This window comes from Misgurnus anguillicaudatus, chromosome 14, assembly GCF_027580225.2.
Source record: "Misgurnus anguillicaudatus chromosome 14, ASM2758022v2, whole genome shotgun sequence".
Taxonomy (NCBI): Eukaryota; Metazoa; Chordata; class Actinopteri; order Cypriniformes; family Cobitidae; genus Misgurnus; species Misgurnus anguillicaudatus.
In genome coordinates this window covers 19,278,580-19,422,758 of record NC_073350.2, presented here as the reverse complement: position 1 = coordinate 19,422,758, position 144,179 = coordinate 19,278,580, and the positions used below count along the sequence as shown (strand labels likewise).

Here is a 144,179-nt window from a genome sequence, read left to right as displayed (position 1 = left end):
GGATTTTCTGCACCAATCTGTCATTTTAAAGATGTTTCAAACACACGCACATGTTTATCCACACTTCATAGCAATTTGCCGTCCAGTGAGACACAAAGGTTTACTGCAAAGTGGCCACACTTGGTGAAAACCGGCCTGACAACGTCTCATCACGCACACCGTGCAGACCGTATCCCAGAGTTCCTTCTGTCTAATGAAACTAATCTTTTCATTAGCCCAGGCTTCATGCGAGCCAGTTGTCTCTGTTAAAAGCCAAGTATTGCAGACGGCCAAAGTCAAGCTCGCAGTTACTTGATTATCCTCTTGTTGTGTTATGAGAAAAAGGCTTTTATTGGTATAGTGGTGACAGTAAATTTTTGCATGACTGCTCGATCAGGTTGTTTTATACTAACTAACTTAATACTAGGGTATTAGAGCCTCTCTAGTCTTGTGAATTGCAAAACAGGGCTGTTATCAGCACTAAGCCTTGTTTGGTAAAGAGCCATTTTACTGTGCATTAGTGCAGTAGATTCAGGCCACATTGGATTCCCTGTGAGAGCGGATTCAGTTCAGTGTCAGGAGGAGAGCGTAAGGTTTAGCTTTGATCCTCATATCTGTGTTTTACTTCCTGTTTCGCTTCAAGGAAACACGAACATGATGTTTTAGCTCTAAAAAGGGAGACAGAGAGAGTGACTTAATCATAACATACTCAGAGAGAGTGACTTAGTCATAACAATTTCTCAGAAATGACCTACAAAGCTGTTTTATTGGGAAATATATTATAATATCTTATGCTATAGTGTTCATGGAGCTCAACTGGTAGAGCATTGTGTTCGCAGGGCCAAGGTCATGGGTTTGAGTCCCAGATTACACACATACTGATATACAGTAAATGCTTAGCTTGAATGCACTGTAAGTCACTTTGGATAAAACTGTCTTGTCAAAAATGTAAATGTTAAAGGAATAGTCCATTTTCTTTAGAAAAGATCCAGATAATTTACTTACCACCATGTCATCCAAAATGTTGATGTCTTTCTTTGTTCAGTTGGGAAGAAATCATGTTTTTTGAGGAAAACATTCCAGGATTTTTCTCATTTTAACAATTAACAGTTTTAATGCAGTTTAAAATTGCAGTTTCAAAGAATTCTAAACGATCCCAAATGAGGCAAAGGGGTCCCATCCAGCGAAACAATTGTCATTTTTGGCAAGAAAAATAAAAAATATGCACTTTTAAACCACAACTTGTCGTCTTCTTCCGTGCGTGTGACGTGCCAGCGCGACCTCACGCGATATGTCATCACGTCGGGAGGTCACGGATGACGTATGCGAAACTACGCCCCAGTGTTTACAAGTGTGGAGAAAGAGGACCGTTCTGACATTGTTGTTGTCAAATGATACTAATTAATGTCTTTGTGTCAGTTTATTGTTAAAAATGGTCTGCAAATGTGCGTTTCATATATGTAACACGTGACCTTTCCACGTTATTACGCAATTACGTGAGGTCGCGCTGGCGAGTCACAGGACCGGAGATAGACGAGAAGTTGTGGTTTAAAAGTGCATATTTTTTATTTTTCTTGCCAAAAATGACAATTGTTTCGCTAGATAAGACCCTTATGTCTCGTTTGGAATCGTTTAGAGTCCTTTGAAACTGCAATTTTAAACTGCATTAAAACTGTTAAGTGTTGGGGTCCATTAAAGTCCATTAGAATGAGAGGAATCCTGGAATGTTTTCCTCAAAAAACATAGTTTCTTCTCGACTGAACAAAGAAGGACATCAACAGTTTGAATGACATGGTGGTGAGTAAATTAAAGAAACCTACCCATATTTGAGAGGAGATAAAAAAAAGAAAGTATAGGATAAACGTTTTTTGGGGGTTTGTTTTTCATTTGATATATTGTAGGTTTATGTATTTAAAGAAGGACGTTTTCTGGAAGGCATTAAACTTTCGTGAAAATCATAAGAAAATGCTGACTTGGTAAAGAGTTAAGGAGGAGAGGAGATTTGCGTTTGTAATTGAAGAATATGAGGGCACATTAATAAAAAAAAATAATGAAGCTTACAGATAAGTCATTTGTAAAAAGTAAAAAAGTTTTTAATTTCAATTTCATTGTGACTTTAATGTTATATCTTGTCTCACTATACATAACTAGTTTAAGTACTAGTATAGTCAATATTTATTATACTATTTTCCAGCTTTTCAAAGATGTTGAGCTGTTGAATATAGATTTAGATTTTGATCTGTTTACATATTTACTAAGAAAACCTGTAAAGGAGGATTTCTACTGATCTACTGCATATTTCTTGCTCTCGATTCCACAGTGATATTCCACACATTGAGCCCCCTCTAGTGGATGAACCTGCACCTGACACCCCATCTGAAATAAACAACAGTGACGATGGTGAGTCAAAATGGACCAATGAGAACACCACACTAACACACATACACAAATCTATTAGACTGTAACCTACGTCACGCACTGTTGCCCGGCTTAAGGTGTCTTGTATCTTGTATTAATTTGGAAAACTTTGTTTTACCCTCTCTTGTGCCCCCGCTGCAGTTCCATCCCTGTTTTGAACCGTGTGCCTCTAACCTGCCTGGCTTCCCATGCAATAACCTTTCCTTCCCTTTTGCTCTCTTCCCTCGCTCTCTCCATCTTGCGCTGTCTCTATCTTTTCATGTACCTGAATAGTAAAGTCAGGGACATTGAACGTTTCAGACTCTGACCCCATCGAGGCCATCGCACGTTTCGACTACTCCGGACGCACCAACCGTGAGCTGTCCTTTAAGAAGGGAGCATCTCTGCTGCTGTATCACAGAGCGTCTGAGGACTGGTGGGAGGGGCGCCATAACGGCACAGAAGGACTGGTGCCGCACCAGTACATAGTTGTGCAGGAAATGTAAGCTGTCAGTTTAGATACTACCACAATTTTTAAGTTTCCTAATAAAGATTTATTTACTTTGCATAAATTGTAGAGATGTCTGTGAGATTATACTGTAATTGTATGTAAAATGTGTTTGGTAGGCCGGATGGGTTTCCAGGCAGAGGAAGTCCCAAAGGAGACGTGGAAGCATCCAACGATGCCGCAGAAGAAAAGGTGTCCACCAGAGCCAGTGCTAGCTCACCCATCGGAGGCCATGTGGCTGATATCTACCTAGCCAACCTCAACAAGTAAGGCATTTAGCTTGAGCTTTCACCATACGGATACATTTTATACAAATTTTAATCACATAATTCATATTATACCATTTTCCATCCATCTCAGGTTGAGGAAACGTCCAGAAGCGGCCAGCGTCCGTCGGACGTTCCGTACGGTGGATGGTTTGGGAGAGGGCTCTTCTGGAGCAGCAGGTGGTTTGAAGACCTCCTCCATCCCTGCAGGCGGACCGTCCAAAGAGGTGACAGACAAGCGCCCGGTCAGCGCTCACAGCGTCCTGAACTCCATCACCCGGCACTCATCTCTGAAGACTAAAGTAGATGGGCCTCAGCTCCGTAAAACTGCACCTGCAGGACGATCCAAGAGTTTCAGCAACCACAGACCAACTGTAGACCCAGAAGTTATAGCTCAGGTGGAGCACAGCTCACAGGTAATACTTATTAAATGAGTAAATAAAAAATGGACATAATAGAAGAATTGTTATTTCAATAATTATGTGAGAAAAAAAACAAGGAATAATACAAGACGTATAACTAGTACAGTTACGGAAATTATTGTCAGGGACAAAGGTCAGAAATATAGTTTAGGGCAGGGGTCTCTGACCTTTTTGTGAGCAAGTGATATCACAATGGATAAAACAATCTGTAGGGCTACTTTTTTGATATTGTCTACTCAAAACTTTTTCTTTTACTTTTTGATATGTTTTATCATTGTTTAAAAGAAGCCAAAATAAAAATGCAATCATAATAAACTAACCAGAACAGGCCTTAAATAGTAGCCAATCTGATAGGAGACATCTGATACTGTCTCTTGCCTGTTTATAAAGGTGCTGCAGCTCCCCCTTGTGTTTTTGGAGAGATGTGCAATCATTATGGTGATCTGAAATCATTGCGGTGATGTCAAACAAATTAGACGATTATTTAATCATTATGACAGCCCTACTTGAAAGTGTAAAAACAAGAATAACTTTATAATATGATACATTTTAAAATATGTGATCCTGGACCACAAAGCCAGTCATAAGTGGCACAAGTATATTTAACGCAATTGCCAACAATACATTTTATGGGTACTTTCATGGGCAATATCATTGCATAAAAGAAGCCAAGCTAATATAAAAATATGTAATAAATAAATATAAAAAATGTAGGGTATTAATAGAATGTGCTTGGGCGGGCAACTCACAGACTCTGGCAACCTGGTGCATGTTGAGGGTTATTAGGGGTTATTAGACATTATACAACAGTTCTTTCTGGTTCTCGAATCTGATTGGCTAAGAGCCATACGATATTGTACTGATAACGGCACAGTAACCGCTTCACCTTTCGTATCATTCCGCCACCTAGTGAATGGAGGTCCTAAACAGGCTCATCTCTGAATGAAAAAAACACAGACGCGCTGTTTTTAAACACTCTCCGTGTGTCTCATTAGTTTGCTAGCTCATAAATTGTGAATCCCCAATCGGAAGTTATTATTCCGTCTAAGATCAGCACTCTTGGATGTTACGTTAAAGTTAATGGGAGTAATGTCACATCGTGTGGACGATTAACACTTGGAAAGAGGAATATAAACTCGTTTTTTTCTGGAGCTATATCTCTTATCAGAACGCGAAAACACAGTGGAACTGCAGGTAAGCACCGCAGCTTTTAAATGTGGACATTGATCATTTACTTTATCGTGACCTGACTATTAAAACATGTTATGAGATATCGCCACTGATATATTAATAAGCAGCATGCAAAAACATCTCTCTGACACTTATAAAAAAAAATTTATATAGTACTGACAAGAACAAAGTTTAATAATAATAATCGAGTGCTCGTATCATGTTAAGAATAAATGAGAAAGCAATAGTAACGTTATACAAGTATAGTTTTATTAACTTTTACCTCGCGCCAAAACAATAACAACACAAAAGACACTAAATATGAATAAAAAAACAAGTAATAGTTTGATCATGACACCAAATCCTGCTGATTTGATCTCATTTTGATGATCATAAACAAACAAGGCCAATATCAGAGCCAGGGAATCCCTGTCAGAGATGTAGCCCAGAGAGGGCGGTGGTCAGCGGGGCGAGTGAACACTGACGTCCGCTCATGCTTTGGTACTCATACGTACCGAATCTCACTAAGAAAACTTTCAAACAGGCGCTATCTTTACTAATCGACTGTAGATTAAAATATAATACATATATATTCTCGACTGAACTAATCTTAAAACTACACTTTGTGACCAAGAAATTGTAATATTTAAAAACAGCGAATCCGTCCATTGAGTAAATATGAGATTCAAAGCAGCCGAAAGTTTTACCTGTCATTCTGGCCGCCCTCAAATCCGTGGCGGAAGAAGTAGTTCTCAAACAAAGAGGCTTTTAAAATTACTCCGTTGTTGTTTTCTAGTTTTTGTTTTTCAAACGGGTGCCGTCGAACTGTCGTATAAAAGCAATATCGCTCTCGGAGTCGTGTGATATAGCTCTATATCATCACGGCTGTGATTAGGCCAGAGGCACGAGGCCGTAGGCCGTAGAGCTATATCACACTCCTACTCGAGCGATATTGCTTAAGTACATATTATATGTTGAACATTTCTTTTTTTGTTGTTGTTGTAAATGTACATTTTAAATTATATTTCGGTTTTATCTTCTACTTTAATATTTTTAGCACAATCTAATATAAGTCTAGTGTGATACAGTTTATGGAGTTTGTCATATTTTTTAAATTGAGATTTATACATCATCTGAAAGCTGAATAAATAAGCTTTCCATTGATGTATTTGGTATTTCCATTGAATAGTTTGCTAGGATAGGACAATATTTGGCTGAGATACTATTTAAAGTAATCTGGAATTTGGGGGTCCAAAAAATCGAAATATTGAGAAAATCGCCTTTAAAGGTGCAGTGTGTAACATTTAATAAGGATCTCTTGACAGAAATGCAGTATAATCTACATAACTATATTATCAGCGGTATATAAAGACCTTACATAATGAACTGTTAGATGTTTTTATCTACATACACAGCGTGTCCCGTTACATGGAAGTCGCCATTTTGTGCCGCCATGTTTCTACGGTAGCCGTAAACAGACAAACTGCATTTTGGCACTACTGTATTTTGCCTTAAACAACAACATCTTTGTCATGTGGCAGCTGTCGTAGCTTCTCTATGCGTTTCAGTGAACGGTGAACTGAGCCGTTGGTTGCAATTCACAATCTCACTGATAGATGCCGCTAAAATCTACACACTGCACCTTTAAAGTTGTCCAAATGAAGTCCTTACTAACACATATTACTAATGATAAAATAATTTGTGATATATTTATGATAGGAAATTTACTAAATATATTCATGGGACATATCCTAATATTTTTTTGCAAACAAAATCTATAATTTTGACCCATGAAATATATTGTTGGCTATTGCTTTAAATATATACTCGTTCCACTTATGACTGGTTTTGTGGTCCAGGATCACATATTTTAAAATGTATCATATTATAAAGTTATTCTAGTAATATTCTTGTTTGTACACTTTCAAGTAGGGCTGTCACAATGATTAAATAATCGTCTCGATTGTTTGACCTCATCGCAATGATTTCAGATCACCACAATGATTGCACATCTCTTTAAAAAACACAAGGGGGAGCTGCAGCACCTGTATAAACAGGCACGAGACAGTATCAGATGTCTCCTATCAGATTGGCTACTATTTAAGGCCTGTTCTGGTCAGATTATTCTGATTGCATTTTTATTTTTAGTTATTTTCAGACACTTTATTGTGTTTATTTCTTATGAAGAATTTTCTGTTTTTGAAATATCAATTACTGTGAAAATTATTTAATGAACAAACATAAAACATTTGAGAATTAAATGTCAATGCAATAAAACAGACAATTAATCGTCACAATCGTCAAAATGTATTAGACAATTAACCGCCAGCCAAATTTTATAATCGTTACAGCCCCAAGCCCTGTTAAATGGCTACTCAATAAAATGACTGCTCAGGCAAATTGTTATCATTTTATGCCAACTACTTTATTAGTATTTTACTCCATGTTACACTGGAGTTCTTACACTGGCTTAAGACAATTTCCTCTCAGAGTCTGTTAACATACTGCCACAAAAGTGCTGAGTTCTCTATAAGAGCTTATGTGCTGTAAGTGTCTTATTTATCGTCCTTTGAGCTGTAATTTCATGGTTGAATAAAGATGCAGGATCGATCCAGGCTTTGTAATTGAGTTGGAAGATCTGCAGACGAGGCGCCCTGAAAGTGGACATCTCACACCATTCAGCAACTCATTATCAAACCTGTTGAGATTGTAGATTTTACACAGAAAATCAGATATCAAATGTATTGTGCAATTCTAAAAAAATTTTTTTGGCTACTCATCTGTCTTGATCTAAGCTAAGCATCACCTTGCATTTAGTTTGTTTGTGAAGTATCTCATTAAAACAGACTACACTCTGTATTGAACTCCTTTCTTTTATTTCTCTCTGTCTCACAGGACATTGAGGCCACCATGAACACGGCTATAAGCGAGCTGCGAGAGCTGGAAAGACAGAGCAACGTCAAACACACTCCTGATGTCGTGCTCGACACTTTGGAGCAGTTGAAGAGCGGCGGGGCGTCTGAACCATCCAGTCCGCTTCACTCTCGCCTGCTCCGTGACACCGATTCCTCCCAACATCCTCTACAGCGCAGCGCCAGCTCGGCCAGCGACATGCCCTCCACCTTTCGGCCCAGCAGGAGCAGCGGATCCAAGAGCCCATTGTCCATGTCGGCCTCGGGTCTCTCTCCTTCCGGTTCCACTTTTAGAGATGTCAAGCCCCCTGCCACTAAGCCCAAGCCTGTAGTCTTCCCGAAGAGCGGATCTGGGGGGGGTAGTCCGGCGATGGGTTCCCCGACTACCACCATACCTCCGACTCCGCCGCCCCCTCCACCACCCACTGACAAGTCCTGCCCGGTCTAAAAGGTTTATAACATCCACCCTGAGCCACGTTTGCTTTCTTAGTAATTACAAAAAGACGACTTTTTTCTGGATCTTTATTCTTAATGGACAACTTGTGCGATTGAGCAACATATAGTGTGTGTGGAACTGATATGCACATGTGTTTTAGTTTGGATTGAGACATCACCAATAACTATTTTCTAATCTTGAGTTTTTCCCCGTATGCGTAGACTGACAAACTTTGAGGACGAGTGAGCAGTGTCATTCCCTAAAATTCCAGCATGGACTGTTTATTCCCAATTAAACTCCTGGACAGAAAAGACTGAAATTGCGATTTGAAATTGTATGTGGTTTCTCGCACATACAACTCGTGGTTTATCCGTCACTCTCGTGATCGTATCTCCTCATTTTTTGTCAGTTAATATCTCTCTATTAATACCAGCGTAATTGATCAGATATTTTATGTGTATATTCTGTATGTACAACAACCATAATGTTGTTCAACCAATAATTACTATTTACAATTCATTGATCACGGTAATGCGCTGTAATTCACATTGGCGCAGAGCAGCTGGTAAAACGCTGGTTTTAAGTACAGTAGTTGCTAAGTAACATATATGTACTGTATGAATGCTGTAGCCTATACCACTGCTGATCCTCTCTACACGAGACTACAAATACGAGGGTCAATGCAAATTGACGTTGCATGGGCAACATCTTTGCATGAGACCTGCCAGCCTAAACCTGCAAGTTTTCATGGAAAACTCACTAATGCTTTCCCTGCAAACGGAGTCAAAAGCACTTCTCGAAAGCCTAACACGTCTTTGTATCGTAGTTTTATATCAGTCATCACATAACTGTGCTAAAATGGGGTGTCTTTTGTATACGTTAAATAATCATGATTGTAACTGGAAAAATGTCTAAAATGAGGAATGTCCTGTTAACCACACAAGCACAAATTTATTTGTTCATTCCCTACATATAAAAAATAATAAAAAAGGAAAAATCAATTTTATCGCATTTTCTTAGGTCATTTTCCAGCCCTGGGTCTGTATCATGGGTAATATGTATCGGTATGTATGTTGTACGTATGTATATTATGAATCTCAGCAGCAGATTTTAAGCTTTTAAAAAAAAGGGAAAAACATCAGAGGTTTTAAATATGGCTTGGCATTCGGTAACCGGTCATTCTTTTGTTTACTGTAACTGAGGAAAAGTGTGGAAAAAAGTAATTTAGCCTCTTTATGGTCTGACAATCTAATAAGTCCTTCACTGAGTGTCTGTCCGGCATCCAAGAGCTAAATTTCTCCTTACACGGTCTGCCTGTTTATGCCTTCAACAGATCGGATCTCCCTCAGTGAGGCCTTTATGAGATCTGAAAAAAATGAGCTGAGGTGGTTTGTGAATCTGACTTCAGTAGCCTGCTTCAATTTGAAGCGTTTCTTCAATCTATAAGCTCTGGTATGTACAGTATTACATGCATGGGTGACTGTGACTTTATCCGGGAAAATACCGACGGATAGACCGAGCTGAGGCATTTTTTTTTGTATTTTAATGAACGTCTTAAGGAAATTTACCTGATGTGTTATTTTCTGAACTGTTTAATGTGATGTCGTGTTGCGTTCTGAATAAAGTCTTAACTGGTGGTTACATATGTTCATATGTGTGTTAAATGATTGAAAGTAATCTGTGTGTATTGTTCCTGATACCTCATAAAGGCAACTGGAAACTGTTTTATTGGAGATTTTATGTGAGTGGGACTTTAACATGCAAAGTCTCTCTTTTATTTTACAAAAAATAAAATGCTGTTGGCGGATGCCTCTGTTTACACGCATTTTTATTTTATTTTAAATCAGTCACTTGAATATGTTTGTGAACATATTGAGGTTGATTTTCTTTGTTTTGTAATCATGACTATTGTTAAAATGTAATTCCTGTCAAGGTTAAGCAAGACTGTAAATTGAATTGTCTTGTCGAATATATTTATAGTTGTCGATTTGGGTATCTGGTAGCAGGAAAACCTGTGTTCAGATGTACTTTGTATATATATAGTGTACATTACAGAGGTACATTCATTTCCTTTTTTCTTTTCTGATTTTGTTTGTGGGTTTTTGTTTGGTACAATATTGTACAGTTACAGCAATAGTAGTTGCCACTCAAATATACAATATATAATTCCACGTGTAGTTCTTGTAGTAAACATTTTTAAATAAAAATTGCTTGCAATTCATGCCTCTTATTTAATTTAAAACAGTTGAGTCATGGCCTACATATACAAATGTTTATCTCTGATTTCAATAACATCTATACATTTATCTGCCATTTAACATTTATTGACAATCTTCTTTATCGAACTCCTCCTACACTGTAGCAATGTTGCATCAACAAAAAGTTATCGAAAGCTTTTGGAGTGACCAAAATGTATAATGTGTCAATGAACCACAAGCTGACCTCAGCTCAGCACCACCTACAGACCCTAAGAAATTAAATAAAAGGTTATAACTTTTAAATACGTTATCCTAACATTATTACATTTCTCTCTTTCGATTTCTTGGGCCATGCTAAGTGGTAGCCTACTTTTCGTTGTCTGAGGTTCCTTGGTCAGCCTTGGGAGTTCGCCATTTAAAGGTGTAGTGTGTAATTTTTAGAAGGATCTCTTGACAGAAATGCAAAATAATATACAAAACTATATTATCAGGGGTGTATAAAGAACTTTTTATAATGAACCATTATGTTTTTATTACCTTAGAATGAAACGTTTTTATCTACATACACAGAGGGTCCCCTTACATGGAAGTCGCCATTTTGTGCCGCCATGTTTCTACAGAAGCCCTTAATGGACAAACTTTTTTACAAAGTTGTCTCCGACGATGACATGTTTTTCCAGTGGTGGCTACCATAGTTTCTCTATGCGTTTCAAAAGCAAGGGGTGAGCAGTGGACTGAGCCGTTGGTTCCAATTCACAACCTCACCACTAGATGCCGCTAAAATTTACACACTGCACCTTTAAAAATGTTGTACCACAATGCAGTAGTTGGTACTAAACACATTGTTGTATCATTATGAAACTTGGTCCATGCTTTGAAGCTACCTGCACAAATAAAAACAACTACAGTACTTATACAACTATACAGTAGCTATAACAATAACAATTTATTCACAGCATCTGTTTTTTTCCGAATTTTGTAAATCAGGAACTATGTTAAACAGGAACATTATGCTTGCGCAGTTAGAATGTAATCTACTCTTTCCTTTTTCCTTTAGTCTTATGAAAAGTTTGATACTGTAGTAGGCTACAGGTCTTATGGATAGTGTACATTAGATTTCAACATCATCCTGTAATCACATGAAAAGAAAGAAGCAGTTGAGACTGTCTATATCTATAGAAGAAACCATAATCATGGTTTTAACCAGTGGTCTCAAACTCCCGGCCCGCGGGCCATTTGCGGCACGCCCTCCCACTCTTTGCGGCCCGCGGTATTTTTCAACATTATAACATAATTTGGCCCACAGAAAGATTTTTATTCACTTTGTTATATATTCGTTTGATTTTTTTAATATAAATTACATTCATAGAATTTAAACAGTACATTTACAGAAATATTGTATTTTTTTATCTTAAAATAGCTCTGCGGGCCTCCGATGAAATGTCAATCTCAGCAGAAATGGCCCCAAGCCAGTTTGAGTTTGAGACCCCTGGTTTAAACAAACATTTGTGCAGCTATCACGAATGTAAATTCCGTCTGATTCATATATTATATATGTTGGTGTGTCAATAGAAGGGGAATGCCCAATGTCTAGGCCCCAAGTCTATTAACACATTCTTCAATTATAGTTCACAGAGAGCCAAAAATAGTGAGATAACTTCATTTTAAATGTTTTGTTAAAATAATATTTTAATATGTTTATTATTAAGTTATCATGTTTTTATTGTGCTACTTAGTTGTAGGCCTATGTTTTTAGTTGTAAAGGCTTAAATAAAAAAATTACTGAAAATGTTAAAATATATACGAATATATATATATATATATATATATATATATATATATATATATATATATATATATATATATATATATATATATATATATATATATATATATATATATATATATATATATAGTATGGATTTTTAATAGGCTAAAAGTTTTTTTCAAAGCTTTTCTACTGTTATTTTCCATTTCCTGTTATTTTTTATTTTTGCAGAAAATATGCAAATGTAAGCAAAGAGATGATTTTTAAATCCTTGTGTTCATCACGTTACGGAAATACACACATATATTATTTTACACATCTAAATGAGCCTTTCAAGCTTGGCTCTGAAACAGCCTGAAACAACCTTGCAGCCGTTTAAAATATCGCCCTCTAGAGGTCGACAAAAAACTTTTCATTACCTCGTCACATTAAATATTTTGGCGTAAATTAAGTTGTGATTTCGATTTCCGATCTAAAATAAAATATCATCGATCATCATTATAATCTTTGGTATAATAGATTATATTTTCAAGTTCCAGGGTCTAAACATATAAGGAAATCCTCCTTACATAGAAAAACTTTAACTAGTGAACCAGGAAGTTCCTGACAGAATGAAAGGAAAGTTACAGCTGAATTTCCGTCGTGTCGTTTCATCATTTTTCTGCTGAATGTTGTATGTAGTTTGTTTGGATAAACTAAACTGTGTGCTAAAATGTCGGCGTCTGACACACAAATGTTTTGTGTGTTTTAGTTGTTGTCATGTATTCAGAGAGTGTCTGAAGGTATATCTTTATTCTGATAGAGATGATCAATGAGCTCGACAGGTTGTTTTCTCACAAATATGTATTTACATTGTACCTGCAGGTCTTATAGGAAGGACATGGACTTTATTTGACAGCTGTGTTGTCGGTTGGATGTAAGCTGTTTAGAAATACACTGGTAAGTCACTTTTATTATACACAAACACTGCGCGTTTAACTTATTGTTTATTATACTTCACACTTATTCTTGCATTTGACTTAGTTTATTTTTATTTCTGTAATGATGTCGATTAATGTACATGTAATGCTACAGTCTAACCTACACGAGAAATACTTTGGTATACTATAGTATTATTTATTACTTAAAACTATAAAAATATTAAAATTCCTAGATATAATTTGGTGTTTCGAACCATACCATAGTGAATATTAAAGTATACTACAGTATTTGTTAGTTTCCTTATAGTTAATCATACAGAATACTAGTATTTAACAGTGTAACACTTTACAATAAGGTTCATTACTTAAAATTAGTTAACTACAATGAACTGCACTTATACAGCATTTATTAATCTTTGTTAATTTTAATTTCAACAATTTCTAATACTTTATTAAAATCTTGTTAATGTTAGTTAATGCACTGTGAACTAACATGAACAAACAATTAAACACTTTATTTCTATTAACTAACATTAACAAAGATTTATAAATGCTGTAACAAATGTATTGTTCATGGTTTATTCATGTAAGGTAATACATTAACTAATGTTGACTAATGAACCTTATTGTAAAGTGTTACCGCCACTGTAATATACTACAATTTAGTTTAGTTTACTATATGAAACACTACAGTCCAATACAGTATTTTCAGTTAAGTATTCATGTGGAAACCCTAAAATGAATAAATTTTATTGCACCAAATAACATTAAAACTGTGTACACATTTAAAATAAATTTGCAAAGGTTAACCTTTTTAATCAGGTTAAAAATAATTGCGCGAATGATAATAAAATTAAGTTTGTTAAAACAAAATGTTTAGTGCTATTACAGTTGTCATAGGTTTAAACTTATTATATTATATTTAATATATTATACTTATTTATTATAATTAAATTACTTATGTTGTTACAAACTTGTATAATTTTTTTTTTATATAAACACGAAGGAAGATAATTTGAGAAATGTTTGTAACCAAACTGATCATGTGCCCCATTCACTTTCATAGTAGGAAAAGAGAATACTATGAAAATCAGTGGGGCTCATGAACGATTTGGTTATAAACATTTCTCACAATATCTTCCTCTGTGTTCATCAGAACAAAGAAATGTGTACAGGTTTGATGACAACATAAAATTTTTTGGGTGAACTTTCCCTTTAATGACAACTTGATGAGCAGATTTTATAAATACAATGTAGGGAAAATGTTTGTTCAGATTCAAATGTTTTTCGCTCTCATACATAGACCCGATCATGTCATCACCCTCCGCCAGTACGATGACAGCGAGTACAGTAAATCACCTCTGGTCCCTGAATGATGTTCTGGGTCAGGGGGCAACAGCAAGCGTCTACAAAGCACGAAACAAGGTAACAGTATCACGCTTTAGCCATTACCATTCGTAGTCACTGAAGCCGTTTTAGATTCTATACATAAAAAGTGACTTGACTTTTAAGATGAAATGACATTGATCCCGTCCTTTAGAAAACAGGTGAGCTGGTAGCAGTAAAGGTCTTCAATGTGGTGAGCTACAACAGGCCGTATGAAGTTCAGATGAGGGAGTTTGATGTGCTGCAGAAGCTCAATCACGTCAACATTGTTAAACTTTTTGCTGTGGAGGAGGTACGTATCTGATGTGGTTTGGCTTGCTGATCGAGATTTTCCATCACTAGTACTGCTGACATTTTCAAGCTTTGTCTTTCTCTGTGTCGAGGTCATTTGTAACCGATCTTTGTGCTAGATTAAAAGTGTACTCAACACCATGCGTACTGCACCATCCCGAGTATGTTTGACCCCCACTAGACTTGACTTGTGTAATCATTCTGTACTGTACCGAGGTGCGGTACGCTTGAAGAGGTGGTCTCTGGGACGTTTCAGTTTGGTTCGGGGGCATGGCGCTGAAGTTGAGGGAGGATATAAACAGTTGTGTAATTGAGGTCAAGCTTCAGATCAGATCACACTATTGCGCCCACCCCTCAAGCTGCTCGAAAATGGGCAAATTCATAATCACGATTACTCAGTAACTTTGAAAACATGCAATTTATTTAATATTTCATCTAGTAAGTGTTACAATAGGCTACACGTGTCAAAGCAGTGGTGCCTTTGAGGTGCCTTACAAATGCAACGGTCCAGCAGCACGCAATTTATATTTTGATCGCACAATAATTGTTTTACCTCGATTATTTTGTTTCTGTAATTGTTTAAATCTAAAATTAAAAATGGTTGCACAGACCAACCACACTGAACCGTACCAGGGTACGGTAAGCATACCGCACCTGGAAACGATGCGTTGTGACCACACTAGTCAAGCGAACCACATTTTGGGGGTTAATTGTATACGGTTCGGTTGTGAGACCAGCGTGGAAATGGGGAGGGGGGACAATCCAACTCGGGTACGGTTCGGTACAATGTCAGTATTCCCTAAAGAAATACTCAATGTTATGTTCAATGAATCAACTGGAAACTAAAAATTTCTCTTGTGTGTTTCAGATGCATATGAACCCGAAGCATAAGGTTCTTGTGATGGAGTACTGCTCAGGTGGCAGCCTGCTAAACCTGCTGGAGGAGCCCGAAAATGCTTTTGGACTTCCAGAGTCCGAGTTTCTCATTGTATTGCAGTGTGTGGGTAAGAATTCGAATATTACAACTTGTAAATACTATCATCCAGAAAACCAGCTGTGTGTGTTAGACATCCCTCATCTTTACAACACCATCTTCTTAACTTTGAACATATACAGTCCAAGGGATGAACCACTTGCGGGCGAATGGGGTGATCCACAGGGACATCAAACCTGGCAATATTATGAGGCAGGTGGGTGAAGATGGACGCTCGGTGTACAAGCTCACAGACTTTGGTGCTGCCCGTGAGTTGGAGGATGATGAGAAGTTTATTTCTATATATGGCACAGAGGAATACCTGGTAAGATGTTAATGTTTTTATTTTGTTTATTTTACCAGACATATCAGTAGATACCTATCACACCTTCATATCTGGAAATCAGTGAATTTTGCTTAGTTTCTTATCGAAAATGTAACCGTGTTTTGTTGTGGTTTCTTTGAAGAAGCATTTGTATGTGAGATGTTAACTCTTTTGAACTGTGCATCCTTTGTTTAGCACCCTGACATGTATGAACGTGTAGTGATGAGGGAACCCCAGCAGAAAGCTTATGGAGTTTCTGTGGATCTTTGGAGTATTGGTGTCACCTTTTATCATGCCGCGAGTGGCAGCCTTCCCTTTTTACCGTTCGGAGGCCCAAGGAAAAACAAGAAAACTATGTGAGATTAAACTTTCGTAAAACTGAGCATAGTTTTTAATAACCTAACCTTTCCCAGATCCTTTGTGGTTTAATGCTTGTGTTTTAAGTATTGATGTGTTTTGCAGGTACAAGATCACAACAGAAAAGCCTGAGGGAGCCATAGCAGGTGTACAGAAAGTAGCGGACGGCCCTATTGAATGGAGCTACCATCTGCCACATTGCTGTCAGCTCTCAGAGTGAGCGAGATTCCGACCTTGTCTTTTAAACTTGAGAAATGATTGATAGTAATTTGTTTTTTCTAAGAACGCTTAGCAAACTAAAGTTTAGCATTATGAGGGTGCGTGTACACATAGTGAAAGTCTCTATCTCTCAGAAGGTTTGAAGACCCAGATGGCCCCAGTGTTGGCCAGCATACTGGAGGCCAATCAGGAGAAGTGCTGGGACTTCGTCCAGTTCTTCACGGCCACCACTGACATCCTGAACCGCATCACGGTCCATATCTTCTCTCTCCAGCAAGCCACAGCACACAGCATCTACATCCATTTTCACAACACGTGCGTCTGCCTTCATTCTTTTACACACATCTGTTACATTTGTATGGTTTGCTTAATATGCACTGCAAGTCGCTTTGGATAAATTGCATAAGGGTCATTGACAAAAAGCATGCGTCAGGTTTATTTCAATGCACATACCTGTAGTGTATTTATGTTAATTTGATGCAATAAAAAATTTAATTTGCACCATTTTTATGAAAGTTAAGAATGAATGGACCTGAAAATGTCAAATGGTGTAACCGCCAATTGCGCCACGAATGAGAAATATTAAATATTTTATCCACCTTGATGGCATGTAAGCGTAATCATCAAAAAAAAAAAATTGTAAAATATACATTTATTAATTATTTCTAAATGTAAATTGTAATGCATTTTTGTAATATTTGTCCTGAAAACAGCTCTGTTTTTAAATAATCTTTCTAAATAATCTTTGAAAAATATATGTAAAAAATTTATCATATTACACTAAACTAGATGTTTATATATTATTCCACTTTTTTATGAATATATTTATATTTTCATAAAAAAACTAGTTACACCAATTGACACAGACCGGTTACACCACATTGACATTTTTGCAATTATCCCCCAAATATTCTTTCAAAATGAAATAAAACCAGAAATTTTTGACTTGGTTGTCAAAAAAGAGAATGAATGCAAGTATTCAGCTAATTTTAGTGCTGGGCAAAGATTAATCGCAATTAATCGCATTCAAAATAAAAGTTATTTTTTAGCATAATATATAAGTGTGTGCTATGTGTAATAATTATGTATATAAATACAAACACTTTTTTAAGAAACATTTACATGTGTGTGTGTGTGTGTGTGTGTGTGTGTATATATATATATTTTTTTTTTTATATATTCTATATGATATATAAATAAAAAAATGTGTGTTGTTAAATAAACATAATAATTACACACAGTACACACACATATATATATTATTCAAAAAATCAGTTTTATTTTGTATGCGATTAATCGCGGTTAATCTTTGCCCAGCACTAGCAAATTTATTTAGAAATTTTACCCTTTTACATTTAATTAAACCATATGGACACAAAATAATTAACGTCAAGTCATTGACCCATAAATATATTTTGAATAATCCATAAATACTTAAATTATTTTAGTCTCTCTAATGTAGCTGTTTTTAAGAAACATTACCTTGAAGCTGATTTACAGGAAACCCTTTGTTTTGTTTTTTATATAGAGTCTCTATCTTTTTTGAGGACGTTCAGGCTCAGACTGGGATTGAACCTGCGGTTCAGCAGTATCTGTTTCAGGGTCATCCTCTTATATTGGAGCCAAGCATGAAAGTAGTCAACCTCCCTCCCACCAGTCCAGATCGACCTATTATTCTGATCAGCCGAAGGCCAGAGAAACTAGTCGGCCTCCCATACAGAGAGCGTGAGGACCACAAAATGTGTTTTAATTAGTCAGTCAATGCCACAGAGACGGTTTGTCAGTTTTATTTTCACCTTTTTGCTTTCATATGTTCTCTAGCTGAAGCCCTAGTTATGCCCGCCAAATTTGATCTCATGACAGATTACACTTTCACAAAGGTAGGCCATCCCAGTCTTTATAGATCATTTGTGCTTCTTTTGTGTAAAATAGTGTGTGAGTCTATGATGTGTCTCTTGTTCCTCTTAAAGGCCATTGTTAGGGTCATCCATCAGTACCTGCGAATCGCTCGATCTATGCAGAAGTACAGAGAGTTGATCCTGCAGGGATTATATAGCTACGTGTAAGTGCTTACAACATCATTGTTCTGTTATATATATCCAAATATATGGCATGAACCTCCAGGTTATTGAAGATGTTGTATTTCGAGGAGTTCGCTTATATAATAATATTCCTACTTGACTCTGTAGTGAAACCACAGGCTTAGAAACCAGTAATGTAGCACACAGGATTGCCATGGTGAATATGAAGCTCATGTCCTGCGTCGGCACAGAGGAGAACCTCCATAAATTGTAAGTAGGTATTTGTTTTGGAGACACATATTACTAGATGTTGGTTCTGAGTTTCAATCTGTTGTATTTTCGTGTACTAAAATATATAATTCAACTAATGCCACTGTACTAGAGTAGCTACATTCTTCTGTAGTATGCAAATTAGTCTAACTGGCGTCTTTATTGTTCTTAACTAGCACTCACAAGTTTGCACATGAGTTTCCAGACTTGACAGACAAGAAGAAGCTGACCCTGGTAAGAGCTGAGACTTTGAGTTGAATTAATAAAGAAGATGTGTGTCTGATATGCAGTGCTGTGTGCAGATTGAAGAGGACCTGCAGAGGATGTACGCCAGTGGAATCAAAGAGTTTCAGACCCAGTTACAACATCTGCATGTCATGCTGTCTAAACATTCAGAGACACTGGCTCAAGACAAGAGGTAACATAAGGTTTTAGGATCAGCTGATGATAGTCTTATCTTTCATCACATTTCATGTTTCAACGATATGCAAAAGGTACATACCCCAAAATAAACGATGACCCAAGTTATCGTTTCCAACGTAAATCTGTTTTCTTGGACTACAACAAACACACGAATTGTAGGCAACAGTTTACTTCCTGGGATTGGTAATGTAGACAAGACCGAGATTTTCATAATTCCTCCCGCTTCGGACTCACAGCCTGTAAGTTAATTCCTGTTAGCATTGCATTGTGAGCGAATCTTTCAAACATGGTAAGAAGCGTCACATTTCCGGCTGACGTCAGAAGTATTCAGGCCAATCACAACGTACAGATTAGCTTGCCAATCAGGGACACAAAGCTTTTCAAATCGAAGAGTTTTGCACAAAATCACTGCGTTTCAGGAAAACAGGGAAATCTGGAGCTACAAAAATGTACGTTATGTAAAAAAATTTTTTATCCATAAACCATGCAATCACATTGTATTATACCAAATACACAAAATAATGTTGTTTTTTTGCAATGAAATAGGTGCGCTTTAAAATATATAGCTTGAATGCACTGTTAGTAACTGTGCATTCTTCCAAATGTGTCTGCCAAATGGATAAATGTAATTAAATGTAATGTTGTTATGTTTCCTCCTTAAATGGGACTCAACATGGAGCTCCAAAAAAACACATATAGGCCTACATCCATTCAAATTCATCCAAAGTAATCCAAAGGACACCATTGGGTTAATATATGTCTTCTGAAATGATACGTGTGTCAGAGATAATATTTATATTTTGAGTTTACTTTATATATTTTCATAATTGGTTTAATATTGCTTTAAACCATAGACTGTAAAAAAAGATGGACGACGCCCGTTCGCTCTCTTCCAATGGTGAAAAGTGAAGCCGCCAGTGTCCCGATACGGCGCTGACATCTTGGGTCTTGAGTCTGCGCAGTAGCGATTTTGGGACCAGTCCTGCGCAGTAGTGAGCAGGAAGTAAAGCGCGAAAGCAAGCATAAAATAAATGACAGTAAATGACAGAAACCAGCTTCACAAAAAAGATAATTTAAGTGTAATTAAATTGTTTAGTTGGACTCAAGTCTCTTTGAATAATATGGAGGCGGCGGGATTTATGACCTATACTGAACAGTCACTGGGGGGCGATCGAGACGTTTTGGCTTCATTTTTCAGGGCTTGTGCGGCACGCTTGCTTTAAACCCATAGGGTCGGTTTCCCGGATAGGGATTAGCTTAAGCTAGGACCATGACTTAGTTTAATTAGGAAATATAACTAGTTTTAACAAACATGCCTTACTAAAAACATTACTTGTGTGCACCTTCAAGCAAAACAAAGGGCACTGATGTATTTTAAGATATGTCAGTGCAAGTTGTTTTCAGTTTGGACAGCTCTTAAATTTATTTTGGTCTATGACTAGTCTAATCCCTGTCCGGGAAACCACCCCATTATGTTGTGTTTATATAATTAAACAGATTTAAGAAAGGTTAACATTTTTTGTAAATGATATGGAAACCACTGACTGATGATGATCATGTAGTTTTTACATGTTACCATTATTTCTTCTTTAATGCAGCATCCAGAAGTTGGAGGTTCTGTTGGGGAAAATTACTGCAGTTCACGAGCAGTACTGCAGAGACAGAGCGGCAGGAAGTGAGTGCATTGTTGTTTCCCTTTCATACTAATTCAACACAAACATTTCTTCTTGACTGACAGGTCTTACAGATTAGACACTGCATGGGGGTTTTGTCTATGGGGTGTTAAAAGCTGTTTGTGCATATAGAAGAAGTCACAAAGATTAAAGTCTCAAACCCAAAGAGATATTCTTCTAAAAGTGAAGGCTCAACCATGCCTTTCCTAATGCCAAATTTAAACACGCCCCCACATATCTACGTCGTCACTGTGTCGGAAGATATGCATAACACCATCCAAATACGCAAAGATAGAAGGCATAACTTTTATTCATGGCGGTATTGTTGCTCCTGCCGCCATGTCGTTGAGACGCTGTGCTTTGGGAGCTGATTTTACAAATATTGTAAGGGCACTGATCTATATAAATGACTGGATTACGCTTAGAACGCTTAACGTAACAGCGTGAGGTGAAGCCAGCGCAGAGTTGGAGCGGCCATCTTGGTATTCCCAACCGGCTGAGGGCGTCATTGACTTGCATTCAGAATCATGATCTAAATTTACTCGGTTTACAGCATTGTAAGGGGAACAAGTATGGCCCCATCCATCCGTTTGGCCCAACGACGGAATCCAAACGCTGGCGATGAGTTATAGCGCGTTCGGTCTTTTCCGGCGCTTATAAAGACAAATTAACGTTACGCAACTTTACACCTGACTCCAAAGATATAAAACGTATTGTGATATGAATCAAAATTGATGTAATTTTGGAATTTGGATAAATGTTTGATCATTCTATTTACTCATGTTTACATTGGACTCATTCTTTTCGATAACCAATGTCATATCAGTCCACACCGGCCGTTGTGTGGGTACTGAACACAAACTCGACCGTACTAGAGGTTGTAGCTAAAGCAATTTAACAAAGTCAATCTCTTGTTAAAAGGTCCCCATATAGCTCTCAAAAATCGCCAATTAAATATAAAATATAAAACCATAATCCGAGGTTCAGTCTAGCTCCTTCTAGACGCATAATTACCAAATGCGATTACAAAACAACTTAGTTAAGGTTAAATAATTAATCTGACCATACAATAACTAGAGGTTATGGCTAAAGCAATTTAACGATACCGTTTCATGTTTACGTGCTCTCATTAAATAGTATCCATATAGCCCCCACAGTCGCTTACAACACGTCTTAATTATAAAATTGATAAAAGAACTATCACTCCGATAGTCCATGCGACTGCCCACCAACATAGTTAAGAGGCAGAATCTAATTAACATGAATTAACCCCGATCAAAGATTTGTGGTAACAAAGGATATCGTAATACTTTATAGTAACTTAGAAGAGTCAATGATACAGAGCAAATTAGAATGAATGCAAATGTAACAATTTATTAACCAGGTAGGTAGCACATAATTCAGAAGCCAATTTACATTCCAATTCAAATATGAAACAAACGAAAAACCATTGCATACCTGGTAAGGAGATGAAGATCTGGTTACAGATTCCTCAAAATAAAATAAAAAGAAACATGATGCTGTATCAAAGTACAGCATCACGGGGGTGATTTCTAGGTATAGAAAATCCCGTCTAAATCTTCTACACATCTCCTTAAATAACCAGAGAACAAAGCATATAGGAATTTGGTACTGATTGGTTGTTGTAAAACTAAGGGCTGTCCTTAATTTGCATACAGTGGGTGATTGGCTTATGCTTAGAATGGGAGTTGTTTATCAACATTGAATGAAGTTTTACATATACTTTAACATTGAATTCTGTTGTTATATGAGTGAGACCATTGTAACCACTTGCAATGAGACATTTAAATAGAAAAGAACTACCCTTGATTGTCAAACATCACATCTCCATACAAATGGTAAATCCGCAGACAGATAGATACTCTTGATTGTCAAACATCACATCTTCATACAAATGGTAGATGAGAGAATAAGAATACAAATGTATGACACCCTAAAGGTGTGTCTTGAAACCCAAATGTGTCGGAAATCCACTGTGAATCGTAGAGAGTTGCTTTCCTGGGCACTCACTTTTCCCCCATGCAGTGTCCTTTGGGGAGGTGCTACATTTATTCAGGAAATTATCTTACAGCATATCAGTCACACATGATTCATTTTTAGGATATGTGTACGTAAATTAACTGTTAATTCTGGTGTTATTTGCAATGTTTATGTTTTAATCGGGCAGGATAAGGGATTTATAGAAAACGTTAAGGTGAGTGTGTCTGTAAATGACACGGGTATAAATAAAGTTTTTTGACATTAAGCTATACGGTCAGCGTTAGTTTTCTGAATAAGTTTAGGTAACTCATAAGTTTAGATAACATAATTACAAAACCAGCAAATTATTGCATGCACATACGGTACAAAGCATGATTATTTATTTAGATTTCAGAATGAGCACATTTGTTATTAATACTAAATATGCTGCGGTCTGATCCGCTGATCTGATACTGGAATGAAGATGAATGTACAGTTATTTACTGTTTAAAAAGCAAAATGTACAACATTCAGTTAATAACTATATACATGATTAGGACATTTGCGTTGTAATAATTTTCAGGGAGTCAAAAATGGAGACTAGTAAAGTGATGTTTTATTAAAATCTGATAACGTCTATTGATTTAATAAAATGTTTGGGCAAACCAACATGGCGGCGCTGTGGCTTCACAATTGTGACTTCATGCACAATCCAGTCATTTATATAGATCAGTGGGTAAGGGGCGTAACATTTTCATCCAACGCTTGAGGTATTCGGCCAATAACAACGCACTGGATAGGTGGCCAATCAGAGCACACTGCGCTATTCAGAACGATGAGCTTTGTAAAATGAACGTGTTTCAGAAAGGCAGGGCATAGTGTAGCCAAAATAATGTACGTTATGTGGAAAATAATACTACAAAATTATTACAAGGTGAATGTTCTTCTCAGCCACTCTTGTGGTTCATGGAACTGAAGTGCTTACAAGTCACTGTACTTAAGAGTTCTGAGATAAGGGTTTGTGTCTCATTTCTGGAAGCTGGATGTGGAGTTTGATCAGTGGATCCAGTAGTGAGATCAACTGTGTTTGCTATTCCTCCTATGAGAAGGGGAGACACTGCTGTCTGTCTTATCTGACAGTATGGACCATTCCAGACAGGCAAGCGCAGAGAATGGAAAATCTAATCTTACTTTTTGCCTGCCTGCATTGATAATGTCTGATGTGGAGTCTGTGTAGTCGGCTAAAATAGATCATATCTCGGAGATTAAAACTTGAAAACATTTCTCAAGCTGATGCTAATTCTTTTGCTTTCTGTTCCAGAGCTCAGCTATAATGACGAACAAATCCACAAGTTTGAAAAGTGAGTATTAAACACCGGCAGCATCTCGGATGAGTTTGTGTTTATACTGGTAATTCATCTGAGAAATCTTCTGTCCAGGCTTAATTTGGCATCTTATATAAAGAAAGTGAAGGCGTTGTTCAAGGACGACTGTGTGCAGAAATATCAGGATGTTCTCGTGGCTGCTGGGAGCTGCAACAGGTGAGAGTTCAAGTGGACTAAGAATAGACCATACAGTCACTGATGATTTATAGCAGCATGACTTTAGTTGACATGGATTCTTTTCATCCAAAGTGGCTTTCAGTGCCAGTACAGGTTGCTTAAAGCAGACATGCAAGTGCAGAAAGATAAAAGACAATAAATGTCATCTTAGCTGTCCAGCTCCTGGGTCTTTCATCATCAGAGTGAACACAGGACACATTTTAGCTTTTGACAGGATAGATGAAAATGTGATTTCTTGGCACCACATGTCAAAACACAGCATTATCAATTCTCCAAAAAAAAATGTATTTGTTAATAGGGCTGCACAATTTATCGTTTCAGCATCGACATCGCAATGCATGGATCTGCAATAGTCACATCGGCATTTATTTTCAAAAGCATTTGTATGCCTTTGCCAATTTTTTTACTATATGAGAACAGTTTCAAATTGCTGAGAAGAATCACAGATCTCTCTGTAAGAAATTAGTGAGCTATAGACGGTTTCATCGGACGCACCTGCGGTGACGCGATACGCGTCTGGTCCGAACTTTACATCCGTTTCAGTTTTTTAATGGTCTGACTATTTGCTAAACTGAACTCTTGAACAAATACCTTGTCAAAACTAACAAATGCTTTGGTTTCCTATGTAATCTACGTGTTGTTTATTTTGCCTCTTATATAAATAAACTATGTTTAAAGTACTTTGCTGTTATTTATTCTTAGCTGAGTTTACCGAAAGTTACGTGTTGACCACGAAAGTCTCTTGTTTATGTTGTTACTGCTGAAACCGTCTGTACAAGAAATGCAAGGCAGAAGTTAAAGTCGAAATAAAATTGAAATGAAAAACTCGTCATTTGTTTTGGAATATTTTTACGACTTATCTGTAAACCTCATTATTTTCAAAAAAATTAATATGGCTTCATAATCTTTAATCAAAAACGTAAATCTCCTTCCCCCTCAAACGATCTGTTCATATGCTGGGTACACACCAAAATATATTTTTTTTCATCTTAAAAGATTTTCAAAATGTGATAGACCACAAACAGAGTCTCGAATGTGAACACAGGAAATCTCGCAAAATCTCGCAAGACTTCAGAATAACCATGGCGGACGACACGCCGGAATACATTTCAATGATAGTGTTTGTAATGATTTTTATAGAAAATTCAAGGGGATAAAAAGAAAAGGGTTTGGGTGAAGTTGTAGAGACAGCGGGAACATGGTCTGTACAAGTTCACTTTGCATCAACTTCACTTTGTGCTGCACCACGACTGCTTCAGTCTTCCATCATCTCGCTGTCTGATTGGACACTGTTTCGTTTCACGTGATAATCTCAAGAGCGTGCGCACGTTTGTCCTTCGGGTTTCCCCACACATCAGGATTTCTGATCTTAAATATTAAACATGTTTAATATTTGCGATCGGGGGAGCTCCGTGGTTCTTCCGATCAGGTTCAGACACTCTTAACCCACCTCACACCAAGGGAAAATCTGATAAGATCATCTGTAGAACCATCAAGATAATCGGGACATAGCTAGGATTGTCGGAAGGGGGAAAACGGCCCAAAATCAGCCCAAAATCAGCCCAATTATCTTTTGGTGTGTACCCAGCATGACTTCCGGTCATATCAGCGTCATAACCTGAAAACCACGCCCACCGGGGGGGAGATCAGTCCAGCCGTCTCCATTGACTTTGTGTTGCGAGGGGCCGCCTCCTTGTCATTTCTGGCTTATAACAAAAAACAGAATAATGCCTTAAAGCTGCTGTGTGACAATATGTACAGCTAACAAGCCAAAGAACCCAGAAATAAGTTTTTATAAGCTGTCGAGCTCAAAAAACGAGCGTTTACAGACAGAAAACATGCAACTTTTCATAGTACTCATATTAGTAGAACTGCGTCCACTAGGGGGAAACGTAGTCGGCGATCCATTTTTTTCTCCTCAAAGGCAGGGTTTTACGGCTCGACGGTTTATGAAAATGTGTTTCTGGGTTCTTTGGCTTGTTGGCTGTGCGTGTTGTCACACAGCAGCTTTTGGGCATTGTTCTGTTTTTTGTTATAAGCCAGAAATGACAAGGAGGCTGCCTCTCGCAATACAAAGTCAATGGAGACGGTTGGATTGAATTCCTCCCCGGTGGGCGTGTTTTTCAAATTTGCATAACTGCGCTCTTATATGGCAGGTGGGCGGAGTCCGGAAAAAGATCACAGCAATTACACTCTTAGAACAACACATTAGTGTTGATTCTGGGACAACACACTAATTGCCTTGTCCTGGAATCCACACATCTGTGTTATTATTGAAACAACACATTTTGTGTTACTTTTAACATAACATGTGTTTTATTTTAACACAAAATGACATATAATCTGTTCAAATTATACATAATGTGTTAAAAGCTTAATGCACAAAGATGTGAAAATCCTTTCTAAGAGTGTGGCAATTAACAACATGACCCAACTTCAAATTATCCAATCAGTTCTTGATGGACGAATTGAAGTCCCACCCTACCTTTTTTTATTTCAAAAGCCGCTTCACTCCGATAAACGTCACCATGGGGAAAATAAGACAATCGCTACTTTCTTTTCATGGCGACTTTAAATCCTCTCAGACAGAGCTTTTCAACTCATCCAGTATTTCTCCTATCGCAATAGACAATAGAAAAAAAAAACACCCAGTTTGTGCCAAATGTAATACTCTATAATGTTTTGGTGCTGCCAATTCTGGGATGAGAAGATTTAAAAGCCAAGCATTTTGCATAATGAATTTCACTGTCAAAAAGCTTCCTGTACTTTATCTTGAAAGGATATTACTTAAGCTAACCAGCTTTATTATTTATAGCTCACAATCCCACACTGAACACTCAGATGAAGGATAAACCTCCTACACCAAGGCCATTCTGCTATTTCTTATGACTTGTGTATCACTGCAGCAAAAACACAGTATGTATCTGACGATGTGAGCGATGTTTCGGCAGAGTGCTGCAAGAGATCCAGTCAAGTCTGGAGCACTTTAGTGGCATCCTACGACAGCGGATGGGAGATCTGCATGTGTGTGAAGCCCAGCAGAACAAGGTCACCCATTTGACTTCCTCAAAAAACACAAATACATGTTGTCTCATTCACTTTCTTTGTTCTCTTACTGTTGTATGACGGCACAAACATTTATTGTATTAGTTACCCACAAACAGGCCCATATGGGATCTGTGCAAGCAGAACTGCATACAAAAAAGGTCCTGGTATTTACAAAGTTCAACACCTTCTTTTTAGGCCCTGTTTATATTAGAGCATTTGCGTTTTAAAACGGCATTTTAAAATGAAAACGATCCTCGTTTATACTGGCATTTTAAAAAGAATCTTCATCCACACTATACACCACCATAAATGCATGAAACATGCCCAATCATGTAACTGGGCATGCGCATAAAAGTGTAAAATAACTTATTACTCTAATAATACCTTACCTTTGCGCGTTTATGCAGGGGTTTGCGATATTGACAAATAGTCATACCTGGGTCCTTTGCTGGCAACTATAACAGACACTATTTTTGAACCTATAAAAATGTGTTTGGGAAAGTCTTATATTGTTCTAGCTCCCCCCTACAACATATTAATATGATTAATAGGTTAATTTTGATTTTATAACTTAACAGAAAGGTCTTTATGATTTAAAAAGAAAGCATTCAAGTGAACAGTACTAAACGAAGTTGAAGCATAAATAAATTTCAGCAAATGCAAACTTCAATCAAACATAGTAAGAGGTGAAGTATTGCTTTAGCCTACCAGAAATGCTTATTGCATTAATTTTTAAAAGTGTGCGAGGTCCGTGCACGTCCTCTGCTAGCAACACACAAATAGCTAAAAGCACAAGCTAAACGAGCATTACATATTAATGACGTTGAATTTATTGTTTTGATTAATTTATATTCACAAAACGTATTAACAAAACATCGATTAAAATTAAAAGACAAATTATCTGAAACGAAATTCATTTTAAAGTAGCAAACAAAACTTACATTAACCTGGAAAATAATGTCTGACCCATTACAATTCTCCCTTCATATTGGCCTTTACAATGCCTATGGCGTTTAAAATTACAGTCTATCTTTCGTAAGCTAACTAAATTTAAACAAAACATAAACACATTACATCAATACTCAAACCCAACAATACTCAAACATAAATATAAAATAGACATTATCTATAAGAATACATGTTAAAACAATCCGATATAGCATTTATAATAGCTGGTTGGTAGATGTTTACTATTTTTGGCAAAACCTCCGTTGCAAACCAACATTTACATTAATAAAATAATTTTTACTTTGAAAATGATGAGCTGTCAGTGTCACGTTAACATCAGCTGTTCGTTTACATAAGACTCCGTCTACGTTCATTTACACTCAGGGCAACGTCTGAGTTCTCAAACTAAAACAGGGTCTTCAGCGTTTGCGAACGAATCCGTTTATTAGGGTCGAAAATGGTGATGTAGTGTAGATGAAAGGCATTTGGCAGAACAATCTATATACTTTTCAGTACAGGAGTTGAGATGAAACATATGACCTTTGCCGAGCTAGCACACAGCCCCTTTAACTCATTCGCCGCCAGCCTTTTTTTTTTTTTTAAAGTTGCCCGCCAGCATTTTTGTAATTTTCACAAAATGCATTCCAGAAAAATTTTCTTCTAAAAATATATAAACATACAAATATATCAAATGAAAGAACAGACCCTCAGCTATCTATATTTTTTTCTCTGTTAACTCTTAAATATGGGTATTTTCTTTAAAAATAAATGTTTTTTTAGCAAAAATCTGAAATAATTGCATTTTTGTGAAGGAATTTTGTTAGCAATCAGATTCAGAACGATTATCAAAACATAAACAGAGTTTAAAATTAGTAAAAAAAAATAATTTTTCTTTGGGTAAATCTAGTGGATAATCGCATTATTACAGATTAACATACAACCTCATGTTTTCTCTTAATTACCGAGATAACTCGTCAATGGCAGGAAAGAGTTAATTGAGCTATAGGGAACATATCTTAAATGTATTCGACAGATGTTCCCCTAAAATGATAACAGAAAATTTAAACCAGAGCAAAGTCTTAATACCTAATTCTGTGTAACTGAAACCCGTTGTACACAAACATGGACAATTACACTGCTTCATGTTTAAAGAAAAATATTTGGTTATTATATTTACTGGTTCTTCCTAACCCCAAAATAGCTGGTAGAAATCTGAAAAAAAAGAAAAACCAAAGTCACGTCACTCCGTCGCCATTTTAGACAAATAAGACCTGTCGATTCCCAGAGGAGGGGTTGGCGTTTAGCTATTTTTACTGGGAGACGGGACTAGAGAGCCCATTCTGACCGTTGCGATCTCCCCATTCATACAGTATCAATACCAGTGATGCATCTTGTTAATATTAAATGTCTTGCACCAAAGTCTGTAGAAAAGGTTCCGCTCATCATTTAATTTAGTAGTTCTGTTAGCCCTGTTGGTGTTGGAAAAGGCAAACATGTTACATATTTAAATGATTAGATTAATGCATATGCCTGATGCCCAGAATTATACAATGATGGCCATTATAATTTTCTTGGCAGGTGCTGGAAAGTGCTGTGCTTAAAGCTCTTCACCAGCCAGTAGGAGCTGAGGGCATCGAAGGATCAAAAAAAGAGGACCACATGATTCTCAGGTACATTACTGTGACAAAGAGGTAGGTAATCTGTTTAAATAGTATGAATGAATTCTTAATGAATGAGACATTTGGTTTTCAGAATGAACAGATTGAAAGACGAGATGGAGGCTGTGGCACGAGAGCTACAGAATAACAACAACATCATAGAAAAGTATGCGTTCTTACTGTTGTACTCTTTATATTCCCTTTGAATACCCTTTCAAAATTTAACAAAGTGTTCTGTCTTTTAAGACTTGGGGTGAATACCCCGAAACTGCCAGTGGAGAAACAAATACCTCAACCTAACCGGATGTGAAGATCTCAAAAGACACCACAATAAAAGGGAAAACATAAAGAGAAACTGAAACAATTAATAGAGCACAAAAAGATATCTCAAAACAAAACTTTGTTTACACTTGACATACTTTTGTCTATGTTTATAGCAAAAACATTTTAATGTTTTTATTATTATTTTTTTATATAACAGTGAACAATAATCAAAACTGTACAGACCCAGGGTTCACATGGACAAGAAAAATGTGTGGGGGTTTTAGCTGCCAGCGCACTTCTTAAAGAGACACTCCACTTTTAAAAAAAATGTATTCAAAATGTGCTCCCCTAGGGTTAAACACATTTGATTCTTGCCGTTTTGGAGTCCATTCGGCTGATCTCCGGGTCTGGCGCTGCCACTTTTAGCATAGCTTAGCACAGTGGTTCCCAAACTTTTTCAGCGTGCGGCCCCCCTTGTGTACAGTGCATTCCTTCGCGGCCCCCCAAAGAAAATTTGTGACAAAAAACTGTTCTAATACTCAACATTTTAATTAAAAAAACATTATATTATACAAAAAAGTACAGCTTTTGGTTAGTAGCCTTATTTTTTTTAGGTTTAATGTATTTCATAAAATGACATAAAACTGGGGCCCCCCTGGCACCATCTCGCGCCCCCAGTTTGAAAACCACTGGCTTAGCACAATAGTTCCTAGCCATATCTGCTTAGAAAATCGCAACTTTAAATTTTCCGTCGGTCTTACCGTGTGTTCAACACCAGCTGCGTTTGAGGCGTCAAATTTGCGTCTAGTTTGCCGCTTGAACATTTTCAGTTTACTTGCTTCATTTGCACATGAAATTCTAATCATCGAGACATTCACACGTAAATTTGCTTCATAGGAGGGGCTTCTGCGACTCCGCTCGCATCCTGTAATCACGTCACTACTAGAGCAAGCTAGTGATTGGTTAATGCAGTGCTTTTTTCTGCCAAAGTTCAATTTTTTCAACTCGCGCGTTTGCCGCGGCAACGCTCAATTCGCGCGTATAGGCGGAATCAGCTCGTGATTGGTTAACGCAGTGCGTTTTCCGCCAAAGTTCAATTTTTTCAACTTTTCAACATTTTGAGTTTACTCGCTTCATTCGAGCATGAAATTCTAGTCATCGAGACATTCACACGTAAATTTGCGTCATGGGAGGGGCATCTGCGACTCCGTTGCATCCTGTAATCACGTCACTACTAGAGCAAGCTCGTGATTGGTTAACGCAGTGCGTTTTTCTGCCAAAGTTAAATTTTTTTCAACTCCCGCATTTGCCGCGGCAACGCTCAATTCGCGCAAATGAGGCTGAATCAGCTCGTGATTGGTTAACGCAGTGCGTTTTCCGCCAAAGTTAAATTTTTTCAACTTGTGCGTTTGCCGCGGCAACGCTCAATTACGCGTCATCACATTGACTTAAAATTGAAATCACTCGTGCTTGTCGCCTCTACCACGGCTGGTGTGAACGCAGCATTGGTACACGATGTAACTACAGAAGAGTCAAGTTTTAAATATGAAGAATATCAAAACTCTTTGGTTATTTTTAAGCGCGATGCTAATGGTCTAATCAGATTCAATGGATTGTGCTGGGATGTGCTGGGGGTGGTGTCGCCGGACCCGGGGATCGGCTGGGTGGATTCCAAAACGGTAGGAATCAAATGTTTAACTCTAGGAACTGGAAAATGAGCATATTTAAAAAAAAGTGAAGTGTCCCTTTAAGGGAACAATTCACATTAGTGACACTATTACATGTAGTTAAAATTGTGATTCACAATAATACATTGCCGTTAAAAGCCAATAAGAAAACCTCAACAGTTCCAAAAAGTTTAATTTAAAGTTACGACAGATCAATACTCCTACCGCAGCAGTTCTACTGTGTGACCTAGAGATCCTTTTGCTTGGGTATTGATGGCATTGTGCATTCAGCCGACAATAATGTTGTAATTATTGCAGAGCCATGAAGTAAAGGGCTGTTAAATCTTCCCTGTGTGTAATTAATTCTGGTTTTAGGAGAGCGGCAGCACAAAATGAATTAGTCTATTAATCACAGGAGAGTACTGACACAACATTAAACTCTGATGGAAGTTTGATGTGGTCCGATGACATCAGATTATGTTGTGGGTATCTGTTTTTGTTTGTTCGACAGTGTCGAAGATGGGTTTAATGTGTGAACAGCACAAAGATCATCATAACAGGAGTCAATGTCCTGTGATAATGTTACTTTAGAGTACGACCACTTTAGGGTGAAATATGTGTTGGATGAGCTCTGATGTCATGTTAAAATTTGAGTGACAGGGGATTTCCTTACTCTCAGGGGAACTTCTGTATATGTGACCTCACAGAGACCACTGTGGTAGTGTGTTTACGTTTATGTGTCTGGAGTTTTTTGCCATTTTGTTACATATCGTGTTAAATGTTTGTTTTTCATTTTCTATTGAGCGTTACTTGGCATACTTTGTAAGCCTTGAATATATTTTTACTTTTTACATGTAATTGTAAATAATTATGTAAAATATCATCAATAACAGTAACTTATGTACTAACGCAATGAAGTATGATACAATTGAACAATTGTGTTTGTAAACTAATATTAACAAAGATTAATAAATGATGTAAAAAATATTGTTTATTGTTAGCTATTTACAAATGTTAATGAATGTGACCTTATTGTAAAATGTAATAAATTCTAAACTTATGAGTAATATAACAGCCTACAATAATATTACATTTAAATATTAAATATACAAAAATGTTGATTCATTTATATAAAAAAAGTATTAATAAAATACGTTACTTCTTGTTTCGGTTATGTTTAGCCCTCGTGGAGTTTCTGAGGGGCAGGCTCACGTGAACTTTAAAGAGAGCGCGCCTCCTACTCATGAAGTGACAAGTGCGCGCCCGTCCTCATACGCTCGCCTCTGGCGCTTTAATTCAGTTTGTATTCCACGCGCATACACTGCAGCTGAACGACATGGCGTCGGTGACTTTAGGACAGCACCCCGCTCGACACCACCTCGACTCGGACCAGCAACTGCTACACAAACTGAAAACCAACGACCGAAAGAAATTCAAGCGCAAATGGTCCTTAGAGAAGATCACGCGCAATCGAGCGAGCGACGCAGTCTCAGCACCGGTTACGTTATTAAATCATCACGAGCACCCCTCAGCATCTCAACACCGAATCGGTTCGCCACGTAGTGCTATGGACGTGATTGCGGACACGCGGAATACAGAGACCGAGATGCCCAAACGCTCGCACGGTGGTACAGCTAGTAGCCACGAGCTGCAACAGAGCCGCATGGACCGAGAAAACGCGAACAATAATAACGGGATATTTAGCAAGTACACGACAGTGAGCCGGAGAAGCTCGGTGAAGGACACGGGACATGTCCACGTGCCACCGTCACTTGACAATCCGTCTCAAAGCGCAAACTTCACGGTGCCTGACGGACTGGAGGGTCTGCAGATCGACCGGCTGACACAAGCGAGGTCAGGGGTCGTGAAGATGCGCAGCGAGCATCTGAGGAGGGAGGCATGGTCCATCTTTAATCAGAGAGACCCAAGGGTGAAGACAGAGAAGGGAGAGGGACACAATTTCACCTCCAGACAGGTCAGCCAGGATTGGTGTGATGCTTGCAACCGGCATATCAGCAGCGCTGCGTTCAAATGTCAAAGTAAGTGACATCAGTCAATACATGATGTAGCTATAAAGTTGAAGACCCCTGTAAAGGTTTGTAAAACATTGTCAATAGTTTTGGCACGATTGTTTAGTTACAATTTGGCCAAAGAATTATACATAACACAAATGGCAATATTTTTATTGTCAGAAAAAAATGCTTGGTTGTTATTTTAGCCATATAATACATTCAGCGCTATGTACATATAGTAAAACAAAACAATGTTGCTCTAGGACCATATGGTGCATAAGACAACAAAGGACACAGTGATGCAATATAATACAAGATATACAACTGTTGCATAAGATAACACTGACCTATACAGGACATGATTGAAATTAAAAATATAAAATTCAAAAAAATAAGAATAGAACATTAAAAATGTAGAAGGTTAAATAAGAAACCAAGAATGAAACCTAAGCATAAAGTGCATCTGTGTAAATGAGGCAAATATGTATTTAACAAAAAATCATGAAGGTCTAAACTCATATATGGGTCAAAACACAATGCTGGACAGGTCTACGTCTGTATACAAGTTAAGTTTAGTTTTTTTAAAACTAATGTATATATTAATTCATCAGATTCATAACTTTTCTATTATCATTGTCAAATGAAAAGAGAATGAACAAGCTACATTGATGTGTGTTGGGACAAATGATGCAAAATGGTTCCTCCTTGGTTCCTCTCAAAGGCTGCATGTGATTTTGGACCAGTGTTGAGATTATACACGCATGAATGTAAAAATCATGATTGTACAGTAGCAACTAGTAATAGTGAAACAAGAAAGAGAAAGAAAAATGCAAGACGAGAGGTACATTTAAAAAAAGTGGATGCCTTTATATATCTGTTTACATAACTGATATTGTTTGTTTTACTGGCTTTCTGCTGGAGGGAGTGTTTGTATGGCTCTTCTGTTGTAGGACTTTCCAGAGTATTTTATCAAATTGAAGCATGCTGATGCATGTCCAGGATTAAGGATGTTGGGCAGCGAAGGATAGGGGGAAGTTTCCTTGAAATGGTTGTTTGTTTTTCTGTTTCATTATTTGTCATATTTGCTCATTTAAATATGAAAAAGACGGGGGGATTCTGTTGTCCCCTCCCAGGTCTTAGAGTATGATGTGACTTTTATTTGACTAAGTGCAGCCCTTAGATTGCTATTAAAATGAATCAGAAAGATTTGAATTTTGCAAAAAATGTGCCCCTTTATTTTTTTTAGTGCATGTTCATGCGTTGCACTATAGGCTACTGCTGTCTGTAAATTAATAAATTAATAAGTTGTCATTTTGGCAATATTCTGGCACTCCACTGTCCCATAATGCATTTCAACTTATTTTTATGTGGGTGATGTGGGATTCTTATCCTCTCTCTTCTGTTTGCCTTTAAAGAGCTGCCAGTGCTCTTAAATATCTTGAATTCTTATCATAGTCCATGTTCTGAGATATGACATTTACTGACAACGAAAGTCTCTGTGTTTTAAAGAAATATTTTGGGAGGCTTTACCTCAAGTTGAAACAAAAAGTGATTGAGCATTTATCTCCAGTAAAACGCAGCACAGCTTTGAAGTGTTTTTTGCCAAAGCAATGTGTTTGAGAGATAAAGGTCTGGTTTCACAGAATTAAAGACATTCAAGTAGTTTTTATACAGTACATGTGCCTACTACTGGTGTGCATTTTGAAAACAATGGCACTAATGTATTTTAAGATATGTCAATGTAAATTGCTGAATTAAGATGGCTCAAATTTGCATTTTAGGGCCAGATTTACTACAAATATGTTGCAAATACCAGCAAACTGAATAGCACAAACCTGAGTAAATCACGTTGCATGATTCATTTAAAGGGAAAAGTCACAAAAACTACTTTGTTGATGACTTTTCAGTGCTAATTTTTCACCGACACTAGTTTATAACAGCAAGATGAGATTTGTAATGGCACGAGCTGAAAATTTGGGCCTTTGTCTGGGACTAGGCTTAAAACTGTCCAAAGCCTTTTCCGAATAAAATGACCAATAATTGACCACAAGCTGTCACTGGGACAATCTTAAAAAGGTCCTAATATGTAAAATTTTTGTACAGATATGTATACATTTGGCACCAATATTTACCTTTGAGGTACTAATATGCACTCTTTATGTACCACTGAGGCACTTGCATTATACTCTCTAAAAAATGCTGGGTTATTTTCAACCCAGCGTTGGGTAAAAAAGGGACGAACCCAGCCCGTTGGATTGCAATTCAACCTACAGTATGCTGGTTTGTTTCAAGGCAAAATGCTGGGCTGTTTTAACCCATTGTTGGGTCAAATGTAACCATTTTATGTGTTAATTTAACCAAACCGCTGGGCTTGTCCCTTTTTAACCCAACGTTGTTTTTAGAGTGTATGAACTCGTGCAAATGTGTACTGAGGGTACCGCAAAGGTGCACTAAAGGGTAGTGCCCCAGTGATAGCTTGGGACAATTTTTTGACCATTTTTCTTTATGTGTATCCAAAATACACACAATGCTTTAGTGTCATACATTGATCTGTGTTTACCTTGATGCACACCGAGAACAGAAGCTCACCCTGTGGCTCTGCACAGTATGTTTATGTGTTTCTTTGTGTGTTTTTGTGTGTGTGTGCATGTGTGTGCGTGTTCATCTGTTAACTCGTGTATGTACAGTATGTGTAAAGCGTTGCTGAGTTGGCACTGTGTCAGCACTTCTCTTTTGGAAAGAACCTGCAGTGAATTGCTTGATAAGGCGGCGCTATTTGGAATGCCACTTGTTTAATCTGGATACTGGATACAATGGATACAATTTTGTATATTTTACTACAGGTCATTAATGCAAATTGGATTAGAGCTCAGAAATGGCACATTTGGAAAAAACGTAACAATGATTCCAATTTCGGAGCAATCTGTTATTCCTGCTAATGGCAAACTGAGTGTATATTAATCCAACTCTCATCTTCTTCATTTATCTTTGTGGGTGTTGACAGTCGTAAATCTCTTTAAGACTCATTCATTGAAGCTGAGCTGCAGAGCAAATGGGCTATAACACGTTATCTCTCCCTTCCTCTGTTTTTCTCCCTGAATTTCTCTGGTTCTGCCCGGGTGGGGTTTCCTGCAGAGACGCGTCATCTTGCAGTGTCACCTGCGGTAATCGTAACCCAAACCATCCATCTTTAAAGGACACTGGGGGTTTTAGCCGAAGCTGAAAGAGCAATGAAAGAGAACATTTTGTTTGCAGAATCTCCCTATTATAATTCAATTGAACTGTTTTCAATGAAACCGCAGGCGTTTCTAAGCACTTGTTCCTCTTTCTCCTTAAGCTTTCACCTTAAATGCCAGTATGGGGTGTCATGATTCCCGGGGTAGTGGTTTGTCACTGACATTCAGCTAGGGAGATTCAGGGATGTCATGGGGATTTCCAAAAGCAGTTACAATTTTTGACACTTTCAGTTCATGGGGGTTTTGTTTTGTTTTTTGTAGTATGCCATGAACGTGTCCTGATACGCCTTACCATAGGAACTGATTTGTAGTTCTCTTAGAAACCTAGAGATATGGTTACTGTAAAGCTATTTTTTTCATACTGCTGCTACTTATCAAGCATGTTTGAGCATGTCAGCTTTCTGAAGTAATGTATGCTCCATTTGAAAGTATATCTTTAACGTACACACCTATTTTGTGTCAGTAGTGCACTTGATTCCAAGCATATGCATGAACAATGCGAAACATGATGCATTGCAAAAATTTAGCTGATGATGAAATTAACTACAATTAATTACAACTTTTCAAATATTTGAATAATGCCATTATTGCTGTATTGTTTAAGACACAGCCTCTGAGGTCATTCGGGGAAATGCTGTATTTAAGAGGTTGTGGTTATTTTAGGCAAAGCTAAAGATGGAGCATATTGACTACTACAAGTCACCACTTAAGTCGGCATGCAGCCCCTAATTATACATACAGAATGAGAGAGAACGTCAGTGGTTACTTTCCTAAACAGCTCGCCTCCTTTTGTATTCATACTCTCTCTTTCTTCATCACACATAAACAGTACACACACTTCAAAGCCTAAAACCTCTCATCAGTCTTCAGTTGCACAAATGCCTAGCTAAACAGATTTGTGAAAGACATACTGCGCGCTGTCTTGTAGCACTGCCATCATGTTTCATAATCTAGTTACTTTGCTTTTATATTACGTATATGCTGTATGCTGAGTCACTGCAGATTTGGACAAGGTCACAGGGCTTAAGGAGTGAGACCTCTTTACTGTGAGCATCTAAAATGTCTTCCTTGCTTGGCCTGTCTCATCACATCAGTGTTACTAGCAATTTCTTTCTTTTAATAACCACCACACTTTGTCTAGGTCTGTGTCTTATCTGGCTGGTGTCCCCCCCCCCCCATTCAGCACCCAAACATTTATAATGAAGGGATTCTGTCTGTCTGATGCTGTGTTTAATCCACTGTAAAACTGTATGCCATATTGCAGATGGATTACAGTGATGCCAAGCAGACATATGATTGATTTTTAATTAAAAGTTTGAAGGAGACTGTGATTTTAGAAATAATTATCTTTTTTGTTTTGGTACTGTATTTGCTTTTAACATCACTGTAGGAATTGAACATATGAACGTAATGCTCTATCAGCCGAGCTACTGTAATACAATAGAAATAGCTACTGTACAAGAATGCTTTAAATGTCCCGAGCTTTAGGCTTTTACATCATCCATATTTATTAGGAGGAAGATCTGTGCAAATCTAGTATATTTGGCAGTGTGATTAAATACCTGTCCACTTCTATTCTGAGATAAGGAAACATTTATAGTTTTATAAGTTATTTAAATGTGCAAAATAATCCATTGAAATAATATGTTAAATTGTTCTTTGATATCTACATAGAAGATATGGAGCTTTATTAAGTGCAAAAAATATGCAGAAATGTTTTGAATGTCCATTTACAGCCCTAGGATTTGTCCTTTGAATGAAATTGTAAATGGTTTTGCCCTATTTAAAAGGGACATGAATAATAATGTTGAGCTCTGCTCTGATTGGTCTGCTCTGAGGCTCATGCCAGTAGCTCACATCAGTAAACAGACCTTATAAAATACAGATTTTGAGGAAAACGTATTGTTTCGAGATTGTTAATTGACGCTTCTGAGTTGTAAGTTTGTGTTGTTTTTTCAGTATGGACCGGCAAAACATAAATGTAAGGTCAATTGTAGAACTTCAGCCTAAACATTAGCATATAGCATTAATTAGCATATAGCGCTAACTCGGCAGTCACAACTTTATTTTTAGCATTTTAACAACTTTGTAATTCATTTAATGTTTAATTTAATGTTGGGGCTGTGATGTCACAGTCTGTGTGATGTTGAGATTGACCTGTTTTCCAGCGGTCTTTTGCATGCACAAGGTTTACATAAAAATAAGGAAACAAACGCATTTGAGGCTCACGATATGTCATTATCATGTACAGAGATCTTATTCATCTATGCCTAGGTAAATACAGTTTTTTTTATTTTATGGCACCTTTACAGTACTTTTAATTACTGCACTTCATCTTAAAATATAAAGGTATAATAGGATATACAGTATGCAGGAGGATCACATTTGTATTTGTAAAATCAATTTACCATAAACTTTATAGTAAAACCTCATAGTTGAATGTGACCCTGCAGTGTAAATAATGATTTGTTGGTTCAACTTAAAAAAGTAAGTTACCTGGTTGCCTTAAAAAATTTGAGTTATTCAACCTAAAAATTATTAGTTGACTAAAAAAAGTTACGTAAAAATTGTTGTCAAATAATATTTTTAAGTTGAATTCAGTTAATTTTAAGCCAACCAAGTAACTTACTTTTTAGGTTGAACCTACTTATTTTTACAGTATAAATAATAACCTTGATATCTTTCATATTTACTGGGAAAGGTCATGTCAAAGATTGAAATTAAAGTGAAATCAATGATTGAAATCTAAAACTTTGATGCTCCAAATCTCATATTTAGATTATGAGACTTTAGTCTGGATTTAACAAAATAGGGTCACCTATAAGAAACACACGTTTCACATTTATTCTGATAATTTATCTTCTTTCACATGTTTGCAGTCACAAACTCTATAACTATAGATAACCGTTTAAAAATATATAAAAATGTGTTATTGCAAAAAATGTGTTATTGTTCGGCCCTAGTAAGAAGATTCTTATACAAGTTACCTCCACCCTCAGTTTCCAATAAAAGAAAAGCTCAGCATAATCTTGACTCAACTACAAAAACTCACTCACACAAAGTATTATTCATTAACCAGTGTAGCGTATTTACACATGTTGGGCGACATTTTAGTGGTTAGGCATGTTGTTAAACTATACGGCATACAGCAGAAGCTTTGTCTATGACTTCTCAATACAACATTCACCTCCATCCATGGATGAACTGGGCATGTTGAATCAATCCACTTCCTGTTCAAGCACTTCATAGTATTAAGAGAACAGACTGTGAGCTAATTAGTTGCACAGTGGTTCAGCTGGTACTAATGTCGCCTCACAGCAAGAAGGTCCCCGAGCCTTGCCTAGGTCAAAGGACTTTCTGTGTGGAGTTTGCATGTTCTCCCTCTGTCAGCATGGGTCATGGGTGCACGAACTCGGTCCTGGAGGGCCGGTGTCCTGCAGAGTAAAGATTTTTGGGGATAGTTCACCCAAAAATGAAAATTCTGTCATCAGTTACTCACCCTCATATTGTAATAAACCTGTATACATTTCTTTGTTTTGATGAACACAGAGGAAGATATTTTGAGGAATGTTTGTTACCAAACTATTCATGAGGAGCCCCATTGACTTGTTTACCTCGAAATATCTTTGTGTTCATCAGAAAAAATTTTTTATACAGGTTTGTTACAACATGAGAGACATTTTTGGATGAACTATCCTAAACAACTGGCAGGGTCCCCACGGGTCCTTGAAATCCTTGAAAGTTTGTGAATCTGGGGGGGGGGATGCAAGGCCCTGGGAAGTTTTTGAAAATATACATACATAGATACAGGTCATTAAAAGTGCTTGAATCTATTTTATGCAAGAAGTTTTCTGGATAAAATATCCATATTATTCACTGTGTAGTGTAGGATAATATCATACAAATTCTAGACTTTTATTGCACACGTGCTAAACTGTTCGCTTTAAATGTTTATATGTTCTGTATGTGAATGTTGATTCATACTAAAATACTTTTTACGTGTTGGACACATGAAAACGCCTCGGGTTACGTATGTTACTGTTGTTCCCTGAGAAGGGAACGAGACGCTGCGTCTCCCTTGCCATACTTCCTGTGTCCCTGTAACGCCGTCTTTGGCAATATTTTAGATAGCTATATACTTCCTGGCTTCCTGGTTTTTTGCCAAGAGTACATCCATACAGTATATGGTGTTAAAGAGCACCTATTGTCCGATTCACCTTTTTACATTTCCTTTGGTGTGTAAGTGTGTATTAGTACATGTTAACGTCACGATATGCAAAAGGTACAAACCCCAAAGTAAACAATGACGCGAGTTATTGTCTCCAATGTAAATCTCTTTTCTTGGACTACAACAAACACGCGGATTGTACTTCCTGGGATTGGTGATGTAGTAAAAACCGACATATCATAATTCCTTCTGCTTCGGACTTAGCCTGTAAGTTAACTCCTGTTAGCAACCAAATCTTTCAAACATGGTAATGATGAGCGTCGCGTTTCCAGCTGACGTCAGAGGTATTCAAGCCAATCACAACATACAAATTAGCTGGCCAATGAGGGACAAGGTGTGTGATTTGTAGTTTAATGTGATGAGTGTTACTGCAAAAGTTCTGTATGTGTGACAGAACTATTGGGAATTATCGCAGGTTATAATTAGACTGCCCTTCTTGGATTTTCTCTCTCTCTTTCTCTCTCTCTCTCTCTCTCTCTCTCTCTCTCTCTCTCTCTCTCTCTCTCTCTCTCTCTCTCTCTCTCTCTCTCACTCTTCAGTGAATATTAGGGTGTGAGGACAGCAAAAATGTGCCACCCCATCTATTATAATCATTTAAATGACTCATCCACTGCTTGGTGTATATTCACATACAGGAATGAATCTAACCAAAGTGATATAAAATATTTTTTGCCTGTAAAAACCCAGCTAGACTTTTTTGGTAATTTATTGTTTTTGACATAAATCATTCTACATAATGTAAAGAATATTCTGTATTCTGATTAAGGTATTAAGGTGCATTATTGAAGTTATTGATGGGAACCATTATTATTATGCTCATGGAATGGAGCAAAAGATATAAGCTTTGTTTTACTTCATAGCCATCTCCAAAGCTATTTTTACCTGAGAAATGGAGCATGCTGCTCTCGATTCACCTTATTTGGAGACAAGAAAAGCAAGGTTAATAGAAAGAGTGAAGCATTGATCAGAAATGAATACGTCCTTCTGGACAACAGGTTTCTTGGAGCATAGGACTGTGTTCACAGGAAGTGGAATGACTGTGATGGCAGAGAGTGACAGGAGAGAGACATCAAGGGAGGAAAAGAGAGAATGATGGATCGATAGAGAGAGAGAAAGAGAAAGAGAGAGAGAGAGTGTGTGTGTGGCTGTGCCTTTAAGGATTCAATGAAAAACATGCTGCAGAGAGCAGGATGAGTGGGTGCAGTCTGAGCTGGTACGAGTTGTGCACCGCATTCGAAAACCAAGAGCTCTGACAGGGAGACAGGAACGGAAATAGAGTGAGTACCAGAGAGCGAGGGTGAGATTGTGTCACACAGGGTATATTGGGTAGGGTAAGGGTGCAGGGTGGCAGAAAGGCAGGGCAGGGGGGGTGTTCAGAGCACAGCACAAAACTCAGCGCAGCCCTGCGATGGTGGACGCACAGGAGCGACTGGCGCAGGCAGCCCACACCACAACGCAACGGAGCCGCAGGCACCCCACCGGGACGGCACCCGCTCACGGACCAGCACCTGGAGCGGCCCGCAGTGGTGGAACCGGGGTCATGGACGTAACAGCCCACAGATAGCGACCGTCATGCTGCCGGAGATGGGGACGGAGGAGGCCGTCGCCAGCGACTGCTTCGGACACGTCTCCAAGCGCCTGGGCCGGCTCTTCCGTCGCCTGCCAAAGTCCCGCTCCTGGTCCGAGGGCCTCCGCATGCTGCGGCGTTCCAGCAGTAGCGGGACGCTTATGTTATCAGGTAACAGAAGTGAGAGAGATTGGGAGGAGAAACTACAGGGAAGGTGATGGCTTGGGAGGATGTTCAGTTGTAAAAGTATGCAGTGTTCAGAAAAACATACAGTACAAACCCTTTAGGGTACTTCAGTCTAAATCTGACTTTAAATTCTTTAAATAGCTGTGTACTGTTCTTGTCAGCAAGTCATACTTTTCATCTATTTCTTTGTCTATCTGTCTTATTCTCTGGATATTTATGCCTTTACATCTTTTCCTACCTATCGTTTCCTTTTATGGAGGTTATAGAGGGGATGGTCGACATTGATCTGATGGTAAAAAACTTGTGTGTTTCTAGTATGTGCCAGCATAGTATTAAATGTAAGTGGCCATGATTATAGGATGTCGCCAGGTTTGCTAGGAAGTTTCTACAATGTCATAACTACAATTAATCCTGAATTAATTCGTGTCTGCTGTGTGTTTTGTGCTTGTGACTTCATATTGAGAAAGTGTATCATGTGCCACAGATTCATGTCTGCATTTCTTGGATCCTTCTTTGATACAGCAAAGTAGACGCCTAGGCATTAGTGGATGAATTTGATCTCAATGCTGTTTTTGGAAAAATGTCATTTAGACCAGAAGCCAAGGGAGCTGTAATTGAATTACGCATTGATCTGGACCGGAATCTCTTTTTGAGCAAAGGGATAGAGGGATACAGTACACCATCCTAATGAATAAAGTAAGATCTGGTTAAGTGCAAGTAAACTTTACTTTAATTCACTTAGTATCATACTTGAATGAAAAGGAAGAATAGACTCTTGGCAGATGCTTTTATTCAAATCGATTTAGAGCGTGTTAGGTATACATTTTTTATTAGTTGCGTTTAGTCATTCCTGAAAAGCAAACTTTTGCATTGCTACATTTTAGCTTTGCTAGCATAGTTGAGTTACAGGAAGACATACTAATGCAAAGTCCCTTTAGGAAAGTCGCGGCACTAGGCGGTTGCCATGTTTGCAATGGCTCTGTCCACAGACTGACTAAAGATTTTCAAATTATCGATTCCCTTAGGAATTTCTAATGGGTTTTTCAATAATGTTTTTATGATTTGTGAGGTCTTAGGTTAACAGACTTTCCTGTTAACATAAACTACATAATCATACTTCACAGTAAATTTTGAACGGACTACAAAAACACATGCATGTAGGTTTGAACAAAAGATGAAAGTTTCTTCAAATAGTGTTAACTGCTTATTTAATTTATTATAAATAGTGCTGGTTAATGCTTGCATATGGACAACACTGAGTGATGCTGCTTATGATATAAAGATTAAAAATGTGTGAGATGACGGCAGCACTTTTCTCACCCGTCCTGCATCATGGTGACGTTAGCCATCATCTCTCACGCACACTGACTCACTGTAGATGACACACGCTGAGTGAGACAGAAACATTAACAGCGTCTGCATATATTTTTCATAGGACAAAGTAAATTCCCAGCTTGTCATGGAAGACGGAAAGTTCAGGGGTCTTGGGTGTTTGAATAAAATCAAAACAATGCCAATAGTTTACACAAATTTTAATGTAGGGGAAACAATCTAGCCTACTGTATTCATAAAAACTGCCCTTAAAGAGCTTCCTTGTTTTTCATTGTACTACAAGACAACATTTGAATTTAGCTTCATTCAGCACTTTTTTTCTGCCCCTTTTGCAGTGTAAATGCTTCAGTTGGATTTACATTATCATTGAAATGTGTGATGTTGTATGTCTTATTTGGCATAATTAAACTGCATTAGACAAATTATCTGTATTATTTTTGACATTGGCCCATCCTGCTGTTTAGTATCTTGATCAACATGTATCTGGATATTTTCAAAGTCCCCCATAGTCAATCATTTTATTATTTAAAACTGATCTTTGTGCATAATAAGAATAAGAAAAAGAAGATTTTTTTCATGCTTTAAAATATCTTGAGTTTAACAAACAATCACACCCGCTCGGACCATGTATACAGTACACTCAGCTAAAGGATTATTAGGAACACCATACTAATACTGTGTTTGACCCCCTTTGGCCTTCAGAACTGCCTTAATTCTAAGTGGCATTGATTCAACAAAGTGCTGAATGCGTTCTTTAGAAATGTTGGCCCATATTGATAGGATAGCATCTTGCAGTTGATGGAGATTTATGGGATGCAAATAGCTCCCGTTCCACCACATCCCAAAGATGCTCTATTAGGGAGAGGTTTTAGTACAGTGAACTCATTGTCATGTTCAAGGAACCAATTTGAAATTGTTCGAGCTTTGTGACATGCAATATCCTGCTGGAAGTAGCCATTAGAGGATGGGTACATGGTGGTCATAAAGGGATGGATATGGTCAGAAACAATGCTCAGGTAGGCCGTGGCATTTAAGTAATGCCCAATTGGCACCAAGAGGCCTAAGGTGTGCCAAGAAAACATCCCCCACACCATTACATTAATGAGAAATTGAACAGGTGTTCCTAATAATCCATTAGGTGAGTGCATGTACATAAATACCGCCAAGGCTTTATCCACATCTTCAACATTGGGGGGACCAAAACAATTACGGCTATATAAGTGTATATTAAAATACTGATTATTGTTTTTGATTATTGGGGGGACGTTCCCCCCTCAATATCTATTGTGTTGGTTACAGCCCTGGATGCCGCATTCTGCCATTTCAGAGACATACATGTAGCTGCTAAGTCTGGTCTCACAATGCATACGTGAATTGCGTGTTTACAACGCTGTTTTTATTAGCACTGATTAACAGATTCGAACATTCACACTTCACGTGTAAGTACACTCTAAAAATGGCTGGGTTATTTTTGACCCATTATGGGTAAGTATTGGACAGAACACATGCTGGGTTAAAAATAAACCAATGTTGGGTTGTTGTAATGCAACCATGGTGGGGTATGATAACCCAGCAGTTGGGTAAAAACAGCTCAGCATTGGGTCAATTTTAGCCCAATATTTACCCATTATGGGTAAAAAAGAACACAGCCATTTTTAAAAGTGTAGCACATGCTCGTATCAACAACAATAAAACATGATTTTTACCACAGTGACTTTAAAAATACATTACTACTACGTTTAAGCATTTGGCAGATTGCTTTTATCCAAAGCGACTTACACTGGATACAATGTATACATTTTTTATCAGTATGTATGTTCCCTGGTTTTGAACTCATGACCTACTGCGCTGCTACTCGATGCTCTATCACTGAGCTATACAGGAGCACTGTACTACAATAAAGATTTGTTGTTGCTGTATAGAAGGATTTAACAAATATGCATGTAGTTTTAGACGTGTTGTGAAAACCCTAACAAACCTATCTGTGTTTAGATTTTGTCAGCACAATCTCAAAATAAACACTACGTGTACTTCTTTGTGTTGGTTGGTGGTTAGTAACAACTATTTTCACAACTTTCAGTTTTAATTGACAATTTACCACCCACAATGCACTGTAGTCAGACTCAAGTTAAAAGTCTTTGTAAGCTAGCTGTACATCTGAGGCTGTGCTTGTGGCATATGTTCAAGACGACAACAGTGGCTGGGGCAGTGCATCTTCTTATTAAATCCATTAGATTGGATTTTAGTGCTCTTTCAGCATCTTTTACATCCAAATGGTTTATCCTCCATCTGGATTTGTACTGCATCGATACTTTTCTCTTCAGTGGGCCTTGGTTTTACTTTCTAAGCATTAATAGGGTTGAGGTTATTTCTATTCATTATGTTTTAATAGGGTTTATTATAGACTAAGCACCTCTTTGCACTGATTGGTTGGATCACATGACCATGCTCCTCCTAAACTTAGTTAAATAAACTTCATATAACAAAAGAAATTAGACAAATTTATGTATTAAGTCCCAGACTCTTATGATTACATTTACAATTATCTGAAAGACTGTTTTATTTAAAGAAACTTACAGTGCACTTAGGCTATACATTTTTTATGTCAGAATATGGTAGCATAATGTTCTTCAAATAGTATGAGATATAGGGGCGGTTTCCCAGACAGGGATTAGACTAGTCCTAGACTTAAACACTTTTAAGAGCTCTCCAAACTGAAAACAACTTGCACTTACATATCTTAAAATACATCAGGGCCCTTTTTTCTACATCAAAATGCACACAGGCAATGTTTTTAGTAAGGCATGTTTGTTAAAACTAGTTATATTTCCTAATTAAACTAAGGCCTAGTCCTGGATTAAGCTAATCCTGGTCTGGGAAACTGCCCCATAGTGTATATATATACTATATATACACTTCCATGTTTTCCCTATTTAAAGACTGTTACATGAGTAGTTATACGAGTAAGTTAGTTGCACAGAATAAAATGTTGCGACAAAAAATAAGAAAAATATTGTATGGCGGAAGAGCACTTAGTTTGCAGCACTTTGACCTCGGCACGCAGTAATATTATCACCCCTCTCGCTCAAACTACCGTCAATATTACTGCGCAATTTAACTTAGTCTAAGTTGAGTTAAAGGGGCCGTGAATTGGTCGATTTTATTGCTTTATGACGTTGATTGATGTCTACTTATGCATTTCGCGTTGTTTTTACATTCAAAAACATCAAAAGCAATAAGTAATACGCTATTTTGTAACATGGATTAGTGGCTGTCTTGAGAAATGGTTCGTTTGAAGGGGCGGCCGCATTGAAGACCTGAACGTAAACACCCACTGCTATGATTGGACAGCTTCATTCCCCGTCATTACATGTAGGGAAATGTTTTAAAAACATTAATGTGATAAAAATAGCAGCCGAACACAAATATGTTTGAGACACAAAAGATTCTGGGTGCTAAACATGATACACATAAATGACAATACGTATATTAAAGTAGAAACAAAACTCGACGTGACTAAATTACCGTATAAAACACAGTAAGCGTGCATCCGAATCTAAACTGCGGCTAATAAATCCTTATCAATAACTTTGTATATTTCTATTGTGCTTGTGAGGTCGCTTTTACATTGACGTAATGTTAAATACCACAGTTATATGATAAAAAATAAGCTTTGTTGAGTGTTTGACCTTTCAAACGGAACTTGCCTAAATTACCGTATACAACACAGTAAACGGGCATCAGAATCTAAACTGCGGTTGATAAATCCTTCCTTATAACTAACTTTGTATATTTCTACCTTTAAATTACAGTCGTATTGTTAAGTGTTGTACCTTTATTAATCGTTTAATGTTTTTAGTAAATTAAAACAGTCAACAAACGTATTTAGACACGGATGTTACAACATGACATATCAAGCAATCTCTTTTAACAAAGCAATAGTGAAACGCAGTAACTTAAATAAAGTAAAATGTCTTACTGTGAATTATACTGCTGTGTCATTGTTGTCAGATCCAATATAAGTGGTGCTTCTGACTGAGTCTCTCTGCAAATCCAGCATCGACTTCTTTACAAATGAATCCATGTCCACAACGTTAACAAACGCTCCCCACACGAGCTGGAACTTCTTCAAAAGCAAACTTTATCCAAGCATATTGCTAATGTTAAGTTCCAAGCCTCCGAATTGAGGTATTTAGCTTCTGTGTTGTTCCCATGGTTGTTCCCACGCGGTTGTGAAAATGCGTTTCCATGGTATCATAACAGATCACCGCGTCAAAATAAAAGTCTCTCAGAAAAAATGTATTTAAAAAGTCATTTTGGTTAAATTTGTCAATCTTTAAAGACATGTTTACTTACTGAGACACACGTGTCACGCGAAGCTGTGGGCGGGGCTACAAAAGTAGACTTGTCCTTTTGGTTATGGGGAGGTGTTTCAATTCTACTTTGACGTCATAGATTTCCGAATTTTAGACTGGAGTTTTTAGCTGGCTTGGTGCCAAAGACGGTTATATTTCAGTAGCACGGACGTTTTCAGTTCTGAAACTTGCAGGATGTTCATTTAAGTATGATGACCTCTTATATAACAAATTATCAAGTTAAAATTGAGTTTTTGATTCACCGCTCCTTTAAGAACATAGTAAAATTTTGAAAAATAGTGGATTTTACTTTACTTTTGGCGTGTAAGTACGTTGTTATTAGCAACCTAATAGGGGCTTTTTAAAACATTCTCGCAAGCCACTTATAAGCCCCTTTGTGGTTTCTGAAGCAAAAAGTAATTGTAAAAGTGATTGTCTTCAATGATTTACATCAGTCTATTTACTAGAAATATTATGAAAACATAATAATAGGTCAAATCTGAAATTAGGACAAAAAGCCAAGAAAGGTCAAATGATGCTGTGTGGTCTCGACTACATCTTTCTGTAAAAGACATCAGTTTAGTTTAATTACAGACTAAATACATATACAGTAAATGTTAGGGATTTATGACTATTACTCCTTGTTTATAAATGTGCATAAATATGTTTTTTGCCAGTTTAATATAATAGAACTTGTGTGTGTCATAATAATATACACATAATTGTTTACCCCACAGAGGCCTCTAATAAAGATAGGTCTTTGTATGTGAGCCTACACACATACAGGTTCTTAAAACCTGAATGAACCAGTGTTTCTGAATGACCTGGACCACAGGAAAAAGTCTCAGTAGACTTTAAATGTCATCATAATGTTACATAATAAAATCTATAATTTTGTGTAGTCATAATTACATGATATAATATTACATTACATATTATATCTAAAAAGTATCAAGAAACATTAACACTCAAGAATATTGAAGAGTTTGGTTCCAAAACGCAATAAATCCATTTTGACAAATTTCGGTAAAAACGTGTTTTCTATACCAAGAAAGTGACAAGATGAAAACCACTATTTTCTGTTACAAACTTTCCCATAGCATCTTTAGGTTATAAAAACATAAAAAATTCAAATCCGTAACTTGATTTTCAAAGATTAATTATAAAAACGAATTATTTTTTCCACAAAATGCAATAAATCCATGACAGTTTTTATTTCAAAATGCTAGAAATCTATTAATTCAATGTACAAATGTGCATCCATCTTTGCCGTTTTGTCGTTGCTTAGCATTTTTCACAGCGATCAGCTGTAAAATGTTTTGTTCCTGCTTGATTTTCGTTGACTTTGAGTAAAATAATGTAAAGTTTTTCATAAGATCTCCTGGGGTCGATGTGTTAGCATGAGAAGCTTGATGCTGTCGGGAGATAAGCACCAGTCTCCCGAGTGCTTCGCGTAAATTATTAGCTGTTGATGACAATCTTTCCCGTCACAGAAAACCATCACAGGTTTATCAATGCCATTAAAGTATTATTTTGTTTTGTTTGTTAATCACGAAGTACAAAGTAGATGAGGAAAACTAAGATTCCGTGTACTCAACGCTCCGCCATTGTTTGTTTACATTGCGTAAACGGAGCTGTAATTTCTGGAATGGATTTATTGCGTTCTGTAAAAAAGGAGGAGTGGCGTTTATCGCATTTTTGGGAAAAAAGGGAGAAAAGATGACAGAATAACACTGCGGATATTGGATTTTGCGTAAAATTAATTATTTACTTTTAAATACTGACCTGATATAATACTGATTTTGGCAGTAACTCATTTTTAAAAAAAAATGGCGTTTATCGCGTTTTGGAACCAAACTCTTCTCAAATCCTTATGAAGAGAAAAAAAGACTAAAGAGAGAGTAAAAATATGTAATGTGGATTATTTGTCTATCCTGTGTTTTCCATGTATCTATTGAACTTCTGTATGTTATGTTTGTCCGTGTATTTAACTATTTGTGTGTGTTTTTAAAATTAGAAACATTAAGATGAAATCGCATGGTGTAGTCAGATAAACTCCACTGGAACCCAGTCGTTGAAATATGATCCAGGAAAGCGAGTGGTGTCTCAAATGATTGGAATCAAATTAAAATTCGTTTTTCTATAAAACACTGTTGTCAAGATCAACCTTGTATATTTATACTAGATGAACAGGGGATTATGGGACAGACTTACAACAAGGTTATAGGGTCAGGTTCTGAGATGTAGATGAAAGAAAAATGGCACAAATGTTGCTGACTGAGGCTGAATCTGAGAAAGAGAGATTGAAAGAAATAGAAAAAGTAAGCGAAACACAGAAAGTGAAAGGGAATAGTGCATGCAGCTTTAAGAAGGAACTGTGAATCCTGAGGTGGAAAATGCTGATGTATTGAAGAGATGGGGGAGAGCAGAAATGTCAGAGGGAAGTGGGAGGCGAGAAGGCGCGTGAGGGACAAAAAGGCATCAGTGTTCTCGTTCCTTATAAACTCCCCCTTGCATTCCAGTTAATGCAGGGGAGTTCGGCACATGATTCTAGCAAAATAACAAAATAATTTTACTGGGTAGACATAGATGACCCCATAAGGAAATAACCATGCTAAAGTGGGAAGTAATATTTTTAAAGAGACAGGCCTAGAGACTTGCTGCAGTGCAGAGATACAAATATTTGACCTTTTGTACTGAGGACATTCCACATGTGCCCGAATAAACATTGCGTTTATGCAACAAGAGGCAAGAGTTTGACACTCTGTCATCGGAACTCATGTTTTATAACAGCACAGATGCATGACCGGTTATGTAAACTACATGTTAAATGCTCCATCTGTGGGGTTTCTTTACCAGTGACCCCCAACAGTACCAAACAGTAGCTTAGTGCAGAAACCCAGAAACATGGTTGCATGTTTGTGTGTCTATCGTTGACAAATTCATGTGGGCATCAGGATTTTAGGTTAAAATGTTTGTATATGGTGGATTCAAACAGACTTGGACATTTTTTTTGACATTACGATCAAATTTACTCTGTGTTTTAGATGCTGTAACTGCCAACCATTTGTTCCATCCAGTCACCTTTCAGTCAACCATGCTTCCAAAAAAAAATGTCATCATGTAGCACCTTTATTTTAACAGTACATATCAGTGGAATTGAGTGCGTTTACATGCACAGAATAAGTGGGTAACTATCAAAAATCTGCCTATTATAGAAACATTTACATGCGAAACAATAAACCAACGATGCAAAAAACTGCACTCAGACAGGATTTGGATATTTGTCAGGTTTCTTGCAGGCAGTAACGTCACTGCCTACAGACGGTTTTATCAGGGACACGTGCGATGCCGCGGTTACTCGTCTAGACTTCCGGGCTGCATCCGAAATCGCATACTGTGATGTAAGTACTGAATTAGATAAAGTGCTTGCTCATCGACTGTTAAAAGAGTAAATACTATATAATACGAATATGGATATATGAATGAATTCGGACGTACTACATCCCCCATATTGATACATCATGTGACATACGTCATCATCAGGCTTTGACATTAACTTTTTTGCTAACCAGCCAAAGTGGCTAGTTGTTTTCTGAAGTTACTAGCCACTCAGCATTTTTACTGGCCACAATTTTGTTGTTGTAAAATTAATTTTATATGATTGTACATGTATGCGCTGTCTCCAGTGCATTCGCAATCCATCAGCGCTCGAGCTCTCTATGGTAAATAACCTCTACTGTACGTTGCGCTAGGTGCAGGGAGTGCTCATGGGAGTTGTAGTTTCCCAGTGGCGCATTACGCATTGTTTATTATTTCGCATAACTTTTATTAAAACTACAAAATAATATATATTCAACCTGCCACAGCGGAAATCTACCCGCATTTGGCGAGTGTTAATGTCAAGCACTGATCATCATAACCAGTTAGTCCTTAACTGGAATGATGTTAATCAAGTGCAATTTAAACACAAGGATCAGCTGTTAAATATATGTATTTGCATATTCCATCGAATGAACCCTGTGGGAATCTTGCTGGTCACCCAGTAGGTCATCTGGGTATTTTTTGCCTACTGTTTTCGAATAGGGGTGAGCGGGGCACAAACTAACGCTGGGTTAATTGTAACGCAGCTACTTTACAAATTTATACAGGGCCGAGCAATCTGTGCTTTTGGTCATTTTCTCTTACTGTCAGAAGATGATCTCCTGTGAATTTGTGAAAAGTTTGGATGTGTTTTGTTTGATATTGAACAAAGAGTGTTTTGGAGGTATAAAAGTAAATTTCTTCGTCTTAAGGTTTTTTTTTCCGATTTTAGTTGGTTGTGTTGGTCAGTCACCAAATCCAACCTTATATTATATTATTTTAATTACTGTCTTGTTACCTAAAACATAACACCATTTTGAAACATGTCAGCAACTCTTAGTTACTGATAGCTGGGATTGAAAACATTTTTACACAGTGGGGTTAGTTGTAACACAGTGTTACAACTAAGCATCCAGTATACAATGATAATGGAATGAAAACAATTTAAATACTATTCATCAAAATGATAACTGTTAATACAATATCAGTAGAAATAACTCACAATTTAGATTTTTTGGTTCTTATTGTGCAGCTCTTTCAAAAAAATCTTTATATGCATTGATGCTTAATACAAGGATGATTAAATGAAGGATCATGGATGGATGAATGTGTGAATATCGATCTATTATAGGCAGATACTGTATATAAACAGTATTCACCTTTAGTACATAGACAGAATTTGTTTAAATTTTTGATCAAACAAAATTTTTTGTTTAAACTACATTTTCTAGCAGGTGTTACAACAAACCCTCTGTGTGTTACAATGAACCCCACCGTTGGGGTAAGTTGTAACGTTTGCACTCCTGTCACTTTTTGTGTACTTGTACGATAACGGTAGGTCCCACAAACAAACTTTAAGTGTTCATTTGTAGCTGAGATGTGTGTTGATTGATTGTGTAAAAAAAAGATTAATCTAACTTAAATATTTTTTGAATGATAGAGCCAAAGTCAAAAAGTGTTAGGTTACTATAAATTTGAACAAGCTACATGCCTGGCCTATTTTTTCGCCTACTATATAGTATGGAAGGACGCAGATTCGGACGCAGCCCCTGACTTTGTTTGGCTAGTGGCTAAACTGAACTCTGTAGCAAATAACTTGTTAAAAATAACAAAAGTTTTGGTTTCCTAAAGACAAGGGTGGACGGCGATAATGGATCACCGCTATGTGAAGGGAGGTTTGGAAGCCGATCTGTAAATGGGTGATTCTCACGAAACCATTGAAACACCACGGCACTTATGATTTTAGCTTTAAAATGTGTAATATAGTAACATTAAAAAGCATCAGAATTAACACAATACTGTGTTCTACCTTGCACAATGTGTGATTTCAACATAAGAATTTATAATTGTAAATTTTATCTCATTTTCTGCTGAAATTCTCATTGCCGCAATGTGTCCGGCTGTGTTTGAACATGTGTTATGTTGTAATTTAAATAAATTAACACAAAAATATTAAGAAAAAAAATAAATGGATGTTTTGCTAGACTACTTTAGATGACAGAAAAAATATTTACTGAATATTCATATATAATAATAATGAAGAAAAATTAGGAAAATGATGTGTCCATGCCTGATGTTCTCATCCTCCGCAACACTTTTTGAGAACAGTTTAAGCACACATACAGAATTTGAATAAAGTTTGATTTTGAGTGACCAAGCACATGGACCACTTACTTCAAGATGGCTACCAGGTAAGATCATTTTTTTACAGTTAATTTGAAATATTGTCTTGTCAGAATGCTTACACGACATTTTGATTATCATTACCGCAACAGATGCTTATTAAATGTTAATTTAATTAATAGAAGCATAATACTTTGATTTTAAATGCATGTGCAGAATCTCCAAATTATGTTCTTTCAGGTTTGTCATGTCATTTTAAAAAATATGTCAGTGTTGATGTTTTCTGACTGTTGCGGTAATGAGATTTTTTAGGACAAATTTTTTAAATTCTGTTACAAAAAGTGTTAAATGATAAGTAAAAGTTTTTAAATTAATGTTCCCATTTACTCCAGACTTTGTTTTTCAATGTCTGGTGGGAAAAAAAGTAAATGTAAGCAATTTTTACATTTTCATGCTTGACATTTTTAAAACCAAGTTTTCGTGAGAATCACCCAAATAGTACACATTTTACACAGTAACGTACGCTTTAGATATGATAAGAGGTAATCTGCTTGTTGTTTATTTTGCTTGTTATCAGAAATAAACTACTCTGAAAGGACTTTTTGTTGTTATTGATTCTTTGCAAAAGTTTACCGAAAGTTACGTTTGTTTCACGAAAGCCATTTGTTTATGTTGTTACTGCTGAAACCATCTTTCGTCATTTACTGAGAGGACGGTTACGCATTTGTTTATACAGTAGTTGTCACTATGACAACTACGATTAGTTAAGCATCCTAACCACCTTTTTGAAAGAGACAGCAACACAGCGACAATGCAACGCGAAATTGGGGGATATGCAAAAAAACGACTGCTGCGTGCACATTATCAGCAACATGTCGCCAGTCTCTGTCAATGAGGTCGTTCCTAAATCGCCAGCTCTCTATGAAAATAAATGGTATCTTGTTGCTTTGCTGCTGCGTGTTGCTTGTATTGTAAATCGTGCATATCTGTGCCAATCGGTTTTTGCTTAAGCGTCTGCTTTAGGCATTGACCTTACACGTTATCATATTAACCAAGATTGTGCATATAAATGCACTCAAACTTTTGAAATTACTTTGGATAGACATATATACCAGACAGACAATCGCTTATCTTTCAGCTTAAAATACACCTTTAATCGTATTCTGCCTGGTCAGTCCTGAACATTACAAGCATATTGTATTAACCTCACACTTCCAAAGAGCTATTAAATCTCAGCTTATCTTGCTCCTTACTGTCTGTAACCCCAGAAGGTGACGGTCAGTAATTAGCCCTTGGCGGCTCGCTCATCACATTAATCTGGGTCAGAGGGTTCAAAGCGCAATGCAGTAAGGGCATATAAAGGTGGAGAGGGAGTGGGTGTAGCAAGCATATGTTCATTGTGTTTAGCATGCCAAGGTCAAGACCATTTTAATATTTAATCCTCGGCTGTGAGAATATCGACATTTAGAGTTTTAGCAACTAACTCTATTCTTTAAAAGCTGTACTTTTTATTGCTGTGTTATCAGGGTGTCACATTAAACTGCACTGTTGATATCAAGCTAAGGGTTGAAGGTGAGAGGCACAGCCGGACGGAAGCCTTACCTCCTCCCATAATGCATTTCCTAACCCTGAATCAGTGTGTTTGGTTTGGAAACTCTTTCTCAGAGTCACGCTTGTACACTACCCTAAAAAAGCAATGTTTTGGCATGGCTGCTGTGACGCACTAAAGTATATGATGTCCTTTTTCCATTTGTGTTATCTGTGTTTTGTGGGACTTTTTGCGTTCTTAATCTCCATTCAAGGAGATGTGCACCTCCCTGCTCTTCCCCACATGTGTTTGTCCCTGATAATCAATGTGCTGATAATCAATCAGTTGACATCTGTCACCGTCATTGTGCTTCACCTGTGATATTGCTGTGTGTGGAGACAGATACACAACATCGGACTGTGTTTTTAAACCCAAAACAAAAGGTGAACACATTGGCCTTTGTGTTAATATGTTGTAGGCTGATAGACGAGAACAAGCGCTTGCCACATATGAAAGTCGATAGCTGTTCAGCTCTCACTGCAGGATGTAATGTCATGTAAAATCACGGTCAGCCTTTGCAGGAACACAACCAGTGGGGCTCCGTGACGTTTCCATGGTTACCATGCGGCTGCGAGCAGTGAATATGGATGCTTGGGATTTGTTGAATTTGAAGTCTGCACTGATCTGAGGTCATTTTGCTCTTTGTTATATGAATGATGCTTGAAGACGTTTGGATGATATGAGAAACTTTTAGCTTTTCAAAGCTATATGGAAAATGACTGGATGGGAATATGGGGAAGGAAATGAATGCTGGTGTTAATGAAAAGTTTCTTGGCAGGCATTAAGCAACAGAAGTCTGTTCCAGGCCTTTTCATTGGTCTCCATTAACTTTTAAAGGTGCACTTTGGCGCCATCTGTTGATTGATATTATTTCACTATATTAATGTTTTAATGCAGCAATCTCATCCTTAAATCTGTTTTTATATTATCTGAGTATAATATTCAAGATTTAATGTTTAATTTCCTATCTAATCCTCAAAAACGTACTATTCCTTAAAAAAAAAATGCAACATTTTACAGTATCAGACACTAGAGGGAGCCACACACAACCACCACCTCAAAAAGCACAGCTGGCATCACTGTAATGAAGGTTACAGCTTGATTTAAATTAAATTAAGGTTGTCTGATTTTCCAAACATTTGTTTTTAAAATGAGGTTGAATGAATAGAGCACTGTACATTTACATTTATTCATTTAGCAGATTACTTTATCCAAAGTGACTTACAAATGAGAGCGCATTTAACATTTTGTCAATAAGTGTAATCTACAAAGGCTTGTTTACAAGAAGAAATACAATGTCACAAATACAGGTACCCTTTAAAAAGTCCCTATAGGTACCATTTAAGTACAGATATTTGAGGTACCAGTATGTATCTTTGAAGTACTAATATGTACCTCTGAGGTATTAATATGCACCCTTTAGGTACGTAAATTGTAGTTTTTGATCTGGTACAGCAGCCCCAGTACAGCTTTTGTACCTTTAAAGACTATAGAGCTGAAGAAAAGCACTGCTTAACAAAGCTATTATTGTGTATGTGTTTGTGTATGCAAACCTCACAAAACTTTTACATTATTAATTTTTATATGGAAGGCACACCAAACATTCTGTCTTAAGAGGAAATGAGAGACTTATCAACGCAGAGCTGTTGGGTCTAGACGGCCTATGTTGTGTCTAGATGTGCAAAGGCAAATTGACATTGATCCGATATGCGCTATCAAACACGGACAAATGCCAAAATACACATTCATTAAAAATACAACAGTCAACTTCGAGTGTTTGTTGGCATTAGTCTGATCAATGTGAATTTGGTGTTAAAGGAACACGCCCACATTTTGAGAATTAAGCTTATTCACTGTATCCCCCAGAATTAGATAAGTCCATACATACCTTTCTCATCTCTGTGCGTGCTGTAACTCTGTCTGATGCAGCCCTTGTTAGCTTAGCTTAGCACAAAGACTGGAAGTAAATGGCTCCAACTAGCATACTGCTCTCAATAAGTGACACAACAAGTGACTGGGAGCAGTATGCTTTTATTTAAAAAAAAAAAAAGTGTAAAAAATCATGTCTTAAAGTGTAATGTTACCCTAAAGAAGTGATGCCCTATATATTTAAAGGTGCATTGTGTAACTTTTAGAAAGATCTCTTGACAGAAATGCAACATAATATACAAAACTATATTATCAGTTCTAGTAACTTTCAAGAGGTCATAGAAATGGCGGACGCTAAATAAACCACATGATCTGAAGCTCCTCCAGCTCTTTAAAACATGGTGTTTTTTTCTGGACCAGAAACAGTGTTGGCAGGCTGTGCCTCTTATCTGTGTGATTCATGGCTCTTACTAACTATGTGTACCCTGTTTGTCTTTGCCCGTCAGACTGCAGCTACACATGTCATTTGGAGTGTCAAGGACTTGTTCAGCTGGACTGCAACCAACTAGACCACCAGACAGAGAATGTGTCTCCCACCAACACTTTACAAAGGCCTGGCACCACAGATCATCAGGAGACGGTAAGTCATTATTTGCTATAAATACAACACAAAGGAGATCTATAAAATAAGTCGTACAAGTTTAAAACATGTTAATGTGATATGTTTGTGATTTTCCAAAATCAGAAATGCACCATATAAAGATCCCGGTAAATAGTTTTAATATTCAGTATTCTTTGCACATGAAGTGACAGCACGGTTGGGACTGAGGAAGAGCAGCATTAGTCTGCCTGGAGCACACTGTACTCATAACACTTACTTTTGACCCAGATCTTAAAACGTTCCTCTTGAAACTATATAATGTATCTGAAAAGATGTCAGGTTGGTCTGACCTAGAGCTCAACCACACTAAATTTAGCAGAACAGGTGCATGAAACTACAACTTCTTTTTCATTAGAGTGTTCATATTGCCTGCTAAGTAATTGGTAAAGAGAGCCATTCTGTCAAACATATCTCTTATGGAAGGAGTCTGTCTGTCTATCCGTCTAATTTATGAGCCCCTCCTTTCTCTTTGTACTCGTCTAAAACAGACAAAAAGCAAACCCAGCTGGCCTGTGCTGTCACAGAGATTGAGAGTTGTTGAATAGGAAGCTGTCAGCAGAGGGCATTATGGGTATTTCTCAACGGAAATGAAATCTCACATAATTGCAAGAGGCAGGAAACTCCAGATTGTCTTGCTGATTTGATGCATCGGAACAGAATGAATGATTAGGGGAAATATATGCATTATAGTCGTGTTTACAATTGGCTGTCATTTCTAGCAGCACCACAGGGGGCAGACTTGTGCAGATATATTATGCAGAGGATTTGTGGCTAAAGGGATTCAGCTCTAGGCTGTTTTCATCATAAAGATTTCTCGTAGCTGTATCTGCTCTAGCCTTTACCATTTTGCACTTCTGCTGTGTGATTTGCATGTGAATGCCTCTATTACGTTAGAGTGCAGATGCTAGGGGATCTAAATGAGTATTATTTGCAATTATTCATATGAGACATGCATTACACATAACTTAATTGATACACGCAGTGGTCTGTATTGAATGTGTGTCAGTCCATGTATCTGTCATTCATTCTTTATCTGTTTTGAAATTAAAACACAAATAATGTTAAGAATACACAGATATAAGATACACAGGTTGCATCTATTGTGTAAGTCAATGTAGTTATCTTGCCATTTAAACACACCTGACAGACTCTTCATTGTAAGCACAGAGACACTTTGGAAATGCAGACAGCTTTTTAAACTTAATTAAAATGATAAGCAGTCAGCTAGACACCCTCTCTCGTACTATGGGGACTTCACAGACCTTTCCAGCCAGAAGCATCTATTTGAACAAATCTGATTCAGAACCACGCCAGGGGACTGGGGGAGGACCATTGACCTTATGTAGATGAACCACGGTGATAGGAGTGTGTGTGTATCTCAAGGGCATTCACAAATTGATATTATAATGCCATTCTCGGACTGTTTGTGCATGTGTAATTGGACCTTTATGGATGTGCGGACTAGAATGAAAAAATATCACCCATAGGAAATAAACATCTAATGACATCCTTTGAAAAATTATACGTATGCTTCACCTTTAATGTTAATGTATTTTGTCCAGTCTCAGCAATATGTGAAGACGGCTAAGAATAATAAAAAAAATACTACAGTCCAGAAGCATGTCTGGTATTCAAAATTACTTTTTATTTAAAAAAAAGATAATACACTTCTATTCTATTCTATTCTATTCTAAAAAGGTTATTTTAAAGAGCCCCTATTAAACTTTGCATGATTTTACATTTCTTCTGATGTGTTTGTGTTGGTTTAGTACATGTTATCAATCTGCAAAGTTCCAAATCCCAAAGTCTACGATGATGTGAGTTATCATCTCCAACTAAATCTTTTTTCATGGACTACAATAAATTAACGCAAATATTGTTGGCAAAAACTTTCTTCCGCAGCAACATTTTTATAATTCTGCCACAGCCTGTAAGTTGCCTATGTTTTCATATTTAAAAAATTTGCTACTAGTCCCTTTCACACATACAGTCTTTATTGGTAATTTACTGGTAAATTGCAGTTAACAGGTCATGTGTGGAGAGAACCTTTCTGGTAAATCAGTGCTGTAAGTGAGAGAGGTTGTAAGATTTCCAGTAATTTACTGGTAAACTCTGTGTGAATGAAAAAATAAAGATTACTGGCATTTAGAACGGACGACGTCAGACCGCGCTGACAGCTGCGGGCCAATCATAACGTTTTGATACAGATGACGCGTTTACCCCCGCACTGTTTACGGACGTTTCCACATGCACGTTGCCTAAAGTTAACGATCAAGTTAATCTCTTCACCAAAGTTGTCTAAATCAGCTTACCATCTATTTGCCGAATTGCTGACGTCCTTAGCTCCCCCTATGTAAAGCCTAATGTGCAAACAGTACTGTTGTTTTAAGACGCAGTTTCCGTTTGACGTCGCCTAATGCAATGTTGTTTGGTCACAAGCAACTTTGCGACTGTCAGCGTTTGCTACAGATGTGAAAACAACAAAAAACGGACTGTGGATATGAAGTCATAACCCGCCATTGTTTACAAATACAACACTGAGCTTGCGGTGCGCCACAGGTAACTTTCGCTGTCTCTCTTAGTTTACTGGTATTTTGATACTGATGGTGTGAATGATGTCTTACTGGTAAAAAGACGGAAGGTCACTGCGTGTGTGAACAGCACATTTTTGTATTTACTGGTAAAGGAATTCTGGTAAATTTATGGTAATTTACTGAAATTACTGTGTTAAAGAGGCTATTGACTATTCAAACATGGGTTTTGAGTAGTGTGGAGTAGCGCTTGTTTTCGTAGTTTTTACGATCACAAATGCAGAAATGGTTTTATTTTTTAGTATCTTTACCTTATCAATCTATTACGTTCTAAGTTGATTAATCAGCTTGGTCATCTGCATTTTCTAGATCAGATTTAGGCATGTAATAAGGTAGTAAAGATGATATTAACTCCTGTTGGGAGCTGCAGCGTCACATTTCCGGAACACGCTTGAGGTATGTGGCCAATCACAACGCACTGGATAGCTGGCCAATCCGAACACACCATGCTTTTGAAACGATGAGCTTTGTAGACATCGATGCATGTCAAAAAGGCGAGGCATGGAGGAGCAACAATAATGTACGGTATGTGGAAAATAATGTGTTTTTTAACCATAAACCATGTGAAGACATTGCATTACACCAAATGCACAAAATAAAGTGTATAATACAATGTGTTTGCATGGTTTATGGTTAAAAAACACATTATTTTCCACATACCGTGCATTTTTGTAACAAATTTGAAAAGCTCTGTGTCCCTGATTGGCCAGATAATCTGTATGTTGTGATTGGTCTGAATACCTCTGATGTAGCCGAAAATTTGACGCTCCTTACCATGTTTGAAAGATTCAGTTGCTACTTACAGGCTGTGAGTCCGAAGTGGGAGGAATTATGATAATGTCGGTTTTGTCTACATCACCAATCCCAGGAAGTAAACTGTTGCCTACAATCCGTGTATTTGTTGTAACATGTACAATACGCACCAGAAGAAATGTAATATTGCGAATCGGACAATAGGTGCTCTTTAACCCAACAGCTGAATCCGTCCCTTTTGACCCAATCCTGGGTTAAAAATAAACCTGCATTTTTAGAGTGTGTGTGCTCCAGAAAGAGTGCAAAATGCAAGCAATAAAATTATAAAATATGGTTACTTCCTCATAAGGGAGGATCTGCTTTATATTGTTTACCATTATGATTAACTTTTAGAATAGATCTGGATAATGTCATGAGTTGATGCAAAGGTAAAACAAATCGGAGAAATCATGTCTTCGAACTTTTAAACCTCAGAGTAATGTAACTATTGGATGTTAAATTTCTTGTTATTCTAAGGAAACAAATACATTACCTTTTCATGAAATTTTTTTGGAATATTTTACACAATGTTGCACCTCATTAAATGTTTTTTGGGGTTATCCGTTATCTCTAGTGTATTACACAAACTTCTCTCTCCCTCGCCTTTCTTTCTCTCTCCTCACTATCTTTTATTTCTCTTTTATTGTCCTTGTTTCATGTGAATTCAAATTACCCTAATTTCTCTTTATATTATGCATTGAAAGCACAGTCCACTGGCCTGAAAACATTACCCCAGAGAGTGTCAGAACCTCATCTCACCATTAGCATTAACAGTTAGCCTCTGAATATTTTTCCCTCATGGTGGCATCAGTAACAACAACACCCTACAGTCAAAAAGTTACATAAGCCAGATAGAGAGAGGAAGACCGCCATTAGCTAAGACAGTTCTCCACCCTAAAGCCATGTTTATACCTCCAGTTTTTATCATCCTCCCAGCCATCATTAAGATGAACTGATTGAGCCTCTGGAGTCCACTGTGAGGAAAAATACATTTTCAGAAGCTATTATTGTCTGGGTGTTTACTGATTATAATAGTGTTGTTGACAGTGTGTTAGTGAGCTTTGTTTCCCCAGCTGTTGAATGGATTATCTGCTTTGTCTCTTGTATGGTAGTGAAGATATAGGCTGTTGTCATCTCTCATAGACTTCCTTTTCCTGTCCTCATGCACGCAAACATCAAACACACACGTATACTAAAACTCCCTGCAGCCACCACAGCAGCTGAGGATATCAAGAGCAAACAAAAAATCGGTCTCTAATACAGGTTTATATTAGCTCTGCCATCTAGCATGTGGTCTTTTACATATCATTTATGTCTTATACAGCTATATTTGATTATTATTTGACTTTATTAAAGGTGTAGTTAACTTATAAGAACATTATATATAAGAACATTTTCTCACAATTTACTCAATATCAAACCATCAGATGTATATGACTTAATTTCTTTAGTTTAACACAAAAATGTGTTTTACATTTATTAAAGCTCATACATCATTAAAGTAATCCAAAGGAGGTACACCCTAGCTAGGGACCATGTTTTGACCACTTTCCTGACAGTAATTGAGGGTAAATTATGAGAAAACTTTTGCTAAAATATATTCCATGTCTTATTGTTAAAGATTCATTAACTACTTATAGAAGTATCTCTTGACAAAAATGCAAAATAATATACATAACTATATTATAACATAACTGTGGTGTATAAAGACCTTACATACAATGAACTGTATTGTTACCTTAGAATAAGGCGTTTTAATCTACATACACCGCGGTTCTCGAAATTTGTGTCCTGTGGCATCTACCGTAGCTTCTCATTGCGTTTCGAAATTGAGGTTGGTTGCAATTCGCAACCTCACCATTAGATACCGCTAACAACCCATACTGTACCTTGTAAAACAAATAATGTGTTATAATAGAAAAAATTGTTCATGATCTTTCAACAAAATATAATAACTTGCTCTTCTTTTTTTGGCTGATGTCACCAATGTCATCAGTAGGCTTATTGTATCTATATGTATATCTGTTGCTAGAGAATCTTGAAATCGAAAGAGCTGTGATGATGCATCGCGTTTTTCATTAAAATATTTTTCTGAACACTGAAAAAAATTATTCATTCAATTTACTAAATTTTTTAAGGTAAGTGGTTGCAATCAATTTATTTAAGCTGCATTTAAACAAAAAAAGTAAATTAAAATACAATAAAAAAACGTAAATTTTAAATGTAGCTTAAATAAAATAATTGCAACCACTTACCTTAAAAAAATTTAGTAAATTGAATGAATAATTTTTTTCAGTGAAGTTGAATCTGAATCACAATGCTCCACTTCTGTGTTTCATGCACAGCTCGTCATTATCAATCTAAAATCACTGAGTTTTAAAAAAGCAACACTAGCCAAACACAATAATTTAAAATATTCTTTATTATCATGTAAATACCTGAAACAATCTGAAGAACAGCAATATAAATATGCCTCTAGATATTTTCTGGAATAGCGTTTTGTAATGATACTTCTTCTGTGGCACACATGGAGTTTCTGCATGAGAGCGCCCTCTGTCTTTTGGATGTGGCGACATTTTACGGTAATTCATTAAAATTCATTAATTGAGAAAATGCGCATTTACACAATTAATCGTCCCAGCCCAAGAAATCAATGAGGGATATTTACAGCTTGCACAGCTTTCCCAAAGAAAAAGAAAAAAAATATTATATTATATTTAGGGCCAGGACTTTAACGCGTTAATTAAGATTAATTAATTAAACAAAAAATAACGCGTTAACGCATTTTAATCACACTTATTTTGCACCACGGAACATTTCTCATTGGATGAGTTTCGGCGGACCGATTATACTGGAGCACCAACTAGCGTTCATGACTTCAGACAACAACAAACCCCAGTGAACATGAATGAAGAAGCTGATGAGATCGCTTTGGTTGGCCCCGTGGATGGGATTTTTTTTATAATAAACGAACAGATGGAAGCGTCGATAAGAGCATGGTTGTGTGTAAGCTATGCAACAAGGAATTCACATATCATTGCAGCACATCGAGCCTCAAGTATCATCTCAATGCAAAACATATAGCAGCTAGCGTGGACGTTAGCCCGACTCCGGGTACAACAACTTGGTTGAACAAAAATAAACAATATTTTGCTGTTTAAGCTTATGTATTCAGTTATTATTCATGGTATACTAAAAATCCATGTGAAAAAGTAACTTCTCAATGTTCTCAGGTCAAATATTTATATGTGATTAAAATGTGATTAATTTCGATTAATTAATTACAAAGCCGAATCGAGTCCCGGCCCTTATTATATTATATTATATTATATTATATTATATTATATTATATTATATTATATTATATTATATTATATTATATTATATTATATTATATTATATTATATTATATTATATTATATTATATTATATTTTTATCATTCTCCTTCTCTCTCTTTTTTTTTAAATTACTGCACAAAAATGCACAAGGTCAACCCACACAGATCAGTTTATAAAACTGCTTTACTACATCTCTGAACAACAGTTATGAAATCTACCCATGTCCACACATATACGCCTTTCATGGCTGAGTAAGCCTTGCGTGGTTTTCAGGAATGAGCCAGCAAGCCTAATTTTACCATGCATTTGCTTTAGATCTGCCAGTAAAATGAAATGCTCTTCCCACAAAGACCTCAAAAATATGCTGGAAGAGAATGAAAAGAAAATCTTTTTTAACATTTCTCTTCATGAGTTTTTTTTTTTTTTTTGCTTTTGAGTATCCAGGAAACAGCACAGCCTTACTCGCATATATAAACACAACACACACATACACATGATAGTGAGCTGTTATGCGTGTTACTAATCTTATAACCTCTCCATCTAAAGATCCAGAGCTCCAAGTATGAAGGGATCGATATTAGGTGCCAATAACAGGAATTGTGTGTGTATATTGTTAAAAGTTATTGGTATATAATTTTCTTGCAGATTGTATCTTTTCCAAACTGTGCACATCATCAAGCATTGAAACTGGAGACTAGGTGTATTATTCAATGAGGTGCGAGAAGGAGGGGGAGAAATATTATAGCTATATCAGACACGCATCGTAACTGCATTTAACACCACTGCGTAACCAGAGCCTGGTGCATGGTACTTGAATGTCGCTGCGATGATCCAGCCAGGTCTCTAGTTACGCTTTTCACATTCTGACATCTGCACAATACCAAACCAATTGCAAGAACTAGCATTTAGGACGATATTGAAAGAAAAGGACATAGCTTTCTCCAATCCTGTGGAGATAAATACTTGTGAGCCATCTTATACCCCTGTGTGAGATGAATTATCATTGTCACAGACATTGATTCCCCACAATGCCTCAAGCTCACTATAAACACTTGAATGGCCTCTTCGTACTGTGCTTCACATAGCAACTGCGTTCAGCAGTGATAAATGAAGTCTTTCCACCCATATTTTACAGTATGTGATGACGCCTCGCACTTTTGTGCCAGCCATTTTACTTTGATCCATGGTATTGATTACGTTTTTCTGGGCAACATGCGTAAACCCCTTACGAACGCTTTTGAGGAAAAAGATTGAACTCTAGTGGAAATTAATTGGTATTTATTGACTATACAAAAGAGAACCCTCTCTCTCCCCTGTGGGTTTGGATATCGATCGACCCGAGAAGCGTTCAGCCCCTCATTGATCAGCTTTAGGTGATTTGTCATGAGCCGCTAGTGATGATGTTTTTACGTCTCGTGCTGCTTGGACACCACAGCAGCCTTTAGTGTGTATGGATATAGACTTAATATATAGTCCAGGACATGAGACGCCTCTTCTGTAATGAAATAAAATGGCAGAAATGAAGAAACATCTTTCTTCTTGTCTTTCATCTCCTTCTATGAGGAATTGCTTCCGTGCTGGAGAAACTAACTTGAGGAAGCACGGATAAACAAGTGATGAATGATCTAATTTTAAGATGGCATATTGCCAGTGTGTTTTACCATAGTAACAGTAGTTGCTAAGCACACAGTAAGGCATCTATAAGAGTTTATGAGGTTGTTACAGATTGATTTGTTTTTTAGTTTCTGTAATGACCATATTTTTTTGTTTTTCCTCTTGTTTTTACAAGTAAAGTACTGGTGCTACAGCTGGGCTTTGTGTCTAATGCCCTCAAGGTCAGGGTCAAAGGTTAAGACCAAAAGCCTGATTGGCGCAGAGAGAGATCAGATGTCATTGTAATTTTGACCTCTAGAGGAACATATGTACATCTTATGTCCTGACAGTTTTCTAATTATTTCCATTGGGCTACAGAGTTCCTGTGCGAGACCTTTCAGGTTAAATATGTCAGATGGTTTAGATATGGTGTGTTATTTTTTTCTTTGTCTAGTTGTACAGCATCATATATGAAGAGTTTTTTTAGTTAATGATCTATAAGAATGGGGCTTTATTAGTGCTATTCATTGATTTGAGTAACTTTTTTGACATTTGGGTATAAACCGTTTCAATGCTTCAATATATGGTGTAAAAACGTTTGAGTGCTGCCCTCTTCAGGTTGAACGGTGGCTACTGCAGTTGAATTTTCCTGTTGGATGTTGCGGTACTGCGTGATGTAATCATCATTTTGCATCATTGAAAGAAGGAAGTCCAATATCTTTGTTGAGGGAGTGAGACTACAAACACCCCTTTTCTTGGTCAAATAGGCAGCAAATTCTAAATGTGTGTTACATTTTGACTACAAAATGACACACTTTCAATAAAGATTAATGTTTCTACGGGTGAAATGCTCCTTTAAAGTCCTCACATTTCATCAATGTGAAATAATCATGGATTACATTCAAACTCCCTGTCCCTTGTGAGTACTTGGACCTGAATACAACCTGAATGTGGCATCTAGAGGTCTTCACGGGTCCACTTAGAACCGAAAACCCGAGGTCCAACCCGAGACCCGATCGTAAAGTTTCACATGTGCCTCAGACACGGGTCGGCTACAATAATAGCGGCATCGGGTCTCGTGTAATTTAAAAATGAATGTGTTTTTTCTGAACGGACCCGAGAAGACCCGAACTCTCTCGCCTGTGTGCGTCAATGTCCTTTTCAAACCTCTCATCTGTTTGCCAAGAGCGCTTCCGACATTGTGTTGTTGTCGGAAGGTTCATTTTCGTTGAGACAAACATGTCAGTCAATAATAAATGTACATTTTAGCGGTTACGTTGGTGTCGTTGTCGTCAGATAACAAAGTAAAACGAATGGAGCAGCTCGCCAAATTGGTTGCAAGGCCACCGGAGTTTCTTTCTGTCTGACTGCTGCGCGTGGGTCTGCAGAATGCACACACGTCAGTGCCGTTTACATTCGGTTCCAGTCGGGTTAAAAAAAAAATTCACTAGTTTGGGTCGGACTCAGGTCTAATTTTCTCGGGTTTGTCTCGGGTCGGGTCTTTCTTTAAAAAAATTTTATTGCACGTCGGGTTCGGGTATGAAGTGATTCGGGTCATTTCGGGTCGGGTACATTTCTTTGGACCCGAGAAGACCTCTAGTGGCATCCCCATGCATCAGAGCACCCCCTAATGTGTGGTTCAGTTTTTAATTTTTTTACCTTTTGAATTCTGCCTTTGATCATTTGCAATGTTTCTAGAAGATGATTTTGCAACTTTTTACAATGTCTTGTCCAAAGAAGTGGAGGTTTTTGCCAAAAAAGCTTGCATGCACTTAGAGGGTTTTGCATTGAAAGACAGTCAAATTTGTTAAATATCAAAGAAATGACTAAAGTGACATGAAAAGGCATTTCAATTACTGACTCATAATATTTTTATTGCCATTAAAGTGAAATGACTCAATCTGAACCCAATAGCTGATAAAAAAAATGCTTATTTACAAGAAAACATGTCAGGGTTTTTGCATGTAGTGTGTAAGTTACACCACAAATAAGGATTGGTCTCTCTGCATTTGTGTTAGTGGTAGATGTCTGACAGCAGTACAGTTGAATGGCAAGATGGGCATTACAGTGTGATGAATTATTTATTGAACAACGTGCAGGCGTAATGATGATCTGTTACGGTCTACCTGTGGCTTTTAAAAGCATATTACACTGCTCTCTGAAATACTCTATTCTGATTGGTCAGTCATTGCATTGTGTGGTCACATTTTTATTATAATAGCCATTTAAACTGTATAATAGACCATTGTGCCAGACAATTTCCTACCTCGCTGTGCTACAGTAATTTTATGCCTCTCCTATCACTCCAGTCTCTTATTGCTCGTGTAATAAAATAGTTAAGAGCCACAACAATATTTTATGTCCAATTAATTTGAGTTTTTTGCTAAATATCTTTGTATCAAGCTCCTATTATTAATATAGCAGATAGCTACAGTGACATTTACTAATATTCATGCCGGCTGCCATTAGGGAGTGCCTGATGCACTTTGCATATCGGGTGCTATGCAAAATAACCTCTAAAACGTGCCGAGGTCTCTTTCTTCCTCTCTCTCTTTTTCTGTCTCTTTCTCTCCCTCTTTATTGGGAAGTATGTTCGGTTAAGCAAAGAGCAGTTTCATGCAGGAAGAGAGATCGTGGAGAGGGAGGGTGTTTGAGTAAGCATGTAGGCAGATAACAGACCCGACCACAGATGGTAGAACGAGAGAGAGAGAGAGAGAGAGAGTGCTTGTGTGACAGAAGAGGGAGGGAGGTGCCGTACGTCACTTCTCAGCTTTCTCAGTCGCTACGAGGCAAAAGGAAGCAGGTTGATTTTCTGGCTTCGCTCTTGCAGCTGCCGCAGCTTCACTGTGAACTGAAGACTCTTGCATCTTTCTCACCCAGCTTCAGGAATATTAACACAATGTCCATGCAACAGAGACCTTCAAAGCTCAGGAAATCTCATGCATCAATCCTGCGTGAGTAGCAATGTGCCAGAACAAGATAAATTCAATGCCTTTCCTTCACACTGAGCTAATTCGTGGACTAGCTGAGCTCTCTGTGGCTGTAGAAATAATGCACTGAGCTGTCGACTAAATCGAGCAAGAGAGAACTACTACTTCACCGCTGCTTGTTTGTGACCTGTGCAAACAGGAACTGAGCATCAGATACCGGTTGCAACGGTCGCGAGTTCTCTAAACGACGTTTCAGCGCAGCATCATTTCCGGGTGCATGCGGAGCTCTGGCCCTTCACCTGAACTTGTGTCCCCTCGCTTCCAGCCTGACCATCCCTTCCCACCCCTGGAGCCTGGAATGTTGCACCTGGTCCCCTGAAGCCCACCGAGAGGTGGACACCGAGTCCCTCAAACTGGATCCGACCCCGCAAATGACCGGCAGCAACAGCATGAGCAGTGGATACTGCAGCCTGGATGAGGAGAGCGATGACTTCACCTTCTTCACCGCCAAGACCTCGTTCTTTCGTCAGTCCAAGGCCAAGCAAGTAGCCAAGGTAGCGTGAGAAAGTGAGACTGTTGGGTTTGATAAGTTATGAGATCGAGAATGAGTTTATTCACACCTAAAACGAAAAACGAGAAGCATCTTACGGAAGTGTGTGCGCTCGCGGAAGTGAGATAGTGTTCATCTTTTCACATCTCTTGAGTGACAAACTGCTGAGTTGTAAGAGAAGTTACTAGCGTGCTTTTAGAAGAGGTTCATAGAATTGTTTACACGTTAAACTCTATGTATGTCAATACATCAAGGTCTGTTATGATGTGGTTCACCATTCAGTTCAACATTGTTGAGACTTTTCGGTTTGGCTATGGAAATATTGTCAGTGGAAACCTTCCTTGTTTAGAAAAATAGCCTATTCAAATTAAAAGTTAACAAGAACTCACATGACGCGATAGAGACCGAGATTACCTCCTTGCTTTTAAATAATATACTTTGATGGCACACCAGTCAGACTGAAAGATAAGCTTACGCCTAGATTACAGTAATGTACTGTAAACACTCTGTGTTTGTCAGTCTTGCTGATAATATGAAGGCTGAGCCCAAAGATTGACTGTTAACATGTGGTAGTAGGAGGGGAGATTCCTCGGTTGTGTCGGGGTTACTCATTTAACCCAACTTTATGATATCTTTTATCTCACAGATGCTTTTATGATGTATGAAATGTTGCCCTTTTTAAACATGCATGTAAGATGTCGTCCATTAACACATTTAATACATTTCTCATATATGTGGCTTTGATGCTCACATGGATTTCAAAGACATCACAAAGAAATACTGCATGTCGTTGTGTACCATTATAAAGTATTATAAATATTTAGGCTAGTTTTTTTTATTTCATAATAATAATTAGTACCAAATAGCATGTGGTTTTAGTTGCAACTCATTTGCAACATATCTTGACTTTTATTATATACTTTTGATGTACAGAGTACACTTTCACACACAAGCAATCTCTCTATTGCCGTGAAAGGAAGGAAATGGTTGCTTATTGTACCAGAAACCCTCAGTATTTCGACTGACTTCCTGTTGGCCTCTCTATGAAACTCTTGTACATACAATCTTACAGTAGCATCTATGCATCTGTGTTCTTGGCAATAAGGTTTTGTGTGTAAATGTAACAGTACTACCTGGAACAGAAAAGTAGAGTTGTGCTTAAATCTTGACATCTTTACCTAAAGTGACCAGCTGTACAGTATGTCACTGGGTATCAGATTCATGTTGTCAATTATTCATTCACTTCTCATCCATTGTGTGGTTACTGGGCGAGTTGCTAGTTCGAGGGCATCCAGTCAGTATATTGAATGTATATTATAGCGTAGCTTAGTTTTGGAACTTACATCTTGTATGTTGCTAGGAGCAGGCTGTTACTTGGGTGACAGACGTTTGATGTATTTTGCAATTTTGAGATAATGTCTCGATGACTGCTATTTGGATTATAAGGCTCAAACCTATATTAAAGGGCCAATATTATTCCCATTTTACAAGATACATGCAACACATTTGGAAAAGCTTTTGGGTAAAATGAACCAGTCAGTGGGGCTTTGTTAGTGTGACATCACATTAACAACAGAATCAAAATAACATGTCTTCACTCTTTGAACGAGTGTGTTATAAACAACACATTAGTGTTGATTCTGGGACAACGCATTAAATGCGTTGTCCCAGAATCCACCCATCTCTGTGTTTTTATTGAAACAACACATTTTGTGTTACTTTTAAAACAACTTGTGTTATATTGTAACACAAAATCAACACAAAACGACACATAATGTTTTAAAATTACAAATAATGTGTTAAAAGCTTAATGCACAAAGATGTGTAAATCCTATCATAGAGTTTACACTGTAAGGATGTGTTAATATAAACACATTGTTTTGTGGTATCCTATTTAACACATTATGTGTCACTTCGTGTTGATTTTGAGTTCAAATAAATAGAAGGGACAACACAAGGTGTGTTAAAACAACACACAGTGTGTTGTTTCAAAATTTACACAGAGATGTGTTAAGTTAAGGACAACACACTAGATGTGTTTGTAACTAGACACAAGATGTGTTGTCCGTAACTAGACACAAGATGTTTTGTCCGTAGCTAGACACAAGATGTGTTGTCCGTAACTAGACACAAGATGTGTTATTTTAACATATTAATTTTAAGAGTGTAATGAGACATGCTTTGATATAATGAGGATTAAAAAGCAGGAGTGGGTGGATTATTTTTCATTTTCACTGTTTACACACTGCCAACTAGGTTTGCATAACGATTAATCACGATTAATCTATTGCAGAATAAGGGTTTTTGTTTACATCATATATGTGTGTGAACTGTGAATAATAATTATGTATATATAAATATGCACACATGCATGTATAATAAGAAATTATATATTATATATTATAAATTATACATGAATATACAAATGTATATACCTATGTAAACATTTCTATATATTCATGCATGTGTGTGTATTTGTTTATACAAAGTTATTACACACAGTTATACAACGGGCTGTTGAATGCTTTATTGGCTGATTATTTTTCAATAACCGCACACCTAACCTTTAAAATGTCTTAAAAGTAGGCACCAGAGCAATGTTTTTAGTAACCGTGGTATAAGCAGAATAATTGATTCTGGTCCTTTAAATTATTAGAAAATAATGCATACCCGTCGCGTGCTTCGCATAACAACCTTGGGTGTGTGCATTATTTTCTTCAACTGCCCGTCGTCAATTATTCCTACACACACATATATGATGTAAATGAAAACCTTTATTCTGCAATAGATTAATCGTTATGCACCCTACTGCCAACACACATTTTTGTCCAAACACCTTAGACAAAAAAGTCGATTTTGCATAATAGCTTAAAAGCTATTAGCTTCCTATAGCAGGTACCTGAATATGATCAAAGACTATCTCATGCTTTTAGTTTAGTGCATGCTTTTCTTGTTAGTTATAGGAGTAATTTTGCTTTATCGATCGATAATGCACTTCCTATTTATCTGACCCTGTTAACCATAATAGGCCAAAGCCAATATAGCAGAGTAATATTGGTGTAATGGGAGAGGAAAACTGACGCAGCAGTGCCTTGATAAATAACTCTGCTTCTGCGTTTGATCATTATTTCAAGGACCCTTTAAAGAAAGCGCACAAGGCAACCACCATTACACATGTGATTTAGTCTGTACTGTGTAGATTTGTAACCCAAAAGTCGGCTATAGCTGGGGGAATAAAACGTTAGCAGTGAAAACATGCTGGATAATTAAGTATGGTTTCCTTAGCTTCCTCTTCGAGGGCAGCCAGGGAGACGCTAATATTTGAATAGGCAAAGTCATGCAAACCTCAGTTTGTTCTGGGTTTACGCTCCTTCAGTGGTGAAAGTTATGGACTTTCTCATAAACTTTCCTATGATTGAAGAAAGCTCATTGTAGCTCATATCAGGAGTGCCGTACAGCTGTGGTGTCACTTGGGCAGATGGCTGCCTACTTGGTGAACAACAGCAAAATGAGTTAGGCTTCCTAGTTTATTGCATCAATATAATAAGTGTTTGTCAATTGTTTTTCAGCTATTTCATTTTTAATATTTATAGATTGGCTTAAAATAATAATTTTAAACCAAACAGTCATTATTAACAGTTACTTAAAATGTAAGAAGTAAAACATACTACTAGCTCTGAGGATGACTTTATGAAGATGTTTGTGTATGTGACCCTGGACCACAAAGTCACATGGGTCAATATTTGAAATTGAGATTAAAGGGACATACCACTTTTTTGAAAATACGCTCATTTTCCAGCTCCCCAAGAGTTAAACATTTGATTCTTACCGTAGTGATATTACGCACTGCCCGAAAATAGTCCCCTGCTATTGAAAGTAACCAAGGGGACTATTTTCGGCCAGTGCGTAATATCACTACGCCTGCTGCAGCCATGTTACATCAGCAAAGTCCTTGATTATTACACCAGAATGAGAGTATAGTCCTAGCCATATCTGACTAGAAAATCCCAACTTTTTAATTTTCCGTCAGTCTTAGTAAACTATGTAACTACAGAAGAGACAAGTTTTAAATAGGAAAAATATCCAAACTTGTTTGCTTACTTTTTAGCGCGATGCTAATGGTCTAATCAGATTCAATGGATTGTGCTAATCTATGCTAAAAGTGGTAGAGTCAGATCATTGGCAGAGGTCATTTGACACCAATGAGGACATATTTATGAATAAAGACATTGATTTTGATTAATAAAACACTTAAAATCCTACTTACAGTCCCTTTAAACTTCCTAAAATCCAACACATTTTACTAATGATAAATAGATTTTTGATATATTTTTAATAGGTAATTTACAAAATATCTTCATGGAAAATGATCTTCACTTAATATCTTCTAACTAGGGCTGTCAAACGATTAATTGCGGTTATGTGTGGTTTTTGTAAATACACCCGTTCATGTATTTAAAAATAGCTATACAGGCTCTGCAGCTCCTCCTTGTGTTTTTTAAAGAGATGTGCAATCATTGCGGTGATCTGAAATCATTACGCTGAGGTCAAACGATGCAGACGATTATTTAATCATTGTGACAGCCCTACATTTATACATACACCGATCAGCCTACATACACTAAATGGCAGTGCTGTGATTGGATAGTGTAGATTAAAGGGTGGTATTATTATAATAAGAGCTCCTTATGACATCATAAGGAGAGCCAAATTTCAACGAACTATTTTTTCATGTGCCTGCAGAGAATGGTTTACCAAAACTAAGTTACTGGGTTGATGTTTTTCACATTTTCTAGGTTGATAGAAGCACACTTAAACATGAAAAAAGTCAGATTTTCATGCCATGGCCACTTTAAGATTTGAGGCAGAAAAATCATTTTGCCCCATACATTGTATTGTTGGTTATTGCTACAAATATACCCATGCGACTTATCACATATACAGTAAATATAAAACTTAAGCAAGCACATATACCTTCATTAAGCTGGTTTTGATTTCTTTTTTTGCATTTGTGTGTATATGAATGGATAGCTTGTGGCGTGTGTTTACTGAAGAGTATGATGATCCCGTGGACTCTGATGATCTATGCTGTTTATTCAGGCATGAAGATGACGGGCTTTGCATTTGTGCAGTGCTGCAGAGAGGCAGGAGAGATCTCGTGCTGCACACTTGACCCAGTAATGAGGGAGAGAGAGCATTCCGTATGCATAGGCAAAGTAATTGCAAAGCATCGTTCAAAGACAGCAGAGAACATCCAGGCATTTATATCGTTGTAGGGATGCTGAGAAATTCAGTCTTCCTATTGCCACGATGAACCTGATGAAAATGTAACTTACAGACAGTCTTACATAATGTGTGGCATGCATGCACATACAGGTACATGCATTGATAAAAGTGGATTAGTTAAACTAAACCATTCATTAATCTGTTAAACAGGAGCAGGCATACAACGGTACAGTAGTAGACTTCTTTCTATTTATAGCACCCAGACTGCAGCTATAGCTGATGCATTAAAGCACATTAGCAGTCACTTATAACAATTGCTCTGCTCTAGAAACCAGTAAGCTAGTAAGCCTACAGAGGCAGTATTTTAAGATATCTTAGGCATGATCCCAAGGCAATGTTTTTTGTATTATGTGCAGCTTTTTTAGAAATAAAGGTACAAAAGCTGTCACTGGGGTGTCAAAAAGTACCTAAGGAGTACATATTAGTACCTCAATGATGCATACTGGCACCTCAAAGGTATATATGTGTACCTAAATAGTATTATATGGTACCATTCTGACATTGTACCATGTTGTTAGCATTATGTTTAACTTCATAAAAATTAATAGTGCTGTTCTTATAAACATGCAGGCTTTGTAACACCTGTAACGGCTCACAACTCTCACTTCATTTTGTAAGTACATTTCTCATGCTGATAAACCAAATGTGCTGTGTCTACAGTGTTCAACAGAATTGGATAGATCGGCCGAGGTCATTGAGGCGTAGATGACTTGCATGTTGCCTGAAATTGACACTAAGGGCATTGTGTTCCCCCAATCAGTCTGAGTAGCGATAGGCTGCACTTAAGGACAGTAGCTTGACATGCAGTGATGTCATCTCTGTAAGTTGATATTTGCTCAGGTTGTGCCCCGAAGGGCCTTTGTTTTGTATGTGGTGACACCCTCTTCTTTTGCATTAGCAGACTTTCTTTCCTCTGTTTGTTTAAGTCTTCAACTTTTTGATTGAAAGAATGGCCCTGTGTATTTAACAAAGACGTTCTTCAATAGAGGAAACTGTATTGTTGCATCACATGAACTCATACAGGTTAGACAAGGTTTTATCTGTTTGATAGCTCTTTCTCATGTATCACATGGGCCGAGTGGTTGTTCTCTCACCATGTTAACTTTAATACTTTTGCAAGGAATGTTCTGGAAAGTTGCACCGCCTGCCACATGTTGCTTTTCATGCATTTTACAGGATTTCCGGTTCGTGTTTGATGTCATCACTGCTCACTGTAAAAATATGATAAGGTGTAACAGATTTCTCAGATGAGATGATTTACAGCTGCGTCTGCAGATGAAGAACTTTACAAAGTAGATCCTATTTAAATTGCATTTCTATTAGTTAATAAGTTTTTATTTTGACCTGATGAGGGTCATTATTGTTGTTACTTGTAACTAGTTAATGTAATAATATAAATTACTTTCCCTGCAGTGTAACTAATTACTAAAAAAAATCTAGTAATATTTAGAGCTGGGTATCGATTCAGATGTTCCAGATCGATTCGATTTCGATTCACACGCTATCAAACCGATTCAATTTCGATTCTTGGTTTGATTTCGATTCTCGGATCCATTTTGTACTCGATTCTTGATTCAACTCAATGAATATAGATTTAATACAAATAGTATATTTATAAAAAAAGAACAGTGAACATAAGTTTACAAGTGGGTAATTATTAAAAAGAAATTAATAGCCACAAACTTGTATATTAAACTCTTTTATATGTTAGGTACACTTATGAAAACAGAACCCATCTCTAATTTTCAAATGCACACAATTATGTTAAATACAATACAATTTTGATGCAAGATGAAAAATGTATGCTGAAAAAAGTCAGAACAGTCACATTCGTTGATCAGAACAGGATTTTTTTTTTTAAATCGATTCGTGGCCTTTGAGAATCAATTTTGAATCGACCGCGTAAAAAACCCTGATTTATCGAAAAATCTTTGCCCAGCCCTATAGTAATATCACTGTTACCATTCAAAAAATGGCTAGTTACTTTTTGTCAAAACGTCACCTTTTTTGACTACTCTTTTTCATTCTGCCAACATGTTTGGTTGGTTCCACCTGCTTGAGCCCTGTTGCAGATTTTAGTATATGTTTCTGCTTTATTAAATTACAGAAGTTATAAAAAAGATAGCCAGTTGTACTCTTCTTTTATCTGTAACTTGCATAGATTCACGTACTGCAAATATTATGCAAGTTCCATTTTTTTGTTTAATGGAAAAGTAATGTAACTAGTAGTGTAACTAATTACTGTTGGCTGGGAGTAATAAGTAATAATATTACTTTTGAAAGTAGTAACTAGTAATGGAATAATGAGTGTGTGTGTATATATATATATATATATATATATATATATATATATATATATATCTCTCACTTTGGCTTGGTAAGCTTTTACATCAAGTTTAGTATCACTTCGGGGTGGGAGGGATTATAGGCATGTCGTTATATTTGCGCTGCCTACCGCTGTGACATCATACATGTGAGAGCGTCGTTGTACATTCCCATACATGCATTTATTTCTCCGTCCACAACTAAATTCTCACATGACAGTTCCCGTTCAAACACCCTTGGCGTCAGTCGACGGGCTCCGCTGAGCCTCATTTAAGTTGCATTTAAGCATATATGGGAACACATGCGTCACAAATGTGCCGCCACAAACTGCAAGTTTGTCATCGCTAAAAGGGAGTTTGGGAACTAACAGCAATGCACAGATGACAACAGGTTTACTCGAGACAGCGCAAGCTAGCATGAAGGTGAAGCTAATCTTTTACATTATAGCGATGACGCTGTTAGTGATGATTCTCTCAGACCAATCAGTGATCTACAGTGTTTTTGCATCACATTTTGGTTTTAGCTCGGATCGCTTAGAACCCCGACTGAGGTGGTACTAAAAAAGTATTGGGTACTACAAACTGAACCCAGTGGAAAAGCTTCCAAAAGGGACCCAAACCAAACCGTGGGGTACTATGCAATGGAAAAGTGCCATTATAGCATCTATGTATCTTAAATGTGGGCCAGCTCACTCAAACACTGAGCTGAGAGATAGGAGACATCCCACGCTTTACCCACTCACTTACAATCTCTCACTCACACACATTTTCTCTCTTATAATTCCCATTCTTCCAATTACAACTCCCACGCTCACCAGTGCTCACCGTCACAGAAATATACACACATTAACACAGTTTTCTTCAGTGCAACACTGTTGTTTTATCCATGCATCCACTCATACACACACATCTGAATTGTGGCATTCACTTGGTACAGCAAGAATTCTTCTTTAATTCAAAATTAAATAAAATTTAATTTGAATGAACCCCCTTAGCTTTCTCAATACACATCCATAAGAATGAAATGACTTCATTTGACATCACCAAACATATTAAATTTCAACTCTTTTCATGAGTTTATTATTGAATATAACTGAATATCCTGTTTCTCTTTTCATGGATATGCTACTTTATGTTGACTCGTGCTAAGAAGGTTGCCTGTCGTGAGTGCTTGCGTATCATGTTTCAGTATTGGTGAAGTTCGACTTCCACCAGCACTGCGCAGAGCGACCAAATTATGACGTCGAAGTACTGCAAGAGCGATTTATAAGCACTCGTTCTCCCTATAGCTTAGGTGTCATAATCACTGATTGGTCTGTGCAGCGTTGCGTAAAGTCGACAACACCCCTTAGTGCTCTGCTTACAATTTGTATATTAGCCATTGCCAATTGCATTTGGCGCTTGGCAAGTGTTAATTTTAGGCTATGCATGTGTGCATGGTCTGCGTGAGACCATCAGCAGCAGAACTAACTTTCACACAGGTTTGTATTGTTTCGATCCATTGTTTCAAAATGCCACACTTTTGCTGCCTTGGAAATACTTGGATGTGAGGAAGGGACCATGAACGATATATTTAGAAACACACAGTCACAAATACAGGAATTCCTGAGAGATTTTGCTTGTGTGCAATAAGGGATTCGTTGAAGGTTTCTTAATATTGGTAGTTATCCCAGATTTATTGCTTAATGGACACTATGTTTAAACAAAACAGATTATGCATTTCAAAATATTTGTGTATACTCCCAAATCAAAAGATTTGCATATATATATTGTATTTAAAGGACTGAACATATTCACCATTTTAAACCACACAATGCAATGGTTGGTTGCGTACAGGTGTACAGAAATTTAAAGAAGTGAATCTAATGAATATTGCATTGAGCGTGCATGAAGTATTTATAAATACTCTTCTTATCACAAATCATAAAATGTATGTCGCAGAGGCTCTCAAATACAGTACAAGACAGCCTGTGACACAGAACTATACTGTGTAACATTTTGATTTGGCGAGATCTTTCTTTTCTTCCAACACAAACCACACAAACCAACATCAGACATGCAACAACCATTGCACATATCCTGTCTGAATATATCAACTGTCACAACAAGCTAACTTGTCTTTGTGAAATGATTTTGAAACATCCTCTCCATATGCCCCTTAATCTTATCCATTTCATGCATCTCTCCAATATGTAGATTTGGCTGAAATAATAATATTTTTTTGGCTAAGCAGCATCCAGATACATTCTTTAACCTCTACTACTCCAATTCTTAATGTTTGCATGTCAATGTGTTTCTGCTCAATGAAACATGGAGACGCCTTTGCAGTCGCCCCGGGGATCTCCATGAATAAATGATCCTGCCTTTTTTCAATCTCATGCTTTCGTCCCAGAAAAAGACGAGAAACTCAGTTTGCGTGCATTACGGGGGATGCAGGCAGTAGCTAAAAATACTTCAGACTGAATCTTTGTTGCTAAGGCTTGCTCAGCAACTGCATTGCATGTCACACGGACCCCCACCAGAACACCCCTGCGTGAATACCGCCGTTTCCATCACTGTAGATGGTTGATGGAATATTAATATTAATTTTGCTAGTGTTGCATGGAGGGTAGTGTGTGGCATATAAAGGATCTGCAAAATAGCCTAATTCTGAGTAAAGTTGGGTATCTCATCTCTAATATGCAGGGAACTCATTATCTATGTAGAAAATCCTTTTTTTCTGTTTTAAGTTCTTCTTCATGGGTGAATAAAGCAATAAAATCATTGAGACTTTAGGAAAGATTTTTTCTCTGTCGTCTTATTGATCAGGTGAGGCTTCCTCGGTGGCCATTACAGTAGCAAATATGTCCTATTTATAGACTCTGTGTCTTGTGTAGATAAATCTGTTTATGTCTAGAGGTCTCGAGAGACTACTTGCTACTGTCCTTTACGCATACAGTATTTCAGAGATTTCAATCTACCCACAGTGAGTGACATTGCCCCCCTCTGTTCATCAATAAAAGTAGCTGTCAAAGCTCAGCATAGTCAGCAACATTTGTGTCCCTGTCGGTGATTTACTGTTTTTTACATAAAATCATCCTATATCATGTAAAGAACATTCTGTGAAAATAAATAGTTGTGATTTTCTAGGCATATATGACTATACTCTCATTCTGGCGTATAATCAAGGACTTTGCTGATGTAACATGGCAGCAGCAGGCGTAGTGATATTAGCCAGTGCCCAAAAATAGTCCCCTGCTATTGAAAGTAACCAAGGGGACTATTTTTGGCCAGTGCGTAATATCACTACGCCGGCTGCAGCCATGATACAGCAGCAAAGTCCTTGATTATACGCCAGAATGAGAGTATAGTTCCTAGCCATATATGCCTAGAAAATCCCAACTTTTAATTTTCCGTCGGTCTTAGTACACGATGTAACTACAGAAGAGTCGAGTTTTAAATAGGAAAAATACCGAAACTCTTTGGTTATTTTTAAGCGTGATGCTAATAGGTATATTCAGATTCAATGGATTATGCTAAGCTATGCTAAAAGTGGTACTGCCAGACTGTAAAAAAGATTTGTTGGTTAAGTTGAATTAACTCAAAATTTGAAGGCACCAGGTATCTTACTTATTTAAAAGTTGAACCAACCTCTTTTACAGTGTGATCTCACCGGCCTTTTATTTTGGTCTGTAAATGTCAATGGAAAGGTTCAGAGGAACTGCTCTAGAGGAACTCTTTGTTTGCATAGCAAAGTTCACCTTAAAAATGAGTTAGATGGGTGTGCAACCAGATTCTCTATGTCAATCACCATCTGCACTCAGGCAAGCTTGCCAAGTAATGTCATGGCACATGCTCATAATGTTTTAGAAACATAATAACATGTTTCGACCATAGACTGTAAAAAAAGATGGGCGACGCCTGTTCGCTCTCTTCCATTGGTGAAAAGTGAAGCCGCCAGTGTCCCAATACGGCACTGACATCTTGGGTCTTGAGTTTGCGCAGTAGCGATTTAGGGAAAATCAAGACCCCGCCCTCGCAGAATGTGCATATCACACAATATCACAGCTGTCAATCATGACGTGACACCACAGTTTTTAAATCATTTAATAACTAACTAAAAACAAACTTAATTTTAAAACAAACATTTGAATTTATATCAGCGTGATAAAAACTACAGTAAATGACAGAAACCAGCTTCGAAAAGAGATAGTTGAAGAGTAATTAATTTTTTTAGTTGGTCTCAAGTCCCATTGAATAACATGGGGAGGCGGGGTTTATGACCTATACTGGGACCAGTCACTGGGGGGCAATCAAGACGTTTTGGCTTCAGTTTTCAGGGCTTGTGCGGCACGCTTGGTTTCGTAAACCGTGTTTTAAGACCTGACATAGCCTGCATAGTTTCTAATTCTGAGTTTTATTTCTTGTTTTTTTAGAGTGTCACAAGAGAGGAAGAGGAAGAGGAAGACAACGCAACAAACCTCACAGAAGAAGAGATTAAAGCAAAAATCGAGGACTACAACTCTAAAGTTACAGAGAATGGAATGAAATTAGTGAGTATTGTTTTAAAAGCATTTGTCCTTCCAATGTTGCAAAAGCTTTGATGGACGTTCCTGTATTCTTCTCCAGGGTTCAGATGGCACTTACACTGGCTTCATAAAGGTTCACTTGAAGTTGCGCAGACCTGTGACCGTTATCTCTGATGACAAGTTACCAGGTCTGTGTTCCTCCCCTGATAGCTCCGATAACCGCACATCCTTCTACCTGCCGAGCGATGCGGTAAAACAATTACACATCAGCAGCACCACCACGGTTCGTGAGGTCATCCAAGGCTTGCTGAAGAAGTTCATGGTACAAGATAACCCATGCAAGTTTGCCCTTTATCGACTGACCCGTCGACACAGCCAGGGTGAGTAGCTAAGTATTTTTGAATGTTCAAATGAAAGTGAAATATGTTTTGATGCCACAGAATATTCAAGGGTTGTTTGCTTCTCCCGTTAGCTTTTTTGGAGAAGTTGCCGTTACCAGACTGCCCACTGTACCTGAGGCTCTTAGCAGGTCCTGATCAGGAGAACTTGACTTTTGAACTCAGGGAAAATGAGACTGGGGAAGTGGAGGTAAGATGTTCTTACAGATATTTTGTAATATTATTTCGAATCTTCATTTTAACATGAAACCTACTTGACTCTTTTACTTGCGTAATGCCGTTTTTATGCACACACCATTTATTCTGACATATTTGCAGCATTATTATACTTTAAAAGGTCATGCGTATCGATCATCTGTTGGTCACACTTCTCAACATGATACGAATTTGCAGGTCAAAGTTCACCAAACTTGAATTTTGGAACATGCCGTAATTTTTATTTGTTTGTGTGCATTTCTGTTGATTCCGGTCTGCTGCATTCACACGCATCAGTTGTGTACAAGTCAATTGAATGAAAAGTCATGTTTGTTCACGCCATAGGCTAACGCACATTCTTGGTCTTACCGTGGGTTCACACCAGCCGCGTTTGAGACGTCAAAATCGCTTCCACCTCATCTAGTTTGCCCCTTGAACAGTTTGAGTTAAAGGGATCGTTCGGCCAAAAGTGATATTAAACCCATGATTTACTCACCCCCAAGTTGTCCGAGTTGCATATGTCCATCGTTTTTCAGACATTTTAGAAAATGTTTTAGATCTTTCAGTTAATTAAATGTGAAGTTACGGGGTCAACGTCCTTTAAGTCCAAAAAATGTGCATCCATCCTTCACAAAATAAATCCAAACGGCTCCAGGATGATAAATAAAGGTCTTCTGAGGGTAATGCACGCTGTGTTGTTGTGGAGATATCCATATTTAGAACTTTGTAGGCGAAAATAGCTACCTTCCAGTGGCGCCGCCATCTTAGACTCCTCTGTATTCAGGAGAGAGTATTAGCGTAGTGTACGCACATTTCTTAGTGACGTATGACAAATTCGGAGGGCGGGGGCAAGGAGCAGCAGCAGAGTAACCTCCGTAAGCTGCGTAAAGCTCTGATCTTGAATGCGGACGCAAACTCTTTGCTAAAAAAACGCTGTCCAAAGTGCTGAAACGTGAGGAGAGCCGTTTGTAAATTCTTTATCTCCTGTTTGTTACAAATAAAGTATTTTTTGAGTACAAACCTTCTCTTTCATACTTGTAAATTTTTTTTTTATGATATTGGATAGCCATACATTTAAAGCAATTACAAGCCTGCTTTTTACTTCCATGACTAAAAGAAAACGGGTTTTAAAGGTTTTAATAAAAAAATAACAATTTCAATATAAGGGAAAAACAACACAATTATTTAACATTAATCTTAAACTGGGGATCTTCTACCTCCGCTTAGTTTTTCAGTTTATAAAGTCCGTCATCTAAATAGGGATTAGACATAGCGCCAGCACAACTTGCTTTTAAAGGGAATGAGAGCTGAGACTCTCATTGGTTTACTGCACGTTACGCCCAAAATACTCCCATTACAATAGGACCTACCCTTTTCGACCATGCGCTCGGCGCAAAAAGATTTTTCCCGTCGTTAAATTAGCAAAAGTGGATTCGGACACGCCCATTTAGACGTTGCGCTGTGCGCTTTAGACAATGCGCTTAGATCGTTAAAATAGGGCCCTTAACATTGAAATCACTCGCGCTTGACGCCTCTACCGTGGCTGGTGTGAACGCAGCATTAGTTTCTATAATTTGCACACATTATTTGAAAGCAAGAATTTTCTTGCTTGTAAAATCTTTGGCATTTCTGATTTTGTAAAGTGAAAGATGTTTTCTGGGACCTCAGACAACATTCTAATCAACCAATTAGATTTGGTTGTTTACAAGTTTATGTTTAGGTTTACAATCAGGGTTAAGCCCGCAGTATAGTCTGTTTTTTTTACATGTACACAAACTTTTCAGACACGCCCTCCATCAAGCGTTAACACTGACGCCCCGTGTGAATCAAGCGCAAATTTTTTGTCTCATATCCTGTTTCACTCATAAATATGTCACATCTTTTATATAAGTTACAAACATCAGGCTGACCTGTATAACATCTCTTCTTTCTTTGTAGTGGCATGCATTCTCAGTTCCTGAACTTCAGAACTTCCTGATCATATTGGAGAAGGAAGAGAATGAGCGCGTGCGGCAGGTGGAGCAGCGTTACGCCGCTTACAAGGAGAAGTTACAACAGGCTCTGTGTAAAGTTAAAGGCAAGCCAGGTTAACGCAGAACATCGAATCTCCTTCAGCCCACTGAGCCGACACAGGGCCAGTTTGGAGGACCGATGGCCCGAAAGACTTGCTTACAAACCCTCCAATCAGCTCTCTTTAAAGCTGACTCTGTGACCTTTGATTCAAAATAGGAGCAAATGGTGCAAGAGATGACTAAAACAAAGAGAGGAGGCTGGACCTAAAGGTTAATACCGTACTTAAAAAAATCATATTTTTTCTCTGGAAATCGCACACTGTTTAAGCCCAGGAGTATGTTTCTGGCAATCATGCTTTTTGAATGGGTTTCGTTTAGTTTCTCTAGTCGTTTTTTTTACATCGACCAGGTCTGTCTGTGTATTTTTTTTACATGCTGCTGCTATTGCTGCTACTGCAAGTGTTACTTAAAGCATGACTTTCTTTTTGGTCTCTCTGCTTGTGTCTAGCGCATGTCCTCTATCAGGGAATATCTGTATGAAATGGGGAGTAAACAAAAAGCACTTCCTCTGGGAACGTGAGATGATTTAAGATACATTTTAATGCCTGTAATATATCAGAGGACAGTAACTTCGTCCACATTATACACGGTTCAGAAACATGCTAAATACTGAAAAATAAATATTACTCTTTATACTTGAGATTGTCTGAATACAACTATGAACTAGTACTGTATTTTACTGAAACAGCTACTGCTCAGTTCTGTAAACTTTTGGTCACATCGTGATTGACCTTAAAACAATCAAAACAATCACCCCGTCCCTCCATTTTAATTTTTTTAAAAACAAAATGGCCGCACTTCTCCAGTAAAGCCATGATAAGACCCACAGCACTGTACATAATCTTAAAAAAAGCCTTGGTATGTTAAAATAGATATGAACTGCAGATATATTGGAGTTGATTCTTAAAATGTGAAAAGGCACCCGTGTAGACTGTTACTTAAAGTGTTGGGTCTCTAAAAAGAGCCCTCGTCTATTCAGGTGTCAAATGAAAACTTGTCGAAAGTTTTCTTCTAGCCTCAGCACTGACAAATCACTCGCTCAAGTATACCAACAGTGCTTTTAGCACATATAAAACAAGGTCATTAGAATTAGGGGATGGCATCTAGCGTCCTGAAGGGTTCTGTGAATCCAAACCATACTGGGCAAATGGGTTATATATGGGAAGCTGAGAAGTATTCGAATCTATATTACACCAAAGTAAATAGGGAAGTAGGTATTGTATAAAAATAAATTGCATTTCGAAGATAATATAGAGATTGTTCTGATCATGTTAAGTTGTGTATTGTGATGTCAGGACTTTTATTATTAAAACACCTGCACAGGCCACTAAGTGGTCAGCCAGTATGTACAGTGGTCCATATTATTCTGTATCTTCTTTGCTCCAATAACATCTATTTATAAAGGGAATTGTGTTTTAACGATTGTGTTTCAACATTGGAGGTGCATGGTAATTTTGTTTGTGGCACTGGGGGAGCTTTATCATTAAAGGGACAGTTCACTTAAAAGCACGGGATATGAATAGTGGCAAGCCTTAAAAATCACAGAATCGTTCAATTTAATGTCCCTGCAACTGTTAAAGAGAGAGTTCGTCCAAAAATGATGTCATTATTTACTTACCCTCAAGATGTTACAAACCTGTATGCATTTGTTTGTTTTGCTGAACACAAAGGAAGATATTTGTAATTGAGCAGGACACAGGAGCACCATTCACTTTCAAAAATACTATTGAAGTGAATGGTGCTCAACAATGATTTGATTTTTCAAAGGATTTGATTCAAAATATCTTCCTTTGTGCACATCAGAACGGGGAAATGCGTGCAGGTTTGGAACAACTTGTGGGTGAGTAAATGATGACAGAATGTTTATTTTGGGTGAACTATCCCTTTAATTTGCTTCTTTTTTATTCACAGACGCACATTTGAATCCCACTCCCTTAACAAACCATTTCTTTCTAAACAAATAATATTTCATGGCGCTTTAAAAACAAGTTTCTATTAAGATCACTCTGCCCTTGTGCTTGCCTTGTATATTGTGGGTGCACCCTCTTGTGATCTGGAGGTATTACTTCCACCCTTAAGCAAAAGGCAGGGGTTTTGTTTGCTCGGGCTGCATTTTCCCGACAGTCAAATTCCCGCTGGCAGTGCCTTTAGTCTCCGTGTAGCGTATTTTGATTTTCTACTGTACATATGCTTTAGATATCTGCCCCTATAACCCCACATGTTGAAATATTTTACACACGTACAGTGGCAGTAGGTGCTTTTAATGTCGGGCCCGATATGTCCAAGAGGGACTTTTTGGCACTTGTGTTTTTGTTGAAGAGTGTATGTGTGAATGTGTGTGTAAGTGCATTTGTTTAATTTATTTTATTTTTTTGGTTCAGTTGTGTGTAAACTTGAATATGTGGACAAATCAGTTCTATCAAGCAATCTTTAAAATGCTGAAAATGTCTATAAAGCTGTAAATATATATGAAGAGTGAAATAAAAAGTCATCTTTTAATGGTGATGAGTTTGTCTGAAAAGCTAAATCTAAAACTGAAAAAAAAAACATTAATTCATTGTATTTTTGTTATTTGGGTTACTAATGTATTAATGCAATCGAATGTTGTTACCTTTAAAGAAACAAAAGTAGAAACTTGAAAATAAATCTACATAATGAAACCATTTTACTGGTGGTGCCATGTACAAACAAGTGCACAACCAGCAGAGGGAACCCTAATCTTATATTTTAGATGCAAAAAGTCTCAAGAAGTCCCGAGAGATCACAGATTAATAGCAATACAAAGTATTTGATTCATATCAAATAAGATTTGATACAGTGCACAAAATCTGTGAACTGGTAAAACTTTTAAACCAACTCTATTCTGTATGACTTGCAGTGCATTTAAGGTTTATACATTGTCAGTCCACACATTCCCTGGGAATCAAACCTTAGATCCTGACGTTACGAACATCATTCAGGTCCCTCAGTTATCTACAAAACTATATTGACTATTAACACAGAGATTGGGACTACTACACAGTTGTCTACAATAAGGATCCAGCATTACAAAGTAGCATCATGAGTTAGATGCACCGTGCATCTAGGAACATTACAAGAAAAACATGTTCATTACTTTCAGTTAAACGTGACTGTACATGAAAAAATAAATACTGTTGCATTAAAATCGACCTTACAGGTTCAACAGCATGCCCATACATGGAAAAGTCCAGAGATGTATAAAGTACTAGGGACCAAGACTTGAGTAAAAGTACAAGTGCTCTATCAAAAAAGTGACTTAAGTAGAAAATGAAGTGCTCTTTAAGCACAGCACTTAAGTGGAAGTACTAAAGTATTAAACATTTTTTGTACTTAAGTATTGCAAGTAGTTTATTTTAAAATATACTACTCAAGTACTGAAAGTAAAAGTACAAGTATTGTGTAATGTAGTTATTAAAGAAAACAGTCAAAAGTTTGAATATAATATTATTTATATTATTTCAAATGTTTAAGCTAAAGGACACTCACAATTCCTTTGGCTGTAGCAGGAGTACAAAGGCAGGAATGTTCAGATTAATTCAGATTAATTAAACTGACATGGCGATAGAGAATTCAGTATTAATGAAATATTAGTCGATATAAAGGTAAAGGTACAAGGTGTTTCAATGTATTTAGGTTTCCTTCTTTCGGGCACACGCGCCCTTTCTCGCGCATTCTCTCTCTCTCTCACGCAAACTCTGTCTCTCTCGCGCACGTTGGCTCTCTCTTCGCTTCACATTTGTCCACAACCGCGGCTCATATTTGTGCGCGAGAGGGAGGGAGGGGTCCAGGGCTGGACTGGGACAAAAAATTGGCCCTGCCATTTTGGCCCAGACCAGCCACTACATAGGATCACAAATCTTTGTGCAACCTTGACTATAACTCCATATAATGATTAAGTAGAAAAGTATAAGAGCTGACACGTGACATTACAAAAATGTAAGCGCTGTAAAAGGCTTTGCAGGTTTTTAAAAATAATAGTATAAGCCAGTGAGTGCACAATGTTGTGCACCTTATGATAACACTGAGACAAGATAAATGTTACAATGACAAGCCACAAGCCCCATTACAGTGTGTGCAGAAAATTTTGATCACTTTTTTCTGAACACCTTTTACCAATTCCAAACCAAAGTAATTTTAATAACCAACATTAATTTTGTATATATATTTTCCTTTCATCCTATTTTATGCCCTTGCTGCCCGAATCAGGATTTCTTGTATAATGGTCATACCTCAATTTTGCAATTTCCATGCATGGCATCTTTCTTATGGACATCAAATAATGAATGTCCAGTGTGTGTTAAACATTTTTGGCCCATTTTAAATGTAAAAGAAAATGTGCCTATTAATTCTGCACACTTGAATATAAGGTGCTTTTTTCTCCAGTCAGCCATCATTAACAATAATGTATTACTTATAAGTGCTTTATTTACAAAATTAATGGTAGTTATTAAAATTTATTTGGTTTGGAATTAGTAAAATTTGTTTGATAAAAACTGTGATCAAAAGTTTGATGTAATAATTCTGCCCACACTATATTTTATAGCAGTGTAATCACTGTCATGTTGCAAACAGCCATTGATCTATCATTTGTGTTTTTGACTGTGTTTTATTAAGAGGATATCTAACAACAGTGTTTTAAAAGCAGTTCTGCTTACCGCACGTCAACTCGCTTCTCAGTCGTCTCTTATTTTGACAGACGCACACTGACGCTGCATGCTTCATAAAATGCCCTGAAAGTTGTTATTGGGCTAGCCAAATGTCAAATCAAAAAGAACCAATGGGCAGCTGATTAGGTGTCTCCTGGGCCGGTCTGTCCGGAAAAAAAACATCTAACGCTAACTTTTTTGGAAAATGCAGTACATTGCCACCGCGCCTTTTAGCGCCATTAATGAATTACATTAAAACAAAGAAAGAAAGCAACGGGCTGCGTTGCGCGATGAACGAGTGTTAAGGGCTGGTCAGAAAAAAATAGTGCGAGATGTATGATACGTCTGTATGATACTCGCGCTCCGTTTCTTGTGTGTGTCAGATCATCGCTCTCTGTTTCCATCTGACAAGAAACAGAAGGGGAGGGTGGAGCTTGTTAAGAGATGATTGGGCCAGCCCAGTGTCAGTATGGAAAATGAACCAATGGGCCGCTGTCCATACTTTATGAGGCCGGTCGTTGGCCAATTAAAAAAAATATATATATCATATTATATTCATCGGCCCCCAAGGACGTCGACCCACCGGGCATTTGCCCGGTATGCCAGATTACCAGTCCAGCCCTGGAGGGGTCCGCCCCTCACTATCTCCAATTGGTTTAGACCACGATGTGTGTTTCTAACGTGTATCACCGCTCCGGCAGTGATTATTGGGGGTTTGGAATGATTCGTAACATTTTTATAACGCGTGTAACGAGTAACTATGCAGCACATAAAAAATGTATTGGAGTAAAAGTATTAAACTCAAAGAAAAAATGTACTGAAGTAAAAGTGGAAGTAGGAGAAAAAAAGAATACTTCAGTTAGGGCTGCACGATTAATCGTATTTTTATCATGATAACGATATGCGTGCCCCACGATTAATTACTGACAATCGTCGCGATTAATGTGCAAAGACCAAGCACAAAACACACGGTCTAGAATCAAGCAATGTGTTTGTTATGGGCGGAGTCAGAGTAAACGGAGTGTTGCTTTGCAAGCGCAGTCTGTGTTATGGTAGAAATACGTTAACATCACGAGATTTACAGTCATTCACCTTGAATGAACGAAATATGTATGTTTAATTCCCAAAAAGGGTCATATAGGTCTACTCCATTGTTTGGATATTTCGGATTTGAGGAAAGTGATGTTGATCAGGTAAGTTACGAGTCTTGTGCAAACTGTGCTCCTGTTCCGTCCAAACGTGAAATATCAAGAGTTTCAAAAGCTGAAGACACAAGCCGCAACCATAAAAAGAATCCCCGACCCGTGGACACAGACAACATTATAACGGATCGCGTATCATGTAAGTTAGCCAAGGATATGTTATGTGTCCAGTAAGCACCATGAGCAGCAAGGGGTTTAAAAAAATTATTGCTACATAAAAGGCATATCATAGGCATTTTTTATTCAAAAATGTTTTGTTTTTATTTCAGTTTAATAACTATTTGATATAAATATATATTAGAGCCCTGCATTTCAGCCTTTTTACGCCCCTCGGGTCGGGTTTCGGACCAATTTTAACATCACAGTTGATATGCGGCCAGGCCTCTGGATTTTTTAGGCTTTTCCACCTTTTTATAATTTAATTAAAAGAAACGTTGAGACATTGATAAATTGTAAAAGAAAGACATTTAACCTATCGCACGAGTCCACTACGCACATTCACAATGCACCTGTTGCAACGGTGTTTAGCGTCTCCGCCAGCAGCAGGACCTTCAGCGCATCGGAAAAAAATGGATTAAAGAGACTTTTCTCTTAGCTTAACTGTTGGATACACAAATAGCCATGTTCTATGGTAAAGCCTTGAATTTTAATTGATACATAGCGAATGTGTAAGGTAAGGCAACCTGTATGTTTATTTAATTTCTTGTTTATTTCCTTTCATGTTTATTTCGTTTTGTTTTGATTCATTATTTTTCTGCACCCCGCCGCGACTGCGAGCAACAGAGCAGCCTCCCTCCGCTTTTTAAAAAATAGTGTGTTGATAATAAACATTTAAACTAACATTGTTATATGCTGAAAATATATATTTTATATAGATGTTATTGTAGGCAAGTGAAGTGTTCATTTGAGAGGCTCATTTGATCAAACAAGTCGTCAACATGACGTTAGCTGTTAGCCGCTAACCGCCCGGTCATTATCAAAAACCTTAATTTAACAAACAAAAAAGGCTCTAAAATAAATAAAAGATATTTTATAATTTTGACAGTAAAAACTGAACTGCTTTAATTGCTGCAATAGTAGTACAGCTGTAAGGAATCTGTGTAAGGAGTTATTTATGCCATTTCTGCCGATTTCTTTTGCGGAATTTTCTTAATTATTTTAAATGTTTTAAAAAGATCTAAGAGAATGGGAGCTGTGGATATTACAAAACAATAAAATATTTTATAATATAGGCCTATAAAATGTTTATAATTTTATATACATGGCTGTAAAGTGTAATAAAAATACTGAAGTAAATAGAAGTTCTTCACTAAAAGAATGATCGTATTTTTAATCGTGATCAAAAGTTTGAGCAAAACAATCGTGATCATAATTTTTCCTGTAATCGTGCAGCCCTAACTTCAGTAGAGTACAGATACTCTCTTTTAGTACTTAAGTACAGTAGTGAAGTAGTTCTACTTCGTTACTATACATCTCTGGAAAAGTCTTGCATTATGTTAAGGGCTATGACGTTAAAAAGTGGACAAAAGTCTGCAAGCGTGTGAATCCAGCGCGCAGGCAAATTACAGCAGCGCGAGCACAGTGACAAAGCTTGCACGTAAAAAAGAAACCTGCAGAAATCGCAAATCCCACAGTCGAACACAAAAACCAAGACTGTGCGCGTAAATAAACACTTGCGAGGGAAATAACAAACCCCTCGAGTACAAGAAGTATGCTCACGCGCAGCCGATCTGCTCGCGCGCGAGCTGCGATTCTACACGCGCGAGAATATCATTCTACACACGCGCAAGTCAGTTTTAGTTTATCACTCAGGGGGCGGGGCAACACGACTTTGTGACAACAAATGCCATTGGCCCCTGCTACTCCTGTTGTGATTGGCTGTTGCTGCCGCCTCAAGTCATGTTGAAGAAGAGGTGTTTTTAAAAGATTTTTTTTCCTGTGTTGTCTTTTAATGATTTTAGGTGTTTTTCATCAATGGCTGACCAAAATGTGCATGTAAGTGATTTTTTTATGTAGTTAAATGAAATATTGCTAAAGTTGAATAATTTATGATTAGTGAATCTGACCATTTAGGGCTGCACGATAAATTGCATACGATTGCGCATCTCGCCAGTAAAGCCGGTTCCGTGATTAGTAGTAAATCGTCACCTGCTTTAATGGAGCTTACTACACAGAGCCGTAGTTCACTGACAAGCTAGGCAATCACGGTCCTTGTCGCAGGCGATTTGGGCGATATCGTGCAGTCCTACATTTAGTATTTTGTTATGGAAATAAAGGTTAGGAAATTGTTTCTCTGTGTAGTTTTACATCACGTCATGAGTGTAATATAAGCATTGTTTGTTGCTTGCTTTATGACCTCGAAATGCTCTATCGGAATGCAGTGGCGGCTGGTGCTGGTGGTGCATTACTGCTTATCAAAAATGATGAAAATGTTACTGTTGAAGTCAACTGTTAAAGCATGAAATAAATGTTATATGAATCTAAAAATCTGAGTATAATGTGGGTTTATTATCAGTAATAACCTAATAAACTAATCAAGGTAATAATTCTCTCTCTCTCTCTCTTTCACACACACACACACACACACACACACACACACACACACACACACACACACACACACACACACACACACACACACACACACACACACACACACACACACTTTTTTATGAACAGCGTTGTAAAAATCCCGTCATAGTCAATATATGTCATTTCATGTTTTAATGAATTGTTTTCTTTCACATAATTTCTAATCATGAATTTACAAGACGATAATACAAGTCAAAATGTGTTTATTTGTTTGTGAAGAGAACCGATAAACAGGGACCGTGCATCACTATATGTTAAACATCACATAGGGGGACCAGATGAGATTGGCTGAAATTCGGGACGGGGGCAGACGTTACGGGGGATGCATTTCAAATGGAAGTTACTGAACCCATATTTTTTTATTAATATAAGTATATACACATGGGCGTCATGCACCAATTGTTTTTAAGGGGGCACAGCTCACAGAAATTTGTGCATACACAGACATTAAAAAATATTATAGAGCTTTCAGTCTTTTCCATGGAACTTAACATTTCTAACAATCTGAGCCCCCCTTCTTGTAAAAAGCACCAATAGAAATGTATTGACTAACTTTTATCAAATAATCAGAATAATGACATATTTGCATCATATTCACATCTGAAATGGCATGTTTTGTTTACATTCTGTGTAATTACTTGTTTAATGGTGCAATGCATTTGCCCAACAACTGCGTTATTTTTTAAATTAATGTCATTTTAAATCCATAAATAAACAATGAAAATGACATAAGCAACAAACAATGATTGATTTTAATGTCTGATAATGATTTAAAAATATGTTTATATATAACGCATTTTTGCACTAAATTTTACCTCACATGTGATCATGTGTGATTCCTACCCCCGTGCACTCGTTGGCGTTGTACCAAGATGATTCTAGAAATCTACTAATATAATGTCGACGTCGAGACTCTCACATTTTAAACCACACATTTGGTTAACTGCACATTACCATACATGGGTTTAGAAATGTTGTGAGCGTTAGGTGATACGGAAAGTCTGACGCAGTCATGTATTCTCCATTATACAAGCGCAAGCTTTCCAAATTCAACACGTAATAAAAATATCAAATTTAATAATTTAGCGATGTTATTTTAAAAAATTCTTTCCTGTGTAGAGACTTAAAGAAAATTATGTAGACTAATAATTTAAGTTTAATGTCCTAATGATCAGCCTACTTATTTGTTTGTCCCACAGCTGACATGGAACGTTATTAACCGGTTCAGGAACTTTATTTTTTTGTTCTAACCGGTTCAGGAACGGCCACTTTAGGGTTGAACCGAAAACCGGAAATGTTAAAATACTGTTTCTGTTCGGAATGAACCAATTGGGAAAAAATTCTGGTTCAAAGCCCTGATTCTAAAAAAGGAAGAGCCAAAACCAAATTTGCTCAAACATAAACTCATGCTCGACCATGTCGAAGGCCTTATAAAAGTCTAAAAAATAAAATGATTGCACCATTGTTAATCAATTCATTATAATCTAAAATATCTAAAACAACCCAAATGTTATTTGCTATATGCCTACCTTTCATAAAGCCAGATTGGGAAACTGAGACAATTTCTTCTAAGCATGGTTTTTATCTATTTGCATAAAGGGAAGCTTAAACTATTTTGTGTATGATTATTAAAACCATAAATGTTAAGAAAAAATTCCATAGAAGAATGAAAACTTAATGAAACTTAAACTAAAATTAAACTTAGAACAAAAATTAACAACTGAACATATATAACAACTAAAGGACCAAAACCAAATTTCAGAAAATTTTATGTGGAGCTGAGTCCAATTCGTTTGCATGGAGAGGGCAGGGTTTATGACTTTTACTGCAGCAAACCACCAGGGTCTGATCAAAGCGCCAGAGGCTTCACTTTTCAAGATGTATGAGGCACACCCACTTTCCTCTCTGGCCAACTTTAAGGGGGCGGTGCCCCAGTGCCCCCTATTGACCAGCCGCCACTGATCAGATGTCAGTTTTCTTACACTATGCTTGTGTTTGAAGAAGATGATAGATTGTGGAAGATTGAATTATTAACAAACCTGCTTGCTGATTCTGATTTGTGTTTGTTTCTTAGGACATTCTGAAATTTCAGATTCTTTCAAGACTCCTTTCAAAATTAGAGCTAGCTCTCATAAGATCACCACTTGATTTTGATTTCCTTGAATTTACATGTCGTCAAGAAATGTACCTGTGTCAGACCCTGTCAAGACATGTTGATGTGCCAACAACGATCATCCAGGCCCTGCAGGAGCTATTTGCTCTTGTGAGGCAGCAAATAGAACTCACTGCCCCATCGACAGAAGTAACTACTGTGGCTGGAGGGACAGGGCGTCCAAGATATGACATTGACAGGGAGACTTTGGCTGAGCTTTGTCAACTAAATTTTTCAAAGCAGTATATTGCAAAGCTTCTGGGTGTTTCATGTCGCACTGTCTGTAGACGAATAAGAGAGTTTGGATTTTCCACAAAAACACACAGCAACATAAGTGATCAAGAGCTTAATAGTTTGGTTGTTCAGATTAAAAATGAAATGCCCTCTGCTGGATACCGAATGGTCAAAGGTAGGCTACAATCCATGGGGATTCATGTACAATGGAGAAGAGTTGCTGCTTCAATGCACGAAGTGGATTCGATTGGAGTTCTCTCAAGAATGTATGGATTGGGATGTGTGGTACGACGCACATATTCTGTTAGAGGCCCCCTGTCTCTTTGGCATGTGGACACCAATCACAAATTGATAAGGTTGTTTCACATTTTTTACATTATGAAATAAACTTGGTTTAAAACATTAGTGTACACTTTTATAATTTAAAGGCGCTCTAAGCGAATCTGTGTAACTTCACTTCTTGATGACGTTCAAAGTGTTGTCAAACAAAACGGAGCGAATCTAACTCCTCCCCTCCCCCTCCCTTCCGTGCTTTCTGAAAGAGTCATGAATGCGCCCAACCCCCACTCCCAAATCCTTCTTGTCGTTTATTGGCTGGAACACTTTAGGGCTTTTCACACCTGAAATTGTTATCCCTGGGTTATTCTAAAACCAGGGTTAACGGAATCCTGGGTTATTTTTTCATGTTTCACACTGTTCAAACTTAATCAGGGGTTAAGAGATAACCCTGGGTATTCATAATTTGACGTTTCACACTGCATTCCTAAGCCCTGGGTCAGGAGTCTCAAACCCAGCTCCAACACACCTGTCTGTAATTATCAAGCAACCCTGAACACCTTGATTAGCTACTTCAGCTGTGTTTAATTAGGGTCATAAAATACTAACCCTGCTTCATTTCACACTGCATGCGTTTGGCACCACAATGCGGGGTTAACCCCACAAAAGCTAACCCTGCTTTCAAGCAGGGTTTCATAACCCTGGGTTAATTTCAGGGATAACCCTGCTTCTAAATTACAAGTGTGAAACGATCCTTAACCCAGGGTTAAAAGCAGGGTTTACAACGAAGATAACTCAGCGTTAAGCACAGTGTGAAAAGCCCTTTTGTTATGTTTTGTGGTTGTAGGCTGCGCCACTTTGTTTTCGTTACAGTTTGTGGAGCCTGGGCTGTCTACAGAGACCGCGTTTTTACAGTGTGTCCAGGGGACAGGCAGCAGATAGTGAGGATTGCTGTTTGCTGTATGAAACAAAAAAATTTTTATGGCCTAAAACGCATTAATTCGCTTAGAGCGCCTTTAATTGTAAGACAATGAACTCATGTTGTTTTCTTATATTGTGCTCAAATTTTTAATAGGTACAATATTGTCATTTTTGGGGCAGTGGACGGATATTCTAGGAAGGTAATAGAAGTGAATGTTTTAACTTTCTTCATTTAATAATAGTTTTCATATGATTGTGGGTGCATCAGCAAGTTCATGTGTTACAGGTAATGTGCTTAAACGCTGCAACAAACAATCGTGCATCAACAGCCCTTGGCTTCTTCAAGGAGGCAACTGAAAGATATGGTGTACCCTCAAGGTAACTTGGTGAAAACACTTCAGTTGTCAATGTGAATAATACTCAGTATACTACAAAATAAAGAACAGTGCATACATATGCAATTTGAGATACACCTGACTGCATCATGTGTTTTACTAATATATGTTTACAAATATTAAAGGGATAGTTCCCCCAAAAATGAAAATTCTGTCATCATTTATTAACTCTCTTGTTGTTAAAACCTGTAAATATCTTTGTTCTGATGAAGACAAAGGAAGATAATTTGAAGAATGTTTATAATCAAACCGTTTGTGAGCATCATTCACTTCCATAATATTCATTTTACTACTATGGAAGTGAAAGGGGCTTACGAATGGTTTGTTTACAAACATTTTTCTGTCAGGTTAACACAAACAAACACTGGGCCTGTTTAGGTTTGGTGTGGGCTGCCCCTAGCCCACTGTGCCCAAAAAAGCCAGCATGGGCCCTGCAGTGGCATGTTTTTAGGGTAGTTTAATTAGACAATATAACTATTTTTAACAAACATGCCCTACTAAAAACATCGGTTCTATGCATTTTGAGGCAAAACCAACCCTTGTGCATTGTTCAAATTCACTACCCTTTCATGTTGTTAGTGGCCAAAAAGGGCCACTAAATTAAACGACTGTAAACATTTATCCAATGAATATTTTTTTTCCAATTATTTGCATACATCTGTTAATCAACCTCAGTGCTGATCAAAACTATTAAATGTTTGCAGGATTCCGTGATTTTAACTCTTTAATTGCCAAGTTAATAAGTGATTTGAACTGATTTGGGGGGAAAATACTGAAGTGACTGATTTTCAATATAAAAAGTGATTGTGGACTGGATTTTTCCTCCTTTTTCATAGTCTTGGGCATGTCAAAGATTGGTAAAAACATTGGCTTTGATGCAATTTTTGTTTGCAGCATCAGATTTTATTTTGTTCTGTTGGCACCAGCAGCTCAGGAGTGAGAAGGGGAACATGCAAGTGGTGTAAAAAACAAAAAAGAACAGGTCACACTTGCAGAGAGCACCAAGTCATAGGCTGCAAGTTCTGCTGGAAATACTAAATACACACGTGCACAAATACATACTAAAAGTTAGTTTGATTGTTTAGTTCTCCATCCAACTCTTGCTTCATTTTTCAGTTTATTTGAAATTGTTTTTACATTTTGGTTCATAATAAATGATGTTCATAAATCTGATGCAAAGATTTTTTCAGATTTTTTTCCAGGAACGCACGCGCGCACACATACACACACACACACACACACACACACACACACATATGTAAGCAATAAGGTACGAGAGGCTGTGCTGTATCGTGAATAAGTAACGGCTGAAGGGCGTTGTTAGGCACGACGCGAAGCGGAGTGCCTGCAACCCCTTCAGCCGTTGCTTATTCACGATGCAGCACTTGCCTCGAGTACCTTATTGCTTTTATAAAACGGTTACCACACAATATTAAAGTAAAAAAATATTAGTGCAACTTTCATGAAGTTAAATCAATAAATGCATTACTTCCGCTAGAAAAAATAGTCCCTGACTGCGAACAACAACATGAAAGCTCAAATAAAAACAACAAACTGTTTTCAGACTTTGTCTCATTATATGTTTATGTGTTGCTAAGGGTGTTGCTAAGGGCGCAGTGATATTAAATAGAACCGTTGGGTGAAGCGGTCATAGCAGTGTTTTATCGTGAATAAAGCACACCTATTGACCAATCAGAATCAAGGATTGGAACTAACCGTTTTATAAATGCTGTTACTTATTCACGATACAGCACAGCCTCTCGTACCATATTGCTTACTTATACTCCATATAACTCAATGTACAGTACAAGCCAGAAATTACGCTCTGCACAGGCCGAATAAGGGTTAAAGGTGCCACATGGTGATCAACCGTAAAAAGGACAAATTTGCCCTCTTTGCAAAAGGAAAAACCACCAACAATCAAGAATGCATGGTAATAAGGTTTTGCAATCAAAAGATGTTGTTATAATGAAAGTCAATGGGGCAAAAATGGCCAGAAACAATAAATGAGGGGGAAAAAATAAAATCTGTTGTGGCACAAAAACTAAAAATGCATCAAAGCCAATGTTTTTATCTAACTCTGACATGCCCAAGACTGTAAAAAAAGGTGAAAAGAATCCAGTCCACAATCACTTTTTATATTGAAAATCAGTCATTTTGTGTATTTTTTCCCCCAAATCAGTGACACCACTTGGCAATTAAAGAGTTAAAATCATGGAGTCTTTGTAAATATTTGGTAGTTTTGATCAGCACTTGATTAACAGATGTATGAAAAACAAACAAACAAAAATCCTCTGATACACTTTTACAAGCAGTTTAATTTAGTGTCCTTTATATGTCCTTTTATATTACAGAGTCAGAGCAGACCAGGGGGTGGAAAATGTGGAAATCGCAAAGTTCATGTTTTCAGTCCGTGGAACTGACCGTGGAAGCTTTATGGCTGGGAAAAGCGTTCATAATCAAAGGTGCACCATACCAGTTAATACTTCCTACTGTAATGATGAACAAAAACACTTTAGGAAGACGCATATAATGTAAGAATCTGTATTTAATTAAGGGGATAGTTCAGCCCAGGATGGAAGTTCTGTCATCATTTGCTCACCCTCATGTTGTTGCGGACCTGCATTTCTTGGTTCTGATGGGCACGGGGGAGGATGTTGTGGGGAGTGTTTGTGATCGGACCATTCATGGGCCCCATTCACTTACATAGTATTCGTTTATCCTACTATGGAAGTGAATGGGGCTCATGAATGGTTTGTTACAAACATTCCTCACAATATCTTCCTTCGTGTTCATCAGAATTAAGAAATGTATACAGGTTTGTAACAACAGGAGGCTGAGTGGATGATGACATAGTTTTCATTTTTGGGTGAACTATCCCTTTAACAGGTAAATGTAAGGAAAATCTTAATTTTTAGGATTGAGCGTCTATGGCGTGATTTAAGGGTCTGCGTCACCTCTAAGTACTACGGGACACTACAAAGTCTGGAAAGAGACCACCTACTGGATTTATCCTCTGCCAACGACATTTTCTGTGTCCATTATATATTCCTACCTAAACTGCAGGAAGACTTGAGATTTTTTGCTGCAGGCTGGAACCACCACCCGCTAAGTACTGAAGCAAATTTGAGCCCAGAGCAGAAATGGCACATTGGTATGATGCATACGCAGCTTGACCAGCCAGAGAATCTTGAGGTTATTTTCCCATTCATTGGCATAAATGTTTTATCACACAAAAGCAATGGATTATCTACTTATTGATATATTGTATTATGCTTACACAATAGGATATCCAAGAGCCTGAGTTTGACTGGGAAGTTGCAGCAGAACATGATGGTGTAGATGTGGATGGTGCAGTATTGGTCCCGGAGTTCGAATGTCCGTTGAATGAGCAAGAACTGTCAGAACTTGGCACTCTTATTCGCCAAAGTGATCCTAACACACCACCTACAGACCTTTATGCAATCTGCCATGAATATGTGACTGGCAGATGCAACATATAGCAGTGTTTTGTTTCAGCTTTACTTTGAATTTGTAAAAAGTTTATTTAATTATTACTATAATTCGCAACTGCAGATAATCATTTGCAAATGACTCTGTAACATTCTTATAATTTTAGAACCCCCACCAAAGTTTGGTAGTCTTTTAATACTGTGGGAGGTAACAATAAAATATTGGGAAAAAATGCTTATCTGATGCTAATTTTTTATTATACATTTAATGAAAATGTCTCCAATAAATGCAACATTTTAAAAACCTGTATTTACTGTTTATTTGATCAATTCAAGTAGTTGAAGAAATTAGTATTTTCTCATAACAATTTTAAAAACTTTTACTACAAAGCAATAATGCAAAGTAATTTTGCCTCCAAAATTGTAGCGATTCATCAATATGAACAATATAATGAACATTATACAATTTCATATGAAATCATTTGTCTCATGAAAATCATTTTCATCATTTGTTTAGCTCAGGGGTCACCAATCCTGCTCCTGAAGGGACGGTATCTCTGCAGAGTAACCTTCTTTAGGTGTGTTCGATTAGGGGTGTGTTCGATTAGGGTTGGAGCTAAACTCTGCAGAGACACCAGCACCCTAGGAGCAGGATTGGTGAACCCTGGTTTAGCTTGTGAATGATGTTAAACCAATTCAGTTAGAACTCAGTTACTGCTGTCATAACATTAAAACGTATTACAGCATTTATTACTCGAAAAACTCCCAACAATATATCATGGGAATAACACACTAGTGTTGTAAGAATCTAGTGCCGACCAAACTCTTGGCTACCATTTATTGCTTCTGAAATTATGTCTTGGAACTCCTGATATGTTGCAATGTGTTTTGTTGGAAAAGTTATGGAGGTCGCACAAGCATTGACAACGGGATAGCATATGTTGTGATTACCATAACGTACATTACAATCATGGTCAAAGTCAATGTGAATTTTAAAGCCTTCCCTTTGTGATGCAATCAGTGGAATATGTGCTTGTCCCGTGAGCCACTGGAGGAAGCTGCCTACAGTGATGCAGTTACTTGTATTGCTCGTGCCCTTCTTCTCTGGAGTGGCAAGTTCTTCTAAACAAGATGCAAAAACAAAATTTTACACATAGAAACAAGCAAACTAATTTGAGAAAATGTCAATTTCTTTACCTTCATCCTCTAACTTCTGAATAAAATCCTGTAAGAAGTTTATAATGCGACACTCTGTATGGCGCCTGAGTGAGCCTTCCACACTGAAGACAGGAGCCAAGGCAAGCTCAAGGAATTCTGCATCCACCTAACAAGTTTAAAAGAGACATTTGCATTTTCATAAATAAAAATAAATAATGGTAGACCTACATCAAAAGACATTCTCTTGTGCAATCTGTACATGGGCGTCGGAACCATTATATGTGGTGTATGTGGGTGTTTAAGACCAATAATATTGGACCCACTCAGTTATTCTCTAATTTAGCGCATATGTCTGTTCACTTGTCAGAGTGTCGTCAGTCAAATCCAATTATGAATGCCCTAATAAATTTAATTCTGTTATGTGTTTTAGCTACAGCTTTAACTTTCACGCTGCTGTTTCTTCAAATCTATTACACTTGGCTAATTTAGAGTTCATATAATTTATACTCCATTTCATCTACTTTCGCCTGCTGCAATACAACAAGGTAAACAAAGCTTTTAGGCTGTAAAAGCAATTGTTTAATTAAACGGCACAAGAATACAAGAAAATCTACCCCAGTAAATACTTTTTTGACCCACCCACATTTTTTTTTTGCTTCTGACGCCCATGAATCTGTTTATTTTAACACCTTTTTCAGGTGTCCAGGTACAAAGAGCTGCAGGCAAGTATCACTATGATGAGTCAGTAAGTTGTGGAAGCCATACAGTCTCAATCCGTCACAGATCTGCTGCAACACTGGAATTATCCGTACCGCGGAGTGCAGAACTATGGCACTTAATATACAAGAAAGAAAACACATAAACTTACAAGTCTAAATTTTAACCTTTCACTTAAAGACATTGATTTTGAATACAAACTCAATAATCGCTGCCTTCCGCTCATGGATAATAGGTCCTGAATATCCGCTTGCCAAAATTCTTTCGGATAGGTTGGTTATAGAGTTTGTATCTGCAGCATCAATCTAAGAGTAAAAAGACAAATGTCCTAGTGTTAATATAGTTCAAAGGCTTAGGGAAATGTATAAGATTGTTGTACTTTAAAACATGTCATATATATAGTGTACATTTTTAAATGTTTGAAGTGTTGGATCTAGTTTTTAAAAACCTGTTCAATAAGCTCTATGAGCTCAGGATCTGTAACATTGTCTTTGGACATCTCCTCCTTGTTAATAGTGCCTGAACAGATGTAGTCATAGCACCATTTCTTAAAAAAATTGGGTGGTGGGCCCCCTTGTGCTACACTCACAGCAAAAATCTCTCCACAAGTCCTGCAATAACATAAAAGTGAATTGTTTTAATAGTTTTGTGGCAATGTAACTGTTATGTGGTTGAGGAGTCTTGTCAGTCATGTTTTTTTTATTTTACACTATATTTATTTATTACACAATGCCACTAGAGTGCTGTTTTAGTAGCTGGCTGTACATTATCCCTAACATATTTTTATACTAAAAAAAGAATAGAATATAGAACTTCGATAATTAATAGAAAAACATTAAGAACCTAACAGAAATTAACAATATGCTATTATAAAGTAATATTTAATTATATTTACTTTGAAATTAAGTACTTTTATCAATTTTCTTACTATACCACCTACTTGAAATTATCATTCATATAATCTGTAATGGAGTACTTCGGAGCTTTCCCTGTGTTTCCTCCCTCAAAAAGGTGTGATTCTATTCCTCTCAGCATTTCTGTTAAAATGTAAAGTCAGCAAATAAAAATAAAAAATGCACTAGTGATTTAAGGCAATCTAGACATATACTTCACCTGTTAGAAATTCTTTTCGGAGAGCTCCACTGTCTATTCCATACTCTCCGAGGAAATTAATAGAGAGAATATTCTTGGGAGAGGAATTTTTTTGCCGCTTCCACTGCAACATGGACCTTTCATACAGACCTTCTCTGGTAACACTTACATTAAAGGTTGATGTGTGGTCTACACAATCTGCAAGCTCTGTGAGGATATCAGACAAGCTGAAAAAACAGAACAAGCTAAATTAAACAACTACATAACAACAAAATACACCAAACAGCTTTGTAAGGAAAGGTAAGGTCAGTCAGGTGTCATCAGATATCTTCAATTTACCTTTTACATGGTTTCTCTCTCATCTTTTCCACTACTTTATCTGCAACCTCACTCTCAAGCAACTTTTCAAATTCCTCAACAAGGCTGCAAAGAGAACACAAATGTTGGTCTGAAAGCATCTTTAACTAGCAGCAGTTTTTCCAAATGTATAACGATTCAAATAATCTGTAATTAGTACATGAATTTTGTGTAAAATTAATTCCGGGAATCGTCACAAACCTTACACCGCAACTGCTTGCGTGAAGTTCCACATAGTCTCTCGAGAACAAATCCAGGCAAACTGGACAGGCAACCTATAAAATTTAATTACAATGGTTAAGCACCTTTTTTAAAATTAGTATGAACATATGAATTACATGTGAATACTAATTAGATCTCAGAGAATTATATTGATGCAAATGCATTATGTAAGGAATAATTGACAACGGGCCATTGAAATATAAGAAAATAATGCACACCCAAGGTGGTAATGCTGTTACACCGTGGGTGTGCATTATTTTAAAATAATTCAAAGGACCGGAGTCAATTATTCTGCTTATACCACGGTTACCTTAAACATTGTTCTGGTGAATCATTCAACAAGAACACAGCATTCAACAGACTTGTGGTATAATAAATAACTAGGGCTATGTTCACATCTTAGAGCTTAATTTGTACAGATCCAATTTTTGTATTTGAATTTAGACTGGACTCGACTAACTTAACCTAACCTGAGACTAATAAATAATAAGGTTAAAGGTGTTAAGAAAAAGGAGTGTGATAAGGCTCTATATATCAGCATGGGTGTAAGCGCTGCAGTCAATGTGCAGCTGAATGTGTGCATGTTTTTATTTCAGTTTTGATGGGTCAGGGATTGGTTAGTGGCGTAGTGATACAAATGGTAAAATGGGTCCCAGGATCATACCAGTGGAATATTGCACACTAGACTTTGAGCATGCAAATATTTTTTTCAAATGCCACTGGGAATAAGGGTGGGAAGAACTGTCAACATAACTTATTACATTAAAAGCTTAAAAAGCTACATATACATATACTGTCATAATACACTCTGTTTAGAGAGATAAACATACTACAATACAAGTATGCATACAAATAACTTTATTAATGAGCTACGGTACATTAGCGGTTCATCCATTTTTGCTTTTCAATGGGTAATGTACCCATTCCCTACTGCTCACACATCTTTACATTGAGCATTTAAATGCAGTGAAATATTTGGTTGCGTTTCTGATCTGACGCAATAACATCATAGCATATGTATAGAAGCTATGGTGGCCGGTGACTTCTTTATCGATGCTGCATTATGTGAAGCTTATCAAATCAAGTATTAAGCATCATGTGTGTGGCTCGTTATGTCAAAATATGAGTTTGGGAAGTCGTGTGAGCCTATGTGCATCATGTCAAAACATGCCTGCTGTAGACACTTGAACGAGGTTTATGATAAAAGAGACGCTCACGTTTGCCAGATACTTGCTGAATCTCATGTGCAATCAGGGTTTAGTGTAAGTGTCTTGAGAGTATTTTATGAACATGAGAGTCTCTATCATAAATCGTTTAGACGCATGTTTAGCCGGCACGTATTTTGACATGATGCACATAGGTTCTCATGACGCACCGAACACATATTTTGACATGGCGAGCAACACACACAACACTCTGAACACATATTTTGAATTTGCGCCCCTTGGAAGAGAAGTCACTGGTAGTACAGAATAGAAGTCAATGGAACAAAATAGTGTAGAGTGACCACAACCTAATAAAGCCAAAATGTAGCTAGCTACCATGTGCAGTTTTACTCTGTGTTGTAGTCTCCACCACCACATCAAAAACAACACTACCCTGTTTTTACAACAAAATCTAACTACTTATGTAATGTGATGTGAGAACAAGAGCAAGGCCATTTCTGACCAGAGCCGTCAAACTAAAATGGATTTGCAGACACAAATATATACCCCCCCCCCAAAAAAAATCTGATTTTATGTGCTTTTTTGCCGTTCACACTAGCTTATTATGATACAAGATATTAATAACAGTTGGATCTGGACAGACAGTGTGAACATAGTTTAAATCTTTTTAAAATATAGCTATAGTGCATAGTGATTTACCTTTGTATCCTCCACAGACGGGGAGACTGTTGGAAGCTCATTTAAGGATCCCTTTATTTTGGATGAAGTCATTACAAAAGCATGGTTAGGAACTTAGTTGGGTACTAAAATGTTCCCAAAATATAATAAAATAAGTAGTGAAAATTGGTCTATACCTTGACATCAGCTATGGATGTGGAGACTGCTGGTGGTTCATTTGAGACTGCCTTTGTTTTTAATGGGGCCACAACAAAAGACTGGTTAGATAAAGAACTTTCAAAATTAAAAGGTAACACTTTACAATAAGGTTTATTAGTTAACATTAGTTAACTACATTAGTTACTAATAATGACTGCACTGTACAGCATTTATTAATCTTTGTTAATGTTAATTTCAGCCATTACTAATACTTTATAGGAATCTTGTTAACATTAGTTAATGCACTGTGAACTAACATGAACAAACAATGAACAGCTTTAATTCTATTAATAAACATTAACAAATATTAATAAATGCTGTAACAAATGTATTGCTCATCGTTTGTTCATGTTAGTTAATACATTAACTAAATGTTAACTAATGAACCTTATTGTAAAGTGTTACCAATTAAAACCAATCATACACCCTCCAGTCACTTAAAAGACCTACATTAGATTATTTTCAGCAACACTTAAAACTTAAACATCTTTAGAGGGTACATTATGAAACTTACATCTTTATCAAAATCATGAATGGTGGATTCCAAACTGGAATCATCATCAGAGATTATCTGTAAAAATTGTGTCAATTAAATACTGTAAAATAATTTAACAAATTAAAATAAACAAGCAGTAAGTACATTTGTAGTATCTTACCTCACAATTATGGATGCTATTTTGCTTACATTCGGCCACATGAAAAGCTAGCAGCTGTATTGGCACGTAAGCCTGACAGGTAATGCAGTTGGCTTTAGGCATACTTTCAAATTCTTTGGCTGACAATGGTAATGGTGAAGTATCTAATTTATGCTGAATTGGCATTATGTAGAGGCATGCCTTTCCTCCTGCTGCCTTGATTATATTAAGACCAGTGTAGCCCTCTGCATCAGGTGACACTACTGTCAGTGAACGTTGGCCAGATCCACCTGTTCGGATAAAATAAATCTGAGTTTACTTCTTCATATTGAAGACAACATTTACAGGATAATGAATAAATTAATTGTTCAATTGTTTAAATTGTATAAATTAAAAGTTAATGTGTTTCTTACCAGCTGCTTTGTATATCATCCAAGCCCCATCTAATTCTCTCAGTTTTGGGAAGACTTCACAAAAGAGCGATGAAATCTGTAAACAATTTAAATGAATGTTACCCAGACAGACACTGGTGCTGCATGATACATAAAGTAAAGTAATATATTATATCATTGCTTTATAACATGGTGTTCACATACATTACTATTTAAAGTACTATTTCATTTTTATAAATATAAATATTTAAATGAGAACCTTTACATTGGGAATTAACTTGTATTCAAAAGCAGTACTGTATATAACAGCTGACATCATGAATATGTTGATTAGCATTTGACATTACCCAGCGCCAGTTTCACAAAATACTGTGGGAAACACTGTTCTGTCATAATTTAATCACCCTCATGGTATTGTGGTAAACCTGGAATACACTGCATGACTTTTGCCCTGATTCTAAAATTGTCTGCAGATTTTGGCCATTGATACAGACAGATTTTGAACAGTTGCCATTTTCTGCTAACCATGAATAATGCAAATTCTTCTCTGCATTATTAATGGATCTCAGAAAACATATTATAAAATAAAAAATGCAGTTAATGACCACACACCTACAGATTGTAGCATCTGAATTTCTTAAAAGCAAAAAATTGTATTTTCTTATGATGATGAAATTCTGACTTGAGAGTACAAACATACATTTTGTGTTGTAATATTTATTATTACTATATTTCTATATATTTAGTTGATTCCTAATAGATTATATTCATTTCTTTCTACCTTATATTCTATGTTAGATGCTGCATTTGTATTGCCTTAACAAGTAGATATGAGTTTTCAGTGGTGTCATTCTCAAGGTTCTTAATAATGTCATGAGACAACATTGTAAAGCACTAATTTTCCACTGTCTGTGCTGGTATAATAACACTGAATGAATTTGCTTCTAGTCCAGGGGTGGCGAACGTTAGTCCTGGAGAGCCACAGTCCTGCAGATTTTAGCTCCAACCCTGATTGAACCTCATCTGTCTGTATGTTTCTAGTAACTCTTTAGACCTTGATTAGCCTATTCAGGTGTGTTTGATTGAAGCTTGAGCTAAACTCTGCAGGATTGAGGCTCTCCAGGACTGACGTTCGCCACCCCTGTTCTAGTCAGACAGAGTCAGAATGAGTGATGTAAATCTATACAGTTCTAGACAGAGTTAAGATAAGCATCCAAACGCAATTATGATTTTCTTTCAGAATAAACTGTGTTCATTTTATTATTTCATCACTTTGTCTCCTGTCTGCAATTTTTCCCTTCATCTCTGATAGTAGACATTCAAGTCTGCAGGATGGTTAGATCTATTATACAGTCAAGTATCAAGAATCTATTAGATCTATCACTACCTCTGCATGATTAGCTTCTTCAGGCACGCTAATTGTCCTTCGGCCCAATCCTGCCTGGAGAAGGACCATTTCTTTACTTCCTTTTGGTGTTCTCTCTCTATATTCATCCAGGAGAAAGAACTGCACAGGAGTAGATTTTCTACACCTTTTTCTTGTAACTTTTCCTCCAGCTTTAGATTTAAAAAGGCCTGGAAATGCTCTGTGGATAATGCAAAGGACAATTATATTACATACAAACATATATAATATATTTATAATATATGAGAGAGAGAGAGATGCTATGTGTTTTGACAGTTTGAATTTATAAACATACAATAAGAAAAGCCGTAAGTCTGACCAAGGGACATTGACAGAGAGACTTTGATCTCGTCGTCATGTGGTCACATGGTTCATGGAGCTCTCAATAGTTCCAAACTGTTAGTCTGATAGAATGGATTTAAGTGGGAAAGATGGCAGGCGCCACTTTATCTGTAGCAATTTTCACTAAATATCAACACATAGGCTATGCCTTAATTACTACACAGACTACATTTAGGCATGAACAATCAGGTGTGTTTATATTGTATATTTTGCATGTGCTAAATAAGGAAATAAATCAAACTTGACTATGGTGATATTTCTGGCTTTTGACTTTGGCTTCATGTTTTAAAATAGATAGAAAATATAGGGTTATGTGACCCATAAACATGAGGAGTTGTGTTGTGAATGTTAACTATGTTTGAAACTATAGAACAGTCCATTACATGAGTTCCTTCCACATTCCATTCCTTTTATGGAGGTATATGGGTGTTCCCACTGGGAACTTTCTCTTTCAACAGCTCTGGTATAAGAAAATATCTATTGCACACTTCCTAAGACCAGTCTAAAAGATCAGTGGAAAGTTTGGTGGATATAGTTCTTAGAGGAGTTAAGAGTCTCATTAGGATAAGTTTAAAGAGATAGTTTACCCAAAAATGAAAATTCTGTCATCATTTTTACTCACTCTCACGTTGTTACAAACACCTGTATAAATTCCTTTGTTCTAATGAACATGAAGGAAGATATTTTGAGAAATGTTCATAATCAAACCAATCGCGAGCCCCATTTACTTCCATAGTATTCTTTTTTCTACTATGGAAGTGAATGGGGCTCATAATCAAAATATCTTCCTTAGTGTTCATCAGAACAAAGAAATTTATATGGGCTTGTAACAACATGAGAGTGAGTAAACAATGACAGAATTTTCATTTTTGGGTAAACTATCCTTTAAAGTAAAACAACAGTATGTTGGCTTTCTTAATTCAACATAAATATCATGACAAACAATCAGTTACTAATCATTTTTTAACATTCACTTTAGATTCCTAAATACTTCCAAACCTGGCCATATCCTGTTGCACTTTGCCAGCCTCAACGGTTCTAGGACCTGCCTGGCATCCTCTTGGAGCTTGCACTCTGTCAGCCTCAAAGGTCCTAGGGCCTGCCGGCATTTCATCTATATAATGAAGTCATTTACAAGCTGCTGATTAGTGACTTGCGGCACTAACCTGTTTTCATGTAACACTAACTTGTAACTAGCTAGCATGTAGCTGATTGTACACTTACCACTTTGAGAAACACTAGCATTAATGTTTGAAGGACCTGAACCCAGGGAATTCCTCAATAGGTTCACCAGATGTCTTGTGGCATTCTCTATTTTCACCTATTTTAGCAATCAAAAAAAAGACAACACATATAACATATGTTAAGTATATGTTGGTGAAGTTTTTTTTACATGAGAAGTCTGTCAATGTTTCGGAGCATACCAGTTTATAGATATCTCTATGGCTCTTCCCAAACAACACAGACGGAGCAAAGACACAATGAAAATATGATTAATGACTGTGGTGTTTATTTTCATAAATTAACATTCCTCTAATTTATACTAAAGCAATAAACCCCAAGAAGCAGTGGGTTACCAGTGCATTTTCTAACAGCTAAGGGGCGTTGTTAAAACCCCCTTAGCTGTTATAAAATGCACTGGTAACCCAACGCTTCGAGGGATTTATTGCGTTTATAAAACGGTTACTTCATATGCATAACGTTAGCGAGATTTTATAAAATAAAACATAAATAAGTTGTTATTATATTAGTACAAATATTACTCTTCCGCCAAACAAAGTAGTTCCTCAGAATCAAGTGTGACTGAAACAGAGCGCAGTTCTCAACCAACAGAGATGCAGCAAAGACACAATGAAAATATGATTTAAGACTGTGGTGTTTATGTTATAAATCACCATTCATCTAATTTATACATTAACATTTATATTGTGCAACTGTTGAAGTGATGATCAAATATGCTTGGAAGCATGCTGAACTATTTCCCCGTCAGCGTTTTTTTTTTTTTAAGTTTTAGTTTAATGCCTTGCAGAAAAATTATCTTATATCTTATATTGTATTTTATAACGGCTTAGAACGCGTTTCAACCAATCAGAATGAAGAACCAGAACTGCCCGTTTTATAAAACAAACAAAAATATGTTTCATCCTGAATGCATGTTTAAGTTGGGTAAGAACGCCACCTAGTGGATTATAGCGGAAATATGGATTTTGATACTGTTGTAAAAACGCCTCAGGGAAGCATTTTCTTTTAATTGATGATATATATTTTTCAACCAGTCAGAATCAGAATGAACGACCAGAACTGCCCGTTTTATAATTACTATTTTTGAACATCATGTAAAAAAATCCTAATTTGTCTGTTTTAAGATTATATTGAATTCATTACATTGCATTCAAATAATTGAAATAACCAACATAATCATTCACAGGAAAATATTCAGTATTAGTTCAATTCCAGCAGTCTTATGTTAACAATTTTACCCCCCCCCCCCCTTAATCAAAGTAATTACTTAATAATCCTGTTCAAATATTATTGTTTAATCAATTATTATGGACTGTTAGTCTAGTGGTGCTCAGCCGTTTTTCCTTGTCTTCTCGTTTAGAACAACTAATGTGAATCCTCAAGCCTGACTATAAAATTGACTAGATTATGATTATAAAACATGTATTAAACTTATAAAGATGTTTGGAAAGAAATATTACCTCATTACTCTCCGCCATCTTTACGTTTTAAGCATAAGCATATACTGTAAAAAAGATTTTAAACACTTGAGGCGGCAGCAACAGCCAATCACAACAGGAGTAGCAGGGGCCAATGGCATTTGTTGTCACAAAGTCGTGTTGCCCCGCCCCCTGAGTGATAAACTAAAACTGACTTGCGCGTGTGTAGAATGATATTCTCGCGCGTGTAGAATCGCAGCTCGCGCGCGAGCAGATCGGCTGCGCGTGAGCATACTTCTTGTACTCGAGGGGTTTGTTATTTCCCTCGCAAGTGTTTATTTACGCGCACAGTCTTGGTTTTTGTGTTCGACTGTGGGATTTGCGATTTCTGCAGGTTTCTTTTTTACGTGCAAGCTTTGTCACTGTGCTCGCGCTGCTGTAATTTGCCTGCGCGCTGGATTCACACGCTTGCAGACTTTTGTCCACTTTTTAACGTCATAAAGGGCACCCAGAAACCTTTCAAGTCACCACAAAAAGACAGCAGTTGTGCGTGTCCATCATAATGTTGAAAGCCCCCTCCTGAGATGCTATTGGACACACCCGCGTCCAGTCTGCTACTGAGAGGTCAACCTGAAAACAAAGTCAATATGTCATTTAAAGACACAAATATAGACAGGTATCAGCTTACTCTAAGACTGACAGCTAAGAATAGCATACTATGGCCACAGACCTGTTGTAAGCACACCTAATTTAGCTTGACATGTCTCACCAAATCACCTCTGTCACCCCTGCATGTGCTCCACTACCAGTGTTGATCTATATCCGGCCTGTAAAGAGTTTGACAACAGTACCAGACTTGTCAAGGCAATTTAAGATATGCAACACAGCTCAGTATAACATTGGGGCTGTTGTGTTTTGATATTTCCAGACTTGTCTTGTCATTTGCTTCAGTTTTTTTTTTTTAAGTTTATTACAAAGTAGTTATGATGGTTTTAAAGAGCATGCAAGGCAGCACTGGATTGATAGTTGGGATTTTATTTTTGTATTAAAAAGGTGACAGTATTGTTAATATAAAAAATGCAATATATTATACAGAATGAAATATATTATAAAGTTAATTACATATATGGGCATTCAACTATATATGAGTGACAGTGAGTATGGATCAAAGTAGTGGTTATTGTACTCTTTACATCTTACCTTTGTATTTCATATTTTTTAATAGATGTTAAATGAGAATATTAGAATTTAAATATTTTCTAATGCTTATTTAAAAAAAGGTTTGGCCTAAGCCCTTTAAATCTGAATGAATTTCCGGTCCTACGCAGAACGATCATGACATCACTGTATCGCGAGAGCGATTCGAAAGCCCTGTATTTAAATCGCTCTCGTGACACTTTGAAGTCATACGCTTATCACATCTGAGCAGCGCTGTATAAGGTCGAACACACCTCATGTTTATCGTTTATAAACAGGAAAAAAGTCGTTCTGAAAGTGATTCCAGTGATATTCCCATCCAGTGATAGTTTCTCTGTATCGTTATTGTTGTTGTGTGGACTCCGCTCTTCATTTAACGACTTCTAAAACGTCATCTGTATAATTATCGTTCTTGGTGTGAACGGACTTTTAAACTATCTCGCCTGTAAACAGCCCCATTTTGGCTCATGGGTTCATAAAGTTCAAAGAAGTTTGAACCGGAATGGCGTTGTTTTGGCCGCGCCCCGGGCAGGCTCTCTGGTGATGACGTCGCGCTGGGCGAAGCAGAAGACGCTCTTAGCAACAAGCTAAGAAACCACACATCTATGCGCGTGCCATTCCGGGACAGAGCACGGATCCAAAACACCCAGACCTTTCGAGGACACGACTCCTGAGAAGATAGTTTCAGATGTCTGACTGGCGATCGGGGGGAGGCCTCATTGTTTTCTCATCAAAACAACGGCCTCCTTGTTTTCTAATCAAAACACGGTAGGCTCGCGCTATCCGGAAGCGCTAGGCTGGAGCGTTAACGTTAGCTGCCCGTTGGATCGTGCGCTTTGGCTGGGATGAGTCTGCTGATCCAACAAACAACAAGATCTTCCAGAGGAGGTACGAGAGGACGTGGTCGACATCGGTTTAGTGCTTGGACTCAGTCTGGTTGCGGTTTGGGAAGAGAGTCCCAAACGAAAGAAACGCTTTGTGTCTCTCGCAACTTTTGAGTTTCAGCGAGTCTCCATCATCATCATCATCATCGAGGAAGACACGATCACCATTGTTGTCATAAAAAGTTTCGTTTGTAAATCACTTGAAGCTCTCCTAACTAGTGATCGTTTTATTATGCTTGAAACGTGTCTGTTACTACATCTCCAAACTTACAGGTGGTCAAACTGATAAGCCTGACGAAAACAGCTTAAAGGGGATCATGCCTGAACTCTACAACACTATGAAGTGGTCAGTTTAGTCCTGGGACATTTTAAACAAAAAGCTTCGTGTTGGCATCATACTTGTCTTATTAGACATCATACTTGTCTTATTAGACATCGAGGACAGTTCCCTTATTGTTTTGGATGGATCTAGCCTTAGTGAAAATATTTGTTAAGGGACAAAAAAGTATTTGATGTTGACTACGTGCAATCATGATGATATTGAGCAGAAAACCAGATGGCCCCATAACTGCAGGTAAGTATATCCACCAGTGTATTGCCATACGAAATTTAATATGAAGCTTTGGCTTTCTGAGTTTGCAGTAGCTGATCCAGGTTCACTTGGCAGGCAGAGACTATTTGAAGACAGCTGATTAACAGCACTATTTATGAACAGCCTCTAGACCAGTCCAGCAGTGGATGATTTGTCATATTTTGCAATATATTTAACCTATTTTAGGAAGTTGCCATGCAATTTATTGTAAAATAATACTATATGTACATTATGGGTAAAAATGCATGGTGAACTCTAAACAATATCGCCTTAAAGTCTATTATGTCCAGAATGAATTGAGAGACTGTAATAAATTCTGCATTGCAAGTTTATAATATATGCTGACAAAATTAACCATTATATTTTGCATTCAATTATGCAATTCAATATTTAGTTTGTTTCATCATCTATGCTGTAACACAACCTACCATATCCAATGTTTGCCAAGCAAATATAGTCTGTGTCATTAAGAAGCTTTATTTATATAATAGGGCAGACTTTTGGAAACTGCTGAAACTGAAATGAGTCATAAAGGTTTAATATGTAGCCACCTGCTGTGTACGAGAGACCGTCTTTTGTCTGACGCACCTGTAACTTGGCTACATACCTCCCTAGGGGGATTTGTGTCTCTCACATGGGAAGCTACCTTCTTTTTCCCCATCCTTATGTATCTGTAACAGAAATCTTTAATTGATAGGGTGGAAGATAATGCAAGAAGAGTATTAAAGGTATAGTTCACCCAAAAATAAATTTACTCAATCTCATGTTGTAACAAACCTGTATACATTTCTTTGTTGTGATGAACACGAAGAAAGATATTTTGAGGAATGTTTGTAACCAAACCATTCATGAGCCCCATTCACTTACATGGTGTTTTTTTCCTACTGTCGAAGTGAATGGGTCTCTTAATCGGTTTGGTTACAGACATTCCTCAAGATGTCTTCAGAAAAAGGAAGTGCATGCAGGTTTGTAGCAACATGAGGGAGAGTACACGTTGACAGAATTTTTATTTTTGGGTGAACTATCCCTTTAATTTTCCACAGCCTGTGCATGTTCTGTATATAATTTAAATGTATGACGTTTGACTACCAAATTCTCATGGTCATCTTGTTCTACAGCTCGCCATGGTGATGGTCTGTATGACTCTTACATGCGGACCGATCATGTTGTGAATCAGGGGGCCGATGTGAATGGACAGAGTCCCTCTGGGCTGCCTCCCCTCCTCAAACACACTGTAAGTTCTAGCTTCCTGTTTCCCTCATTAGTGCCCATGACTTTCTGGGGTCATCCTCACTCTCACGCTAAAACATGCTTTATTCCACAGTGGAATTGGGAATCAGACCCAAGTTATATTCCTAGACAATAGACAATAATCTTGTTGAACTTGTTAGAACGGTTCCCTGTACACTTTTCACCTGTCCGGTTTAGTGTCTTAGCTAAGCAAATGTGTCTTTGCCACCTGTGCATCTTTGAACGTCACACATTTAAAGCCGTCCTCCCCCATTTCAGTTCAGTCTGTGAAACATGAGTGTTTATTTTGTTTTACAGCATGTGTAGCACACAAGGTCAGCACCTCAGCTGTGTTCATAGTTATTTTATTACGCAATAAATCTCAGTTTAATAAATGAATGTGTTCTGCTTACAGTGCTGCATACAACACAAAGACAATATTAACAGATTATGCCCTCGATTGGTTTATGTAGCTTACAGAGAAATACGTCATCATGGAGATATGATCATCTAAGTCTCTAATCAGATCTTTATTATTATTATGCAATAAATTATTCCGGGACGTGTTGGACCTGGTTGCATTATATTTTGGTTATAAAAGTGTATTGCTCCCACGCAGGGCATATATGGTCTTCATTAAGCGCACAGTAAACAATCTTAAAGCAATAGAAGCGACTGTTACTGGCCTTTGTCACTGAACAGATTTCATTCAGGTCCTGTACTATACATATCTGCTCGGTATTACTGGGATGAGTAAGTACTTTAACCATTTTGTTGTGATTGATTCCTGATGTCTGGGTCTCTACAGCTGATGTATTTGGCTTCTCTCTGCAGTATCCGTCAGTTCCCAATACACCAGTTTCTATTTTAGTTGAATTGCCATTCCTTCCCCCCACCTCCACTAACACAATTGGCACAGTTTTTGTGCCAGTGGGTTCACCTTATAATTTTATATTGTGACCTATTTTTATTTCGATGACTATTTTCTGTCCCCAGCTGTCTTTGGATGGTTTGCTTTTATATGGGCTATAGCTGGATCTTAACTATAAATCTTTGATAGTGGAATCTTGGAGCAGCCATGGTGCATTAAACTTTCTGAATGTGAAAGCCGGTTCTTCTACTCCCATTCAGTCAGGAAAGACCACTGTGAGTAGCGTAAGCGGCATAACCGCAATTGAGATGCTTATTTTGAAAGGTACAAGGGTAATGTAAATTTAATGATATAGTTTGGTCCAGTGGCAATACCTCAAGCATGTTAAGAAATGCTTTCCAAGCGCTATGCTAAAAGTATGTTAGGGAAAAAATGTTATAGTATGGTCCCATCCCAAAGGAAAATGTCAAAATCACGGTTTTCCCATAGACTGTTACTACATGTCGGTATTTGGGTCTGTATATTAATTGGTTCTCTTTTGCGTTTGAAGCTTGGATTAGAAATAGACTCCAGCCTTCATAGGGTTTTCCTGTGTCCCCTGTGAATATGAAAGCAACATCCTGTTCTACCAGTTTTGTGTTCACGTTCCTCTGTGCATACTCTTGTCGTTGCAATTATCATTCGTGCATCAAACCCCCGCTCTGAACCCATGTTATTCTCCGGGTTACTAGGCAGTGGAACACCCTGCATGTTTGCGTTATTGATCACTTAATAGTGACCTAATAAAATAACCTTTGAGTTACATTTATATTGATAATCTCGAGCCAGAAGCGATAGGATGCAGCCTACCTTTCTTTTTTTAATCTTCAAAGATAATCAGCTTTGCTGAACTTTTCTTTTGTCTTGCACAGCATGTGTTTGTCGTGCATTTAAGTACAAAGATGACAAACTATTGAAATGTCTCTTTACTTTTAAAGGGCCCCAACAAGACTACAGTGAAAGATCAAGCAATCCGAGGAGGGCAGATGAAGGTGAAGTACGTTTACGAGGACTCCTACAACCGCAAAATCAACGGTGTGAGCCAACATAATGGCACAAGTCAAGCACCAGCCAAGCCTCAATCTGCCATCTCCAAAGAAAGAAGTGTGGACAGCAACATCTCTGTTAAATCCTCTGAGAGCTCAACAAAAATCACAAAGCTGTCCACCCCCATGACCCCAGAACAAGCCCTGAAACATCACAGGCAGAATTTGACTACACTTGAGCAGCAGGAGATCCACAACTATCCTGAGATTTACTTCCTGGGACCAAATGCCAAAAAGAGGCCGGCTGTAGCAGGAGGCACCAACAATTGCGGATATGATGATGACCAGGGAGGTTACATTCACGTACCTCATGACCACCTTGCTTATCGTTACGAGTTCCTCAAGGTGATCGGAAAGGGTAGTTTCGGACAGGTGGCAAAGGTTTATGACCACAAGTTACAGCAGCACCTTGCCCTGAAGATGGTCCGCAACGAGAAGCGCTTTCATCGCCAAGCTGCCGAGGAGATCCGAATTCTGGAGCACCTGAAGAAGCAAGATAAGACTGGCAGCATGAACTTAGTCCACATGTTGGAGAACTTCACCTTCCGCAACCACATATGCATGACTTTTGAGTTGCTCAGCATGAACCTGTACGAGCTCATTAAACGCAACAAGTTCCAGGGTTTCAGTCTGCCACTGGTGCGCAAGTTTGCACACTCTATTCTCCAATGCCTGGAAGCTCTCCATCGCCATAAGATCATCCACTGTGATCTAAAACCAGAGAATATTTTACTGAAGCAACAGGGCAGGAGCGGCATCAAGGTCATTGACTTCGGCTCCAGTTGTTTTGATCATCAACGGGTCTACACTTACATCCAATCCCGTTTCTACCGCGCACCCGAGGTTATCTTGGGCTCCCGATATGGTATGCCGATAGACATGTGGAGCTTTGGTTGCATCCTGGCAGAGCTGCTTACCGGATACCCTTTGTTTCCCGGAGAAGATGAAGGTGACCAACTTGCCTGCATGATGGAGTTACTGGGTATGCCACCTCAGAAACTGCTGGAGCAAGCCAAGCGTGCCAAGAACTTCATCAGCTCCAAAGGCCACCCACGTTACTGCACAGTCACCACGCTTAGCAATGGCACCGTAGTGCTCAACGGGTGCCGATCTCGCCGAGGAAAAATGCGAGGTCCACCAGGCAGCAAGGAGTGGGTTACGGCACTAAAGGGCTGTGATGACCCCACATTCATTGACTTTCTGAAGAAGTGTTTGGATTGGGACCCTAGTACACGAATGACACCGGTTCAGGCTTTAAGACACCCCTGGCTCTACAAGAGATTGCCCAAGCCGGTACCTGCTGGAGAGAAGTCGGCGGTGCCCAAACGGATCACCGAGCACAGCACTTCTTTCCCCACGATCATCTCCAAGGTGTCTACCATCACGGGCCCAACCAATAACAAACTGCGGACCACCATGATGGGGGACTCCAGTGGAAGTATACCCTTACGTACAGTGCTGCCGAAGCTCGTTTCATAGAGATTCCTTAGCTTTTCAGGGATAAAGACATATTTGTAGCAATATTTGTTTTAGAAGTGGATTTGTTTTGTTCTGAATGAGTGTCAAGACTGAGAGTTTTGGCTTCAATTTTTAATGAAGTGTAAAAGCAAAAACAATTTTATACAACATAAACTTAACTGTTAACTAGACTGTGTTTTTATCAAATGGCCTTTGGAAAGTAGTGTGAAGTTTAAAGTTCTTATCAGGGCTATTTTTTTTACCTTGGTTTGGAGTAGAGTGCTGTTGAGTGAGGTGGGTGAAATTTGGATGCTGGCTGCTCATCCTTCTTTTCTGAGGTTTGCACTACTTCTGTTAATATAAACTAAACTTTTTCATCTCTAAGGGCTGTTTTAGTGTGAGATTCTTGTTTATTTTAAAGGCTTTGGGTGAATTCTTGAAACTTTAGATGGTCTTTAAATACCTGTGTCAGATGTTACCCTTAAAAAGAAGAGTTTCCAGCAGGAATTCATCCGAATTTTATGAGTTGGCTGATTCGTTTACAAAGTGAATCGTACAAATACGTACAATTATTATTATATAAAAAAAACGAATGAAACCCTGCCCCCCAACTCAACATCACGGGGCGATAGCAGTATCAAACGTAAGAATGTGGTTGTACGAATTAGCCACCTCGTAAATACGTACCAATCGGCATGAGATTGTGTTGAAGTATCTGAGCCCAAATATTTTCTCACAAGTTGTTATCGACATCTTGTGAAAGCTGATACTTGATAGCAAACCCGACTAGCTCAAAACTAGCTTAACAACTCTTTGCATTAAACTCTAAAGTCAACGCCTCTGCTCTTTCTGTGCACAACACAACTGTCCAGTTTATTTGTTGAAAAGCTGTTGCATGGGATGAGTTTCCCTAAAATAAGATTAAAGAAAGTTGGACTTATTTGTGAGTGGTAGAGTAGTGCACACCACTGTGCAACAGTTGCCTTGCTCTTTTACCAAAGGCTACTAAGACACCCATGCCCATTCCTGGGTGCTATCGGAAAAGACGGGGGCTGTTTCACAGGTGCTGCAGGACTGTGTTTGTATCAGTGCTATTTTGAAAGATGATGGTCAGGTTTCACTTGAAGGCAATAGGCAGTGTCACATGTTTGCCTGTGAAGGGAAATGCGTGTTTTCCAATGCTGGTAGTGGGGGAAGGGAATTGCACTTCGGCAATTTGCTTTGGGCATTGACAGAATCAGATGCTGAACAAGTTTGTGTTAAACGACACTTTTAGAAACAAGTTCACTGAATTTGATAAAGTCCATTGCCTGATGTAAGGCATGGCCAAACTGCCCTTGGGGAATCAGTTGGTCATCTACAACAACTTTGAGTGGATTTGTTTTGTTTGGCTTTGTTTCGCCTCCAGCGACTACAGCAACCACTGTATATACAGTGACGGGGAGGGTGAGGGGAACCAAACGACACGAGCGAAGAGCAAACAAAAAGCAGTTCACCTCCCCCATAGCTCAGCATCAGGACACAGTTTACAGTATAACTGATGTTGTGTGGTCTTTTTTTAAGTCTTTGCATAGTGACCTATTTTCCTTCCCTTTCGCTCTTCCTCAGTCCTATAGGTTTACGGGGAAATCCTGTTATTTTTTTATACAGTCGAGCACGCAGCACGTTCACCCACCCGTGCGATCGGTAATAACAGCACTGGTCTGCACTTTGAGTATTTCTTAAAGGGCCTCTTGCAGACTGTTCAGTTTTCTATATGAAAAATATATGCATTAGGAAGTTTTATAATCTAATGTAAGCATGTTTATTGACACTGCTTCACTTTTTCTAGCTGTGAATTGAACACTGAATGCTTGGAAACTAATTGCTGCAAGGCAAGACACTAATCTGCTAAGGACTGTGATAACGCAAGGTGCTTAACCCAGTTGCCCTAACAGGTGTATGCAAAAGATCTGTGTGCTACCTGGACCAAGGTTAGAAATAGGGAAATGTTTGCAATAGTCCCTTTAATTGGAAAAAAACGTCTTTTTACTTTTCCTCAGTGTGTACAACAAAAATCAAATAGCATTTTCTCAGGTCTCGACCTCATTTTGGGGTTTAATGGACATTTATAATATGATTCCACAGCACTCAAATAAGCTAGGTTTCAGAAGAGCCAGCGTGTTTATAGCTTTAGAGACATTGGTGCTCAAATTAACACCGTAAACCCCAGTTTTCCATAATGATGTTGTCGTCCAATCATAATCATTAAAGGGGACATATAAAAATCTGACTTTTTCCATGTTTAAGTGCTATTATTGGGTCCCCAGTGCTTCTATTACCCTAGAAAAAGATCAAGCTAGTAAATTAGTTTTGGTAAACCATTCTCTGCAAGCACGTAAAAAATAGGTCATTTGAATTTGGCTCCCCTAGTGATGTCAGAAGGGGATAATGCCACCCCTTAATCTGCACTATCCAACCAACGACACTGCCATTTAGTGCAGAGATCAACTCATTTGCATTTTGAAGGACCTACAAATGTCCTACAAAGTGCCAATTTAAACATGCTATAATACATTTTCTATATGGTATTTTAAGCTAAAACTTCACATATGTACACTGGGGACACCAAAGATTTATTTGACATCTTAAAAAAGTCTTGTGACATGTCCCCTTTAATGAGTTCACTCTTGTGGTCTCCCTCAAGGTTGCAGTGGTTCAGTGTCTCTTGGAATGCATCAGGGAAAATCGCAGTTATTGGAAAGTGTCCAGGCGAAAATGGTTGAAAAATGTTTTTTGTCTACCTCTTTCCACTAAAACTCTTGCTTTTTGTGTCCATCTTGTATGCTCTAGAGATCACTACCACACAATAACGGCGTCTCGCTTCCGTGTTCCTACCTGTTTTCATAAGCATGAATTTTTCACCAAAGCACCCGCTCACGTGGCATCGCTCTCTCTCTGTAGTTCGTCTCAGTGAGTGGCACCCCTCACTGGGGGTGGGAGTCCACTTCTGTGCCTTTAACTTAACACACTTGACTAAATCATCAAGGCTCAGCGCGGGATGGCTAACATTTCTCTTCCAGCTTAATGGTCAGGTTTTTGTACTACTTTCACCCTTTTATAGAGTTTTTACTGTTCGTGTTTTAAAAAGAAATGAAAGTGGTGACTGTGTAATTTTCCTGTGATGATGGTGTTTTACTGACTGTTGGCCATGTGCTCCAGAGCATGATAATCACAGAATGCATGAATATAAGTGAAAATAAAAGAGTGAAGGACAAGGTTTTCATAGTGATGGTGTGTGTAAGTAACAAAATGAGCTTGTATTAGTTTCTTTTTATTATAAAATAAATATAAAAATGGAAATCACCAGTTTTGTCTGTTTTTCTCCTTTGTATTTAGTGCAGTCTCGTAAGATTGTAAACACTTTAGTGTAACTGTTGAATTGTGCAAAGACTGATGGAAACTTGCTTTTGTAGTATAGCTTATATTAGCGCAATCACATGGCAATTCGTATGTATTTTACAAGGTGGCTAATTTGTACGACCACACTATGTTTTTGTACGTTTTGCTTTCGCCCCTTTGTTATTGCGGTTACTGGCGGAATTTCATTATAGTTTTTTATGACCGTCGTACTTTGTACGAATCAGTCAACTCTTAAAATATGTATGGATTCCTGTAAAAGCAACCTATTTATTTGGGGTTAGGGGCAGAGATTGGGGTCTCATTATTGTTTTTCATGACAATCGAATAATTTTGTGTGATTAACTTTGTACGAATTATGTAAAAATAATATGTAAATATTTCTGTGGGTTCGATTTGCTTTCGCTCCTGTGGAGTCGGGGTTAGGGACAGGGTTGGGGATTTTTTGTACGATTCACTTCGTATGAATTCCGCCAATCATAAAATACGTACGAATTCCCTCGAGATCGAGCTGTTTTGTAAAATATGTACACTTTTCTGTGGGTTCGATTTGCTTTCGCCCCTGTGGAGTTGGGGTTAGGGGCAGGGTTGGGGATAAACATTTTTTATAACTATTTTTTTTGTATCACTATGGTCAATATTAGCTTTTAAAGGCAGGGTGCATGATTTTTGAGAAACAAGTTAGGCCGAGTACCAAAGCACACTTGTAACCAATCAAGCAGTAAGGGGCGTGTCTACTAACCAACATTGTTGCCTGGGTTGCGTATGTGTGGGGCGGGTCTATCAAAATAAGGTCCAGATTCTATTGGGGTAGAATCTGTTTGTTTAGGTGATTTAAGGGGCTGTCCACACGGAGACGCGTTTCACTGTATACGCATAAATTTGTTATCGTATTGGCGTTTCATCCACACGGATCCGCATTTTGGGAGACTGAATCCGCTATTTTTTGAAACCGGGTCCTAAAGTGGATAAATCTGAAACCGACACCCTTGCGGTTTAGTCTGTACAGCCAATCCGTATATTTTGTGAAGCGAAAACGTCATCACATCACGTGTCGGAAGCGTCACATGTAACAGCAAAAACAATAACGGCGGACTACGTGATTGTGTTCGTTCTACAGAAGCTACTAAAGCCTACTAGCTTTATTACAGCAAAATCTATTGCTTCTATGCAATTGTGGTGACCAACAAGCGATAATGGACAACACCATACGTTGGTTATGCGCATGCTCAAAGTCTTCTTCTCCGTGTATAGTGTATATCCGTGGCAGAATTACAGCGCCCCATACTGGTCCGCCATATATACTACACCGCTTTCAGTCGGTTTCAGTGGTTTCGTGTTTACGGATCATTTTTTTAGAGCAAGGAAAAAAAATGATCGGATAGGGAATGCACCGGCTTCGTGTGGACATAGCCTCAAAGGGCAACATTGGCTTTCAGAGATCGTGCACACCGCCTTTAAGGGTTAAAATGTGTTCTAGGTTTTTTACTTGCAAGTCTCTTCAGGACTATGTAGTTAATGATGGAATTTCCCATTAAACATTTTTGACATTTTTGGGCGCGTTGTTTAAATGCTGTAATTATGTTTCAGCACAGAAGCACGTAATACTTTTAGAAGTTTAGTTGTCATTTTGACATTTTAGTTGTCATTTTAATGTGGTAACTGTACAGTCAATCTTTTGATGTATATCGACAATGCCTTTTTTGCATGTCGATTTCGTCAGTGTGTGAATGAATAGGACTGCACGTCTGAACATTGTGTACCAAAAGTGAAACCAAATTAGAATCAGACAAGCAATGTGACTTTTTAGTTGTAATCCACTTCATGTGGATTTTGAGACACTTTTTTCCCTCAATTCTCAGCCTGTAAAAAATTGCAATTACAGTTCCAGACAGTCTAAATGGCAATATTGGCCTGGTTGAAGATTCCAGCCGGGAATATCCCAGACAAAAACAATAGGTCTGTAGTGATGTGAAACCTTTTAGAAAACAATAAGATATTTGAAAACAGTGTCACGTGAGGTCAAAAATGTGGAGTGTGTCTCATAATGCGAAATTGCAGACTCTGTAGCTTCCCTGAAACTCCAGTCTACCGTGAAGAAGGCACTAGAGATGGCAAACCGGTTCTATATTTGCATGTGATGACCTCATAAACATAACACAAGATTTACATACATACTAGTTGAATTCTCAGACTTATCAAAGCACATGTCTGCCTTATGAAAACATAAATGGTTGGACTTTGTTAACTAACCTACCAGTTTATCAAAAATTATTGCAAATATGTGCACATCACAACCTTTATCATAAAGTTTAATACATTTATCAGGATAAAGCCACACAACTGCATAATATTTATGGTCTCTTTCACCTTTCACACAGTTTTTGTTCTGTATGTCCTGAATGGGGTTTAAACCTGTTTGCTTAACTCAAAGAACTGGAAATCTCTGTTGTTGACCGTCTATTATGTCACCATAATCGCAATTAGAGCTTTCCTTTGAAAATGCAGGCTCAGTAATGTACAAAAAAAAGAAAGCTGATGGGATTCAGAAAACACCATTTAAAGCATTAGCATTAGCAATGCTAAGAGCAAGGTTATTATTTAATATATAACTCATTGTGTTCAGCTAAACAAAAGGAAGTCATATACACATAGGATAGTAGTGGGAGTAAATTATGGAGTAATTTTAATTTTTTGACAAACTATATACGTGACTATAGGACAGTTTAGTGGTTTAACTCCCTCTGCATTCATTTTCAAGATAAAGGCCTTTTTGATAGGCTATATAAATCATAGTGTTAGTTGATTTATAAATCTTCAGTTTTCCAGTGTGGTGTATGCAAGTATAAAAGTGAAAAGCCTGTTTAGGACATGTGAACAGTCTTCAACATGTCCAAACCGTCTCTGTTACCCACTCATACCTCGTCTGTTCTTACTCCTTGAGATTTAGGGAGTGCAGGGTTGGTTTAGTCTCATAGACCGGCCTGCCAGAAGAGAGCGGATTAAGTCAATCGCATTAAGGATCCAACACACTGAATATATGACCCATATGGACTCATTGCTGGAGAGGCCCAAGATATTACACCCTCCCTCCTTCCCATCACTCTTTGTAATGGGGACAGTCTTCCAAGTAAAGGGTTTTACAAAGACTTAGTCCTATGGCCATATGGAGCCTTCACAAGGGATTGTAGGCAGCCCAGCTGTTGTGATGTGTTACTCACTCACTGTTCATTAATGTGACAAAGCAGCATGAAGAGACTTTTTAAGTAGTTCAAAAAAGATTGTTTGTAGAAGTTTCTTTAGTTATTAATCTGTCCAGGTAATATTATGGAAATACCTTTTGGATTTCCAGCCATAGATGTATTTACTTGAACTGAGAAATATCTCTGATTACTCAAGGAAACAACACTTCAGTAAAGTCTGTGTAGTTTTTGGAAATGGTCTTCAGAGAAGCTGTTTTACAGAAATAATATGCCATAAATGCATAAAACCACAAAACAAAAGATTGAAAACAACCACTGTTAAGATGCTGAGACTTCAGGGCCATTCAGCGATGCCCTCATAGTAGAAATTATGTTATCAAATTGTCATGGTTGGTGGTTCATATTGCTGTCATGTGCTTTATGCTGTTATGCCTTGTTTGTCTTTAAAGAATGGATCTTTGATGTTATTAGCTTCAGTATGGAGTGTTTAAATGTGCATTCTTTGCTTAGAGGCATAATAAATAAAGCTATTTTTACTTTCTCCCAAAACGGCCATTAAGTTTTACATTTCAAGGCCCATCAGTACTTCGGCAAATGAACAACATTAGGATTAGTTGCTTGTAAAATTACTTAAGGACTCTTAAGAGCTTGATATATTTAAAGATGGGGTGGAATGAAATCATTGCCTGAACTGACTACACGGTGAAGCTATTTTATGGATGCTCACCTGGATTTTGAGAAGTAGTCATAAAGACGTCTTTCATCACAGCTGAGTGAAATGCGTCAATGAAAGTGAGTCACTGATGTGTCATACTGATGCAGACTGTTTTGCAATTTAAAATCGTAAAGCAACGTCCTGTCATTGTGACAGACTGTTGTGAGAGACAGTTTTTTGTGTATTCTACATACTGTGTCTTGTAATACTGTGGTTATTATGGAAAGTTGTGAATTGGTGGTTTTATTAGGAAAACATTTATGTCCCCTATAATGATTTGAAAAACGATCTTTATTCTTATATATAAAATATTACATAAAGCTTAAAATATGTTATTTTAATGAAATTGATATCTCCTACACTCGCAGAAGAAAGGTATAACCAGTACCTTATTTAAAAAGTACCCTAAAGTGTGTTTATTAGTACCTCAAAGGTACATATTGCTACTTAAAAAGTGCACCGTAGTACCTCATTTAAAGGTATAGTTTACCCAAAAATGAAAACTTTGTCATCAATTATTGTTGTTATTTATTGTTGTTACTTTGTTCTGATGAACACAGGAGGATATGAAGAGTTTGGCTCCAAAACGCAATAAACGTAATTAAAAAAAACAAATTAGTTACCGCTCAAGTCAGTATTGTATCTGGTCAGTATTAAAAAGTAAATTCTTAATTTTACGCAAAATCCAATACACTGAAAAAAAAGATTCATTGAATTTAATCAATTTTTTTAAGGTAAGTGGTTGCAATCTATTTATTTAAGCTACATTTAAACAAACAAGATTAGAAACATAAAATAAAATATAAAACTTCTGTTTAAATGTAGCTTAAATAAATTGATTGCAACCACTTACCTTATAAAAATTGATTAAATTCAATGAATCATTTTTTTCAGTGTATCCGCCATGTTATTCTGTCATCTTTTCTCCCTTTTTCCCCAAAACGCGATAAATGCTCTTCCTTCTCTGCAGAATGCAATAAATCCGCTCAACCAATCACAGTGCACCATCCCACGCATTGTAAAACAAGTGTTTTCCTCATTAACATTGTACTTCATGATCAACAAACAAACAAAGCAAAATAATACTTTTGTTGGCATTGATAAACTTGTGTTGGTTTTCGTAAGCCATCAAAATCTAATTTACGCGAGAGGCACTCGGGAGACGGAAAAATGCCGGCTGTTGCTTGTTCTGACACGACAGCATCAAGCTTCTTTCATGCTAACACATTGACCCCGGGATCTTATGAAAAACTTTCCATTTATTTTACTCGAAGTCAACGAAAATCGAGCAGGACAAAAACATTTTACAGCTGATCGCTGTCGAAAAAGTTCAGCGACGACGTCCCAATGACAGTGTTCTTAATATGACAAAGTGTTTTGATTAACGCCATTAATGTTTATTTTTTTAATCAGTGTATACCACTAGTCAACTCAATGGATATAACATGGCAAAGATTAATGCACATTTATATATTGATTCAATAGATTTATAGCATTTTGGAAAAAATGTGATGGATTTATTGCATTTTGTGGAAAAAAAGAATTAGTTTTTATAATAAATCTTTGAAAATCAAATTATGGATTTGAATTTTTAATGTTATTATAACCTAAAGATGCTATGTGAAAGTTTGTAGCAAAATAGTGTTTTTCATCTTGTCACTTTCTTGGTATAGAAAACAAATGTTTATCCAAATTAGTCAAAATGTTCATCAGGACAAAGAAATTTATACAGGTTTGTAACTAAATGAGAGGGAGTAAATAATTATAGTTTTTATTTTTGGGTGAACTATCCCTTTAAATGGCACATATTGACCTGAAAGTGTAAAAAGACTTTTAACTTCCTCTCTTTTTTTTGGAAATTTTTTTCATGTGGCGGGAACCCATTTATGCCAGGATAGCAAGTTTGAAAATCAAGATCGGTTTCAAATGTCTTTTTTAGTTTAAAGTTAATTGATCGATCACTGTAAAAAAAATTCCATAGAAATTACAGTGTACTTGCAGCTGGTTGCCAGTAATTTACTGTAGATTAAAAGGTATGTTATTTACTGGCAACATTTTGTTCAAAGTGAAATGATTAACATTAACAACATTAACAAGTCTTTGTCTTTACAGACTAAAACTAAAATAAAAGCATCAAGCAAAGCATTCTGGGAAACAAAATCTAAAGCAAAAAACAGAAAAAAGGTTGATGATAATTTCTGGTTCCCAGAATGCTTTGCTTAAGGCTGTTATTGTATGGTTTTATTCTGTAGAGATAGAGATTTGTTAATATTTCATATTTATTTGACCTTGAACAAACCCTTGCCAGTAAACAACATAAATGAAGAGTTTCGTTGCAAAATGAGATAACTCCGTTTTTTTAAATTGTTCAGAAATCTCGTTTTTTGGTTGTGCATTCCAATTAATATCAATTTATATATCAGTTATCTCGTTATCTATAATTTTTTTACAGTAATTCTAGTTGTGCTATTCAACTTTTGCTTTAAAAAAGGGCAATATTATTATAAGGCTACATGATCAGATTCTTATTGTGTTGTATGATAAATGTCAAACAAAAAGGTTGTCTCTAATCAACTGTACTGTACGTAGGAGTAGGAACGCACAACAGGCCTGCCATTCAATAAAGAATGTAATTGGTGAAACTGTTTCTATAGAATCAGGACTGACAAGCTCGCTAAATATGAACTATGTGTGGTATGTGCCACTATGCAAAAGAAAAGACACATTCAGAAGGTAAGTCCCCATGAGCTGTCACAGTCATTGCATGACTTTGTTTCCATTCTGATAATGCTTTAAGTGTCAGCATTGGGTTGGGGGCATAAACTCAGCAGCCCTACAAGGCCCCACCCTCCCTCACAGAGCCACTCATGCATTTGCAGGCCGACACATGTCCGCACAAGCCGCACACAGATCCCCACAACTGTGACGGCAAGGGTTTCCAAAGGTGGGGCTGCATTTTAGGAACATTTGTCCCGCAACCCCAACATTCCACATTCCAGTGCGACAAGCACAGCTTTCGGTAACAGCAGCACTGCTGCAACACAAACCACAACATGGTCTGACAGATTGTATGATGGTAATAAATATGGATGGTGTGTTTACGTCTTTCCTTTTAACCTTATCAGTTGTTTTGTATTTGAATAAGCTTCCTCATATGTCAGTCATTGTTGGTCAGACTATATCTGTTTCACTTTTTTTTTTGCTCATTTGTTTATGATTTAACTCAGCAGGCACAGATACAGCACATGACTCCACTGTCTTCACAGGAAAATGAGAGCATGTTCCTATTTTGGAGTTTCCTTCTGAGCGTCTGCCTGGAAAAAAACGTGTGGTGACAGTGTCCCTGTGTTTGGTGGTGATACCATCCCACTTCATTTCAAGTAATTAGTGTTTCTCATTTGTGGAGACCCCCAAACCTCACAGCATCTGCTCTCACTTTTTCTCTTCCTGTCTTTATAAAAAAAGGCAGTGCCATAAAATGGGTCAACAAAACACTCTCTGTTGTAGACCGCAATATCCTTTCATTATCATTTTAATGTTTAAATAGCCAGACAAGAGACATCAACAACTCACTCCATATTCACTTGTTGTCTAAATGCAAAGTATGTTGTCGTCATGTAAACATACACTGTCTACAACACACACGGTACAAGATTATAAAGAAAGTGTGCAGTACAACATTTTTGGACAGTTTTTCAGTCAAACTAAACCTAAAAAGGAAACAATGAGGAAACTCCTCTATGTGGGACTATATGAAAAAAGAGTTTTGAGTCACCAGCATTGGGAAGAAATTTATGACTGACCTCTTCATGCACTAGTACGTTTAGTCAACTGCAGCATATAATTCTGTTTACAAAAGAATGGAGAAATTTGGACTGTAGCCCTTGTTCTTTTAGAAACAGGTTTTGTTTGTGGCCAAGTTACTCTGCTCCTTCAAGAGCAATTCTTACGCAATTTATCCAAAGATTTTGTACAAATCTGATTTGGTAACTCTATGTTTATTACAAGTACTTTGTGGAGTGCCCAATGTGCCAAGTCAGTTTTCAAAGAAATGTAAAGAAACTGGCATGTTTCAACTGGCATGTTTTGCCACACTTTTGGGATGTGGAAAAGGTTATCAAGATTATTTGTAAATGACGAACATTGGATGCACAGTCACACATATTGATTGACTAATCTGATTGGACCATTGACACTAGCAGTATAATTATGTTTGTCAAATAGTGAGTGTGCAATTTATTTTTGTCAGTGCGAGCAAAGTAAACAACATAAACTCAGTTTGTACGTTATTTCAGTGTATATTATTGAAAAATGTCAACTTCATTTTATAAGTTGTAGCAACTCATCTCTTGTCAAGATTTTTTTACAGTGTGAGGAATTTAAAACAAACTCAATGCATAAATATTGGATTTATAAATTTTAAATAAATTTTCTGTCGATGGGGTGGTTTTGTACCTTTATGGGTACAACAAATTGAAAGGTTGAACCTTTTAGGGAACAAATTAAACTTTAAAGAGCACCTATTTAATTGCTAAAAAAGGTTATGTTGTGTATTTGGTATAATACGTGTTTGCGTGGTTTATGGTTCAAAAACATTATTTTCGTATCATTTTTGTAGCTCCAGATTTCACTCTCTTCCTAAAACGCACGGATTTGAAAAGCAGGAAATGTTATGCCCCTTACCATGTTTGAAAGATTTGCTCACAATGCAATGCTGACAGGAGTTAATTTACAGGCTGTGAGTCCAAGCGGGAGGAATTATGATAATGTCGGTCTTGTCTACATCACCAATCCCAGGAAGTAAACCGTTGTCTACAATCCGTGTGTTTGTTGTAGTCCAAGAACAGAGATTTATGTTTGAGACGATAACTCGCGTCATCGTTTACTTTGTGGTTTGTACCTTTTGCATATCGTTAACATGTACTAATACACAAAAGGAAATGTAAAATCGTGAATCGGACCATAGGTGCTCTTTAAGGAAATTTGGCGCTTTTCCATTGCACAGTACCCCACGGTTAAGTTTAGTATCACTTTGGCATGGTTAGCTTTTCCATCGAGTTTAGTATCACTTCATAGTGGGAGGGATTTATCACTACCTCTGTCTCACATGACAGTTTCTTTACAAACACCCGTGGCGTCAGCCGACGGCGATCCGGTAAGCCTCATTGAAGTTGTATTTAAGCATATAATGCTGACGTGCTCGTTGCGAATGTACCGCCACAAACTGCAAGTCTGGAAAAAAACTGTTATGGTGTCCCTGATTCTTAACATGTGGATGTTTTTCATTGCTAAACGGGAGTTTGGGAACTTATCGCAGAGCACAGATGACAACATGTTTGCGCGAGACAGCGCAAGCTAGCACTGAGGTAAAGCTAAGCTGATCTTGACGCTGGTTGTGACGTTTCTCGCAGACCAATCAGTGATCTACAGTGCTTTCGCGTCACGTTTGGTATCAGCTCGGGTCGCTTGGAACCCCAAACGAGGTTGTACGGAAAAAAGTATTGGGTACCACGTACTGCACCTAATGAAAAGCTCCCAAATGTAAGCTGACCCGACCCAAACTAAACCAAACTGTGGGGTACTATGCAATGGAAAAGCGCCAATTGTTTACCTTAAGGAGCGATTTTTTTACCAGTTCAATTTTATGGGTACAAAACAGTTAGCTGTACCTTTAAAGGTACACAATGGATCATTAAGGTACAGTAATGTACCCAAAAAGGTACAAGGTTCACTGAATTATAAATATACCTGTAAAGGTACAAAACTGAACTCCACCCTGACAAAAAAGGTACAGTTTTATACATTCCAATGGAAGCTTTCCCATTTCCAGCGACATGAGGTGGATGTGAGATGGGTGTGTTGTGACTAAACAAAGTTGAGAAAAGTTTATGCAACTTTATGCAAATAATGAGCGATCAAAATCTTTGCATTCCTACCAGTCACACATGCATCTTTAACATTCTAAAAAATTACCTTTGTGGTTTCAATTGCCATTTTATGATTCATTAAAAAGCAATTCATGTAGAACACATGTTTTACCTCTGTTTTGTGGTTTTTAAAGAGCACCAATTATCCGATTCACAATTTTACATTTCCTTTGGTGTGTAAGTGTGCATTAGTACATGTTAACGATATGCAAAAGGTACAAACCCCAAAGTAAACAATGAGGCAAGTTATCGTCTCCAACTTAAATCTTTTTTCTTGGACTACAACAGTTGGGATTGGTGATGTAGACAAGACCGACATTATCATAATTCCTCCCGCTTTGGATTTACAGCCTGTTTTGTTAATTCCTGTTAGCATTGCATTCTGAGCGAATCTTTCAAACACGGTAAGGAGCGCCACATTTCCGGCTAACGTCAGAGGTATTCAGGCCAATCACAATGTACAGATTAGCTGGCCAATCAGGAACAACAAGCTTTTCAAATCTGTGCGTTTCAGGAAGAGAGTAAAATCTGGAGCTACAAAATGTACGGTATGTGAAAAATAAAGTGTTTTTTAACCATAAACCACGCGAACACATTGTATTATACCAAATACACAAAATAATGTTGATTTTTAGCAATGAAATGCGTGCTCTTTAAAGACAGAAAAACTAAAAGCATCAAATGGTCCATTCATACCTAATTGATTAATAAGTGTATTTATCTGTATGAGAGTCACATGTATTTTTAAGCGTGTGTGCCTGTTGTCTTAGTTGCATATGAGCAAATGGTGAATAAAGCCCAAGCCTTCTATGGCCCTGAGGCCTCCTGCCGACCAGCTGTTGGCATGCTGAAGGAGCAGCTAAGCTTTGTTCTCCTACCACACTGACCACTAAGTGCTTTCCCATATCAGCAGGATTGGGCACGATGCAAGGACCCTATATCCATCTGCTTATGACAGGGTGCTGTTCGGAAGTCTCTTTTCCACTGATCTGAGGTCAGTTTTTTAGTGTTTATTACACTGATTGATATAGTTGTTTGGGACAGTGTAACTGGTCATGGATCAGTATGAAAGGGAACAGGACGGTAGCCAGGTCAAGGTAAGTTAGGGAGTCAGGCTCATCCGCTCTGTTATTGGCACAGCAATTACAGACACTTGATCAGGGATTAAACACCCGTCACAAGCAGATTTACGGCCAACTAAACACCAAGCAGCCGTCATTTGACATTCAGTTTATTTTAGGAGAAAGAGTTGTGCTCCCCCCAGCTAAAGTTCAGACAAAAATTTAACTTATGTCATTATTTATTACCCTCGTGTTGTTACAAACCTGTATACATTTCTTTCATGTTATGTTTAATAAAGAAGGAAACAGAAGCACCATTGACTTCCATAATAACAACATAACAACATGTTTGTAACAACATCAGGATGAGTAAATGATGACAGACTTTTCATTTTTGGGTGAACAATCCCTTTAAGAATGCAGAAACTGGATAGCACAAACCAATTTTTTTGTTTATTATAGTGTTTATAGATATCTATTGAATAAAGTAGTTTATATTCCTGAACTGACATCTAATTCTTAATTTACTAATGTAAATGAAAGTGGAATAATTAGTTGATATAACACATTAATAATATCTGCTGTTACTGTAACTGCGCTATTTCCAGTTTTCCGGCATGCCTTGCATCCCAGACAGCAGACCACTCGGGGCCGGACCCGTACTAAAGTCAGCCGTTCCGGTGAGGATCCGGCCCAGAGTCATCTGCTGCCTAATATGGGACTTTATCATGAGGAGTGTAAATGTTGGATTTCCAGTTTTCCAGCATGCCTTGCATCCCAGACAGCAGACGACTCGGGGCCGGATCCGTACCGAAGTCAGCCGTTCCGGTGAGGATCCGGCCCAGATTCATCTGCTGTCTAATATGGGACTTTATCAAGAGGAGTGTAAATGTTGGATTTCCAGTTTTCCAGCCTGCCTTTGCATCCCAGACAGCAGACGACTCGGGCCCGGATCCGTACCGAAGTCAGCCGTTCCGGTGAGGATCCAGCCCAGAGTCATCTGCTGTCTAATATGGGACTTTATCACAAGGAGTGTAAATGTTGGATTGCATCCCAGACAGCAGACGACTCGGGCCCGGATCCGTACCGAAGTCAGCCGTGCCGGTGAGGATCTAGCCCAGAGTCATCTGCTGTCTAATATGGGACTTTATCACAAGGAGTGTAAATGTTGGATTTCCAATTTTCCAGCACGCCTTGCATCCCAGACAGCAGACGCCTTGGGGCCGGATCCGTACTGAAGTCAGCAATGCCGGTGAGGATCCGGCCCAGAGTCATCTGCTGTCTAATATGGGACTTTATCACGAGGAGGGTAAATGTTGGATTGCATCCCAGACAGCAGACGACTCTGGGACGGATCTGTACCGAAATCAGCCGGTCCGGTGAGGATCCAGCCCAGAGTCATCTGCTGTCTAATATGGGACTTTATCACAAGGAGTGTAAATGCTGGATTTCCAATTTTCCAGCATGCCTTGCATCCCAGACAGCAGACGACTCGGGCCCGGATCCGTACCGAAGTCAGCCGTTCCGGTGAGGATCCAGCCCAGAGTCATCTGCTGTCTAATATGGGACTTAATCACGAGGAGTGTAAATGCTGGATTTCCAATTTTCCAGCATGCCTTGCATCCCAGACAGCAGACGACTCTGGGCCGGATCTGTACCGAAGTCAGCCGTTCCGGTGAGGATCCAGCCCAGAGTCATCTGCTGTCTAATATGGGACTTTATCACGAGGAGTGTAAATGTTGGATTTCCAGTTTTCCAGAATGTCTTGCATCCCAGACAGCAGACGACTCTGGGCTGGATCCGTACCGAAGTCAGGCGTTCCGGTGAGGATCCGGCCCAGAGTCATCTGCTGTCTAATATGGGATGAGGAGTGTAAAGTATGCCATTGTTTACTAGTAGTTAATTTATTTTGGCTATTTATATATTTTACTTAACTAATGATGTTAGGTTGCTGATTCGTTTGATACTCAGTCATTGCTGTGGTCCAAACCATAGCTTTGTGTTTATGATGACCATGCTAACCAGTGTCCAAAATGAGCTGCATCAGCTGTTCTTTTGATTAACCAGTTCCGCCTGCATTAGCCCGTTGCATTGTTTCTTGACCACAAATAACACGTGTAAATATTTGATTCGATGTGTGAGGCAGTGCATTCTAGTTCAAGGTTAGGCTAGACAGGGTTAGGGGTGCATTGGATCCATGACAACAAAAAACTCACAGGAGACACCTGTGCACAATATATGACTTGAAGTATAATTGGCCAAGGGGCTCTGCTGAGGTGATTCAGTTAATCGTATTAGGCAGTGAAACACGATGCTCGCATTTGCAGCAATATTAGAATGTGATACTTATGCAGATGTCTGAAGCACAGCACTTTATTTTTGACTCTCTCTCTCCTTGGAAGATGTAACTAGGGATTAATCTACCGGTCGTGCAGGAATTATAAGGAAGCAACCCAGATGGCATTCGGTTCAAATACCCTAAGATGGTCATTGTGTATGCATGAGCAGAAGCTCTGGTAGCGACCATCCCAGGCTGTCCAGCATGGTGCAGGCATTGGGCCAGGTAGATCTTATATCCCAGATATAGAGTCAGCAGCGCCTTTGTGTGGGTGTGTGTGATGGTGTGAATCACAGAAGATGGGTAAGTAAGTAGCAAATAGCATCCTGCTTGGTTGCCCTTACTGACCCTTTCCTAAAATATGAACATCATTATCACCTCAAAAGAAGAGTGTATGGAAAGAGCAGGCTTATATTTTATCTGGGGCAGTAGGCTATGCCGTGGCCGGCTGGAGTGTCAAGTGTTGAAACGTGACTGGGATCAGACAGATCACGGATCAGTGAGGTACTGGACTGATTTAACCCCAGTCATTGTAAATACAGAAATAACTTTGAGGATTGAGGATGCTTAAAGGATGAGACTGCTAGAAAAAGGACACTGTTTAATTTGGATCTATTTAACAACTTCAGGTGTCCTACAAGTGACCTCATGATTTTTAGACTGGCCCAAAATTGTATAGATTATAACATTGTAACCTATTGCAGTGACTTATGTTTTCTTGTAATCTCTTGTAATCTAAATGCAGGATCAGAAGGTTTAGGTGGATTTGGCACCTGTGGCCAGAAGCACAGAGGCCTAATGCATGAACCGATAAGTCTGTACGATGAAGCAAATGGTTCACCTTTCTTCTCTTTGCTACTGGAACTGATTTGAGATCAGCAGGGTGAGTAGTGGAGAGAGAGTCGACAGCAGGTGCAGAGATTATAGTATTGTTGTATACTTTTCTCAGAACCAACATAATTGTCTTTGCAATGACTTTTAACTTTATCAGTGGATTAAGTCAGATCTTCTCAAATTCACATAGCTGTTTTGAAGAATATAATTACATGGATATTAAAATTAAAGTATTATTGAGCATTTTGTACAATAGAAGTGTAAAATAAATGACAATTGGTTTGGTATTTTGCTACACAATGCACAGATGTTTAAATGTGGCTTGTCCACCAAACTAGTTTCCATGTCCATTAAGCTATTTAAAGCAGTATGCATTGTCAAATACACTCACATAAAGGATAATAACATCTGTTCAATTTCATATTAATCGAATGGTGTAATGGTGTGGGGGATGTTTTCTTGGCACACTTTAGGCCCCTTGGTGCCAATTGGGCATCGTTTAAATGCCACGGCCTACCTGAGCATTGTATCTGACCATGTCCATACCTTTATGACTACCATGTACCCATCTTCTGATGGCTACTTTCAGCAGGATAATGCACCATGTCACAAAGCTCGAATCATTTCAAATTGGTTTCTTGAACATGACAATGAGTTCACTGTACTAAAATGGCCCCCACAGTCACCAGATCTCAACCCAATAGAGCATTTTTGGGATGTGGTGGATTGGGAGCTTCGTGCCCTGGATGTGCATCCCACAAATCTCCATCAACTGCAAGATGCTATCCTATCAGTATGGGCCAACATTTCTAAACATTTAATTTCTGCAACTTGTTGAATTAAGGCAGTTCTGAAGGCGAAAGGGGGTCAAACACAGTATTAGTATGGTGTTCCTAATAATCCTTTAGGTGAGTGTATATATGAGGAAAATATATATTTTTCATTATTTAATAAATCTAGGCCATCAATTATTGTTCAATAAACAAACACAATTTTGCTTCTGTTCTTTTCAAGTCATGTCCCACCACCAACCTACAGTAACTGCTCTATTTTGGAGTATTGGGTTACTGGGTCTGGGGATACTGAGATGCTGATTTAGTTGGAAGGCTCAATCCGGAAAGCAATTGAAAATCAGTTGTACATGACAAGTGGAGCATCTTGGCAATGTCATCAGGGTGTTCGTGTGGCCGAGAAGTGAAGTGTAAAGTGGGGCAGTTTTTCTAGCTGAGTGAGACACAAGAGAACCTGGCACCCAGAAGTAGGCTAAACAAATTTCCTCCATCAAGCCCTTTGTTGTTTATGGAAATTACGCAATGGGGAGACGACAGGAATTTTCATGTGACTCAAACGTGCAAGTGTCAGGACCATCCACAGTTCCACACAAACCCTTTGGTGCCCTACTGACCCTAAGAGCCCTTATAATATAAGATCAGTAATCTGTCTTTACTGGTTGGCCTTGTATGTGAGATACTGCTCAAGGAAGTCTAGTCAGGTACAATCAAAGATTGATAAAATATAGAAGCTGTGCTTATCTCAAAATGATTTATTGTACATTAAACATTAACCTTTGAACACTTTAGGTGAATTTATAGACCTTAATGGCATAAATTAAAAAGACGTCAGGGACTATTATTACACACTTTTATTATAGTCCCTATGAGGAAACATGCTTATAAATCATGCCCTATCAAGTCCCTATCAAGAAACATGCTTATAAGTTTGTGTGACAATTGGTGTCGGGACCAAATGTCAAACTAAATTGTCAAACTAAATTATGGTTATTTTAACATATAAAAATATGCAGAAAGTTTTCTTTGAGGGTTAGGCTTAGGGGTTGGGTTATGGGATGCGGATAGTGTGTGTGTCTGTGTGTGCATACAAGACACTGTTGCAGTTCCAATCAGCTATGAAATTTCATATAATTTTTTTAATCAATGTAAATGTTTAAATGTAAAATAAAATAAATGTGTTAATTTAAATTAATTTTGATAGACCCGCCCCACACATATGCAGCCCAGGCATCAATGTTGTAAATGAGTGAAAGCAATGTGCATTACTATGGTAAGAGTAAGAGGCTGCAGGAGACATAGATCGCATACACATGCTGCAGGCTTAAAAACTTGCATAGTAAGTGTCTTCGCTTGACTCTGTATTTTTAAAGGTGCAGTGTGTAGATTTTAGCGCATAGTGGTGACGTTACGAATTGCAACCAACAGCTCAGCCCACTGCTCACCCCTCGCTTTCGAAACGCATAGAGAAGCTACAGTTGCCGCCACCGGAAAAACATGTCATCGTCGGAGACAAAAATGTTTGTCCATTAAGGGCTTCTGTAGAAACGTGGTGGCACAAAATGGCGACTTCCACGTAAAGGGACCCTCGTGCATGTAGATTAAAACATCTCATTCTAATGTAATAAAAACATAAGGATTCATTATAAAAAGGTATTTTTACACCCATGAAAATGTAGTTTTGTATATTATATTCCATTTTTGTCAAGAGATGCTTCTGAAAATTACACACTGCACCTTTAACAGCATTGCTTAAAACCCTTAGAGGTTTGATAAAACTGAATGCTCTGTCCTCCGTGTCATTAGTACACATGCCCCTTACTGCTGATTGGCTACAAGTGTGTTTTGGCCGATTCACTTTTCCAAACCGTTTTTTTTTTAAATCATGCACCCCGCCTTTAAACGAGTATCTGGCAAACCTGGGCGTCTATTTTATGAAAAATCAATTCGAAGCGTCTGCAGCAGGCATGTTTTTTGACATGACGCACGATGAACATAGGTTCACATGACGCCACAAACACGTTTTGACATGACACGACAGGCAAATAAATACATGTCTTGACGAGCTTCGCATCGTGCACCGTCGAAAAAGAAGTCACCGGCCGCCACTGTTCCAAAGATGGGTTTACAACATGTTTGAAATCACCTTCTATGTCACAATGTAACCAATCACATCACAGCTAAACGAATGGATCAGTAGTATGAGTCATAGTCTATAGATATTATGTATGGATGCCGCATAGATTTGATGCTTAAACGATTGCAGCGCTTTAGCTCTACTTCTGTGATGAGCACACAGCGCTAAAACATAGTGTTGCAAACGCGCAGTTCACGTATGCAATGTGAGACCTGACTTATGCAGCATCTGAAACTGTAGCATCTATTTACATATATTTTCATAATTTTCATATTCCTATCTATGGTCTGAGCTGTGTGATTAAGTAGAGGTGGGGACTAACGCATATTCATAGATCCAAATATACTAAATTAGGCAAGGGTGTACAGTTAAATTCAAACTGTTTTAAAGCATGAAGAAATTATTGTCACAGAATTGTTTTAAATATGCTGTTATGATGTTCAAAGATGAGTTTTAAGTGATAAAAAAGGTTAAAAAAGAAACAATTGGTATTGAAGCAATATGTATATACAAATCCTAACACTCCAATACAATAAAACAAAACAAAAACAGAAACAGAAACTGTGGTTGACCCAACATAACTTGGAATAGGACTAACAGTGCATTTTCTTGTTTGTTGGTAGTTTATGAATGGTCACAGCTTCTCCTTTTATCTTCCTTCCTTATATTTAACATCCTAATCAACTCTTGCTTTGACTTTAGGCCATAACATAATTGTTGGTGACCACGAGTGCTAGTTCTTCCCAACAATGCTTAAATTCTACAGTATGTTCCTTATAAGAGTTTGTGGCTTTCAAAACTGGGGAAATTCCAAACGCACAGAATCATGTGACCTGCCAGAATAATACAAGAAACTTGTAACTGCAGAAGGTTGTAGTTTAAGTAATCCAAAATGCAAAAAAGTCCATAACATGGCATGACATACTGTAGATAACAAAACAAAACCCAAGCACATATTCTCATGTCATGGATACTGAATACATTTAGGGCGGGGTAAAGACTACAATGACCATGACTATGAACTACAAAAGGAAATGACACAAGACTTCAAAATTAAAGACATGAACATTAAATAACAAAACTTAAAGAACCCTTACAAAACAAAGGAGCAGTTCCTTATTAGTGTGTTGTGCAGGCTGGATTTGCCAGTTCTTGATATATATGGATAATATGAATTATATTACTTTTTTAAAACTTTCTTCACTTTTAATAGCCAGAAGAACCCGTTTTCACTAAAAAGAACATTTTGTGAAACTCAAGGGGGTTCTTTAAGTAAATAGTTTAGGTCAAGGGGCTCTGGCTCACAAGTTGCATTGCACTTTTATTTTTAAGAATGTAAAAAAATGCGTAAACAAGGAATACCCATAGTACTTTTAATACAAACAACCATGAAGGAATAGGCTTTATGCCCAGCTGCACTACTTCCTGAACTTCTGCCAGCTCCTTGTTTCCTGTCTGCCATTATTGGACAAACTGACCAATCCAGGTGTGCCCGACCTCAGTAGTCACAACAACAATAATCAGACACCCCTGGACTAATCAGCCCGTCCAACAATGGCAGACAGGAAACAACGAGCCGGCTGAAGTTCAGGAAGTAGTGCAGCTGGGCATAAAGCCTATTTTGTGTTCTGGTCATGAACACTTGGAAAATGCATAAATAAAATAAACTATGATGCTTGTGCTTACTGCAGGACAGTGCATCACCATAAGAACATTTGACATTATTAACTATCACATGTTTACTGGAATAAGACCCTTAATCAGAATTGGTACATCATAAACATTAGCCTTAATGTTTTTTTTTTAATCTATTTTATTGCTCTCTAATGGTGTAAAGTTTTATGACGGTAGCATTTCTAACGTATGAGCCTGTCTAGTTTATGTTTGGGCTTAATGTTAATATAGCACTGTCTCTTAAGCTACAGGGCCTAAATTCCACAGTCTCTGGATAAACTGGAACAAGTCGAGCTCTCTTCCAGGCTGGGTAAAGGGGGAGGCACTCTGACTATACCTAGATTTGGATTGCTGTTGCTTGTTTCCTCTTCCTCTTTTTTTTTGTCTCTGTGCAGCTTGTTACATAAAGTAAGGTATATCTGATAGGGGCCTTTTTGTTATTTAAATGAGATATCATTTAACCAGTGAACGTTATATTGTGCTTATTAGAAGGAAGTAGGAAGAAATGGTAAACATTGATTTAACTGGGCGTGTGCAGTGGGTTCACACACGTCTCTCCACAAAACCAACCCAATTCCACTTTCCACATAGACTAACGTATGAAATTAGATCCTACCCTCAATATAATGTTCTCCTCTTGGATGTTTTTAGATTTTGGGAAGCAAGCGCGACTGGAAGCAGGTTGCTGTAAATAGATTTGGCTCACATGCTCCATGTAGCCTGCAGAATTCCCTGCAACAGAACTGAAAATCATAGGCGTAACCTGTGGACTCTTACTTATTCCTTTAAGGGAATAAGTTAGGAATGCAAACTTTACCTTTAAATAATGAAGTGGTTCGTAACCAACATGCAGGTAGCCACTTTGCTCATAAAAATCATAAAAAGGAGAGGATAACTTGAGACCCTTATGACCTTGAATAATAAGTTTAAATCTATTTTATTAAATACATTTTATTCAAGTATTTTAGTACTTTTTACTTGATTGTTAGACCATTCTCTATTTTTAGAAAATGTAATGTCAATATTTGTAACTGTATAAAAGTGTTTGAGCAAGTATATATCAAAACTAATAAAATACAAATGTCTAAAAACTTGTCACATGTGCATTTCTTTTCATTTATATCATCTTTGACATAATTTGTCTATACGGAAACACATGTTTCCAACCAACTCTAACAAACACCATGTATAGGGCTTGACTCATAACACAAGCTGAAGTTTGATAAGAGGGATTTTCCATCTCTCTTCATCCCTTGAAAGACTTCTAACTGTGTTATTGAGCTTTGTTAGATACTGAGGTTTTTGAGGTCACAACCTCTTACAGAAGAAGGGCTGTGAAACATTGCTGACTTGTCACAAAAGAGCAGCATGCTGATAAGGGCCTTAAAAGTGGCATGTGGATGTGAAAATAAGTATATGAGAGCCATGTGCTCAGTTAAGCATGTGAAGCCCAATTAAAGGTGGGGTGCATGATTTTTGAAAAAGGGAGTCAGGCCAAGTACCAAAACACACTTTTAGCCAATCAGCAGTAAAGGGTTGTGTCTACTTACCAACATCGTTGCCTAGGTTGCGTATGTGTGGGGCGGGTCTATCCAAAGAAGGTCCAGATTCTATTGGGGTAGGGGCGTGTTTGTTAAAGTGATTTCAAATATCAACATTGGCTTTCAGAGATCATGCACCCCGCCTTTAAACATTTACCAACATACATGCTAATCTTCTTAATGGGAACCAAACCAAAAATGTAGTTTTATAATGTGTCTGCTTGGCTTGCAGTCAGTGAAGGTTGTGTTTGTTTTAAAATCTCTCTCTCTTCATTGCAAATTGATTTTGAACATATGACAAAAACAAATGACATTATTTATTTTAGTTTAATAATTTGTCAACAACAAAATCGAAGTGACCGGGCCTGAAATGACATGAAGATTCAATCATTTTCAATAATACCAGACTGTTTCTAATGTTTTAACTGTTTCTAATGTTCTCTCGACTACAATCTTTCAATCTGTTTTGTGCCCTTGGCTGTTTCATAATAAGCTAAATAACTGTGTTGAAACTTTTTAATGTTGGATTTGTAGATAATGAGCTAATCCAATGCGCCCTCTTGTGTATAAAGGTATTATACGACAGTGCAAATAGTGTAGATTGTTTATGTACATTAAACAAACTAATACAAATATATTAATTTGACAATATTTCTCTGTATGAGATGATGTTAATTTTTTAAAAAGGTTTCATATAATTGTTTTGTATTATTATGGATTATTGTATTATCTTTTTATATTTTATTTCAATCAATACATAAGACAATAATCACTTACATACTCAAAATATGTGGCTGAAAAATATATTAAAAGAGAAATAAAAATATTTAAGGTACGAGATCACATGATGGCTGTCAATAAAGAACTCGAATCCGCGAAGTACCTTTGCAGAGTTCGCCCTCTTGTGGCTATAGTTACTGGTACAGCTTTAATTATAACAAAACATTTAGTGCCGTTTACAGCTAAGGGAAGA

General features: G+C 37.6%; 6 protein-coding genes and 1 long non-coding RNA gene across 14 annotated transcripts in view; 5 read left to right on the top strand and 2 right to left on the bottom strand.

The window, feature by feature from the left end:
- Nucleotides 1-10,311, top strand: part of srgap2 (SLIT-ROBO Rho GTPase activating protein 2) — a 132,872-nt gene extending 122,561 nt beyond the window's left edge. For 3 of the 4 annotated variants that reach the window (XM_055184779.2, XM_055184782.2, XM_055184780.2), the window contains 5 exons: nt 2,300-2,379; nt 2,671-2,878; nt 3,004-3,150; nt 3,245-3,566; nt 7,638-10,311. In XM_055184779.2, coding sequence (XP_055040754.1) covers nt 2,300-2,379; nt 2,671-2,878; nt 3,004-3,150; nt 3,245-3,566; nt 7,638-8,102 — 1,222 coding nt within the window. In that variant the 3' untranslated portion in view covers nt 8,103-10,311. The remainder of the gene's footprint in view (nt 1-2,299; nt 2,380-2,670; nt 2,879-3,003; nt 3,151-3,244; nt 3,567-7,637) is intronic. The other variant, XM_055184781.2, reaches the window with a different exon arrangement.
- A 2,165-nt stretch (nt 10,312-12,476) lies between these two features.
- Nucleotides 12,477-30,431, top strand: ikbke (inhibitor of nuclear factor kappa B kinase subunit epsilon). 2 transcript variants are annotated; one of them, XM_073876001.1, is made up of 22 exons: nt 12,477-12,729; nt 12,921-12,995; nt 14,280-14,401; nt 14,517-14,654; nt 15,522-15,657; nt 15,770-15,951; nt 16,147-16,307; nt 16,414-16,524; nt 16,663-16,842; nt 18,056-18,252; nt 18,349-18,407; nt 18,498-18,589; nt 18,717-18,818; nt 18,995-19,052; nt 19,121-19,236; nt 20,840-20,916; nt 24,216-24,255; nt 24,334-24,435; nt 27,408-27,504; nt 30,031-30,122; nt 30,205-30,276; nt 30,357-30,431. In XM_073876001.1, the coding sequence occupies exons 3-22, from the start codon at nt 14,288-14,290 to the stop codon at nt 30,418-30,420; spliced, it is 2,190 nt and encodes a 729-aa protein (XP_073732102.1). In that variant the 5' UTR covers nt 12,477-12,729; nt 12,921-12,995; nt 14,280-14,287; the 3' UTR covers nt 30,421-30,431. The 2 variants fall into 2 exon arrangements, with proteins under 2 accessions (XP_073732102.1, XP_073732101.1); XM_073876000.1 differs by having other exon boundaries at nt 12,477-12,838.
- A 2,852-nt stretch (nt 30,432-33,283) lies between these two features.
- Nucleotides 33,284-87,858, top strand: rassf5 (Ras association domain family member 5). 3 transcript variants are annotated; one of them, XM_055184016.2, is made up of 6 exons: nt 33,284-34,080; nt 58,627-58,760; nt 82,602-82,718; nt 82,795-83,074; nt 83,167-83,282; nt 85,226-87,858. In XM_055184016.2, the coding sequence occupies exons 1-6, from the start codon at nt 33,378-33,380 to the stop codon at nt 85,376-85,378; spliced, it is 1,503 nt and encodes a 500-aa protein (XP_055039991.2). In that variant the 5' UTR covers nt 33,284-33,377; the 3' UTR covers nt 85,379-87,858. The 3 variants fall into 3 exon arrangements, with proteins under 3 accessions (XP_055039991.2, XP_055039992.2, XP_055039993.2); XM_055184017.2 differs by lacking the exon at nt 33,284-34,080 and adding an exon at nt 42,760-43,255; XM_055184018.2 differs by lacking the exons at nt 33,284-34,080; nt 58,627-58,760 and adding an exon at nt 69,846-70,580.
- Nucleotides 87,859-95,565: 7,707 nt separating this feature from the next.
- LOC129422070 (uncharacterized) lies at nt 95,566-101,532 on the top strand. The gene is made up of 6 exons (XM_055177766.2): nt 95,566-96,562; nt 97,558-97,603; nt 97,690-97,781; nt 100,153-100,263; nt 100,717-100,993; nt 101,086-101,532. Exons 1-6 carry the CDS (start codon nt 96,003-96,005, stop codon nt 101,299-101,301), a joined length of 1,302 nt encoding a protein of 433 aa, XP_055033741.1. The 5' UTR covers nt 95,566-96,002; the 3' UTR covers nt 101,302-101,532.
- Nucleotides 101,533-101,561: 29 nt separating this feature from the next.
- On the bottom strand, nt 101,562-112,022 carry LOC129422067 (G2/M phase-specific E3 ubiquitin-protein ligase-like). Of its 2 annotated transcripts, XM_055177758.2 has the most exons (17): nt 110,837-112,022; nt 110,612-110,726; nt 109,253-109,451; nt 107,887-107,962; nt 107,495-107,763; nt 107,353-107,409; nt 106,817-106,867; nt 106,662-106,712; nt 104,776-104,849; nt 104,557-104,640; nt 104,239-104,444; nt 104,066-104,162; nt 103,574-103,736; nt 103,327-103,430; nt 103,098-103,242; nt 102,448-102,574; nt 101,562-102,372 (listed from the first exon to the last, which is right to left on the bottom strand). In XM_055177758.2, exons 2-17 carry the CDS (start codon nt 110,719-110,721, stop codon nt 102,059-102,061), a joined length of 2,127 nt encoding a protein of 708 aa, XP_055033733.2. In that variant the 5' UTR covers nt 110,722-110,726; nt 110,837-112,022; the 3' UTR covers nt 101,562-102,058. The 2 variants fall into 2 exon arrangements, with proteins under 2 accessions (XP_055033733.2, XP_073732100.1); XM_073875999.1 differs by lacking the exon at nt 110,612-110,726 and having other exon boundaries at nt 110,837-112,020.
- A 750-nt stretch (nt 112,023-112,772) lies between these two features.
- On the bottom strand, nt 112,773-113,858 carry LOC129427709 (uncharacterized). The gene is made up of 3 exons (XR_008638706.2): nt 113,724-113,858; nt 113,003-113,099; nt 112,773-112,902 (listed from the first exon to the last, which is right to left on the bottom strand). It is a non-coding gene; the product is annotated as an uncharacterized lncRNA (long non-coding RNA).
- A 172-nt stretch (nt 113,859-114,030) lies between these two features.
- On the top strand, nt 114,031-119,780 carry dyrk3 (dual specificity tyrosine phosphorylation regulated kinase 3). The gene is made up of 3 exons (XM_055184388.2): nt 114,031-114,927; nt 116,064-116,179; nt 118,024-119,780. Exons 1-3 carry the CDS (start codon nt 114,885-114,887, stop codon nt 119,608-119,610), a joined length of 1,746 nt encoding a protein of 581 aa, XP_055040363.1. The 5' UTR covers nt 114,031-114,884; the 3' UTR covers nt 119,611-119,780.
- The last annotated feature ends 24,399 nt before the right edge of the window (nt 119,781-144,179 follow it).

Bases quoted from the DNA above. Each gene is read 5' to 3' on its own strand.
- dyrk3 (XM_055184388.2), top strand. From the start codon at position 114,885: ATGATGATATTGAGCAGAAAACCAGATGGCCCCATAACTGCAG. The intron at 114,928-116,063 runs GTAAGTATATCC...CTTGTTCTACAG, and splicing joins AGATGGCCCCATAACTGCAG to CTCGCCATGGTGATGGTCTG. The intron at 116,180-118,023 runs GTAAGTTCTAGC...TTACTTTTAAAG, and splicing joins CTCCCCTCCTCAAACACACT to GGCCCCAACAAGACTACAGT.
- rassf5 (XM_055184016.2), top strand. From the start codon at position 33,378: ATGGCGTCGGTGACTTTAGGACAGCACCCCGCTCGACACCACCTCGAC. The intron at 83,075-83,166 runs GTGAGTAGCTAA...TTCTCCCGTTAG, and splicing joins GACCCGTCGACACAGCCAGG to CTTTTTTGGAGAAGTTGCCG. The intron at 83,283-85,225 runs GTAAGATGTTCT...CTTTCTTTGTAG, and splicing joins ATGAGACTGGGGAAGTGGAG to TGGCATGCATTCTCAGTTCC.
- LOC129422067 (XM_055177758.2), bottom strand. From the start codon at position 110,721: ATGCCGGCAGGCCCTAGGACCTTTGAGGCTGACAGAGTGCAAGCTCCA. The intron at 106,868-107,352 runs GTAAGTTTCATA...TTAAAAACAAAG, and splicing joins TTCATGATTTTGATAAAGAT to GCAGTCTCAAATGAACCACC. The intron at 104,163-104,238 runs GTGAAGTATATG...ACATTTTAACAG, and splicing joins CCGAAAAGAATTTCTAACAG to AAATGCTGAGAGGAATAGAA.
- ikbke (XM_073876001.1), top strand. From the start codon at position 14,288: ATGTCATCACCCTCCGCCAGTACGATGACAGCGAGTACAGTAAATCAC. The intron at 16,308-16,413 runs GTGAGATTAAAC...TGTGTTTTGCAG, and splicing joins AGGAAAAACAAGAAAACTAT to GTACAAGATCACAACAGAAA. The intron at 24,436-27,407 runs GTGAGAGTTCAA...ATGTTTCGGCAG, and splicing joins GCTGCTGGGAGCTGCAACAG to AGTGCTGCAAGAGATCCAGT.
- LOC129422070 (XM_055177766.2), top strand. From the start codon at position 96,003: ATGTACCTGTGTCAGACCCTGTCAAGACATGTTGATGTGCCAACAACG. The intron at 100,264-100,716 runs GTGCACCATACC...CTTAATTTTTAG, and splicing joins AAAAGCGTTCATAATCAAAG to GATTGAGCGTCTATGGCGTG. The intron at 100,994-101,085 runs GTTATTTTCCCA...CTTACACAATAG, and splicing joins ACCAGCCAGAGAATCTTGAG to GATATCCAAGAGCCTGAGTT.